Source organism: Balaenoptera physalus (genome assembly GCF_965194825.1).
Source record: "Balaenoptera physalus genome assembly, chromosome: X".
NCBI lineage: Eukaryota > Metazoa > Chordata > Mammalia > Artiodactyla > Balaenopteridae > Balaenoptera > Balaenoptera physalus.
The window spans coordinates 59,639,411-59,782,931 of record NC_138903.1 but is presented as its reverse complement, the minus strand read 5'-3'; the positions used below and the strand labels follow the sequence as shown (position 1 = coordinate 59,782,931).

Genomic DNA, 143,521 nt, shown 5'->3' with positions numbered 1-143,521 from the left:
AGGGCCGCCTACGCAGAACTCAATGCTGCCTACATGTTGCCTTTGCCCATTGGTCAGGATGTGGAGAATGCTAGATTTGATGTCAGATGACCTGGCTTTGAAAGGCAGCCCCGCCCCTTCCTAGCTGTGTGGACCTGGGTCTTAGTTTCCTCATCTGTAAACTGGGGACAATACTCCTTACCTCATATTGTTGTTTGGATGGTTCCAGATGATAATAGGGTAAAAATACCAACAAGGGCATGGTTTAGCTCTACTGCTGGAACCACGCAGAACACATCGGCTTCCTCTGCCCCATGACCGCCCTTCAAAGGGCTGAATACAAAGCCTCTGGCCCCTTCAGTCTTCTCTTTTCCAGATCCTTCAATCATTCCTCAGAGGACAGGATGCCTCTTGAATTAGAAACTTAATGGAAGATCTCCCAGGGAAGATGCTGGGATGCAGGCAGTGAGAGAGCTTGGGTAGGCAAAAGCACCACATTTCAGAGGGCTTTTTAAAGACTCTAGCCCTGAAAGAGACCATTTGGCCCAAACCACTTTCCTTTTGCTAAATTAAAACCTCCTAGAAAGCCACAAGGAAAACCTCCTAGGGCAGGCCCTCCCCAAGCAGGCGGTTTATGGGGTGGAGTGTGGGGGGCCTCAGCTATAGTTGCTCCTCCACCCCCAAGAAAGAGCCACAGGGCAGGGCACTCTCAAGAAAGCTCCCCTAGAGCTGGAGAAACACTGCCTTGGGGTTCAACCCAAATTCCAGCCCCACAAGATGCCGGGCAGGAAGGCTCTCCAGACAGATGGGCAGGGCTGGGGATGGTAGGGGATGGGGGAGGGGCTCAGCTGTGTGCTAAGGCCCAGAATCTTGGGTCTGCCAACAGAGGGAGCCAAGAGCAGAGGAAGATTGACCCAGAAATAGAAAAGCCAGGGCTCTTCGACGGGGGTGACGGTGGGAGAATGGGAGTGGGCTATTTTGCAGCATTAATTTTGCACTCCCACTAACACCTTTGATGTGCCCTCTCAGTGCCCCTCTACCTGCCAAAGCCCTCTTCCTGTCTCGGCGTGAGGAGCTCAAATGTCCCTTGGATCTGGGGGCTTGTGGGGAGGGGAGGGAAGGAGCTGAGAGGGGGAGCTGTTCTGAAGGGGAGGAGGGAGGCAGTGGGGAGCAAGGCAGGCTGGTGAAGCCCTCCCCCCAGCAGGCACTTCAATAATCTGATTTCCATAAAGAGAACTTTCCCGGCCATAAAGATTTTATTGAAACTCCCAGCAGCCTGATAAAAGCATAATTCCACTGACCACAATCTACCTAGGAATAGCTCCAGGATATTAGGCTGAAACTCAGCAAAGCTATCCCTTCTGGAAGGCTGCTCTGCTCCCCATCCCCCTTTCCCCTTTTCTCCTATGGGAGGGAGGGGCCTCCATTTGGCTCAACTGTGGACTATCCACACTCCATGGGGAAAAATCCACTCATCCAGCCCTGAAAATAAGCCCTGCTTTACAGGTCTGGGACAGAGAGAAAGGATGCCCTGGGTCAGGCAGTACAGGAGTCTGCTGACATTCCTGCTGGAGCTCCACGCCTACCATGGCCTGGTCCAGAGCTGCTGCTCCCACAGGGTACGTACGTAAGGGTCTGAAAGAGGGGCTTTCAGCTCTGAGCCCCTGACTGGGACCCAGTCTAGAATTGGAGTCTCCTGAGAGATGGTTGGAGACAATATAAAAGAAAGACTCCAGACTCTAGTGGCCAACAGTCCGGGATCTGAATCATTGCTCTGCTGCTTACTGGCTATGTGACCTTAGGCGAGTCACTTGTCTTCTCTGAGTTTCAGCTTCCTACCTGCAAAATGAGGAAAAGAATACTTACTTATTCAAAGTGTTAAGGATAAGCGAGAGAATATGAGATGCCTAGTGTGATGCCTGGGATGAAGTAGGCTGTCAATACCCGCTACTCATCACCACCCTATTCCCTTCACCCCACATGACCGCTCCCTTCTCCTCATCTCCACAGTTGGGCATAGTTCCCCTCAGCCATAGCTGGTCCTCCACCTCCAAGAAAGAGTCACAGGGCAGGGTACTCCTAAGGGACCCCCCGTGGAGCTGAAGCAACACTGCCTCAGGGTCAGACCCCAACCCCAACCCCACGAGGTACAGAGCGGGAAGTTGAGGTAGACAGATGGGCAGGGCAGGGGATGATGGGGGTGAGGGGAGAGGCTCAGCTGTGTGCTTCCTTGTAGGAGACAATAGGTACCAAGAAAACAGCCCATGGAAGGTTCCCTGATTCTATGGGTTAAAGTACTGATTTCTGACTAAACTAACCCCCTCTGTGACTTTGGGCAAGTCCTTTTCCCTCTCTGAGGCTCAGTCTCCCACCTGTCAAATGAGAGTGGGCAGTTAGATGAAGTGGTCTAAGTAACTTCCTGGTTCTGATTTTGTATGACTAAAACACTGCCTAAAATTCTGATTAGTCAGGACTATCCATTCATTTATTTATTCAACAAATATTTACTAAGCACCTTATATGTACCAGGCATTGTTTTAAATGCTGGGAATAAAGCATTTGGAAAAACAGAAAAAACTGCTGCTTCATAGAGCTCAATGAAATCAATCAATAAAAGAAAGGGCCAGAGCTGCCCTGCCCTGCCCTGCTGCAGAGCATGCACAGATGACCTCACTGATGGATGGGCCTGGAGAGATCCAGGTCCTGAGGAGGACAGAGTCAGTTTACTCAGGTAACACCCAGGGTGATTCTGTGGCCTCTTCTTTACATCTCTTCTCATTGGTTAGGTCAGGAGTGGGAAGAGTGACAGCTCTGACCATCAGGGAGTCCCCCTGAGAGTGGGGGTCAGAGGGATTTCCATGCTCCCCAGAGTGGGGTGTGACCAACACCCCTTGGTTCATACTATACCTGACAGTTGCCTCTGTGGGCTGCCCACAGAGGGTCCCATGTAAAAGTGGCTACTTGCAAATGAGCCTTAATGGTTAGCAAGAGAAGGTGGAATGTGATACCCAATAGTGTAGAGACAGGAGGCAGACATATTGGGTCTGGACAGAAGACAAGACAGCAAGGGAAAGAATTCAACATTGAGCCCAAAGAAAGGGTTAATTAGAGTCAATCAAGGAGCAGTTAGTATTCTGTTGGAGGTACCAGCAGGGGTAGGGAGACTCTGGGAAGGCTCCCAGAGGTGGCTTGGAAAGACAAGTTGAAGAATGAAGGTGGTCCATGTCTGTAGTACAAAGAGGCCAACCTGGTCTTTGGTCCAGCTCTGTCACTGATTTGCTGAGTACCAATTTTCTAGTCTAGGTAATTAAAGATTTGGACAAAATGATGTCTTAGGAAAGTCTCAGCAGGAGATGTGCTGTAGGTTGAGAGTGTCTAAAACTAGACTGGAACCTCCATGAGGGTTGGTATCCCAGTACATAGCACAGACCCTGGCACAAAGCATGTCCTCAACTAATGTTTGTTGAGTGGTTTGTCAGGGCTGTGGGGGGATGCCTGAGATGGCAAGCTCTCTCTAGAGTCTCCTAGTTTCAGCTTCTACCACTCCTCCTAGGGAGTATGTTTATTGTTTTTGCTTGATTAGCCCTTATTACCCAACTTCTTTTTAAAACTTTTTAATTATTTTTTATTGAAATAAAGTTGATTTACAATGTTTCAGGTATACAGGAAAGTGATTCAGTTATATATATATATATATTTTTTCTTTCTCAGATTCTTTTCCATTATAGTTACTATAAGATATTGAATATAGTTCCCTGTTCCCTGTGCTATACAGTAAATTATCCAGCTTCTGGTAAGATAATCTATATATTCCTTAAGGAACTACCTCACTCCCATTCTCAGTCTCTGTGGTTCAGTTAGAGGCTGACTCCACTCTTGGCTCAAGGGATGAGCACGTGATTCAGACCTGGCTCCATCTCCCTTGGCATAGCAATTAGTTTACAGATGGGCACAATTAATTTAGAAACTTAGTTCTGGGACTTTTGAAAGTATTGTTAGGAAGACATCATTTCTCTTTATACTGAATTTGGAGTTTGAGGACGTTAACTTGGACCTGTTGGCCACCATCTTGTAACCACAAGAGAGAAGAACTGAGAGAACAAGAGCACAAGACTGAGTCTTAATGATTGCATGAGGCTCCAGATCCAGCTGTGCCTGAAGCTAGACTTACCCATGACCTTATCAACTCTGTGAGCTGATTAATATCCTTCTTTTAAAAACCTGATGCCTATGTCAGTTGGATTTGAGTTACATGCAACATGAAGAATGCTGTGAATAATATACTTCCTCCTCACCTTCCGTATGGTCCAGTCACTCAGGGTCACTTGCCAGCCTTAAATAAGTCATGAACTTTCATATCTCCATCTTTTGCGCATGCTGTTGCTTCATTCATAGATGTCTGTCTATCCAGAGTCATTCAGAGGAGGACATCAGGAATGGTGGGGTAAGGGCCTCCAAAAATCTGCTACTCCTTAAAAGCAGTAAGAGCTCCAGAACAAATGGTTAAAATCAACTTTTCCAGAACCTTGGAAAGTAACCAAAAGTTTGCAATGATATCAGGAGCATTATTTGAAAAAAAAAAAAAAAAACTGCTGATCCTTGGTAAGAACAGTGAGATTTGTGAGATTTGGCCTTGTCCTATTCCCATCTCTTTCTCCCAAGCTCCATAGTAGCCAGGAAAACCAGCAGCCTAGCAACACCCAGAGGGAGCATACCAGGTTTGAAGATCCTCAAAAAGCCCAATTCCTAGAGAATTGTCACTACTTGACCTGTCTAGCAGCTCCTTGGAAAAGTATCATTCACAGAGGTTTTATTTTACCTGGCTCAGAGTTCACTCAGTGGGAAAGATCCTACCCCTAGAGCATTTATTGAAAACAACCAGTAACAATTGTTTAATACCACAGCAGCAGTACCAATTGGGGGAAAGAAGAGACTATCTATCTGGTCAAAAAACTTAAAAAGAAGATCTGGGGAATGAGAAGTTCATAGGGGGCTTTGAAATGCTCTGACATGTCATATTCCTGAAAATCTAGGAGGCCACTTGAATTTGCAGGGCTGTGTGCATGCACCAAATACACCTGAAAAGGCCCCACTTTTTCACATCTGGCTGACATTGGGGCTTGGTAGAGGTAGAAAGTGATGGCAAAGGCAGAGTTGTAAACTGCTAGAGCATTGAAGGAGTAATCCAACACACAAACGCACATGCACACACACACAAACATACACACACAGCCTCTCATCAAAGGGTTGATGATCACTCATTCAAAGTATTTAAGGAAATTTCTGTTCAGTCATTAGTGACCACTAAGCTAACCAAGCATTCACTTCAGGAGCCACATATGACAGAAAATGTACTTTACAGAATTAGTTAGGAAAAGTCACTAAATATGCAAACAACAACAACTAAAACAAGCAGTAACAAAATCAAACCCTGAGGAGGGGGGAGAAACTGATTTCCAGAGTTGCCACATCATAGTATTGAAATGTCAAGTTTTCTACAAAAAATTATGATACATACAAAGAAAAAATGTATTGCCCATACACAGGAAAAGTAGCGAAAAGAAACTGTCCCTGAAGAACAGAGGTTGGACTTACCAGGCAAAGACTTTAAATCAGCTATTACAAAATATGTTCCTCAAAAATCAGTTAATGTAGGGACTTCCTTGGGGGTCCAGTGGTTAAGAATCTGCTTTCCAATGCAGGGGACACGGGTTCGATCCCTGGTCGGGGAACTAAGATCCCACATGCCGCAGGGCAACTAAGCATGTGTGTTCTAGACCCTGCGTGCCACAACTAGAGAGCCCACACACCACAATGAAAGATCCCACATGCCACAACTAAGATCTCGTGTCACAACTAAGACCTGACACAGTCAAATTAATAAACAAATATTTTTTAAAAAATCAGTTAATGTAATCTATCACAGCAACAGGCTAAAGAAGAAAAATTATATGATCATATCAACAGATGCAGAAAAAGCACTTGATCAATTAATGATAAAAACTCTCTTGATAAAGAACATCTACAAAAAACTTACTGCTAACATCATAATTAATGGTGAGAAACTAGATGCTTTGCCCCTAACATCAGGAACAGGAAAGGATGTCTGCTCTCACCACTCCCATTCAACATTGTACTGGAAGACTTAGCTAATGCAATAAGACCAAAAAAAGTATACATATTGGCAAGGAAGAAATAAAAACGTCTTTGTTCACAGGTGATATAATTGTCCACATAGAAAATCCTAAAGAATCAACAAAAACTCCTGGAACTAATAAGCAATTATAACAAGGTTGCAGAATATAAGGTTAATATAGGAGTATGTTTTTTAAAAACTGGAGGAAATCATGCCTAAAGAATTAAAAGGCATCCAAATTGGAAAGGAAGAAGTCAAATTATTTCTGTTTGTAGATGACATGATCTTATATGTAGAAAACCCTAAAGATTCCACAAAAAGTTCTTAGAACTAATAAATAAGTTCAGCAAAGTTGTAGGATACAAAATCAACAGCAACAAAAAATCAATTGTGTGTCTATACATTAACAACAAACAATCCAAAAAGGAAATTAAGGGAACAATTCCATTAACAATAGCATCTAAAAGGATAAAATACTTGGGAATAAACTTAAGCAAGGAGGCAAAAGTCTCATACACTGAAAACTACAAAATGTTGCTGAAATAAATGAAAGAAGACATGTAAAGTGAAAGATATCCCATGTTCATGGATTGAAAGACTTAATATTGTTAAGATGACAATATTTACCCTAAGAGATCTAAAGATTCAATGCAATCTCTGTCAAAATCCTAACAGTGTTTTTTTGTTTGTTTGTTTTGTTTTGTTTTTTTCAGAAATAGGAAAAGCATCTTAAAGTTCATTGCAAGTTCAGGGAGCTCAAATAGCCAAAATACTCTTGAAAAAGAAGAACAAATTCAGAGTACTTACACTTCCTGATTTCAGACCTTACTACAAAGCTATAGTAACCAAAACAGTGGAATACTGGCATAAGGACAGACATATAGACTAATGGAATAGAATAGAGAGCCCAGAAATAAACCCTAGTGTATATGGCCAAATGATTTTGAACAAAGATGCTAAAACCATTCAGTGGGGAAAAGACAGTCTTTTCAAGAAATGGTGCCAGGAAAACTGGATATCCATGTGTGAAAGAATGAAATTGGACCCTTACCTAACACCATATACAAAAATTAACTCAAAATTGATCAAAGACCGAAACATAAGAGCTAAAACTCTAAAACTCTTAGAAGACAACATGGGAGGAAATCTTGATGGCATTGGATTGACACCAAAAGCACAGGCAACAAAGGAAAAATAGACAAATTGGACTTCAAAATTAAAGACTTTTGTACATCAAAGGATACTATCAACAGAATGAAAAGACAACCTATAGAATAGGAAAAATATTTGCAAATCACATAGCTGATAAGAGATTAATATCCAGAGTATATAAAGAACTCCTAAAACCCAACAACAACAACAAAAACAAACAACCCAATTCAAAAATGGACAAAGGAATTGACATTTCTGCAAAGAAGATATACAAATGGTCAATAAGCACATGAAAAGATGTTCAATATCATTAATCATTAGGGAAATGCAAATCAAAACCACAAAGAGACATTACTTCACAACTATTAGGATGGCTATTTTTTTTAAACCAAAACCAAAAAATCACAAAATAGAAAATAATAAGTATTGTCCAAGATGAGGAGAAATCAGAACTCTTGTGCACTGCTGGTGGGAATGTAAAATGGTGCAGCTGTTGTGGAAAGCAGTAAGAGAAAAAAATAAAAATAGAATTACTATATGATCCAGCAATTCCACTTATGGGTATATACCAAAAATAATTGAAAGCTGGGACTTGAACAGATATTTGTACACCTATGTTCATAGCAGCATTATTCACAATAGTCAAATGATGGAAACAACCCAAATATCCATCAATGGATGAAGGGATGAACAAAATGTATGTACAATGGAATATTATTCAGCCTTAGAAAGGAAGGAAATTCTGACAAATACTGTAGCATGGATAAACCTTGAAGACATTATGCTAAATGAAATAAGCCAGACAGAAAAAGATAAATATTGTATGATTCAACTTATGTGAGATACCTAGAGTAATCAAATTCATAGAGACAGAAAGTAGAATGGTGTTTACCAGGAGCTGAAGAGAGGGAGGAATGGAGAGTTATTGTTTTCTGGAGATAAATGGTAGTGATGGCTGCACAACAATGTGAGTGTACTTAATGACAATAATATGTACACTTGAAATGGTTATAATGGTAAGTTTTATGTTATGTATATTTTACCACAATAAAACCAAATTTTAATAAAGATATGTACAATAAATTTATACTTGCTACCACAAAAGATGGGTAAAATGGTGATTTTTATGTTATGCATATTTTAACACATACACACGCACACACACACACACACAAGAACCAAATAGAAATTCTCAAATTGAAAAGTACAGTAACTGAAATGAAAAATTCACTAGAGGGGGTCAAGAGCTGATTTGAGCTGACAGAAGAAAGAATCAGCAAACTCGAAATTAAACTGAGATTTTCCAGTCTGAAGACTAAAAAGAAAAAAAAAACAATGAAGCAAAATGAACAGAGCCTCAGAGACACATGTGACATCATCAAGTGTATCAACACATGCATAATGGTAGTCCCTGAAGGAGAAGGGAGAAAGAAAGCAGAAGAGAAATAATAATCCAAAGTCCCAAATTTGGTTAAAAAAAATACAACACCCATCTACATATTCAAGAAGCTCAATGAACTTCAGATAAGATAAATGCAATGAGATCCACACATAGACATGCCATAGTCAATTGATAAAAGTCAAAGACAAAGAGAGAAACTTGAAAGCAGTAAGAGAAAAATCACATACAAGTGATCAGTAAGAAGACTGATAAGATTATGAGAAGCTAACTTCTCATCAGAAACCACAGAGGCTGAAAGACAGTGGAATGACTAATCAAACTGCTGAAAGAAAAAGATTGCCAAGCAAGAATTCTCTGTCCAGCAAAACTATCCTTGAAAATTAAGGAGAAATTAAGGCATTCCAAGATTTAAAAAACAAACAAACTGATATTCCATTGCTAGACCTACCTACTGATATTTCAGCACCAGACCTTCCCTACAAGAAATATTAAAGGGAATTCTTCAGACTGAAATGAAAGAACTCTATATGGTAACTTGAATCCACAGAAAGAAATCAAGAGTACTATTAAAGGTAACTACATAGGTATATAAATGACAATACGATTGCATTTTCATTTGTAATGCTTTTCTTCTGACTTAAAAGACAATGGTACAACAAAAACCCCACACACATACAAACATAAAAATACATTAAATTAGAATATACTACTGAGGGATGGGGATGTGGAATGGAGTTATAAGTGTGAACAGAAAAATAAATTATGTAAAGTATTTTGAAAAGACAATGGCATAAGGTAACAATAAAATTGTGTTAATGGGCTTATAATGTATAAAATTGAAATTTTTATTACAATAACAGCACAAAGGAGGGAGGAGGGAATGAATATGTGGGAGCAAAGTTTGTATACTATTGATATTAAGTTAGCATTAATCCGGACTAGAATGCTTTAAATTAAGATCTTAATTGTAATCTCCAGGGTAACTACTAAAAAAAAAAAATCTCAAAAATACATGGTAAAATACATGACAAGAGAATAAAAATGGTACAGTAAAATATCTAACTAACACAAAACAAGGCAGTAATGGAGGAATAGAGGAACAAAAAAGACATAAAACGTATAGAGAACTAATAGCAAATGGCAGGTATGATTCCAATCATACCAGTAATTGCATTAAATGTAAATAAATTAAATGCCTCAATCAAAAGATAGAGATTGGCAAAACAGATTTTGCAAATCCATGATCAACTATATATTGTCTAAAAGAGACATATATTAGATTTAAAGTCACAAATTTGTTGAAAATAAAAGGATGGAAAAAGACATATCATGCAAACAGTAACCAAAAGATTGCTGAAGTAGCTATACTAATATCAACAAAATAGACTTTAAGACAAGTTGTTACTAAAAAAATAATGTCTTATAATGATAAAAGGGTCAATTCATCAGGAAGGTATAAAAAATATAAATGTATATGCACCTAATAAAACAGCTCCAAATTACATGAAGCAAACACCAACAGAATTGAGGGAAGAAATAAACAATTCAACAATAATTTTTGAAGACTTCAATACCCCACTTTCAATATTGGATAGAACAGCTAGGCAGAAGATCAACAAAAATGTACATGACTTGAACAACACTATTAACCAGCCTAATAGACAGTTATAGAACACTCCACTCAACAACAGCTATATACATACTCTTCTCAGGTGCACATGGAACATTCTCCACAGTAGATCATATATTAGATTGTAAAACAAGCCTCAGTAAGTTTAAAAGAATTGAAATAATACAAAGTATGCTCTCCACTCAAAATGAAAATAAATTAAAAATCAATAAAATGAGGAAATTTGGGGAATGCACAAATGTGTAGAAATTAACTCACTCCTAAATAATCAATGGGTCAAAGAAAGACTACAAGAGAAATAAGAAAATGTTTTGAGATGAATGAAAACAGAAACACAACATACCAAAATGTATGGGATGCACCTATGGGAGGAATATTTATAGCTGTAAGTGCCCATATTAGAAAAGAAGAAAGATTTCAAATACAATAATAACCTAATCTTTCACCTTAAAAAACTAGACAAAGAAGAGCTAACTATACCTCAAGCAGGAGAAGGTGAGAAATAATAAAGATTAGAGCAGAAATGAATCAAATAAAGAATAGAAAAACAATAGAGAGAATCAACAAAATTTAAAGGTGTTTCTTTGAAAGTATCAACAGAATTGACAAACTATTAACTAGGCTGAGGAGGAAAAAGAGAGAGAAGACTCAAATTACTAAAATGAGAAATGAGGGGGCTTCCCTGGTGGCGCAGTGGTTGAGAATCTGCCTGCCAATGCAGGGGACACGGGTTCGAGCCCTGGTCTGGGAAGATCCCACATGCCGCGGAGCAACTAGGCCCGTGAGCCACAACTGAGCCTGTGCGTCTGGAGCTTGTGCTCCGCAACAAGAGAGGCCGCGACAGTGAGAGGCCCGCGCACCGCGATGAAGAGTGGCCCCCGCTTGCCGCAACTAGAGAAAGCCCTCGCACAGAAACGAAGACCCAACACAGCCAAAAATAAGTATAAATAAATAAAAATTAAAAAAAAAATAAAAATAAAATAAAATAAAATGAGAAATGAAAGCAGGACATGACTACCATCCTTACAGAAATAAAAAGGGCTACATGAAGGAATATTATGAAAAACCGCATGCCAAAAAATTAAATAAACTAGATGAAAGGGACACATTTCTAGAGGGAAACCGCTGAAACTTATGTGAGAGAAATTAAAAATTTTTGAATAGACTATAACAAGTAAAGAGATTGAACTAGTAATTTTTTAAAATCCCATAGAGAAAAGCTCAGACTCAGATGGCTTTGCTAGTGAATTCTATCAAACATAAAGAGAACATAATACTAATTCTTCACAATCTCTTCCCCCAAAAAATTAATGGGTAACACTTCCCAACTCATTCTATGATGTCAGTATTACCTTGATTCCAAAACCAAAAACATCACAAGAAAACTACAGCCCAATGCATATAGACTCCAAAATACTCAACAAAATGCTAGCAACAAAATCCAACAACTTATAAAAAGATTTATATACCAATACAAAGTGAGATTTATCCCAGGAATTCAAGATTGCCTTAACATTCAAAAATGAGTCAATGTACACTATGTTAATAGAATAAAGGACAACTGAAATGCAATCATCTCATTGGACACAGAAATAGCTTTTTGACAAAATCCAACAAGCTTTCATGATAAAACACTAAACAAACTAGGAATAGAAGGAGACTTCCTCAATCTGATCAAGGACATCTACCAAAAACCCACAGCCAACATCATACTTCATGGTAAAAGACTAGATGCTTTGCCCTAAGATCAGGAACAAGAAAAGGATATCTGTTTTTACCACTTCTGTTAAACATTGTATTGGAGGTTCTAACCAGGGCAATTAGGCAAGAAATAAATATTCATAAAGGCATCCAGACTGAAAAGAGGTAAAATTATCTCTATTCACAGATGGTATGACTTTTATAGAGAAAATCCCAAGGAATACACACACACACACACACACACACAACACTATTAGAACTAATAACCAAGTTCAGCAAGGTTAAAAGATACAAAATCAATATATAAAAATTCATTGTATTTCTACACACTAGCAATGCACTATCTGAAAAAGAAATTAAGAAAATAGTTCCATTTACAGGAGCATCAAAAAGAATAAAAAACACCTAGGAATATATTTAATGAGTGAAGTACAAGTCCTATACATTGAAAACTATAAAAGATTGCTCAAATAAATTGAAGAAGACCTAAATAAGTGGAAAGACATGACATGTTCATGTATCGGAAGGCTTAATATTAAGATGGCATTGAGCTCCAAATTGATCTATAGATTCAGTGCAATCCTTATAAAATAACCAGCTTTTGTTTTTAGAAATGGATAAGCAGATCCTAAAAGTCATGTGAAATTACAAGGAATCCAGAATAATCAAAACAAACTTGAAAGGGAAGAACAAAATTGGAACACTCTTCTCGATTTCAAAACTCACTTCAAAGCTACGGTAATCAAGACAGTGTGATACTGACAGAAGGCTAGACATTGAGATAAATGGAATAGAATTGTGAGTCCAGAAATAAACTCTTGCATGTACAATTAATTGATTTTCAACACGAGTGCCAGTGGGGACAAGAATAGTCTTTTCAACAAATAGCAGTGGGAAAAGTGGATATCTGCTGGCAAAATAATAAAGTTGGACCCTTACCTCATACCATATTAAAAAATTAATTCAAAACATATTAGATGTAAGAGCTAAAAGTATAAAACTCTTAGAAGAAAACAGCGACTTTGGATTAGGTTCTTATGGTTTCTTAGACATGACACCAAAAACAAAAGTGAAAAAGAAAGAACAGACAAGCTGGACCTTATCAAAATTAAAAACTTTTGTGCTTCAAAGGACACCATCAAGAAAACAAAAAAGACAAATACATATCACCAGATGGGAGAAAATATTTGCCAACCATATATCTGATAAAGGATTTATACTCAGAATAAAGAACTCTTATATCTCAAAAATAAGAAGACAAACAATCCAATTAAAAACTTGGGAAATGATCTGAATAGATCATTTCTCAGGGAAGATATACCACTGGCCAAGAACCCATGAAAAGATGCTCAACATCATTAGCCATCATAGAAATCAAAACCACAATGAGATACCAGTTCATACACACTGCAATTGCTATAATCAAAAAGACAACTAACAACAAGGGTTGGCAAGGATGTGGAGAAATTGGAACCATCATACACTGCTAGTAGAAATATAAAATGGTGTAACTGCTTTAGAAAACTATCTGGCAGTTCCTCAAAAAATTAAACATAGAATTACTATATGATCCAACAACGTCACTCATATATATGTGTGTGTGTGTGTGTATATATGTATATATATATATATATATATATATATATATATATATACCCAAGAAAAATGAAAACATATGTCCACACAGAAACTTGTACATGAAGCTTCATAACAGCATTATTCATAATAGCCAAAAAGTGGAAAAAACCCAAATGTCGTCCATTGATGAATGGGTAAACAAAATGTGGTTTATCCATATGATGGAACATTACTCAGCTGTGAAAAGGAACAAAGTACAGTTTCACGCTACAGCATCGATGAAGTTTGAAAACATTATGCTAAGTGGAAGAGACCAGACACAAATGCCACGCATTCTATGATTCCATTTGTATGAAATTTCCAGAAAAGGCAAATCCATAGAGATAGGGAGTAAATTAGTGGTTGTCAGAGGCATGGGGTGGGGAAGATGGGAATTGGGTATAGGATTTCTTTTTGGGTTGATGAAAATGCTCTAAAATTAGATGATGGTGATAGTCACACAACTCTGTGAATTTCCTAAAAACCACTGAATTGTGCAGTCTGAATTGGTGAATTTTATGGTTTGTGAACTATATCTCAATAAGGGTCTTATTAGAAAAAAACTAGTCACTCAGGTTCATTCTTCTGTGAAACAGTCCTGAGTTTCACAGCAAGGATAAGGCAATTGGAGGGAGAATGGCAAGGCCTGAGCTGCTATTTACTGAGCACCTCTTCTTGGCAGGCACTGCACTGGGTACTTTGCATACCTCAACTTGTTTGAATCTAGGACTAATTCTGTGAGGAAGGAATTACCATCTCCATTTTACAGCTGGCAAAACTGAGGCACTTGCAGGAAGTGGTGGAGGCAGGATTGAAACCCAGGTCTGTGCTCTATCCCCTCTTCCAGGGGCCTGGCTACAGGGGCTCCTGCCACGGATGAGCTTGTTCCTTTGATCCCTTTGTCCCCGGCCATGGAGTGGAGGAGACGGTGGGCACCAGCTGGCGCTTGGTCTCTGATGCCCTGTCCAACTGAGCTCTCCCTCTGGGGGCTGCGGGCTGGGCAGGGGTGTGCAGATGAGCTCAGCTGTGGCTGGTGCAAACCAGTCTTGAGTTGGAGGCTCGCAGATTGGGTGTATTTTTATCACAGGTCACAGGGAATTTCCCAACCAGGGGATCAATATCAGTTCATTATTCATGGGGGTGGACTCTGGGGCTGGTAGCTGGTGGCAGCTGTGCTTAAGGACTCCTGCAGACGTTTCCTCCTCGTGACAGTGCTTCCTCCCTCCCTTCCCTCACCCTAGCTGGGTGCTTTACAAAGCTTACCTCGTTTATACACATTATCTCAAGGGTTAGTAAGTAGGGTTGATTTAAGGCCTGGTTTACTAAGGTACGGAAGGATCGGGAGACTTGCCCAAGGCCACACAGCCAATAAGTGTCAGGGCGGGGTTTCAAATTGAGGTGGGAGAGAGACATCATAGTGGATACCCCTCTAAGGAAGTGATTTCACTTTTCCAGACTCAGCTTCTCTTCCCCCTTCCCCCTGTTCCCCCCTCTCTAGCCTTCCCACTCACCTGAGCTCTCTGAGGACACTTTTCCAAGCAGTGTCAGCTGACTCTGTAAGGTGGGCAGTGATTCTTACTTGACAGATGAGGAAACTGAGGCCCAGGGATGGAGAAACCACAAAGCAGCCCATCAGTGGCAGGGCCCCGACCAGAACCAAGCTTCTCTCCCTTCTAGCTGAGCATTTTCCCCACAGCGCGCAGGCAGACAAACCAGTTTTCCAGACCAGCCTGGAAAGCGTGGGATGGAGGCCTTTAACCACATCCCACCGGCAAGAGCATAGGGCTGGGTCCCTCAGAAGTCCAGGCCTCGGCAGCTTCCTAAATCAAGATGCCCTAAGGGCTCATTGTCGGCCCCACCACCAGCTACGCCCACCACCAGCTTGGGCCCAGCTAGGTCCTTGCACAGATTCAGAGGAGACCCTGGGGAGCATCAGTTCCCAGGTAGGCAGCAGGAGCAGCTCCAGACGCTGGCCCTTGGCCCCGAGTGTACTGTATTCCTGCCATCGTGGGCTTCCCCAGCAGCCACAGGCACCTTGCTCCTCCTCCCCCGCCTCCCTCAGGACCCAGGCTGCTGCCTGGAGCCAGGCAGTCCGCGGAAGCCCCATCCTCTGTCCCCCCAGAGGCAGATCAAATGACCATTAAGCTTTGAGCAGATGCAGACAGTTGAAGGTGAGGGCCCAGGGCAGGAAGCATTTTGTTCTCTGCTAATTGGCCTCCTATGGTCACCAGAGAGGGTCTGGGGCCTAGAAGGGAAAAAGCCACATCAGTTCTCCATGGCTGCTCCTCCGTGGGCCGAAACCTAAGTAGTTCAGGCCTGGTGGGCAAGCAGATGTCTGGACAGCCCACACTACACAGCAGGGAAGGCAAGAGGGGGGGTTCGCATATGGTCTCAGCCCCTGTAGTCCAGCCTGCAGGGCCTCCCTGGGAGATGCGGGAAGGCCAGGGAGCCTGAAGGACACGACACCTTTCAGGAGTTTGCTCTGAAACCCCGGGCTCTATTCATCCCCTCTCATGACTGCTGAGCCCCCTTCACCATTTCAGGCTCATATGCCCTTATAAAGCATCGATTCCCCCACCTTCTCTCAGGGCACAGACGAGGGTGCTGAGGCTCAGAGAGGGGAAAGTCTGTATTATGCAAAGCAGTGTCAGAGCTGAGATAAAGCTCTACCCCCATCTCCATCCCTCACCCTGCCTGTGCCCCATTACCTCAGTTTAGAGATGCAAACTCTCAGAAAGCAAGGATTCACCTGTGTTTTCCCAGCCCCAGTGTCTGGTGCTTAATAAATGTTCTAGACTGATGACTCCCTGATCAGAGCAGCTCCTTAGAGACCAGTTGAGCTTTGGAGAACCCTGATGACTGGCTTGAGGTGGGCTGGCCCCTGGCTTCCAGGTTTGGACCTTGGCCTTGCAGCTGCCTGTATGCTCCTGGAGCAACCCTCCCGTACCCAAGGCCATCTAGTGCCCAGGTGTGCACTCGCTCTGCTGCTATAGCATCCAGGAGGCTGAAGCTCAGGCATATCTCACATCAAACAGACTCTGGTTCCCTGGTTTCCCCACCTCCGGTCTCAGACCTTGCCATGTCCCAAGCACCATCCAGGGAGGGTCCACCCAGGTCCGTCCAGGGAGAGACCAGGGACCAGAAAATTCTTCAGGCAGGTCTTAGTCACAAAGAGGGATTGGTTTTTGAAAGCCCTTTGGCCCTTGACCCCCAGACCACCACCTCACTTCTTTCTGGGTAGAGAGTGCTGTCAGTATCCTCAACCTCTGCCTCCCCACTGCCACCCAAAGGAATCTCTTCCCAACCAGTGTCTCTCCTTCATATCCTCCTTGTAGGTTTGAGTCCTTCAGGAAACATATCTGGGTCCCACTGAGAATGACCAGATTTCTGCAAGACTTCATGTTGTGGCTTCTGCTGGGCCCAGAATCAAATCAGCACTCTTGTCAGTGCCCACTGCCTGTGTCATGCCTAAGCTTGCTGTGCCCTTCAGGCACTGTCTTGCTGAGTTTCGCTACCCTTGCCAGGGCCTCTTTGGCATCTATGTTAGTTTTCCCAGCCATTCTCTTCCCTTTGTACCCACCCCACCCTTGGGCCCAAGCCAAACTAGCCTCATACTGAGCTCTGTGGATGTGGCAAGATAAATCCTTAAATGTGACAAGCATTGTGACAAGCACTTCGATGGCCCCCATCTCATTTGATCCTCACATCAACCTGTTGAGGTGGGGATCCACAGTCCCAGTTTACAGATAAAGAAACTGAGGCTCAGAGAAATACTCACTGGCACAAAAAGTAAAACCAGGTCTGTCTGATTCCAAAGACAGAATTTGAACAGTGGACATGAGATGAATTGGGGCCTGGGGAAAAGCCTGGAGATGGGCCAGCAACAGCGTGGGCTTGGAGATAGCCTGTGTAAACCTCTGAGGAGGCTGAGGAATCACCACTGGCATTTATTAGGCACTTACTGTGTGCTAGGCATTGTCCTAAGTGCTTTATATGCATTGTCTCCTTGAATCCACACAAGAACTCTGTGATGTCCATAATATTATTGTTCCCATTTTACAGAAACTGGGGCACAGAGAGCTGAAGCAACTTACCTAAGGCCTCCCAGCAAATAAGTGACAGAGAAGGGCCAGGACCTGAACAGTTGTTCTTTCTACTTGGTTGGAGAGAGGAATGGATGACTGATTGGCCCTGAGAAGTTCAGAGCCTAAGTGACTGACAGAAGGCTGGGTTGGTTGCAAACTGTGAAGCGCCGTGCAAATGTGCTCCAGTTGGGGTCAGAGGCCAAAGAGCCACGAACGTGAGTTTTGTTGGCAGAGGTGGAAGGGAATAGGAGCAGCTCACGTCAAGGTTCCTCCCAGCAGTAGGGTAGCTGTGAGAGGAGGGTTAGACAGGCAGCGCTGCAAAATGGGGCCATTTGTCCAACCCAGGCACTGAAAGCTGACTGATTCAAGGGTCCTGATCTGAATGACTTTGAGAAACCACGAGTTGGGGGTGTGAGCCAGCAGCCAGCAGCAGCCAAGGCAGTTTGAAAGAAGTGAGGGGCCAGGGCTCTTGCTGGGTAGGGAGTCAAGGACCCACTGGCCCATGGAGGTTGGAGAGGTGGCCCGGGTGAGTGTGCAGATGCCTGTCAGTGAATGTTATTTGAATTATCAGCTGGAGCTCACAGCCTTGTTCCAGGGAACAGCACACAGATGCCAATGCCTCTGAATCCAGGCTCACTGGGGGAGACCACAGGGGCAGATAGGAGAATTGGGGAGCTGGTCTTGAAGGGTGGCAGGACTTTGGCAGACTGAGATATGGGGAGGCATGAAGGCCTGGCGCGGCCGCCGCATCTGTGAACACCTATGGAGCGGCGCCCATGCGCCCAGCCTGCCCCTCCCTCCTTTGTTATACCCAAACTCCTCCTTTATCACAGCATTGGATTTGAGTTGCTCACCCATCTGCCTCCCTCACCCATTGGACTAAGAGCCACACAAGGACAGGACCTGTCTTCATAGCCACAGTTTATGAGGGCCAGCTCCGTGCTGGCCACTTTACATACCTTGCTTCTCTCCATGGTCTGACAGTTCCCTGCTGTATCTCACTGAAGTCTGTAGACTTGGAGGCCTAACTTGGTGTAGATCCCAGTGCGTTCAGCGTGGATGCCAGCGGTAGGAACGCATGAGAAATGAGCGTAGGCTTTGGTGACTAACCTTGGTCACTGGGGTGAGGCCCTGTGGTGGTTTTCAGGGGCGGGGTGTGGAGGATTCTGTGTGCATCTGCTAGTGCCAGTGGCAGCTGACTCAGGTCCCTGGGGGCCTGTGCGGACGGAACGATGGATGGGGCCTGGCACCGAGTCTTCCTGGTTTCCCAAGGACTGGGGGGCGACCGTGTGAGTTCTGCTCTGCTCCTCTCCCCTGGGATCCCCGGGGTGAAGCCCGGCATATCACCCCCACCCTACATCATCCCAGCTACTCTTCCTTCCTTAGCCCCAAATGAAATCTCATCAGCATATTAATAGGACATTATGGTTTCTAATGAGAATCCAGAAAACATTTATGGAGCATATTAAAGGCAGCTCCACCCCATTAAACAGCCCTGAGCCTTCCTTGGGGATCCTCGGGTGGGGGAGGGGTGGAGTGGCTGGGAAGAGGGGAGCTGTTTTCCCTGCTGGCCCCACAAGAGGGAAAGCGGGGAGAGAGAGTTACAGGGAGAGGAGCTGGACCTAGACCACCAGGCCCCTGCTCTCCTTTTTTTCCTGGGTTCCAAGTTAAGAGTTGCACCTGCAGACAATGGCATTGTCGTCATCCTAGTCCCAGAAGGCTCCTCGGGGCAAAGAGGTCTGATGCCTGGTGCCAACAGGCCCACCACCTGAGCTGGGACTCTCATCTCTAAACAAGGACCCGAATGGGCATCTATTCTGTGCCAGGCACCACGTGGGGCACTTCCCCACACGGGATCAAACTGAATCCATAAAACAACTGTGCAAAGCAGATGCCTGCCTTCAGTTGGCTTTAGACATGAGGCTCAGAGAAGGGAAGCAACTTGCCCAAGGTCACACAGCAACTCTGGGATTCTAATCTCAGTCTGTCTGGTTCTAAAGCCCACGTTCCTTCCTTTATGCCACGAAGCTTAATGAGAACCACCTTGGTATAAGTGACCGCACTATGTCCTGGGCTTCACCTCCCAACCTCCTACTTCTTCCTCAGAGGCTGGGTGGCATCATGGAAAACATGAGATGATGGGGATAGAAAGATCTGGATCTCAATTCCAGCTCTGCTGTGACCTAGCTGTGTGACCTTGGAAAATCTCGCTTAACCTCTCTGAGTCTCTGTTTTCTCATCTGTCAAAAGAGGCTGGAACTCCAGGGTCCTGGTGAAGACTCAATGAGAAGTACATACTTGAGAAACATTTACCATTAGCACTACACTTTATACCTCATTTTTTTTCATGCGTCAAATGGGGCTAATGTTGCCCACCCTAACTGCTTCTGTGGGCTGGGGGCGCGTGGCAGGACTAAGGGACGCAGTGCAAGCCATGGATTGCTACCCATATATAAGGGTTATTGCCAGCAGCCCTCTTTATCCTCAGCCAAGCTGGTGAAAGTGCCCAGTGTGCCACAGGCAGGACAAACAAGATACGTGGTGGAGCTGGCCCAGGCTAGGACCCTAGACTCAGGAAAGGAGGAAGAGGTAGGGTTTTGAGACATTCCTTAGAAGGCATCTCTCAGTGCCCCAATGTCCTTGGTTCTTGGCTCCCCAAGCATGGGAAGTGACAGGAGGGACCCCTGCCTTGTGATAGTATACCCCCCCGCCACTGCTCTTGCCTTGCGACACTGCTGCAGCCAGCCAGACCTCCTTGCTACCCCTCAGTCATGCCAGGCACGCTCCAACCTCAGGGTTTGGTGTTTGCTTTTCCCTTTGGCCCAGTCTCCTCAGGCTGGCTCCCTCAGTGCCTTTGGATTTCTGCTGAAATGGTCACCCTATTTAAATTTCCACACAGAACTCTCCTACCCATCCCACCTCACCCCCAGCACTCCTGTCCCCCTTACCACTTTTTCTTCAGTGCACTTATCACCTTATAATATGCCCTATAATTTACTTATTTGTCTTATTCATTGTCTATCAGCTCTCCCTGGAATGCGAGCTCCATGAAAGCAGCAATCTTTGATTTGTTCCCTGCTGTGTCTCCAGTGCCTGGAACAGTGCTTCGTACTAAATAAATACTTATTAAGTGAATGAAATAGCCCCTGGAGACTCTTCCAGATCAGGCCTGAACTTGTATTCTCTCTGTCCAAGCTGGACATCTTTCTTTTCTGGAAGGAAAGTCTTGCTCTGGGTTTGGTTGTTCATTTATTCATTCATTTAATGTGTGTGTGTGTGTGTGTGTGTGTGTGTGTGTGTGTGTGTGTGTGTGTGTGTAAACACACATGCCAGGCACTGTTCTAGGTGCTGGGATTGTAGCAGAAAACCAGCCAGACATGGTCTCTGCCCTTAATGAGCTTCGATTTGGGAGCGTGGGGAAGACAACAAACAAACTGAAGAACATAAAACAGTGTGATAGACTGGCGTGACCGTGTAGTCAGGGAAGGCTTCTGAGAAGAGTGACATTGGAGCTGATACCCTCATGATGAGATGAAGCCAGCCAGGCCATATTCCAAGGACAGAGCGTTTCAGGTGGAAGGGCCACAAGGGCAAAGAGTGAGGGGCCAGAGTGGCAAGCATGAGCGAGGTGTCTTAGACTTGATCTGCATCTCATGCGTCACCTTTTTGGAAGGCGTCTTGGAAAGCCAATGCAACGCACTGCCTGGAGACACACGTGTGTGTCGGTTACCTACAGTCGTGTGCGAGTGTGTTTATGTATGTGTGGTGTGTGGTTGTGGATCTGGGGAGGTGGCATGTGTTCCTGGACAGATGGCAGGTTTCAGTATGGGCAGCAGCTCCTGGAGAGAGAAAAGTATGGTGGAAAGAGGACAAAACTTGGGTTGCAGAGGTCCTAGTCCTGTGCAGGCTGCACTGCAGTCTCACATCTAATGTAAATTGCATATGTAATTTTGGCCAAGTCCCTTTGCCTCTCTAGGCAGGTGTCACCATCAATAAGATGGGAGCGGGTAGGGTGGGCCCCTCCTGTATGCCAACCTCTTCCTTTTGCCTCCCACTGTGAGGAAGTAGCATCTCCTCAGTCACAGCCAGAGTGGCAGAGGTGGCCACAGGTGGGGTGGCATTTGACGGCTGGAAAGGATGATGGCTGGGTCCTATGCTGGCTTGTGTCTGGGTCCCCCACCCCTTCCCTCCAAGTGCTCATTTCTTCCCTTGCTGGGGAGGCCCTTCTCCAGAGGCTGGCGCACAGATGCTGAGCTTCTCAGATTCCCTGCCGAGTCCCACTGAGCCAAATGCCTCAACCTCGCCGGGACTGCTCCTTTCCCCGCCGCCAGCGCCAGCGCCAGACCCTCTCCACCCCATGTCGCTCTCCCTGCTCTTCTCTGAACTGCCTCCAGCTTGGCTGCATCCCTGCGATAATGAGGTGTCTGCGACTGAATGCAGTGGGCTCGGCGGGGCAGGACAGCAGGCCAGAGGCCCAGGAGACAGGCTGCAGCAAGCGTAGAGACTGCCCCAGCTGGGCTTGGCATCCACCAGGTGCCCCCCACCCAGCACGCCAGCCCCAGTGTCACCCTAGGCCCCGCTGCCCAGATACCAGGGCCAAAGGCTCAAGATGAAGCGAGGCCCAGTTGTGAAAAATCCAGCTCCACAATGCTGCTGCTGTTGATGATAGGAGGAATCTTGAGTTTCAAAGGGATGCCCCGCTCATAACCCCTCATATCTGGACAGCATGTCGGTGTTTACGAGGCACTTTCACTCATTCTGCAAACGTTTACTGAGCGCAAACTCAGTGCCAGGCCCCATGCTGCTCAGGGGGAGACGAGGAACAAGATGGGGAGCTCTCTGACTAGTGGGGAGACAGACACAGAAATGGGCCGTGAGGGTATGTGGGAGTCAGAACTTGGACGAAGTGTGCAATAAACCAGGGGATGGGGTGCCCAAGCCAGTCTGGAAGGGCAGTGAGGGTCGGGGGAGGTGGGGAGGTTTCACCAAAGAGGGAACCTTTGAGTCATCCCGAAGAAAGAGCAGGCTTGAGGCAGGCAAGGGGGGATGAGGGTGGGAAGGGGGTGTCCTGTGCATAGGGGACAGCCTGAGGAGCCCAGAGGACATCTTGCTTAATCCTCAAAACAACCCCAGAAGGCAGGCATTCTAGTTTCCATTTTACAGATGGCGAAACAAAGGCCCAGAAGCGATAATAACACTTTGCCTCTAGGGCAGTGTTAGTTTGGAAAAACTGTTTCTCATCCATCCTCTCACTTTTCTGCTCACACTAACGCTATGATGTAGAGACTTTATCTGCACCTCATAGATGGGGAAACAGGCTCAGAGAAAGAAAGTGGCTGGAGACACAAGCTCTCAGCTTTTCCCAAGTTTGCCTGAGTTTCCCTAGTTGGAGAAACAGCATTTGGAGAGGCAGGGGGATCTAAGGGAGGTGGTAACACAAAGTCGTACCCCTTGATTCTTTCTTCTACCCTATCCTATTCTCTACCCCGTACCAGCCTCTCCTCCCGAGGCTGATCTTCCCCGTGGCTGGAGCAGAGTTTAGGTGAGAAACCACTTGTCCAGACCCCACCCACCCATTCAAAGAGGACAGCTGGAGTATTGGTATTTTCGTGAATTATTCAGGAGGTGTGGCTGGCAGGATGGGGGCTGGGAGGAGGGTGGGAGCAGGTGCTACCATATGCCAAGCATGGCAGCTGCACAGGAAGTGATCCCGAAGGCTGGACCCTCATCAGCTGCTTGGCCTCGCTCTCTCTCCACTCCGAGAGAATTCACAAGCCTGTGGTGCAGTGGGGAGAGGATGCTGGGTAGGGGTAGGTAGAAGGAGGGAACAGCCTGAGGGTGATGGGTAACATAGGTCCCAGATCCTGAGGGCTTCTAGTGTGCTACACCTTAGCTCCTTTACTCGTCACCAAACTCTGTGCTATTGTTGTTATAGATGAGGAAAGAGAGTGGGGAAGTAGCTTGCCTAGAGTCTGTAATGGGCTGAATGTTTGTGTCCCCCCAGAATTCACAGCCCTAACCCCTAACGTGATGGTATTAGGAGGAGAGGCCTTTGGAGGCTAATTAGGTTTAGATGAGGTCATGAGGGTGGGGTCTTCATGATGGCATCAGTGCCCTTATAAAAAGAGACCTGAGACCTTGTTCTCTCCTCACTCTTGCTCACTCAACACCGGTGCCCCCCCCCCATGTGAGGACATAGCGAGAAGATGGCCATTTATAAGCCAGGAAGCGAGCTCTCACCAGACACCAAATCTGCTGGTGCTTTGATCTTGATTTCCCAGCCTCCATAACTGGGAAAAATAGTGTTTGTTGTTTAAGCCATCTAGTTTACGGTATTTTTTTTTTTTTTTTTACAGCAGCCCGAACTAAGACAGGCCACACGGCAAATAAATGGCAATTCCAGAATCCAAGCTCAGGTTTGTGCACTCCAGACCACAAACACCGTTTCCACTGTTCTACCCCTTGACCTGGGACTCGGGTGTCTGGGATTTGGGTCCCCAGGAGGACAACCTGCTCCTCGGGCACTCCCTTCTCAGTGACCCCCAGGCGGCTCAGGGCCCCACCAAGGTCTGAGATCCAACCCTCCCTTCATTAAAATAACTCCTGGGGGGCTGGTTATGGGCTTCCAGAAGCACAGTTACCAGGTGTGGAATTACAGGTGAGTGGGAAAGAGAGTCTGGAGTCCCGGGCATGGGGAGGTCGTCAACCTCTTCCGCAGAGGCCTTCGAGTGTGGAGGGGTTTTTTAAGGTACTGTTAAAAATGCAGCCGCTGGAGTTAGGGTCGTCGGATCTAGCAACTAAAAAAACAGGATACCCAGTTAAGTTTGAGTTTCAGACAAACAACAAACACTTTTTAGCAGAAGTGTGTCATTTTTAGTATCAGTATGCACTAAAAAAGTATTTGTTGTTTATCTGAAATTCAAATTAAACTCAAAAAAACAGGATGCCCAGTTAAGTTTGAGTTTCAGACAAACAAAAAACACTTTTTAGCAGAAGTGTGTCATTTTTAGTATCAGTATGCACTAAAAAAAAAGTATTCGTTGTTTATCTGAAATTCAAATTAAACTCAAGGGTTCTGTATTTTCTCAGGCAAACCTACCTGGAGCCAAACCGCCTGGGCTTCAATACCAGGCAGGCTACTACCTAGCTGTGTGGCCCTTGGGCAAGTTAGTAACCTCTCTGTGCCTCAATTTCCTCACCTGGAAAGGATGGCTGAGAAGTTTAAATGAAGTGATAAGATGAAAAGCATTTCGCAGCTGATTTTTTTTTTAATTTTTATTTATTTATTTATTTATTTATGGCTGTGTTGGGTCTTCGTTTCTGTGTGAGGGCTTTCTCTCGTTGCGGCGAGCGGGGGCCACTCTTCATCGCAGTGAGCGGGCCTCTCACTATCGCGGCCTCTCTTGCTGCGGAGCACAGGCTCCAGACGCGCAGGCTCAGTAGTTGTGGCTCACGGGCCCAGTTGCTCCGCGGCATGTGGGATCTTCCCAGACCAGGGCTCGAACCCGTGTCCCCTGCACCGGCAGGCAGACTCTCAACCACTGCGCCACCAGGGAAGCCCCTCGCAGCTGATTTTATTTATTTTTTCCTTCTCTCTCTGTGGATTCCCTCCATGGATTCCCCCCGCCCCCAGATGCTCCTTTGGCTCCTTATTCTTCCTGGAGTGTGGCCCCCAGGCCGTACACTGGGTGGGGGTAGCCTGCTCATAGCTCAGAGGAGGAGGAAGAGGGCTCACGTCTTTTATGCTCCTGCAATGTGCTTATCACTGCTCGGCATTCTCTTTAATTCACTGGGCCATCACAGCCCTACAAGATTCTCACTATTCTTTGTCTCCTTTCACAGATGGGAAAGTGGAGGTTTAGGATGGTGAATACACTTGCCCAGGGTCACCCAGCTAACCCTGGGCTCTGGGCCTATCTGACCCTTACCACCCTCCACTCTGCATTCCTCACCTTCTGCATCCCCCTCCTTTGGGCCTGGGTTCTAGCTTAATGAGGGGAAACCCCTGCTCAGGTTTGGGAGCATGTGTAGGAAACAGCAGCTTGAGAGAGGAGACCTGGGGTCCTCCAGGCTGACGGGCTCCCTGGGTGCAGCCGGAGCACAACCCATCTCTGGGTCTCCCTCCCCCTGCTTCCCTCCCCAGCCAGGACCACGCCGATGGCTCTATGCTGCAGCAAAATGCACTTCTCTCCGATATGCCCAGCTGCACGTCCACTATGCATGCTAATCAGCGTCCGGTGCTTGCTAGCAATTTGCTTCAGTTCTGGGGCTCATTCTGCGTTTATTTATTTTTTATATTTATACCTTGTGTGCGGAGATGGCTGACTTGGAGTGGGAGCAGGGTCTGGGGAAAAGGCCCAGCAGAAATTGGAGAAGTAAAGAAGCCAAAAGCTAGAAGCCAGGAGGGAATTCAGGGGTCATCTTTGCCATCCCTCTGCCTCCTGACCATATTACACCTAAAGGAGAACAGAACTTAAAAGGATAACATGGAACCCTTCTAGAGTATTCCTGGTAGGCCTGGGAGGTGGGCCCAGCAAGGATTAGCAAGCCCATATTAAAGAGGAGAAAATCAAGGCTCTGGGGGTCATGTGATACATTGATTCTTCCAACCCAGATCTTTTGACTATAGACAATAAAGATTAAATGAATAAAGAGGCTTCATTTTGTCTCCCCACCTCATGTATTGAGGAGAAACTTGGGCCCAGAGAGGGAAAGGAACCTAGCCAAGGTCACACAATGAATTTGAAGTGGAACCAGGACCACCATGTGAGCCTGCTGCCTGCCAGTCCTGACCTCTCCTGATTGCATCCCGTAGGAAGCTGGCTGGGAATGAGAAACTTTCTCCTCATCTGCCACATCTACCAAAGGAAGATGCCACCAGCTTCCTGAAAGCTCTTCCCATAGAGTTCTCCACAATTCTTGGCAATTGACTACTTACATCTCCCCGAGTTTTTTCTAACTGAACTTACCCCTTTCCCTCTGCTTCTCACTTTAAAGGAGATGGCCCCTCCAGCTCTGCTGTCACCCCAAGGCTTGACACATAGTAAGTGCTCAGTAAACATGTGTCCCGTGAAGATATAAACGAATAGGGCAACTTGGCAACATCCTGTAAGGGTGAAGTTGAGCACACACCCTCAGACCCAGCAAGACCCCGGTGACATGCTCACACACGGGTCCACCAGGAGACACACACAAGGATGTTTGTAGCAGCGCCCTTCATTTGAATAAAATGTGCAAAACTATCTAAGTGTTCATCATCAGGAATACAGATAAGTTGTGGTGTACTTATACAATGGAATACCATATAGCAGTGAAAATGAATGAACTTCGGCAACATTGTTAACACAGACACATGGAGTGACAAAGCACCTGGCTAAGTTTACACAGAATACCATTAGTGCAAAGCTTTCAACACATCGAAATCAGGAGAGTGACTACCTTGGGGAGGGTTAAGAAGGAGAGTAGGATTGGAGAGGGTACAGAGAGAGCTCCAATTATATCTGTGCTGTTTTATTTCTGAAGCTGAATGATGGGTAATGGGGGTTGTTGTGTTATTCTTGAGACCTTTTTGTATATCTGAAATAGTTCATTATAAAAACAAACAGATGGCAGAAGAAATAGATGGATAAATGAAAGAAAGAAAGAATGAATGAATGCTGCTTCCCCTCAGCCAGAGGTCTGATTCTTCTGACTTTCCTTTGCTTTTTGTGTGTCTCCCTCTCTGTGAGCTTTGGAATCCAGCTAACCTGGGCTGGAATCCTGGCTCTGCCCCTTGCTGCCTTGTAACCTGGGGATCCGATTACTTTCCTGGCTTACCCTCCTCAGGAAGCTATTTGTGAGCATTCACTAAGATGATAGGATGTCTTGGAACTTATCTAGTCCAATCCCCCCATTTCACAGATGGCAAAAGGGAGGCCCAAATGGGAACCTCAGCCCCTACCATGGGAGCTGAGAAGATAATTGTTCCTCACCCCGCCAACGACCAGACAGGGCCAGGAAAAGAAGCAGCTCAGATGGTGATCAGGACTTCAAGACTGCAGCTCTGGTGAGGGAGGGAGAGGCAGTGCAATGCTGAGGTCGGTCCAAGGAATGGGGGTTCAGCCTCATCTGGAGGATCAGGCCCTCTGTTAGGTGGGGATCTGCCCCTATCAGGGGCTCCTGGCTCAGAGCTCTAGGACTTATGCCAAGAGTGGCCTGCCCAGAGATAAGGAGTAGAACTCAGATCTGTGTATGGGGATGAGAAAGGGTAGAGGTGGGGATTTGTTTCATGAGGACAAATTTAGATCCCACCAGAATTCCTGACAATCGGAAGCCGTAAGAGAAAGGACAGGCTGCCTTGAGAAAGAAGCGAGGAAACTGCCTGGACCCTCCCACCCCGGGATTCAGGGATACTATGATTGCTAGAGTTGGCTGAAATGTCTAAAGTGAGCAGAATTAAAGCTTAAAGTGGGCAGAATTCAGAAGGCAATTATCTGGATAAAAATGAAACAAGGAATCAAAGTACACCCCAGAATAAGGAGGGAAAGAAGGCATCTATGGGACACTGTGGCACCCTGCCAGATGCTGACACAGTTAGTTCCCCCTGCCAGCCACCGTGCTCTACTAGGAATATTACTATCTCCACTTTCCAGATGAGGAAACTGAGGCCCAGAGAGGCCCAGGGAAGCAAAGATCTAAATCCAAAGCCTGGGCTCTTCGCACCTTACCGTGACTTCGTGGCTCCTTGGCCCTCTCTGCCTGGTCCTGGGGGGCTATGGTGGAACAACGGCGGTCTGTCCAATCAGTTGCTACCAAGAGAGGGGGCCAGAGAGGCCGCCGCGGAGGCCCTGCAGCCCAGCTGGCCACTGGCCTCTGTTGTTCTTGGGCCCCAGCCGGGCGCTCCTGGGGCGGGTGGTGGGGCCCTGGATCTGGCGTCTGCTGCAAACCTAGGTCTCCTGCGGAGAACCCCTTCAAGGGCAGCCCTTGTCCCTGCTCTAATTATACAAACAATTTTGCTCGGCTTCTCCAAATAAACAGTGTGCGGTTTGCCGGCCGTGGCATGCTGGGAAATCTGAAATGAGAAGCGGCCACTAATGGGCTCCTTAGCTGCAGGGCTAAACGGATTGCTTAAAAGGCTGGGCCTGACCAGCCTCTGCTACCTTCCTGAGTAGGCCCTTCCACACCATACTGTGCACCGCACAGGACCCGGCTCTGGGCCCACATCCCCCCCCCCCACGCCCACCCGCCTGCAGCCCTCATGTGACAGAATGATTAGCTGGGTTGCACAAGAGTCACATTTCTGAGCCCTATGGATGGGGAGGGCTCCTGCAGACGGGGTTTCAAGGGAGGGGGTGTGTACATACAGATAGGCAAGTGTGTGTAAGCATAGGGCTGTGTGTGTGCACAGGGAGTGTGTGTGTGTGCAGGGAGAGGTGTGCGTGTGTCTACAAGCAGGGGTGTTTCTCAGGGCTTGGCGGGGTTCCTGGGGGCTGAGTGCTGCTGGCTTGAGGGACATAACTTCACAGTGGGGCAAAAGCACACAGTGTAGATACTGGAGGGCGGGGAACAAAATATGGGGTCGTGAGCTGGTGAATATAAAAGCCTAGGCCTAAGATCCCCTCCCCCAGCTCTGTATGGGTTACTAGGCGCTTTCACATCCATGGGTCTTCCCAACAAGCCTGGGAGGAAGGGTTCCTGCTTATCTGCCCGAGGTCACACAGCTCAGAATTGGAATGCAGATTCCTGACTCCCAGAGTTGTTTACCTGACATCCTTTGCTCCCCTAAAAGGTTGTTTCTTGCTGTCAGAAGGACCCCTCCTCCAATGTCAGCTCTCTGAGGGAAGGGCCCATCTTGTTCATCCCTGCCTAGTGGAGTGTTTAGGTTCTGAAGCTGAACTGCCAAGTTTAAACCCATCTCTGTGACTTACTTGCTGTATAATCTTGGGCAAGTTATTTAACCTCTCTGGGCCTCATTCTTCTCATCTGTAAAATGGGGGTTTTAATTGGACCAACTTCATTGGGTCGTTGCGAGATTTAATGAATTCATGCATGTGAAACACCTAAAACAGCACCTAGCACCTGGTAAGCTGTCAGAGGTGTTTGGCTGCTATTCTTACTTTCCCTTATTCAGACTATCACAGTGCTTGGGCACTGTAGGTATGTAATATACAACTTGTGGGGTAAACGATAAACTCACATATGTGATGTTACTGATTGCAGCCAATGGCTTCCCTCACCAGGTGACACTTTGGCCATTTAACAGGGTCTTTCGCTGCTCAGTGTTTCCTGAACCCCTTGGAATGTCCATCCCCATCTGGGGTGTCTGTGTGTGTGTGTGTTGGGGGAGGGACAGGGGTTGGAGTGGGTTTGATGGTCCTTCTGGGCCTCTCAAACTTGGCTGTCTGTGGCTCCCCAGGTGTCGGCTCCTCTGAGTCCCCATTCATGGATCCCCCTCTTCAGCCCCGGCCAGCAGCATCCCCTCTCCTCAGCTCATGCCCCAGTATCCAAGCCCTGCACCCCCCGCCCCCCATCACAAGTCTCACCCCCCCATTCAGCCCCCACTATAATCATCAGAGAAATTCTCCCTTCAGGCTGAACTTTCCATCCTCTCCCGCTTGAAGGAGACTATTAGAGAGGTTTATTTAAATCCATTCAGATGGTTTTGAGTTACCAGAGGGAACTGAAGAGGGAGAAAATGGAAGGGGAGAGAGGCGACAGAGCAAGTGAGAGCCAGCTTGAGAGAGTGCACAGAAAAAAAAAAAAAAAAGGAAATAAGAGCGCCTTAGAGAGAATGAAAATTCCTTTTCCGCTTTTCTCCACGAACACTGGGAGACAGAAAATTGCCGATGACCTGGCCATACAAGTTTGTAACGCTCTTTGTGAGTGGAGAGGACTAAATGAGCTACAGAAACAAGCGGTAGTGTGGGGCCTTTGGGAGGCTGGCCTGGAGTCCTGGGTTTTGGCCAAACTCTGCTTCATTGTGTGACTTTGGATGAGTCTCTTCCCCACTCTGGGGTTGGGCTTCCGGACAGTGCAGGGCTGCGGAAGGGGGGACTAGCTTAATGAGTGCCCATGAGGCAAATACTATTATGGTCTCCATTTTAAGGCTGAGGAAAGTGAGGAACAGAAAAATAGCATGCTCAGCTTCATGCAGCTGAAAAGATAGAGTCAGGATTTGAACCTGAGGCAGTCTGGCTCCAGAGACTGCACACTTAAGGACTATACCACCTCCCACTCTGCTAGAATGGTCTTTAAGGATCCTTCTAGGATCTACACCACCTTGGATCTGTTACTTCCCTGCTCTGGACCTCAGTCTACCCGTGTGTAATGTCTGCTTCATTACTCTTATCTCACAGGGTTGTGGTGAGAAGCCCAGTGTCAGAGAAGATACACTGTCAACCACACAGCCAAAATCAGACCTTAGAGACACAGATTTGGTGAGCACTGCCTCTCTGGGGGCCCTGCTCTAAAGGCCTGAGCGCTGTGCATGCATTATCTCATTTAATCCACCCCCCATCTTCTAAACCTGAGATAACTAAGGCACAAAGGAGTTAAGTAACTTGCCCATGTCACTGCTGGGAGGGGCCAGAATCAGGGCCCAAGTTCCCCATCTCTACCTTTGAGTGGCCTGCATCCGAGGTACTGGATGGCCTGGGGCGGTGGTTCTCAGCCCTGTCTGTACTTTAGAACCACCTGGGGAGCTTTTAAAAACTTGGTCCTGGCCCCACCCCAAAACAATTAAATCAGCATCTCTGGAGATTGCTCGTGATATTTTTGTAAATCTACCTTAGTGAGTCTAATGTGCCGTCAGGGTGGCCTAGGGAACAAGGACAAAAGTATTGTAATGACGGGGCAGGGGACCAAGTCCACGCTGGGGTCAGGCAAGGGGGTCGGAGCAGGCTGAATGGGCTCCAGAGGCTCAGCATCCCATAATATCCCAGAGTTGGAGGAGAGTCCTTGAAACCAAACAGCCCTTTTTACAAGGGGGAGCCTGAGGCCCACAGAGGAGAAAGCTCTTGCCCAAGGGGACAGAGGGACACATATGGAATTTCATTCTCTTTCCCTGACTCTTAATACAGAACACGTTTCACTGCCCTGGACAGGTGGGACCCACCTTTTACAGATCTCTCTGCTCCCATTTTATTGATGAGAAAACTGAGGCTCAGAGGTGCGGCCGAGCTGCCCGAGAGAACACTGCTAATAAGCCTCAGAGCCGGAATTCCTAGGCTGTCTGGTCAGGCTCCTTATCCCGCGCTCAGGCCACTGGCCCGACTGCATCCTACACTGTCGGGGAGGCCGGGATGGGCAGGGAAGGCTGTTGGGTTAAAGCATGAAGCAGGGGCCCCGAGGCGGTCCTTGCTTTTTGCGCCCCAACCCAGGCCTTCCTGGCCAGGCCTGCCCCACCCGCTAAAGGCGGTGGAGCGGGTTCCGGGCCCGGCACGGTGGGAAGGAAGGCTTTCAGGGGCCCGTACCCCCCTCCCCTCCCCCTCCAGGCTCCTAGGGCCTGGAATTCTTTTAATAGGAGACAAAGCCTTTAATTCCGAGAGATCAGATGAAAGGCTGCAAATGCAAATGTGCGGGCAGGGAAGCCGCTGGTGAGAATAGGCTGCCTTCAAAGTGTAAATGACTAAACGCCTCAGCTGGCTGGAGAGGAGGGGTGAGAACAGCCACCCAGCCCAGCGGCCTGGCCGTGCCGGCTCCCTCAATTGCTTCAATTCAGTAATTGATGGTTCCAAAGCACCTCGGGCCCTGGAGCCCCAGGCTTTAAAAGAGTCCCACAGACCTGTGCTGGCAGCTAGGCTCAGCCGTGTGACCCGGGGCAATTCACTCCATTTTTCTCATTGCCTCAGTTTCTTCGTCTGTGAAATGGACTTAGTGGAACACAATTTGTGGTCATGAGGCTGAAAGGAGAAAACGGGTCTGAATTGCCTGGCACGGAGTGGGTGCTGAGGCAAGTTAGTGGCCTTCTTGCCCACCGCCGATGCCCATCTTGCTATCCGTGCTTGATCAAGGCTCCATACGAACACTTCTAACTTTTCTTCATCCAGTTCTTCCCTACTCCCTAAACTCCCTACCATCACACCCCTCCAAAGACAAGCTACCCTCATATGAGGGAAATGTCAGCTGATGGGCAGGGCACTGGTGCTCTCCTCCCTTCCAGAACTAGAGTGCCCATTTTCCTGAACATCACTGATTGGTGGACTTTGGGCCTCACTGACTGGTGGCGGGGAGGAGGGGAGTGGGCAGAAGGCAAGGTGTTTAGCAAGAGGGGTGAGCACCAGTGAAGGCAGAGTGTTGGGAAGTGTTTGGGGGAAGGGTGACAGAATCAGTGTAGTGTGGAGGAAGCAGGAGATGCTTGGGGTGGGTGGGAGCTGGAGGACCTTGAGGGCTGTGTAAGGAGCCTAGCTTTATTGTAAGTGCAGGAGAAGCCGGTGGTGGGTGTTGAGCAGGAGTGTGCCACAGTTTGATTTACATGTTTGTTCTACCCCTCTGGCTGCTGGGTGGAGAATTAATTGTAGGGATCAGAAGTGGAAGTAGGGAGACCAGGAAGGAAGCTATTGCCCTCGGCAGGCAAGAGGTGACAGCAGTGTGGATTGGGGTGGGAGGGGTGGAAGGGGAGAGCGAAGGCCTTGCCTGGCAATACCCCGATGGGAGGTTCTGGGCAGGAGGGAAGGAGAGGGCAAGGGTGCCGCATTCAGTGCAAGCCATTCCCAGTATATTTTCTGGACTCTAGAGATGTCAGTCACAGAAACTCCCCAGGGACATTGGGAGGAGGAGGCAGGACTTCTCTCTCAGAGCATGTGACCAAGGCCTGAAACCTCCACCTTGACCAGTTCTACCTTCCTTGTAATGCGGGCTGATTCCAGAGAAAGCGTTTATCCCCAGGCTCCCTCTGCTGTCCCCCACCACCCCGCCAGCAGTTTCCTAGCTTTATCTCCTTTCTTCCCTCTCTCCCTGAGAAGGGCTCTCCTCCAAGGAAAGTGCCTCAGTGAGGCAAGAAGCTCAGTGTGGGAGTTGGAGGGGGCACTGCAGAGCTGTGTGACTTTAGCAAATCACACTGTCCCATTGTGGTCTTCAGCTTTGCCTTTTCTATAAGGCTGGCATAATGATAAAAGGAGACGCAACCCCTCTGGGGCAAAGGTGCTGTGTAAGGACATGGCACTATTTGCCGGGGGAAGGGGTTGGTAAGGCAGGAGGAAGGATTTGTGTTCTGTCATTCTGGGAGCCCCTTGCCAGATGCCTGCTGTGTTGACATAGGGAAAGAGACTTTGTTTCAGTATCAAGTCCTAGTCACTTTGGGGATCAAAGTCTGTTACCTGCATATCAGGACTGGCTGCTGTAGGCCCTACGTGGGCCTAGGATGTGTCCTGGGGTGAAGTTTGATCCTAGGAGCTTTGCAATGTAGCTTCAACCTTCTATGATGGCTGCTCCCTGGCTCTGGAGGCACTTGGAGCTCGGGCCGATGTCTTCCCTTTTTCCTTCTCCAGGTCTGTTTCTCCATCTGGAAACTGGGGAGAAGATGCCCGATCAGAAAAAAATGGATCAAAGGGAAGAAGGGAAGAGGCCAGGCTTGGGCCAGAGTAGGGTGTGGAATACAGGCCTAGAGCTGGGGAAGGAGCTGGGGGTAGAATTGCAGAGAGGAGGCTGATTCAGGGCAGGTGTATTGGGTGGAGCTCAGGAAGGCCGCTGAGGCCCCTGAGGTAGGTTCAGATAATTGAGCAGATGCTGAGCTGTGGGCCTAGAGCCTAGGGAGCTCATGGATCCAGAAACAAACAGAGCCGAGAGGGTACACAGCTTTGCCCTGGGACTAGAGCAGGGGCCACCGTGACTCCAAAATGTCTAGTCTAGAGTGGAAGCAGCTGATAGGAGTGCAACAGGGGAAAGCCTGGAGGAAGGCAATACTTCAGCAACTGTCAAGATACAGTAACCCCGGTACCGGCCTTACCTGGGCCGTTTGCTCTGCCAGTGGGCACCATGCGGAGGACAGAGGGATGGAGAGAGAAGAGCCTGGAACCCTGGGGCAGGGCAGTGACAGCAGAGTTCTTTGGGGTAAGGAGTGATGGATGTTTCAGGGTTAGGGTTAGTGTTAGGGGAGTCAGCCTCTCTGGGCCTCAGTCTCCTCATCTGGGTGCCAGGCTGCTGTGAAGATCCGGCCCGACACTGTCTGACCCAGAGCCTGCGCATGAAGCTGGTACCTAGCGTCTAAGACCCTAGATACTTAGGGTCTTCTCTTTCCAGCCCCTGTGCCAATTCACGCAGCACCCTCCAAGCCAGGCAGCTGCAGGCAGCTCGTCGTTCATTGCTCTGCTTCCATTCAGTTGCTGGGTGGCTGCGTTTCTTCTCTTTTATGTGTTTTACTTTCTTTCCTGTTGTCAATCAAAACTCCTGCCAAAGCCAGCATAGCTGGACAGGCTAAGAAAGTGCGCGAGCTTGACAGGCCTGGCCCAGGAGGGCTCACGGGGCTGCTCATCCACCCGAAGAGCCGCATCTGCTGGGCAGGGGCGGGGGCGGGGGCCAGGCGTCCCACATCTGCTCCCCACATTGCCCCTGTCAGCCCCTGCTGCTGCCCAGGAGGAAAAGGCAGCTCAGCCAGGAGAGACAAGAAAGGAGAGAAGGAGGATGAGTGACTCTAGGGGGGCAAAAATGGCCCAGAGCAAGAGCACAGAGGAAGGGTGGGGTTTGACACGGCAGCAAGCAAAGCTCCCTCTCCAAAAGGTACCTCTGCGAAGACAGGCGGAGGGAGGGGAAAGAAGAGCCAAGGCGAAAGGTGGAGAGTGAGGAGTGGGGAGACGTTGGGGAACCCAGAGGCCTGGCAGAGAGCCCAAGGGAGACCCTGCGCGATTCAGAGGGTGAGAAACAGAAGAAACCAGGAGTGAAAGACAAAGCTCGGGAGTGGGAAGCAGTACAAAAAGCGAGGAAAAACCGTGCGGGGTTGGGAAACTGCAGTTTTGCTTTGTGCACCCTTGTGCCTTGGCGAGCAGGGCCACCCCGTAAACCTGGGCTTAGCGGCTCTGCTGTCCTGGGCCAGTTAGCACCTAATGGAAGCCACCTGGCTGGCCGCAGGCCCTGGCCTTGCCCCAGCTCTGGGCCCAAGGGGCTCCCTCAGAAACAACTTTATTTGCACGTGTACAGTTGGGGAGCAACACTGAGACCGGGGACCGGGACAGTGCACCCTTGTCCTCCATGAAACCAAGTAGTACCTCCTGCAGCCAAGCCTTCCTTGCATCATACCCGTAGCCCCCGCTGCAGTGCACCCATATCGGGAGGTCCCCGTTTTATCCCTGTGTGAACAGTCCAGAAGGGCAGAGGGAGCTCAGTGGCCCTGGAGAGCCCCTTGGTGGGGATACTGGGGAGGGGAGTCTGTGGTTCAAGAGTAGATTACCTCTCTTGCCCCTAAGCCCCTGCCAGGGCCCTGTGATCCCATGATCCTCTGCCAGCAGGGCCAGCCACAGTGGCAGGGCCTGCTCTGGCCACAAGCAGTCCAGCCCATTTGTCCTTCTCACTGTGGCCGGGGGCAGAGGCTGCAGCAGGGCTGGCAGGTAGGAGGTGTGATTATCCTCATTTCACAAATGGTTTCAGGGAGGCAGAGACACAGAGGAAGTGTGCTGTTTGGTGCAGGAACCAAGACATTTGGGAGGAGAAATGAGTAATCAGGGATATGTGAAAGCAGGAGAGAAGGAGAGGGTGAGCTGGCTGTGGGGTGTGTGTGTGTGTGTGTGTGTGTGTGTGTGTGTGTGCGTGCGTGCAGTGGGGCAGTGGGAGACTGGAGAGGGCCCCCCACCCAAAAGCAGAGGGAAAAGAGGGAGAAGAGATGGGAGAAGACTCTGACAGTTGCTGCTGATGGAAAGAGGCAGGTCCTGAGGCTGGGAAAAGGGGGCCAAGGGGTCAATGCTGTTCTCAGACGACAACAGGTAAGCCTGGTGGGAGCAGGCAGCAGCCAGTCTGTACCAAGGAGGTTGAATCCCAGCTAGCCACAGGCTCCTTGCCCTGTGGGAGAGAAACTGGCCTGAGAAAAGGGGGAGGTTTGGGACTACACAGCCTTCCCTCAGGAGTGCACATAAAGAAAGACACACACAGACACACACAGACACACAGGCAGACACACACAGGCACAGACACACAGAGACACATTCTCTCTCTATCTCTCCCGAACATGAAAATCTAGGCTAGATTCTAGACCGACCTGGCTCAACACAGGAAGGTGGTTTCTAGAAATGCAATATTAAACCTGAAAGGAGCCAGGGATCCCTTGACACATATGGAGGCACAAGGAAGGCCTTTGATGGATGAAGGAAATGAGAAGAAGGGGCTGCCCAAGGTTGCAGCAAGAGCCCAAGGGGACCTGGAGGACCCGGGACCAGAACCTGCCTCTCTTGTGCCTGGAGGGAGCAGGGAGCACTAGGACCAAGCAAGAAGGCACCAAGATGAGAGGAGGTGGGGGCAGCAGGGTGGTAAAGGAGAGCACTAGAATCACCGCATTTATTGAGCACTTACTATATGCCGACATGTGCCATGCAATTCTCAGGGTGTTCATTGTCCCCTTTAAGTCTCACATAAATTATATGCGGTAGGAATTGGAGTTAGCCCCGTTTTTATTGATAAGGCAACTGAGGTTTGGAGAGGTGAAGGGACACACAGCTAGTAAGTAGAAGATCCAGGTTTGTCAGAACCCAAGTTCAGGGCTTCAACCCTAGTGGGGAGTGGACCCCCATGGTGGCCAGGAGAGGGGGGCAGGGTGGATGGGCTGGGACATTGGGACAGCATCTTGATCAGCACTGCCTTCATTTCTGGGTCCCTACCCCCTGGCCCACTGGGGAGGAGAGCCTGGGTACTGTCTTTCCTGTAGTCCTCTCCTGGAAGCAGGGCCCCTGGCTGGCCAGGGTTGCCCACCAGACTCTGAGGACAAGAAGCTGTCATTCCTTCTCCTCCAGAACAAAGATCTCTGACCTCAGCCACAGCACGGCTGCATCTGGGCTCATGGGGAGGTCCAAAGACGTGATTAGCCGTGTGCTGAACCCCCCGGGCAGGCCCGAGGCCAGCTTTCTACTTCCAGCTCTGCTGAGTGACACAGTACAAGTCCCTTCCCTGCTCTGGGCCTCAGTGCCCCCATCTGCACCATGAGGGGTGGGCCTAGGTTGTCTGAGGGCTCGGCTGGCTCTGACGGTCTAGGAATCTATGACATAAACACATAGAAAGAACTCACAGTCTCAGGCAGACTATGCCAATTACCAGATGAAGAGTGCTACAGCTCCTCAAAGTGGAGTCGGAGCTCAGAGGAAATGAGGTCACGATGGGTGGGGTAGCCAGTGAGGACAGATGGGCTTTCATTCATTTCTTCAAACGAGCGAGCATGTGCTGAGCACCTACTATATGCCAGGCACTCTGCTGGGTGCTGGTGATGTAATAGGCAGCCCCTCTCCCCAAGGAACTGTACCACCAGATCAGCTGTGGTACCGTACAAGGTCAGCTGCACTGCCTGGGGAAGCAATGGAGGGATGGACGCTAAGCAAGCCTTATTGTTGGGTCTCTGTCTCTGTCTCTCTCCTCCTCCTCCTCCCCCGCCTTGGGCTTTGTCTCTCCCCTTTTCTCTCTGCCTTTCCCCTTCCCTCTCCGTATCTCTGTCTACCCTCCCCTTCCCCAAGTCTCACTGTTGATGGGAGTAGGGGGTGGGGACCTGAGTGGTGGGAATTCCCACTTGAGCTCCCCTGCCAGCCTGGATGAGGACATTTGGAAACAAAGAGGGGAGTATATTAGATAAGAGGATCGGCCAAACCCTGGCCTGGCAGCTATGGACCCCGGGTCTTGGAGAGGGGCAGTTGCCAGGCAGGGGCACCTATGGGCATAGGCTTCAATGAATGGGAGACTGACCCGATGCTAGAACTGACTTCCCCTCCCAGCTAGAAAGATAGGGCAGGGCTACAGCAGGGAGGATGGATCCCCAGGGAAGGCTGAGGAGCACAGAGCGGGAGACTGGAACCAGGGAATGGGTTTTGGACAGATGCCACCTGTTATTTTCTTTTCTTCTTCTTTTTTAATATTTATGTATTTATTTATTTGGGTGCACCGGGTCTTAGTTGCAGCATGAGGAATCTTCGTTGCCGCGTGCGAGATCTTCAGTTGTGGCATGTGGGATCTAGTTCTCTGACCAGGGATCGAAGCCGGGCCCCCTGCATTGGGAGAACGGAGTCTTAGCCACTGTACCACCAGGGAAGTCCCACCACCTGTTATTTTCATGCCTGGAATTCTGATGGGGACTGGAGTTGAGGTGTCTGAAATGAGATGAAAAGAGAGCTCTGGGAATGGAATCAATCAGATGACCTGGGTTCAAGGCCCTGTGTGAGTAACCCCACTGGGCCTCAGTTTCTTCAAGTGTAAAACAGAGATGATGCCAGCCACCCAGAGTGGGACCTAAGTGATGCAACCTAAGTGATAGTACTTTACAAATGAGAAGAATTGGCTGATCCCTTCCAGAGGGCAAGGACAGCAGACCACAGGACTAGGGAATGGAGTCAGACTTTAGGAGGGACTTCCTGGCCTGGGGAAGGTAGAGCTGGGGAGGAGAATTTTTTGAGGGTGACGGTCAGCATGGCATTGAAGTGAGGAAAGCCTGTGCTGTAGCCACCAACTGGCTGTCGGGAGCCCCGGGTTCTGCAGGCCAGAGTAGAGCATCATTTATTGGGGGTGTCTTGCCCGGCACACCTCACTGGATGCAGAGGCAAGAGCATGTGCTTTGGAGTCAGAGGGTCCAAGGCTCAAATCTTGGTTCAGTTTCTTACCTGCTGTGTAGCCTTGGACACATCAGCTACCTTAGAGCCCTCAGTTTCTTCATCTGTAAAATGGGCTCATCAGGCTTTGCTTGTCAGGTTTGCATGGCTCTTGGCGAGTGTTGAACACGTGAGTTTCCAAGTCCCTTCTCTCTTTAAGTAGCCTCAGTTTCCCCATTTTCACAGAACGGGGGTTAGACTAAATAAATGATCTATCAGATTCAGTCCTAACGTGCAGAAACAAGCCATGATTATCATCTATGTTTTCCAGTCGTGTCCAGTGAGTCAGTCCCCAACAACAACTTGACTGAGTGGGTGCTCTCTTAGGTGCTGGAGGATGAGGAAAGAGGCTGTTACAGAAGCCCTGACCCTCAGAGAGAAGGCTGCCAATATGCTTTCTCCCACAGGAGGACCTTGTTACAGCCCAGAGATAGCCCCTGACTGAGCCCGGGCGCCACTGCTGTAGACCCCATTGGCTGGCTAAGGCTGGAGGCAGATCTGGGACTGGGGCCGGGCCTCGGGAGCTTGGCTACAGCAGCTGGGAGCAGAGAAGCCCCACCCGCTCAAGCCCATGTGTTTCTCTTCCTGAGGAAACAAAAAGAAAGACTTAAAAGATTTAGACCTCAAGGGGAAAAAAGAGAAGAGAATTAGAACCCAAATCCACATCTGGCCTGACAATATGTCTAACCCTAAGCTCTCTGCCCACCGAGGTGCAGGGTTGGAGGGCGGGGGGTGCGCCAGGGGCGGGAGAGCAGCTGGTTGCTCCCTCCGAGCTGCCTTTCTGGTGACATCACTGACAACAGAGGCGGTGCCCACGTGGGGCAGGGCTGACCGCATCTGGATCCACCCAGAGCGAGGAAGGAGAAAGGATGGGGCTTCTGAAGGGAGCCGCGGTTCCTGCTTTGACTCAGCTGGGAACCTCTCAGGACCTCTTCTCCCCTATTGTGAGTAAGCCTCCTCTGCGGGGAAAGGTGAGCAGCAGACAAGCATGTGACCCCTTGGAATAGATGCCATGCACCTTGATGTTCCCAGCATTAGTGTCACTGCGCCTGCCCCTGGGAGGGCCAGAGGTGGACAGTCCCTCCATGTTCCCTCCAGCCATTCAGAAGCATTCCTGACAGAGGCAGGCAGAATTGGCACTGGTGGAGCCCTTAAACCTGCCCCACAGGGGAAGTGACTGGCCAGGATCACCCGGTGACACAGAAGCAGTGGCGAGACTTGCCCTTGGGTCTCCCGCCTCCCGGTCCAGGCAGGGCCCTTTCACGGGCCCCTCTCATTGTCTCCTGAAGGGGGCAAGGGAATCAGGTCCTCAGAGGTAAAGAAGAATTGGCCCTTTGCATTGGGTGGCAGGGGGAGAGGTCGTTCTCAGTCCTTGAACTTACCGTGCTTACCCCTGTCCCAGTCTGGGACAGCACCCCAGCTCCTAGAGCCTCGGGCCTCTCCAGGCTAGGGTTGCCAGATAAAATACAAGACATCCAGTTAAATTAGAATTTGAGATAAAGGGTGAATAATTTTTTAGTGTAAATATGTCCCAAATATTGCATGGGACATACTTGTACTAAAAAAAAAAAAAAGGTGTTGTTTGTCTGAAATTGAGATTTTAATTGGGTATCCTGTATTTTTATTTGCTACATTTGGCAACCCTACTCCTGCCAGGCTGCCTTAAGGAACAGGAGGAGATAGCTGCCTTAAGGTCTCTGGCCCATGGGGCGGGGACTTCCCACTTTCAAATCCCCAGGCCTCAGCCGATCAGCTGGAACAGCTTGCTGGCTGAGAGAACATGTTTAATTTGGTCGCTCATTAATTTGCACAGCCCTCTACCTTCATCCTCCTGGGCCTGGTGCTGCTCTAATGAGTTGAGGCTGGTAATGAACAGGAATCCCTTCATGTGGAACAGCCCAGGCCTCTGGGCACTGGGTGGGCCCTTCGCCGGCACCTCAGCTGACCCGCCTCAAGATCAGGTCTGTGGCATTGGGGGCTTCTGAAGGGAGGCCCTGCTTCTCAGGTTGGCCTCAGTGGAGAGGTCTGAAGGGGGACTGGGCAGCCACCTTCCAACCCCTCACTGGCGAATTTAGCAAGTGTGGGGAGAATATGGAGGCTGCGGGGACAGAGAGTGGGCTGCTGACCCAGGTGAGAGGCTGGGTGGCGAAGTCCCCACCCTCTACACTGGGACTTAAGAAACTGGGCAAGAAGACTCCAATATAGCAGGGCCACAGAAGAAGGCTGAGCCCAGGCCTGAAGAAGAACTCAAGGTTACATTCTCCAAAGTGAACACTACTAGGAGACATTCCGTGGACAAAGGATTTTGTGCTCAAATGTGTTTGGGAACCACAATAGATCGACACACATACACACACACCGTCAGCGATTTGTTTGTAGTGAGCTTACTGAAGGCTCTGAGAAGTCCTGCAGTAAACAAACTATTTATATTGGTTTAACTTGGCATTTCCCATATTTATTTGACATTGAATCTTTTAAAAATCATAACGCTGCTTACCTTCCCAGGCACTCATGCTCTCTGGGAAACACGGATACAAGATGTTCTGTGGGCTGTGCCTCTGTTAGGGCAGTGGCCACTGCAGTGTAGCCAGGTTCTCTGGGTCCTGGAGGCCATGACTGCTGAATCCCATCACCCTGGCCTGGTGTCCAGGCCTTAGCTCAGCCCTGTGCCCCCTCCCTTCCTTCATTTCACGTGAACCTCTTTTTCCCAGGCTCTATCTGTGCCCATGACAATGCATTTCTGTGTGTGCATGTTCCTACACATATCTATGCATGGGTACATGTAAGGACACCAGTGGTATGCCTACAAGTGTGGGCTAATCCAGAGAGTCCAAGAATGTCAAAGCTGGAGAGAGAGAGAGAGAGAGAGATTAATTTTAATAGATTTTCTTTCCTGGTCCATTTTCTTGGATAACATCTTCCACCATTCCAGCCGCAAAGAAATATTCTAGAAGTCAGCTAGTGACAAAGCCCACACTGGTCACACCATCTGCTTGAGCTTATGGGCTGTTTCCTTTTAGGATTGTGGAGTGAGGTCCCCAGAATGCATATCTGAAGGGCCTGGCTTGCACCCATTAAGAGAAACATAGCAGAGAGAAGCAGAGGCTTCATTCCAGGCCCCACAGTGCCAGTTTGAACATTTATTCTACTTCTGGCTCTTTGGGAAGATTCTAGAAATGGCAGCAAGTTCTCTACCTTCATTCAGTTTAAAACTGAATGTCAGCTCCACAAGGGCAGGGACTGTGTCTGTCTTATTATCCCTGTGTTCCTAGTACCTAACACAAGGCCTGGTGTATAATCTGTGTGTGTGTGTGTGTGTTTATACACACACGTGCATGCATACATGTAACAAATGTTTATTGAGCATTTAGTATATGCTAGGCATTGTCCTAAGAACTTCACATGGAATAACCTATTGAATCCTCACAATCATTCTCTCAATCACAATAGCAGGTAAGTACTATTATTATACCCATTTTACAAATGCAGACTCAGAGGTACCAGGGGACGAGTAATTCACCCCAGGTCACAGAGCCAATAAGAAGTACAGGCAGGATTTGACACAGGCAGACTGGTTCCTGAGCTCACGCTCTAAAGTACTATTCCATACTTGGTGGTTCAGTAAATAGTTGTGGAAGAATGTACGGATGCATGCACGTGTGAAAGAATGAATAAAAGAAACACCCGATGACGGTGGCCCACAAGCTTCCAGCAGCCTGATGCTAAGCATCCAGCCCTGCCAGGGCCTCCCTCCAGAAGCAGTGTAACACAGGGAGCAAGCCCTGCCAGCCACCCACACCAACGTCACCTCTTTCCTCCCTCCCTCCTTCCCTCCAGGCCTTTGCCATCTTTTCCTGTCACCCTCCACCTTCCCCACTGATCCTCCCCAGCCGCTCCCCAGCCCCCCTGCTCCTGTGCCCGCCTGCTTACCAAAGTCCCTGTTTCCTCTTCCTTGCATGCAGGCGTGCTTGCCTGTGCACTGAAAAACCCACAAGCTGTAAAACAAAGCAGGGAGCTGCCTCACCCACGTGCTGTGCCTTTGATGTCTCCTTCCTGGCAGCTGCACAGCACTGAGCCACCCTTCATAGGCTTGGGTTCCAGAGGCCAGGTGCTAGTCAAGAAGCTGCACACACAAAGGCCCAGGCCAAGAGGAACGTGGGTCATCGGAAACCCGGCAGGTAGGAGGCCTGGGAGAGACAGTCTGCCTGCTGGATGGCACCCAGGGCATCCCTGAATCCTCAGGACCCAGGAGTCTCTCACTCAGCAGCCTCTCATCCAGGATGTCTCCAGGGACTAGCTGCTAACATAATTCATAAACAATAACAACACCCACCCCTCACATTGGTATAGCAATTTAGAGGTGACAGAGCACATTTGTACCCATTCACCTAATCAATCTGCATTATGGCAGAGTTGGTAAAAGCTCTGGAGTCCTCCTGCCTGGGTTTGAATCCTTCTTTCCAGCTGTGGCACATAGGGAAAGTCACTTGTACCCCCAGAACCTGTGTCCACATCTTTAAAGCAAGGATAATAATAACAATGGCTAGCTCGAAGGGTTGCTGAGGGAGAAAATGAGTCAATCTGTGTACTGTACTCAGAGCGATGGTTGCTATGCAGACACATGCCATTTATCGAGTTTGTACTACATGCCAGACATCATGCTAAGTTCTTTAATTCACATGGTCTTGTCAACAGTTCTGTGAAGTAGAAGAGGAAACTGAGGCTTATGAAGGAGAAATAACCTGCCCAGAGTCATAGAAGTGGTAAAGTTGGGATATGAACCCAGGTATGAAGCCAGAGCTTTGGCTCTGTCACCAAAGCCCATGCTCTTGGGGAACTGAAACTCAAAAGATGGCACTGGTCTGGGTTCGAAACTAGGCTAGTTCAACTCCAAACTGTTTCACAGCCCCTCCAACTTTGCCTTTGTCTCCTGGGTGAGACAGATCCAGGCGTGTTCCATCCCTTCAACCTCTCTGTCCTTTGCTGTCGCAACCAAATGGCAGAGACGAAAGACAGTGGAGCCAAGTTTGAAGCTGGGCTCTTAGCACAGGGACCCTGTCTCACGTGTCTCTGGAATACGCGTGCCCAGGCCAGCAGGTGCCAGGCATACCTGCCTGCCTGTAGACACTGGTTATGTCTGGTCCGTGCCGCCACTGGCCTGCCTTGTTTGTACCACGGGTGCTTTTCCCATGATAACGTGTTGGCACCTGACCCCCAGGAGGTAGCCCCCTAGTCACCATTCCTGGCTTGAGTACCACGTGCCCTTGACTGGGATCGCAAAGGCTGTGGAAACCAGAGGAGAAGGAGGAGGAAGCAAAGGGGGGTGCCTCGGCCCCTCACCCTAGTTCTCATGGCCTCGGCTCCTCCTCCTGCCCCACCTCTGGGCACACCCCAGCCTTGCCCAGAGCCAGCATCACCTCTGAGCCTCACTGGCCCCACCACAAGGGCTGAGAGCAGAGGTCCCCGAGCCGCTGCTCCCTGAGGGCCTTCCACAAGCTGGGACAAACAGGCTGGGCCATAATTTTTAGGAAGGAGAACTTCTCAAGAAAGGAAGAACACTGAGTTAGCCCCAACTGTGTGCTGGGGACCGGACACAAGGGCTTTGGTTTCCCTGATGTCATCCTTACAGCCATGCAAGGCAGGTATCATTGTCAACATTTTACAGAGGAAACAGCTGAGGTTCGGAAAAGCAAGTGATTTGCCCGAGGGTCCCGCGGACAGTAAGTGGTAAAGCTGTGTTAGATTCAGGACTGGCTCCCAAGCCAGGAGACGCCTCCCACCGTGCTATTGGTTCTTGGTGGGATGGGGAACTTGGCCAACTTCAGCTCTGCAGTGCTTCAGGAATGACGCGCTCTGGACTTCAGGCTTTGCCTGCGAGCCGAGGTTTTAGTCTCGTGAGTGTGCACTTAAAAAAAAAAAGATAACTCATTTTCGATGGAAGTGTTTAGGAAACGTGTTCCTCATCTTCCCTGTCTCCTTCAACAGAGTATAATCGAGCTCTTTCTGCAACTTTGGGCACGTCGTCATTAATCTCCCAGCGTTATTAGTACTGTCCCCCCCCCCCCCCACAGAATGACACCGGCTTATTTGCCATCTTTGAGCTCTTGTACCTGGTTGGGGTTGTTTTGTATTTTACTAGTTTTGCTGCCTACTCCCCTGCTGTCAGGCTGTCAGCTCTCACTTCTTGACACTTTTAGTGTGCCTGCTTCCAGCAGCCCCTCTGCCCTCCTTTTGATTTACTGCTTCTAATTTGCTGTGGGCTTGGGAACCAGATAACCAAGCTTGTTAGAGTAAACAGGAGGAGAAACACTACGGAGGGTCCTCCTGCAGGTAACCGGCCTGAGCTGTCAAGTCCTTAACCTGACTTGCACCAGTGGTGACCTCCAGACCCGGGTGAGTCTGAATCCAGCCCTTCCTTAGCCCTAAACTGACGGGTCTCCCTGACCGTGGCCACACGATTGAGGAGTGGCACACTCAGGCAGAAGGACTGCCAAATCTTGCTGAGCAGCCAAGAGTGATGTAATGGAGGGCCGTCCTTGCCTAGAGGCAGAGGAATGGGCAGGAGGGGCATCTGGAGACCTCCGGTATTCCTCCCTTTCTTACGCTGTCTCCCAGAGGCCCTGCAGAGAATTCTGGACTGAGGAAGCTCTCTCTCTCAGCCTTGTCCCCAGTCCTGCCCCAAGGTTGGGAGGACTCATTTCAGCGTCCATCAGAGCATGGGGGCCCACTGCAGGCTTCTGAGCCTGGGTAGGCTGTGCCCATCACTGCCTACGGTCAGGGCTGCCCCCTCACACTCCTACAGTTGCCCCCTCCCCACTCTGGCAGGAAATGGGCTGAGCTGAGCCGGGCCTGGCTTGCCACCTCAGCAGTCCAAGGCCCTGCCTCTCTCCCAGCCTGGGGGAGGGAGGCGCCACCGAGGGGGAAGCACCGAGGCAGATTTAGGACTTGGGTGGAGTTTGAAGCCCCCCAAAGCCATTTTTCAACCTGAAAACTGAACCAAGCTGGTCTGGAATTGTGGCTGGAGGATAAATGTGGACCCCATGGTGTCATTTTATGGTCAATTTTCAGAGTGTAACTGCACTTTAAGCACTAACGCTGAGTAGCAGGAAAAAACTTCTTAACCATAAGATCTATTAAGAGTGCAGAGCTGGCTCCCAGGGGCAAGGTGGGAATGCATAGACGTGAATCATTGGAAACAGGTCTAGCCCAGCGCTAGGGAATAACCCAGCCCAAGCTGGGCTGCAGGGAGGGAGGGAGTGGGGCTGGAAGGGCGAGAGGGCGCCTCCAGCTCCTCAGGCCCTGACGGTGGCAGCCTCTGGGTCTCTTTTCCCAGGGGCCTGGAGTGCCGGACCCTACCCTCTCCTGGGCTGGCTGCCCAAGCTGGGACCCGGAAAAGGCAACACCTGGTGCAGCAGAGGGCCTGGCGGGCATGGCAGGACGGGAGGGCCGGCTGGCCCCTGTGCTGGGAACGAGGCCTGTTTCCCTGGTCGGCTGATTCCATGTCAATAACCAGCTTAAGTAAGCTTTGAAAAGCCATGCTTGGCCAGCCCCCAGGGAAAGGGGACAAGAGGCCAGGGAGGGTCTAGGTTATTTGGGGTTAAATACTTCGGGGGAAAAGAGTCAGGGGCAAGGAGTTTGGGAGAGGGGGTCCAGAAATGGAGGCTGGTGATGGCAGATGGCAGATGGAACGGGAGGCTGGGGAACCAAGTGATCTACAGGGTTCTTTCCAGCTGGGAAAACTCTTTGGCTCCAATGGGTGCAGGAGTGAGGAAGCAAACTGACTGCCAGACAGGACCTCCAGTAAAACGAAGGTGAGCCTCCTCACCTCTGGTCTCAGGGCCATAGTCTACCCACTGAAACACCTGTCAAGATCCCATCTGAGATGAAAGATTCAGGGCCAGGGCTGGCAAGCATAGGCACCAGAGGGTACCCATCTGGGGCAAGACAAAAAGCGACACCCAGGTCTGGCACTGAAGAAACCTCAGCTGAACTACGATTTGCTGTGTGACCTTGGGCAAGTCATTTTTCCTCTCTGGGCTGAAATGCACCCATTTGTATCAGGGTAGGGGGAGGTGTGGGGGAGCGGGGTGAGGTGTGGAATTTGAACCCGACCAGTTCCTTTTAGCCTGAGAATATAAGGGTCTTGCCAGCTAGAACATTCCCGGCTTCCTCAGTCTGGTGTGCTCTGGGACATGATTTCCTAGGGGCTAAAAATAGAAATAGGAAGAAAGAAAGAAAACCCTCACTAGGTGCCAGGGAATATTTGAAGTGCTTTTTACAAAGATGAGCTCATTTCATCCCCACAACAGCTCTGCAAGGTGAGTACTAATGCCTCCATTTTACAGATGAGAAAGTTGAGGCACGGACAGGTTAGCAGACAGACTCAAGCACCAAACTGACTCTGAAACCAAAGACACTCAGTCGGCCTTCTTTCTGGCTCTTTTGTCTAAATGGGTGACCCTGCCTCCCTCACCTCCTCCCCGGGCTCTGTGTTCCCCTTCATGGCTTTCTCATGCTGGGCAAGGGCCGCCCTGCCCAAGCTGGCGGCCTCCTTGAAGTGCCCTTCACCTCCCTGCACTCCCTCCCTCCCCTCCCCTCCTCTCTAGGGAAGCCCAGCCAGGCTCAGGTTTCTCCATTTCCAGGCTAAGGCTCCTGCTCTGGGCTGGGCTCACTGGAGAGATCTTGCTGACCTTGCACTTTCCTTCTACCCTGAGGCCCTGGGCTCTGAATGGATGGATGAGAAGTCTTGCATGCCCTGCCCTGGTGGGGGACTGAGGAAATGCTGGCCTCGTGCCCTTGACCCCTTGTGAGAGAGAAGGCAACCCAGTCCCACTGAGCAGGCCTGACTTTGACCCTACAGCCCTCTCAGAGCAGATCTGGGGCAGGCGCATTGCTGAGGACACTGGAGGAATCGAGGCTGAGGGTTAGGTCCTCAGGGTTGTGTGTACAAACCGCCTCTCCAAATCACCATGGGGTACTAACTCTGCCTAGCGTTGGACTAGTTTCTTCTTCAAGCTCTGTCTTTAGGAATCATAACATCGCAAAGTGTTACAGCTGGATAGGCTCTTAGAAATCATTGAGGCCAAGACCTTTTGGTTTCAGATGGGGAGCCTGAGGCCCAAAGAGGGCAAGGGTGTGCTCAGAATAGCACAGAAGACAGCCATGGAGGCAAGGTGGAACCCCGGGTTCCTGATTCTTCCAGGTGACTGCTTAGCTCAGCTCCATGCTGGGCCTCCAGGGCCAGCTGTGTGCCGCCCTCTTTGGGGCAGCCCTTCTTGAGCCTTCACCCCTCACCATACACAAGATCACTCCCTAGACACACATACACACACACACGCACACACACACACACACTGCCCTGGAGATTCAGGCCCTGGGGAGTGAAGTGGGAGGCGCCCAGGGGCCCAGGTGAAAGGCAGAAGCCAGGATGGTGGGACTGAAACTGGGCCACTAGCTTGGGAGGGGCATTCCAAAGCATGAGTGTGCCCTGTTTTTCCCTGCCTTAGAGCTTCATGCCTACCCCTTGCGTGCTCCGCTAAAAAGGATGGGAGAGGCTGACGGAAACCCCCCAAGCTTAACTGTTTTCGTTTCTAGTGATGCTTGAAGTTCTTGGAGGTCTCTGGCAAAGTCACTGGCCCATCCCCTGGGCTCTGTGCTGCACCTGTCTCCTGCACGTGTCCAAAGCCCAACTGGTGCCCCCTCCCACCCAGCTTTCCAGGCGGCTGCTGCCACCTGGCGAGCCGGGCACGGTGGCCACGAGGGGGCACTGGCGCTCCACAGCTCCACTGGGCTCTGAGGCGTGCGCTCTCCCCAGCTCGGGGTGGGGGGACAGCAGGAGTTTGTGTTGGGCTCCCCCCGTCCTGGCACCCTCCCATTTCCTCTTGGAAGCCTCCCTAATCTTCTTCTGCCGAGGGTCATATCCCTGGGCCGAGGGACGAGGTGTTTCATTTTCAATTCGCCCCCACTGTCCCTGGGGGAGCTCCATGAACGCGGGGAGGGGAGACCTCTGGGCCGCAGCCCTCTCCTCTGCCCCTGTGCAGATCCAGTCTCCTTGATGCTTCGGCTTGCCCCTTTATGGGGTGTCTCTCTCTTACCTGCCTGCCCTCCATTCCCTTCCTGGCCTGTCTTCTGCCTTGGAGCCCTTGTTCCAATCTCATCTTCTTGGGTCTTCCCTCTCCTTTCTGCCTTATCAACATTCAGCTTTCACTCCTTCCTCCTCTCTTCCCCCTCCTTTTTCTCTCCCCTGGCCCTCTTCCTCTCTCCTCCCTTCTCCCCTGGCCTCCTCTCTCCCCTCTCCCTTATCCTCGGCTCCCTCCCTTCTCTCCCTCAGCCCTTGCTCGGAGGTGGCCTCTCGGGGTGGACAAGTTGCACGTGGCATGGGCCTCGGTCCCTTGGCCTCTGCAGGCTGAGATGGGGATTGGGGGTGGGGGGCGATGGCTGCTGGAATCCTGGAGTGGAGGAGGCTCTGGGTCAGAAACTCTTCAGTTCACTTAGCAGATGCAGCCTCTGGGGATAGGGGTGGGGTCCAGAGACTGGGGCCTGCTCTCTGCTCGGGCCCTGCCGGCTGTGCAGTCTTTCCCATCCGCTCCCTGGCTTCAGTTGGCCCCTAAACAAAATAGAGCGCTGGATCCCTGAGGACTCTCCCAGCTCGTGTTTTACTTTTTCGTTTGTCAGCAGTGACTGTCAGTCACCCCGAGGCCTGAGCACTGCTTCTCCCAGATTCCCCTCTGTCCTCCCCACCTCCCTTTAGAATGCTAGGGACCCTTAGTGTGACAGACAGGGCCCTGCCAGTGTCTGTGCGTTGCACCGAGGGAGAGGGGCTGGGGTTGGACATGGGCCCTAACATCGGCGTGCTGGGTTCCGTCTGGCACACTGTCTCACTGACTTCAGGGGGCCTGGGCAGCTCTTGGGGCAAATAATTGTAGAAAGTCAGTGCTGGAAGAGGTTGGGGCAGAGGCAAGCCAAACATAAATTATGGGCCTGGCGTAGTCCCCACTCTACCCTGAGCTCTAGCCCTGAGGTACAAACCCAAGGCCCACGACCTGCCTTCCAGAATCTACACCCCCTGCAGTACAAATAAGGAAGCCAAGGTCCAAAGATGGGCCAAGACTTAGCCAAGTACATGCAGCAAGCTGAGGTTAGGCCCCAAGGCTCCCGCCTCCTAGCCTTGAGAGCTCTGGGGCTGTGAGGCTGTGGGTGTGGAGGTGTTGCCCCCCTAAACGTGCAATGGGCAGGGTGACACTGCTGAAGTGGAGGGAGCTGGGGCTGGAGTTTGAGGTGGGAGTGGGTAGGGATAATTGCCTGCTCCCCCTCTTGTGATGGGCACATGCCCATCCTAGTAGTGAGGCAGCCCTGGGGCCACCGGCGGTCCCTGCCACAGCTGGAGGGTAGCACCCCACCTGACAGTGTGATTTATCACATTCTCCCTTTCTCCCCTCAGCCCCCAACCTTCCTGCAGACCCCAGAGAGGACCCAGCTTGACTTCAAGGCAATTCACCTGTTTTTGATTTGAGACTCAGGTGGACGTTTCTTTCTTCTCATCAAAGAAGTGGTGAGGGGAAGGCAGGGCCCCATCCATCACCCCAGCCTCTCAGCAGCCTTGGGGAGGGGGAGTCGAGGGGGAAGGGAAAGGCCCAGGGATCTCGCAGCCTCCTTAATTCCCAAAGGGAACCTCCCAGACAGCCAGGCCGGGCATTACTGGCCCAGACGTTTAGATCTTGGCCACAAGTGCTCAGGAGAAACCGCCTAGTGGTTCCTACATTGGTGCTCTGGATCTCTGGAGGTCCTGCAGCCAATTTTTCTTTTCCAATCCCTGCTGCCTGGGGGATGAGGAGAGGTGCCTGGAAGGGGCTTGGGCCCCAAACAAAAGCAGAACAAAGATTTAGCACCCAGAGAAAGGGGGAGGGGGATAGGAGAGGGAATTAATTTTGTTTTTATCGCCTACTCTGTGCCAGACAGTGTTCAACATGTTATCTATGTCATTTAATGCTCCCCACACTGCTGCGTCCTCTAGATAAGGAAACTGAGGCTCGGAGAGGTAAAGTGATTGAGCCAAGGTCAAATCCCAAGGGAGTAAGTAAGTAATGGGGACTAGATTCAAGGTCACAGCTGTCTGGTTCCAAAGAGAGGGCAGAGGAGGGACGTAAGGTATCTGGATGCTGGCCCCACCAGGAAAGAGATGGGCTGTGGCACCCAATCCCTATCCTACCCCCAGTATTTGCTCCCCCGTGTGTTTCAGTTCCAGGCCACTGCTAACCCTCATGGAGTCCCAGTGTGATTAGGAAAAGGCATGCCTTCTTCTGGGAATGACCCAGCCACAGGGCAGGGGCACATGGCCTGCTGCTAGGAGCAGGGCTGAATTTCAGACCCCCTACCTCACTGTTCACCTGCATCAGCCCCCCTTGAGCAGGGCTCAGCCTCTACAGCCATCCGCTGTGACCCTGCTCAGGCTGTCCTTTCTTTAGAGCAGGCGGAACAGACCCTGGTCTGAGAGGAGAAGTGAGTGGCCTGATAGGCTTTGCAACAGCGCGCCATGATGCCTGATTCTCCTCCTCCTTCTCCCCCTCCCTGAATGCTCTCATCATCACCATCCTCACCACTGTCTTCCCAGGCATCCTCATGATACTACAATTACTAATAACAGGGGCTCCATTGCAGCTCAATCTGTTTGGAATTCTTCCCCTGGAGCAACCCATTTTCTCCCTGCTGGACTCTTTCCTCCTCATTACACCCCTCTCAGTTTCCAGCTTGCAGAAGCCCATCCCCTGGGAAAACGTGTTTGTGGCCCGGCCAGCTGGGCCATGGTCCTGGGTGACCTGGGGAGACCTGAGAGAGGGAGGGGGAGCAGGGACACTGCATGGGCTCAGGTTTGCTGACTTTGCTGCTGTGTGTCTTTGGGAAAACCGCTCGTCTCTCTGGGCCCAGCTCCCCATCCTCAAGCTGGAGGGGTGGGTGGAGGGTACCCACAGTCATTTCCAGCCTGACCTATCAGGGTACTGGAATCTCTGAGTCCATCAGTCCTGCTCCTGTCTAGGCACCAAGCAGTGAGGCTAAAGCACCTCTTGGGCCCCTTTCTGGGGCTTCCAGCCAGGCGAGACACCAAAGGCAAGCTGGGGGAATGGAAAGCAAATCCCAGCTTTGCTGCTTCCCAGCTGTGTGACCTGGGGCAGGTCACTTCACATCTTTGAGCTTTGGTGTCTTCAACTGAACAATGAAGAACAACGTATCATCTCCCCTCCCAGGAAAGGGTGCTGTGAGGAGTTAATAAAATAATGTATGTAAATGGGACCTGTACAGCACCTCATGCAGTAGGCATTCATTCATTCATTCAACAAACATTCCTTGAGTTTGTTTATCCCAACTCCCAACTAAGGGAGTTGGGATGGTCTAGTAATAGTGCAGGCTCTGACATCAGACTGCCTGGGTTCAAAACCCAGTTCTGCCTTTTGTGACCCTGATTGAGTGACTTCAACTCTCTGTGCTTCAGTTACCCCAGCTCGAAAATGGGGCACCCATCTTGTAGGGCTGTTGCAAGGATTAAGTGAGTCAATCCATGTTAAGCATCTACAGCTCGGCAGACAGTAGGAGCTCATGAGATGTCATGACACTGTTCTAAATTCTGGGGTGTAGTGGGAACAAGATGGATGATGTCCCCACTTGTACGGAGTGGTCAGTAAATGTTGGATCCTTTCCCTCTTCCTATTATTTTCCCCTGTGAGGGGGATAAAGAAGTGTCTTGGATCGCTCCAGCTCAAAGTCATTCTTTGCTCCCTTCCCTCTTCCAGCTAATCCATAAATATTAAACAAATATTCACATATGCAATGAAGATTCATTGAGTGCCTTGTCTAGCTCTCTGCTAGATGCTGAGGCTGTAGACATGAATATGACTCAGCCTTCATTCACTGCAAATGCTCAGTCTATGAGAGCGAGAGAGAGACTGACTCTTCTTACTGTTTTTCTTAGGGCCATGGGGGAAGACGTCTCATAGGAGGTAGCCCTGTGTTCTGAGTTATGCCAAGAACATTCCAGACATAAAGAAGAGCATGAGCAAGGGCACAGAGGTGCTAAGAGATGGTCACCACTCCAGTGTGGCTGGGATATCGGTGGGTATGGAGGGCTGCTTTGGATCTTCTCTCTAGAGCGCTCTTTACGGGGCCCTGTGCTTGGTGTTCTCTAAAGTTCTCTCACCGTGGTGCGGGGATGGTTGCCTGCACCCCACACAGGAGGAAATGGAGTCAGGGTGGCGAAGGGACATGCTCAGGGCCTCCCACCTAGCAAATGGCAAAACTGAGGTAGGCACCCAAGTCTGTCTGCTTTTCTCAACACTTCTCTGCTGTCTTAATACAGCAAATCGGCCTGTGTGCTGCTTTGCTCCAGGTAGCTGTGTGTGCAAGCGGGGGAGGCTGAGGAGAGGGATGCCTGAGGGCCTGGGCACACTGCAGTGAGCCTGCACCTCTCTGCCCTGTTGTAGGGACATGCGGACAGCAGGAAGTAGCAAGGCCTAATTTATCTTATGTTTCTCCCTACCCAGGAACTCGCCATAAGGAAGGCTGAGCCGCTCTCCCACCCCGTTAGACACACTCGCACACCATCCTGCCCTGCTCCTAAAAATATCAAACCAGTGGAGCTGCAAGGGAAATGAATGTTTGGCAGCAGAGCAAGTGGCCTAGGAGTGGTGTCAGGCTCCGTAAATATTTACCCGCTGGATTAGAGCAGAAGTTGGAAACATTAGGCAGCTGAAAATTACTGTTTTAATAGCATGGCTGATAAATCCAAACTTGGGGGGGGGTTTGTTTGGAAGTCTCAGCTTCTGGGAATTTCAGCGTGTAAACTATGGGCCTGGGGTGGCTGGGAACGGAGCAGAGGGGTGTGGGCTGCTGGGCGGGTCTGCCTGCAAGAGAAGGAGCCAGGCCCAAGAAGGCCCAGCGCCTCAGGCTTCAGCCATCCAGAAGATGCTGCATTAATTCATCTCCTCATTCCTTCATTCACCCATCCATCCATCAGACCCTGGTCAAAAGGAGGCATGCTAAGCAAACATTTATTGGACCCCAACCACATGCTACGTATTACAAAGGGGGTGGTTACCTTTCAGTTCCGAGTTCAACATTTACTGTAACCCTCAATGGTAGCAAGTACTATTTTCTCTCCCAAGAGGCTGAGGAAAATCAAGTCTCAGAGTGGGAAGGTAACTTGCTCAAGGGCACCAGCTGGGAAGAGCCAGAACAGGTTTTAAGCCTGGGTATCTCTGAGCCAAAACCATGTTCTTCCCACCGCACTGCACTACGCTCCAAGGTGGCGTGTGAAGTAGAAATTCAATATATTTCTGAGAAATCTGAACCAAGGGGCCCAGAAACACAAAAATGAATCTGACACAGCTCCTCCCTCGGAGAGCTCCTGGTCTAGAAGGGGTCTGGGCTGTGTAACCAGGTGGTTGTAATTCCAGGGAGAAAGCGGCTAGTGCCATAAGAGAGGATCAGACAAAGTGCTGTGGGGCTTCGGAGGAGGGCAGAGTTTCTCTCAGCTTGGGGGGCAGAGAAGAGGCAGGTGTCAGAGTGAGGAGGGCCAGGACAGCTCCGTGCAGGAAGTGGCAGTGGAGGTGGGCCTTTCTTAATTGATGGGTGGGATTTGCAGAGGTGAAAGGAACAAGGGCAGGTGGTCCAGGCAGCAGGAATAGCACGGGTGAAGGTATGGATCAGGAATACTGAGTTTGGTTGAAGCCTAGCGTGTATAAAGACGAGGGGTGGGAAATAAGTTCCATAAGGTAGATGGGAGCCAGATTGTGAGGAGTTTCATGCCACCAAACTGTAACCCTTCAGAGCTGAGGAAGTCCAGGGTCCCAGGGCTCAGGACTCTCCATTTTTCTTTCTGCCCTCAGGAAAAAGCCAGGTGAACAGTTCCCCTCTGAAATCTCCACCTCAACTCATTCCCACGTGGGGCAAAACCCTGAGCACCACCCACCCCGGGGCGTGTGTGTGTGTGTGTGTGTGTGTGTGTAGTTGGACTTCCTTCCACCAAGCTTGCCTTCTGGCTGCTTCCAGCTCCAGCCAGCCCCCCATTCTATCCTGAGGCCAAGATCCCCACTTCCCACTACTAGGGCTGGGGACCAGGTGTCCCTGACAGGGCTGCAAACTCTGTCGGGAACAGCACAGTGAAGCTGGTTCAGACATGTGGGCATTTCTGACTGAGGAGAAAGGGGCTCCAGGGGAAGGCTATGATGGGCAGCTGGGCCCCCTGAACAGAGGGGCAGAGAAAGGTGACAGGGGTGGTTGAGGGAGAAGAAAGCCCTGCTTGGGCACCAAATAGGCCTGGGTAGGAAACCTCCTTCTGACGTGTGACCTTGGAAAAGTCACTTCACTTTTCTGAGCCTCAGTTTCTGCATCTGTCGCACAGGGACGGTCACACCTACCTGGAGACATGATGTGAGAATTCAGCGAGATAATGCATGGAAAGCACTTAGCATGCTGCTCGACGCATAGTAAGCACCCAGCCAATGTCAACCACATCATCGTGAATAACTGAACACTTGTGTATCTCAACAAGAAGGGATTTTGTATATAAGGGAAAACTTCCAGAGAGCAGAGTTATTTCCTGGAATAACTCTTCCCTGAGAGGCGTAGAGCAGGGAGCCTCCATCCCGCTGAGACAGGAGAGTGATCCAGAGTCTGTGGGTTTACTTGTAAGTTTCATATCTCAGCGAAAAGAAATCCACTTTAGGCTTGGGGAGTTCGGGTGTCAGGACTTCTAACTTCTGCCTCAGGGTCTGACACCAGGCTCAGCTCTGTTACCCTCCCTCCTCTCCCTTTCCCCAGGGCCTTCAGCTCTCCTTCCGCCAAATGGGAAGAAATAGGCCTGCGCTACATTCTGTAGGGTGGGAGAGAATGGCAGCAAAGAGGAGGCGACAGGCAGGGCTGCGCACAAGGAGCGGGGCTAGGGGGCCAGCCAGCTCAGGGAAAGGTGTGAGTGAAATGGAAGAAGCTGTTTCTTTGGGGCTCTGTCCTCCCCAGTCCCCAGCTAGGAGGGGGGAGAGGAAGCAGGCCCAGAGGGGCTGGAGACCATCCCCAAATTTGGTAATTAGGACTCTCTGTGTGGTTTTCTTGCTCCAGAAAACGTTAATTTATTGCAATTTGAAAAATGATCGAGCCAGGGCTGGGGACTCAGCAGCTGGTGCAAGGGAGAGAGAAATCTCTTTTTGTTCTGCAGGGAATTGGGCTGCCGCCTCCACCCCCCACCCTGCTCCCCTGCCGGCCATCCTTCTCCCGGAGTGTCGAATGTCGACAGGCTCCTCCCAGAAGCGGTCTGCCTTCCTCGGGGGCTGAACCGGCCGGCATTTATCAAAAGCCTGGAAACTTCTGAGGGAAAGAGGTGTGTGGGGAGGTATGTGAGCCAGCCCGGGTGGGGGTGGGGCTTCGATGATTCTCCGCAGCCTTTGGGGTCACCGTGCGGGCTGCAGCCAAGGGCCAGAGCTGGGAAGGGAGGCCTGGAGGGGGGCGGGCGGCTGGCTGGAAGCAGTGTGGGAGGCTCCTCTCCTCTTCCTCGCTCCTGTCAAGCTCTGTCCCACCTGCCTGTCTGCCCCCCTCACCTCTATTGTTCAGTCAGACAAAAGATGATTATGGAAAAACAGCCTGCACCCAGCAGGCAGGCTCAGCAAATCAACAAATCCCCAAATCTGCTGCTGCTGCTGCTGCCTGGCGGGGCCCCACTGGGCCCAGAACCCTGGGCCTCATTCGGCACCCACCACCGGCACGGAGCACCATCTGCTGTTCCTCTCAGGGACAGGTCCACGTCTCATCTCCGGGACCCCAAGTGTCTACCCCGTGAGCCTCTGCCCCGTGCAGGAAGCTCCAACGTGGCTGCTTCTTCCTAGGCACCATGGCCCTCCTTGCCATCCCTCCTGCCCGCGCCACTCTCACGCCTCCATTCATCAGCAGGCACTGTGGACACTCCCTCTGTGCAGGGCACTGGGCTAGGTACTAGGACGCCAAGGTGAGCGAGGCACAGGCCCTGCCCTGAAGGAGGTTCTAAAGGGGGAAGGAGACAAATACAGAGAGAAGAGGGAAAAGGGGCTTCAGAGGGATACAGACAACTCAGATCATTACCTCCATCACTTTCTCACTCACTGTTTCTGTCTGCATCGGCCTCACACCCACCTCCCCCTACCCTCTACTTCTTCCTCCTCTCCCCCCACCGCCTCTTCCTATCCCCTTAGATTGTGCCCACCAGCATCAACCCCAAAACTCTAATCCTCATCACTGTCATCACCATCATCACTATTTTCAATTCCTCATTCCCGCAAATCTATTCCCTGCCCTCTAAGAACTTAGAGCCTGAAAACTGACAAGCCAACAGGGGACAACTCTTAAGACCCAAAAATAAAACCCGCCTGCATGCATGTGTAGGAAAGTATTTACACCATAGTCTTCGGTTCGAGCAACCTCTTGGGGGCTTCTGGAATCTCTCACATCTGGTTGGAGCCTTGCAATGAGATTCAGATCGGTTCCTGGCCTACAAAAATGTTCTTCATCCGTCTCTCTTCCCAGTGGGTCAGCGTTAGCCCTTCTGAAGGCTGGGAGCCAAGGAGCCAAAGAAATCCAGCTCAGGGACTAAGGGTGGTGTCTGTTTGCATTTCAGCTGGAACCTGCCGGCAGCTGGCCAGTTTGGAATTCTCCGCATTCTTGCTGGGCCTGGGCTCGGCTCAGGTGCCACCCATCCTGGCCTGGCAGACAGTAGATAAGAGGGCTCAGGAGTTCCAGGGCTCCAGACGAAGCACCCTTTCGCTACGACACAGTGCCTCGATGGGCTACACGGGAGAGTGGCAAGTGTCCAGGAAAGTCAGGGTTAAGGTAGGAAGCTTATCCGCACCAAGAGGGACAGGCTGCCGCTGGGCCAGCCCAGTCTGGGCTGTCAGGAGAGAACTGAGTGGAGATTTTTAAGAACACTGACCACCGTTAGAGGTAGGAAGGATGGGCAAGGACTCCTAGTTTTCACTTTCCAGATGAGCAAACTGAAGCCCAGAAAGGCCCCAGCAAGCGATAATGGTGAGTTTCAGGCTCCTTCCTGCAGGCTGCCTGAGGCTGCCTTCCTTGGCGCTAGAGGAATTCCTAGACAAGTAAGGAGAGACTTGACTGTGACATTGTCCAGTGCTTCCTCGTGACACTCAGAAGGGTGGAAGCCAGTATGGCCTTGCTGGCCTCTCCCAAGTTCCCCAGTGTCCTATGAAGAGTGTCTGCAGAACTCAGCCAAGCTCTTTTTTTTTGCTACAGAGAAGGCGGTATGAGGAGAGGGTTCTCACTAACTGAGTGGCTAAGTGAAGCGGACCCTCCCCTCACTGGCACTGGGCTGCCCTCGCACCCAGGCCAGCACCCTGCCTGCCGAAGAGCCTCTGGTGGCCCCCAGGGTCCAGGGGACCCGGTGCGCTCCTCACCCCGCCCTTACTCTCTCAAATCTCCAGGTCTGCCCAGACTCTCCTGCTTGACTGCCTTCCCCGCTTTTCTGTGCCAGCCCACTTCCTGTTACTCTCAGCTTGAACCTGTGGGTGCCCACTCCACACCTGCCACAAGGAGACCCCTGTCCCCAGCAATGCTCCAACCCAGTGGTTTTCCAAGTAGGTCTGCAAACAAGCAGCATCAGCATCCCCTGGGGCCTTATTAGCATGCAGACTGTTGACTCTGCCCCAGACCTACTGAATCAGACTTTGGGGTAGGTAGGACCCAGCAATCTGTGTTTTAACAAGCCCTTCTGCTAATTCTGCTGTATGCTAGAGTTTGAGAACAAGTAGTATAAAGCGGGCAATGGACTCAGGCCCACCTGGATTCAAATCCCAGCTCTGCCATCACTAGCTGTGTAACCTAGGTCAGGTCAGTACACCTCCTTAATCCTCAGTTTCCTCATCTGGGAAATGGAGATCATAGCACCTGGCTACTTGAAAAGAGCATTAACTCTGATTCATCTCTAAAGGAAAAGAAGAGTTCGTGAACAATTAGAATGGAAGTTAATTGTCCAAGAGTTATTCAAGAGGGGGCCAGGTGGCCACACTGTGGGGTGAGTGTATGGTGTGTTTAGCCAGGAGGCTTGTGTGGCCGGAACCCAGGGTGTCCACTGTATATCCCACCTCCTTGGTTACTCCTGCCAACTCTATCAACTGTCACACATGTCAAACTCCCAAGGCTTGGACCAGCTGTTTCTCCTGCCTGGAATAACTTATCCTAAGAGCCCATGAAAATTATTCCTTCCCCATGAAGCTTTCTGAATCAGAAATTGTATTAAACACACAGGGGTTTATAGTCTCACGTGCAAGAAGCCTGGAGGTAGGCAGTTCAGGGATGGCACGGTGACCCTATGAAGTCATCAGGGGCCTTGCCTCCTTCCAGCTTTCTGCTCTAACAGCCTACCACCACTTTCATTTTCGAGGTCCCATTAGTGTTCAAAATGGCTGCTGGAGCTCCAGTCATCACATCACCATTCTAGACAACAGAAAGAGGCAAGGGCACACATCTTAGCTGAGTTAGCTGCCTTTTAAGCAGCCTCTTCAGAAGTCCCACATTTGTTTTATATTTCATTGGTTAGAATTTAGTCACATGTTATACGAGAAGCTAGAAAATATAGTCTTCTGGCAAGGCATTTGTCACTAGAGGAGAGGGGGGAGAGTGGATATTGGATGGTAGCCCTGAGAGCAGTCTCTGGAACAGCTCCCCTTCTCCTCCCAGAAGTGACCATCACTTCTAGCCCTGCTTTCCCTCTTTCCTTCCAGCATTTATGGCTCTGTGTTGAAATCTGGCATCCAGCTTCAGTAGGTCCACCAGGCAGGAAGGAGTCTCCAGCTGCTGCTTCACTCAGCCCAGCTCAAAAGAAAAGCTTGAGTGGCGATTTCAGTGAGCAAGCAGGGACATGAGGGCCCAGGGCCTCGCAGAGTGCTGGCGTTAGAGTCAGCCTCAAGTTCAAATCATAGTCCTGCCATGCAGTGACTCTGTGACCTCAGCCAGTAGTAACGATGACCTTTGAACACTTTCTATGTGCCAGCCAAGTCATATATTACCTCATTTAATCCTCAGCACGGTTGGCACTATTATTATTACCTCCATTTTAGAATCGAGGAAACTGGAGGTTAAATAACTTGTCTAGGGTCTCCCAGCTAATAAGATGTGGAGCCAGGCTTCACATCTGGCAGTCTGAGCCAGAGCTCAAGCCTGTCCCCACTGCGCTGCACGGCGCTGTGTCATCCAAACCTTGCCACACCGCAGGTTCCTCACTGGCGAAGGGGGTATACTTCCCTCTGCTTCACAGGGTTGGCTCAGAGATTTAGTGCCATCACGCATGTGAACATGCCTTCCATTTTGCTTGGCACCGTGAATGCTCTCTCTTTTCTTCTCCTACTTCTGACAGGGGCCCAATGCTGGCAGGCCTGGACTTCCTTTGGAGGTCAGAGTTGCTGTCTCCTCACTCCTTTCTTCCTGTCAGTGTTGAAGTCCTCTGAATGCAAGGATCTGCCCCTCTCTGCACCAAGACAGAGCTATTGGCACAGACACCTTCCACCCAGGAGACAAGCCACACTGGTTTCTACCTCCGAGAGGAGCTGCCCCTGGTGGAGGGATGTGGACATGCCCAGCTCTGAGAGTTGGTGGGGCTGATGTGTCATTTTAGGATAGATAGAGGCCAGAGAGGGACTGTGGCCTGTCCCAGGTCACACAGTGGGTCAGTGGCAGGGCCAGGATTCAAACCAGAAGTGGACAGTGCTCTGGGCCCATGTCCTCCCCTCTCAGGGCCATTCATTTCTTGAGAGCCTCAAATTGGTGTTGAAGGAACCCTCAATCGGGACATGATAACATTTCAGTCCTATGTGAGCTTTAAGATCGAGGCTCAATAGTGCCTCCTCCAGGAGGCTGACATCTCCCTTACTTCTGCCGTGCCCCTCACATGGCGCCTCTGCCTTCCTGCTATCATGTTGATCGCACTGTAACGGGATCATTCCCCCACCAGAACGGGAACCCTGGGAGGCCAGGGAGTGTGTCCCACAGAGTTCTGCACTCATGCGCCCAGCCATGGGCTGGTCCCACAGTAGGTGCTTGACAAATGTTTGATGAGAGAATGAATGAATGAATAACACATGAGTGAGGGACCACGCATCTCTTCTCTTCACCTGGGCCCTAGGGGGTTGTGGGGGTGGTAACAGCCCAGGGCTGGCAGACCAGAAAAGTGTTTTTCCCTGGAGCCATAAGAAAAGTGGAGAGAGAAAGCCACATTACAGGAAAGCCAATTCCCCATGGCATTAATAGCCCAAGTTTTGCTGCAGGAGTGAGGCGAGTGGCAAAACAGGTGTGTGAGTAGATAATACAATCTTCTTCCCTAACACCCACGTCGTGAGCCAGGGAGCAGGCAGCCAGAAGATTAAAGCCCTGACGCCTCCTAACAGTGCCAATCAATATTTATTATAACAAGAGGCAAAGATTGCTATCAGAAAGAGGGAGAGGATATATATATATATATAAGAAAGCAAGACACGACATTATTTCTACTTAGATGCAAGGGAAGAAAATAACAACAAGAAGAATAATGACAATAATAATACGAGACAGCCTTGCAAAAGGAGCTTTGTTGATTCCTTGCGCAGAGAAGATAGCTCCTTCGGCAAGAGCCTCACTTAGTCTCCATGTGTCCACCCCGCTGAGGTTTTGATGTTCCACTTTCATCAAGAATATTGAGCATGAAATGCCAACATTATGTGGGCTGTCTGGCGACAGCTGATGAAGAAATGGAGTGTGGGGCGGAAGAGTGCCAGGGACGCCTGCCTCCACTGCCCAAGGACAAAGCGATGGCTTAATTGGACCCCTGGGAAGAGTGACAGCCCAAGAGAGCAAAGCAGGGTACATCTGGGCCCTCTGCCACCCATCACCACGGGAGGCCTGACTTGGGGGCCAGGTTGGGGGGGTTGAAGGAGGTTCGAAGGCGCCTCACTCCTGAGGGAGGCAGAGGATCTGGGGTTACAGAGCTGCTGACCCTTGGAAGGAAGGGTGGACCAGCGCATGCCTAGGCTCCTGAGATCAGTGGATAAGGAGGTTGGGGGCTGTTTTTGGCTTCTAGATGCAAATTCTGAACTCCAAAGGACTGTCTCACAGAGCTTCCTGTACTGGCAATAAGAATCCTCTTCCTTGGCCAGTACTGCTGCCTTGGGACCAAACCTAAGACTTGTCTAGATCAGCTGGGCCTCGCTTCTCACACCACAAAGGTTTGCAATATCCTCAGAGGTCAAGTCCATCTCCGAGCTTCAGGTCTCGCTCTTCCTACTCAGTCCCAGACTTCAGAGGAATCCAGGGGCGCTCTTGTCTTAGACACAACTCAGAGTGCTATCTGGAGTGGGCAACAGGAACATTCCCTGGAGGCTTGTTAGGAATGCAGAATCTCAGGCCCCACCCCAGACCTACTGAATCTGAATCCTTACTGAACAAGATCCATGGGTGATTTGTCTTCACATAAACTTGGAGAAACTGCTCCAGATGAATGGTTCTCAGCCTCAGCTGCACATTAGACTCAAACAGGGGAACTGTTTAAAAATGCTGATGCCTGGACCACATCCCAAACTGATAAAATTTAAGTCTCTGGGGAGGCAACTCGAGCACAGGTGCTTCTAAACAGCTCTCAGATGATTTTAACGTGCAGCTGAGATTGAGCACCCAGGGCCAGAGAACTATCTATGGGCACCTATTCAGATGCATCCCAAGCCTCACAGTCAGGCAGTCCTTCCAGGGGTGGAACCACCACAGGCCTCCTCTGTTGGGTCTGCAGCCCATACGGTCTCCATCCATCGGGAAAGAGAGGCAGTACCAGCGTGTCCTTCTCCCTAAGAACATTTCTGAGGCCTCCAGGGCCCTCTAGTGCCCCAGCCTCCATTCCTCCTGTGTCATTTCTGTGACAAGCCCAGGCAGACTCTGCAGGAAGTAGGGGAACTGGGAAATCTCACAGAGCCAGAGCTCACCTCATATCCAAGGGCACTGGCTCCTGTCCAGGGGCTGTCCACACGCTTGGGTGCTCTCTCACAAACCAAATGATCTCAACTGTTATGCCCCTTTCTATGTCTTCCTACTGGACACTCTGATGCCTTGGGCTAATGGGACCCAAGATGGACAGATCACCTCCACTATTTCCCTATCTCCAGAAAACCTGCTCTGCTGGCTTACAACTTGGGGGTGTTGAGAGGAGATGGTGCCAACTTAATTCTAGGTGTTCCTCAAGAAAATAACTAGTACCAAAGGGAAAATGTTATAAGGAGGTGAACTGTCATATGCTTTTCTTAAAGCGCTTTCCTAAAACTTATAGCTGTCTAACAGTGGTCTGCCACGTGGGCTCATTAGCTCTCTGACACTGGAGGTGAGCAAGCATGGGCACCCGGGAGGGAAACTAGAGAGCCTTTCTCATCCAATGGGAGTGGTGGTGGGAGGAGCTGAAGCTCCTCAAAGATCTCCAGCCCTGAGCACTTACAAGATCATATGTCAAATAAGGGTGACAGGAGTCATCTAGTCCAAAGGCTTGTCCTAGGGGAGCTTGGGGGATCTTAAGATCTGGAGCGAGTCTACAGAAGAGAAAAATGAAAGACAGTCTGTGTTCTAGTCCTCACACTGCCACTGACTGGCTGGGCTATGTGACCTTGGGCAACTGTATTCCCGTCTCTGGGCATCAATCCATGGGACCAAACTCCATGGGCTTGAGAGGTCCTGACAGCCAGGGCTGCCATTTTACACGCCCTAGTGGGTGCTTTTTACCTAGACCACACTCTATCCTATAGCATATCCTATATGCTATATGATTTGCAAGACTCCAGTGGAAAATAAAAATGCAGGACTGAGTCTTCCCTGGTGGTGCAGTGGCTGAGAATCTGCCTGCCAATGCAGGGGACACGGGTTCGAGCCCTGGTCTGGGAAGATCCCACATGCCGCGGAGCAACTAGGCCCGTGAGCCACAATTACTGAGCCTGCGCGTCTGGAGCCCGTGCTCCGCAACAAGAGAGGCCGCGACAGTGAGAGGCCCGCACACCGTGATGAAGAGTGGCCCCCACTTGCCACAACTAGAGAAAGCCCTCGCACAGAAACGAAGACCCAACACAGCCATTAAAAAAAAAAAAAATGCAGGACCTCTTGATCAAAAATTAAGAATTTTGAAGCAAGGACGGCAGAGCATGACACCAAGTACGGGGCCCTGTGGACTGCACCGCTAGGAGGAAGCTGGCCCTGACCAGATAGGAAATGCAGGAGGAAGGGGCAGCAAGGCAGAAGCGGGGCTCATACGTTAGCGTTTCCCCTCCTGCTGCCCTCTTCAACCCCTTGAGCCTGGCAGCCCCACCTGAAGCCCTTAACTGTTTAGCTAGGAGGGTGGGCAGAAAGCCTAGGGACGCCAAGGGCCTGCTGACCCTGGAGGACTGAATTAGGAGGAAATGATTTGAGAGGTAATCAATACACTCAGTTGCAGTTCATTAACATCTAATGAGTCCTCTAACTGCTCAGTCTCCACTGGGACCTGGCCAGCACTGTCACCACTCCCTGCCCCTGCTCCCCAGTGTCATTTATCCTCCTAGGGGCTGATCCCAGGTGTGAGGCAGCTGCTGCAGTTGGGGGGAGGAGGGTGAGGGAGCACCAGACAGCCACTGGCAGAATGCTGCGGCTGGAAGGGCCATCAGGTTCCTTCTAGGGCAACCCGTACGTGATACGGGTGAGGAAACTGCAGCCAGAGGAGTTCAGGCTCAAAACATGGAATTGGAATTGAACACCACTGACCCTTAACGCAGGACTCTTTTCCCACTGTCTTGACAGCAGAATGTCCAAGCTCACACCCCAGCCCTGTCATATATATATATATATATATATATATATGTACTGGCCATGCCCCTTTACTTAGAATCTCAGCTTCCCCACCTATCCAGTGGAGGCCATGAGACCCATTCTACAGGCCTGTAGTGTGGCCTAAGTGAAGTAACAGATGTGAAGAGCACTTTGTAGAGCAGCATTTACCAAGGCCCTGCTTACGCACCAGATGCTGCACTCCATGCTGGGGACCAAGCTATGGATCAGACGGCCCCAATCCTCCCAGCCACCACTCCCCGAGGGAGACATGTTCAGAGGGAAAGGGGCTTCAGCACAGCACAGCCTCTTTGCAGGCCACAGAGGGGCAGCCAGGGAAGATTTCATGGAAGTGGTGAGCTCATGGGAGGTAGAGGATGTAAACTGGTTTTCAGTGGAGGAATGACAGAGTCATATCTTTGACAACACTTTCATAGCAGTGACTACATGTCAGACCCTGTTCTAAGCGCCTTACAAATATTAACTCATTTAATCCTTACAACAAGTTTGTGAAGTCTCCTAGGGAAACTGAAGCCCAGAGAGGTGAAGTGACTCCCTCAGGTCATAAAGCTACTAAGTGGCAGAACTAGGGTCCATACTCAGAGAGAGCTCACACTTTTAATCACTAAGCTACACTGCCTCTGATCCCCGTGGCAGCAGTGGTGTGCATAGTAGTTTGAAGGGGGCAGACCTGGAAGCAGGGAGAGCAAGGAGGGGTTGGGGACAAGAGGCCAGGTGAGAGATATTGAGGACCTGACCATAGGCAGTGGCAGTGAAGCTGAGGAAGAGGTAACAGATGGGCAGTTTGGAGGCAGGAGAGTGCATTTGGTGATATTTTAACTTGAGCTTCTGATGTGATGACCTTATTTCTCTATGGACACACACTCATGAACTTGTGTTGGTCAACGTCCACATTTAGAGTTCACCTTAGCTCTACTTGCTGAGTTCAGAAAATATATGGCAATTATCATTTTTATCCTTTCTGCACTCCTTTTTCTCCTTCTTTGGGTAATAGATCCAGACTGCTTGGCCACAGGGGTAAGCACGTGACCTAAGCCAGCCAATCAGAGTCCTTCCCTGAGACTCTCCTAATTGGTGCTGTTGGGAGGAACTCTGTTTCCTCATTGCTGCTGAAGCTGTAAGAATGTGAGCACTGCTTCTGCCTTCTCTTGGTGTGGCCCTGCATCAGCTGTGCCTGGAGCCAGTCCTCCTGCTCCACCCAGGGGTCTGAACTCTCGCAGATACCTGAGAGTCCTCCTTCAGGCCACCCTCTCCCTTCCCCACATACAATTTGTCACCAAGTCTCTTAGACCTGTCAACTGAAGAAAAATGTACAACCTAAAACCTAAAGGTTGTGAGTTATGTTTTATTTGGGAACTTACTGAGGACTATAGCCTGGGAGACAGTCTTCTCAGCTTCTCTGAGGAACTGCTCTGAAGAGGTAAGGGAAGAGCCAGGACATACAGGAGTTTTTGTTGAAAAAAGAAACAAAAAACCATGTAGTCAAACATAAAGATTACTGCTAATCACAAAAAAAAAAACAGACATCTTTTGAAGTTAACGACTTAGTGCTCTTCTTTGTATGGGAAGATGCAAGCTTCTGGGGTCAGTGAAATTATTCCTTAGATACGCATCTTAACTATCTAGGGCCAGTAGCCTGTTTTTCTCCATCCTGAATCCCCCTCAGGCATACCTCCCTCAGGCATACCGTTGGGTGGGGGTGTGGGTGTGGGGGTGGGTGGGAGGGGCTGAGGGCTTGATGGTGAGCAACATTCCTTGTTCACTGGAATGGCAGGCAACATTTTTTTGTCCGCATACCTCTTTGATATCTCCTGAGTTCTCTGTTCCTTCTTTCTTTCCACTGACTCACAGGAGTGCAGACCCTTGTCACCCCTCTTGAATGGTTGTCATCAACTTCTAACTGCTCTCCCCCTTTTTCTAGCTCTCTATAATATATCCTCCATTCAGTGGCTAGAGGTCTCTGAGAAGTCACATCTGTGACCGGCATCTGTGACTCAGCATCACATCCTTGACCTTTGCCATATTCTTCTTCTTCCTGGAATGGCAATGAAATTGCCTGTAAACTTCTAGTTCTTCCATCCCTCATTCAATCATGGCCATCCTTTGAACTTCTCTGACTGGCAGGCCAGGGCTCTTCTTCCAGGCTTCCACCCAGGTGATATTCACTGATAATAATGTTTGGTGTATTTCCTTCTAGTCTTTTTTTTTTTAACGCTAATTGAGGTCATATTGTACTACAGTTTTGTGTTTCTCTTTTTACTCCACGATCTCTCACTGGCATATCTCTACATCATCAGAAACACTTTGTAAACTGTAATGTTGAGTGGTTGCGTGACCATCTGCCTGGATATCCTATGCATTTAGGACCTGAGCATCTCCATGTTCTCCAGCCTTCCACGATCACTCTTTTTTTTAAAATTTATTTATTTTATTTTATTTATTTTTGGCTGTGTTGGGTCTTTGTTGCTGTGCACAGGCTATCTCTAGTTGCAGCGAGCGGGAGCCACGCTTCATTGCGGTGCAGTGGCTTCTCTCGTTGTGGAGCACGAGCTCTAGGCACGTGGGCTTCAGGAGTTGTGGCTCATGGGCTCAGCAGCCATGGCTCGCAGGATCTAGAGAGCAGGCTCAGCAGCTGTGGTGCAAGGGCTTAGTTGTTCCGTGGCATGTGGGTTCTTCCCGGACCAGGGCTCGAACCCGTGTCCCCTGCATTGGCAGGCAGATTCTCAACCACTGCGCCACCAGGGAAGCCCCCCCAACACCTTTTAAAATTGAACTTCACCCTAAGCAAGTATCAAACTTCTTTTTCCTCCATGTACCACTTGAAATCCTCTCGTGTACAGAACTTCTCTTGGGATCACGTTGGCGTGCGGAATTCCAATTGACAGCAGCCTCAAGGCTCTGAGAGTCTTTGCCCTGTCCCAGGGCTCACTGCTGGCGGCCGGGGTCTTTAATTCAGACTGCCACCACGTTGCTGGGACCCTATCCTCCTCGAACCCAAGACTCTTTTCTTCAGTCCTTTCTAGTCCCATGCCTGGGATGTCACCATCCCCGCCCCACCTGCCCCCCTGCTGTCTCGAAGCTGGGCCAAAGGAACCTGAAAATCATTTACCATCACAAGAGATTCTGCAGAGATGCCGCCCAGCCCACAATGAAGCCGGCCTTTTACATTACTAAACAGAATGCCTACCACTGCTGCTTAGAGCATCTGCATTTGGAGTCAGGGCCTTCCCAAGACAAAGAATAGGTACTTGAGGTACATCTGCATGACCAAGAGGCCTGCCTGCGGGTTGGAACAAAGGCATCGTCTGTCCCTAGGACAAATTTCAGTGGCTCCCGTTAGAGACTTGGGCAACACCCCACAGGCAGTTTAAAAAAGAAATTGTGGTTTTGTCTCCCGCCTTCAGCCTTTGAGGATTCAGAATTGTTAAGGTCCAGCTTCAGAGGCTGCTGTCAGACAGTTTTCACAGTTCCCTCATTTGATCCAGTTATTTGCTTTTATAAATAGCACCTGGGGTGGGGCACATTGTGGGCAAACATTTTTACTCCCATCCACAATGATTTCCTTAGGATAAATACCTAGAAGTGGGATTTCTGGGTCACACAATGTGCACTTTTAGCAAGCTTCTTGTACCTCTTATCCAACTGCCCTTCCGAAAGGTCAGAGTGATTTGCAGCTCTCAACCCCCTCGTCCCCACAGTGGGCTCTAAGGCCGGTCTCAGGAAAACCCTCCACAGCATAGCATCAAGAGTTATCATTTTTAATCCCTGCTAATTTGATAGGCCAAATATGGTATCTCACTGTTGCTTTAATTTGCATCTCTTTGGGTTCTAGTAGCATTGAACATCTTTTCATATGTTTATTGGCCATTATTTTGTGAAGTGACTGTTCATCGGGGCCTTGTCTTCCTCTCCTGTCTCTTCCAAAGCCCAGGGCTAGCTGGGAATGAAACACACCAGACATTATTTTTAATTAATCTTCCTTAAACACAGCTCTGGTCAGGTTACTCCTCTGCTTACAAAACCTCTGATGGTTCGTTCCTGCCTACAGGGTGAAGTCCAAATTCTTTCACCCGGTCTTCCAGGCCAGTCAGAGTCTGGTCCCAACCTTGTCACCTCCCAGTCCCAGCCCTCACACCCATGCACTGCTCCAGCCACTGTGGGCTACCTGATGCCTCCTGCCCTTCCCCCAGGCACCCTCAGACACACAGCTCAAATGGCACTTTCTGTGCCAGTGTTTCGTACTAGCCCCAGGTCAGATAGCATTCCTCCTCCTCTCTGCTTCTGTAGCTGGCACTTGGTAAAGATCTCCACTGAAGCATAGATGTGGGTGTCTGGCTCTTCCTCTTCCTCTTTGGACTGAGCTCTTGGGTGGGGTAGATGGCAGGGATCACATCTCTCTCCTCTCTGGGGCCTCAGAACCTGAAGGGTGGGATGGGGGGGAAGGGTGGCCACCACATATTGACACCGCTCACAGGCCAGGCACTGTGCTAGATGCGTCTCTCTCTCTCTCTCTCTCTCACACACACACACACACACACACACACACACACACGCACAAGTAAACATGCAACAGATAAAACAAATCCTTGTATTTTTTTTAATTTAAAAAAATTTTTTATTATTTATTTATTTGGTTGCACTGGGTCTTAGTTGTGGCAGGTGGGCTCCTTAGTTGCGTCTCCAGGACTCTTTAGTTGTGGCAGGTGGGCTTCTTAGTTGCGGCTTGCAGGCTCCTTAGTTGTGGCATGCGAACTCTTAGTTGCGGCATGCATGTGGGATCTAGTTCCCTGCAGGGATTGAACCCCGGCCCCCTGCATTGGGAGCACAGAGTCTTATCCACTGCACCACCAGGGAAGTCCCAAAACAAACCCTTTTAACACAAGTGTCTATAGTCACTTCTGGCGTCTGAGGGAGTGAGGTAAAATTCACATAGGGTGTGCGGAGGGGATAAATCTCTATATTGCTGCCTTCCTCTCTAGGGCAAAGAGAAAGGAGATGGTCCAGTGTTGAGGAGAGCATGCTGAGTTTGGGGCTGTATTGGCGCAGGGGCTGGAGAAAGTCAAATTACTCAGCATAATGAAGGGAAAGGGAAGAAATACACATATTTTTAATAAAAACATATTTATATATTTTTTGAGTTGCTAGAGGGTAGCAAAGGAGTGAGGAGTGGCGAGTAAGCCTAGCAGGAGTGCTTACCTAGATGATAAAAATCACTCAAGAACTTTTGAAAAGACAGTGTCTAAAACTTACTTGAAAGTGACCTGGGATTCCATGAGGTAAGCCCCTCTATCTTATTCAGTCGAGTCTGTTCCCCTATCCCCCACCCCTGGCGGGAGCATGTTCTCTGAGAATGAGGGCTGGAGACGGCACCTGGGCGCAGGGAGACAATCTGTAGATGAACCTCTTCAGGGCAACAGGATCAGAGCCGGAGGGCACTGGGAGAGGAGGCCAAACTGCCAGAGTCCCACTGGGAAAGTTGCACTCTTATCCCAGGAACCTACACTTGAATACTTTCATTTGAATCTCGAAGAACGACTACCAAAGTTGAGACCTGGATACTCATACCTCGCCGCTACTGCCCCCAACAACCCCACGCAGTGGGTATTCTAAATATCAAAGATGCTGAAATAAAGGTCAGGGAGGTGAAGTAGTTGGCAAGTGCTCACGCTCGTAGGAAGCAGTAGCCTGGGGCACCTGACCCCACAGTGGGTGTTTGTGCCTCTGTGTCTTGCTGCTGGCACCTAGCACAGTGCCTGGCACAGGGTCCATATACAATGTATGCTTGCTGATTGACTTCAATCTGTTACGACCAACATTTTCCCAAGCGCTGATTGTGTTTCTGGGTGTGTGGGCTAGGTGTTGAGGGGTTCGGGGTGGAGGGTGGAGGGTGCAGATGAGGGAGGCTACAGAAGCTGTAAGACATGTTCCCTGCCTTCTCTGAGCTTATCGTTCAACAGGCAAAATCTAAGCATATAAATGGCCAGTGAACGACCCCAAGCAGCCATGATAAGAACAGCTAACATTTATTGAGTGTTTATTATAAACCGGGTACTATTCCAAGTGCTTTTCATGGCTAATCCCATTTAATCCTTATAACAACCCCATGAGAGAGAAAGTGGGTCACAGAGAAGGCAGAAAACTTGCCTAAGATCACACAGCTAATAAGTTGCTAAGCCGGTATTCAAATCCATGCAGCCTAATTACAGCCCCACACGTCTAACCTCCATGCTCGGCTACCCCCCGAAGCATCCTAGCTGGGCAGAGGGACATAATGGTGAAGGTTAAAGGTCACAGGAAGTTGGGGTGGACTGAGGTGGCCAGGGAGGGCTTGGCCAGCTTGATGGGACTTCAGCTGGGCCTTGAGAACTGGGGAGGCCTGGGACACAAGGGACAAGGAGGGTACCTCAAGCAGGGGATGGGTGTGAGGAGAAACCAGATATTGCAAGCCTGGAGCCCATGAACAGCACCCAGTTGCAGATATGTTTTGTGTGGCCCAGTACAAAGTTTTACAACAAAACGGACTATTTGCCAACATTGCGAAAACTGTATATTTCACCTTCAAGTGTTGGATTTCTGGCTTCTCTCAATAAATCGGAGGATCTGGCAATACTGGGCCCTCATTCCTGCATGGGCACGAATGGTGGGGATTGAAGAGTAGCGCCTCCTGTAAAAGAGGTGGGAGGGACGTGCACTCTCCAGTTCTCTGCACTCCCCACCACTCCTGGTTGTATCCCCAACTCAGCTCACTTCAGTCACATCCCTTCCCTACCCGGCCCCTGCAAGCAAGTGAGTTTATGTCCCCCATATAGACCAAGACTACTGGGGGACAGTGAGGAGCCCCGGGGGCTCAGTAAAAGTCAAATGCTACCAGTCTACCTGGAGAGGAAGGTTTCCTGCAGGAGCAATGGGTTCAAGGTTAGAAAGGGCAGTTGGAGCCCATTGAGCACGTTGGTGCCTCCCACGCTGAAGAACTGAAACTTGCTAACAGGCACTGGGGAATCAGGAAGCAATGTCGAGAGGGAGAAGGGTCACTTGGGGTGGTGGCTGCTGGGATGGTCAGATGGGGTGATGAGGACAGAGGTGGAGGGGAATCCTGTGGGAGCAGGAGCCATTACCAGCAAAGACTCACCAGTCTGTGGACTGAGGTCAACTGATTGACTGAAGGATGGGGGACGGGAAAGCAGGGACAGGAAGGATTTGGGATGACCAGACTTGTTAGACTAAGAGAAGAGGGGTACCTTGAACAGAAATTGGACAAGAAATTGGCTGGTGGAGGGGACACGGAAGACTCGATGAATTTAGTTTAGATATGTTGAATTTGAGGCGCTAGAGACAATTCCAGATGAAGATGTCCACCACAGTGGAGGGTGTGGGAGTGGAGCTTGGCAAAGAGGGTGGGGCTGGAGAAAAATTTGAAAAAGACTCTGTTAAGAAGGCAGGAATGGGGTCGAGGGAGTAGAGTGTGTCATAAGACAGGAACAGTGCGCCCAAGCCAGGACCTTGGCACAGTTGGGGCGGGGGCCTGTCATGAGCTGGTGAGCAGAGAGGAGGAAGCAGAGAGGGCTGTGTGTGTGTGTGTGTGTGTGTGTGTGTGTGTGTGTGTGTGTGTAAGGCACAGCCAGAGCAATGAGAGGAGAATCAAGACAATGAGGCTTCATGGAAGCCAAGGAAGGAGTTTTGAGAAGGAGTTTGCTGCAGCCACCAAGGCCAGAGGCACAGAAGATACAGATGGAGAAGTGGCCAATGGACCGGAGGATTTCTAAGTACAGCCTCATCCAGCCTCATGGTAGGGGGATGATCCCTTTCCATCTCAACCCTCTTAAAACAAACAGTCCTGGGGGGAGAGAGACATTAGGAGTTTGGGATTAACAGATATATACCACTATATATAAAATAGATAACCAACAAGGACCTACTACATGACACGCTGAATTATACTCAATATTTTGTAATAATCTATAAGGGAAAAGAATCTGAAAAAGAATTTTATATATATATATATATATATATATATATATATATATTCATCTGAATCACTGTGTTGTACACCTGAAACTAACACAACATTGTAAATCAACTATGCTTCAATTAAAAAAAAAACCCCAGCAGTCCTCCCTGGGGTGGGGGAGGAGGGTCAGGACTTCTGGGGGATGTACTCTGAAGGCTTGGATGGCAGAAGGGAGCTGCATCCAGGGTTCCATAGCTTTGTCGCCCAAAGGGTTGTGCCCGGATCCAGGGCCCTTTCTCAAAGCAGTTGAGAGGGAGAGCTGAGGGGCGCTGGGAATGGCTTCTGCTGGGCCAAGTCCCTTGGTTCTCTGATCTGGTTACAAATGGGAATCCCCTGGAGAGCTTTTCCAAAATAGGAAGGTCCAGCCCCCACCACAGGGGTTCTGACTTAATTGATCTGGGGTGGGGCTTGGACATTCTTATTTTGGAAGAGCTCTCCAGGCGACTCTAAGGTGCAGCCAGAATTGAGACGCAGTGATCCAGGTGGGGATCCTATCTCCATCCCCAGTCACTGATTCTACTTATCATACTTAACTTATTCCTCGGTTACACATGCCTATTAGAAATCACACATCACAGAAGGTGCATGCAAATTTGAAGAATGTTTTTTGCTACTCAACCTAAAACCCATGGATTTGCATACACCTCTGACTCAAGGTAACCATCAGCACTGGAGTTTCCAGAGAACATCAGTTCCATTCCTGTGGGAGATACCTGGGGTTCAACACATTTTGAATCCTGTGTATAATGCTGTCACTGGACATTTGTTTTATTATGAAATATTTCAGACATGTAGGCAAGACGCAAAGAAAAAATGTTGACCAACGCCTGTGTACGCATCACCCAGCTTTGTCAAATCTTAACATTATTCCACATCTTGTTTTAGGAATAAAACAACCCAGATAGAGATAAGGGCCCTTAAGTACTCCTCTCCTGTCCCAGGCTCCTCCTCCTGCCCTTCCCTGAATCTAGTGTGCCTCCTTCCCATGCATGCTTTCACTGTGTGTTTGTCATTAGCCCCATTTTAGAGAGGAAGAAACTGAGGTTCAGGGAAGCGAAGGGACTTACCCCAGGTCACACAAATCGACAGTAAGTGGTGCAGACCAGAAGCCCCAGGACAAGGTACCAGGCAGTCACCTCCCAGCATGCTGGCCCCGCAGTGCCCCCATCTCCAGACCTCCCACGCTATCATTCTGTCAACACCTCCTTTACAGGCAGGGCCAGGCCAGACCGGGCCCAGCACAGCCCGGGACCAAGCAGAGATTGTGGCCTTCTTCTCACATCTCCCGGTTCCTGCCCTGCTCACAGGCCAGGCTCCCCTAGACCCTTGCCAACCCCTCCTCTGTTTCCTTTCTGGGCCGCTGCTCAGCCCAACTCTACCCCACCCCCAACCCCCAAGCAAAGGGCCTGTCTGTGCAGCCCATTTCCACACCAGGCCACTGGGGGCCGGACTGAGGCAGGGGGCCTGCAATTCTGTTCTGTGGGTTCTCCTGGCTTAATTAGCATGCTGCCTGGAACAGCAGGCCAGAAGTGGTGGGCAGGCGCTGAGACACTCCCCCTGGGCCCCAAACCACTGCCTGCCTACCCCTCCTCCTCCCGTCTCTTCGCCAGCAACAGAGAAGGCCTGTGTGCAGTGGGAAGGAAGGCAGGGGCCTGACACTTCCACCTCTGCGCTGAGGAATTGGGTGGGGAGAGGCATGCAGCACATGCATGAACACAGGAGATAATTACTCCCCTCACATGTGAAGGAAGGGGAGGGGGCAGGGAGGAAACGGCTATTCACTAGGCACCTACCTATATGCTGCCACGTGTTATTCTAGCTAATCCCCATGGCCACCCCATGTCCCCATGTGGGAGATGAAACAGCTCTCTCAGTGCAGAGGAGCAAACTGAGGCTAGGAGAGGTGCAGTCAGGGGGCCCAGACCCACAAAGCAAGTGGGAAAAGGAACTTGAACCCAGGCCACCCGTCTCTAGGTACCTTTCCAAGGACTCAACCTGACTTCACAAACCTCCCCCTTCCCTATAGGCCTCTTCTTCCAAAAAGTCCTCTTCTTTAGTGGAGGAGTGGCCAGTTCAGATGGGTAGGCAAAGGTGGAGGAGAGTGGATGTGGAAATAGGCATAATCTAGTCTCTCCTCTAGAGTCCTGGGTGTCTAAAAAGACCAGCTCCCACTCAGGAGACTTTGGGCTGAAAGGCTCCCCCTCCCAGCTCCAACTCTACCCCAGGGACTGCTCCATCCAGAGACTCTCACCTTAGGGTGCTTCCTTCCACCTGATTCCACCTTGGCCCCCCGGGACTCTCTGGCCTTAGGCTGCAGGCCTCAGGACCAGCACATGGTGCCTGAAGGTGTGGATAATAGTAAAAGCCAGAATCCAGCTATATTTATAGAGAAGTTTATATGTTCCAGGCACTGGGTGAAGAACTTGGCACACATCAACTGTTTGATCCTCATGACAACACCATGGACACACTATTATTTCCCCACTTTAAAAGCAGGGAACTGAAGCATAGAGAAATAAAGGAACTTGTTTTAGGAGCATCAGGCAGCTGGGCCCCAAGAGCCACGGTCTGAGGTTCCCTGGAGGACAGGGCCAGCTGATGAGGAGGAAGAGATGGTGGCAGGCCCAGGAACAAGTTTGAGGGATGGGGATGGTCATAGAACAGAACTCCAGCAGCCTCTTGGCTCCAGCAGGAAACCCTCCAGACTCTGCAATGGGGTCCCTGCTCTGACCCTGGGGGGCTTGCCAGCTCACCCCTTCCGGAAGCGCTGCCGAACCACTCCTTGGGGGCTAGTGGTGTTTGTAGCCATCTGCAGTGTGTCCTTCTCGAGGAGCTGAGGCTGTGGGGGTAAGATGCAGCTCAGGCTACAGTCCCCTACCTGGTAGGGACAGAGCCTAGGGGACTCCCAGCACATGGTAAGTTTCAAGGTGAGACCCTAGCTTGCAGGCTCCGCCCCTGCACCCTCTCTACATATCTGGGGCTGAGGCCTCCAGGCTCTTAGAGAAAGATTGCTAAAATCAAATTGCAATTAACAGAGGCAATTATCTGCCTATTAGAAAATGTCCCCTGAGCCAGGCCTGTGCTGTGAGCTGCGTGGGCCCCAAGGGAGGCCCTGGAGCAGGGCAGCAGCCAGGGGTTAGGGGGAAGCAGGCAGCAGCCTAGGCCTGGGGGGGGGCCTCTGAAGGGGCCAAAACGGGGTCAATAGAAGCTGGGGTCTGCATGGTTCCCTGAGGAGGAAGCCCCAGGCCTAAGCGCAGTCCAGAGGACACTGCGGGGGGGTGGTCCTCCTCTCCCAGCCCCCTCTGGCCCCTCCTTTCCAAAAGGCCTTCCTAGAGGGCAGACCTGGGGCAGTCTGTGTGTATGGAAGAACAAAGGAAAGAAAAATCACTCAATGACCCTCCAGGGAAGGATGATAACATTTTCACTTGAAAATTACCAGAGAACAGATTGTCTTATGCAAATTCTATGCAAATCACACTCCAGTTGGTCCTTGCCGAGCCCTACCCAGAGTTCTTCCAGCTCTTTCCCTGACTGAGTAAGATGGGGGAGGGGGAGGGCCCTTGGGGAAATCTGGGTTTAGGGGGAATCCTGCCTGGAACTAGACTGCATAAGGTGATCTCTTAGCTTCCTGTCCAGCCCACTGTCTGTCCACTCTGAGTCTTGCTGCATTTGTATGAACCCTACAGAAACCTCCCTGCCTCCTGGCTAGACTGCACTTAGACCCCAAATCCAATGGGAGCTTATCTGCTGCTCAGGATGGCCTGCTTCATGGGAAACTTCCATTTGCAGAAGATATTTGAGGTAGGCTGGGTGGAATAGAAAGAGGAGTACTAGACCAAGAATCTAGAAATCAGCTGACGACCCTCAAATCTCTCCAGCCTAGACCTCACTGCTGGACTCCAAATGAAGCCTTTCTAAAACTAGATGACCTGCAACTCAACCTGCCCCACGTTTGTTCCCTCTGTTCCTGCCTCAGGGCCTGGCAACCTCATCTACCCACTTGCCCAAGACAGAGCCTGGGAATCATCCTCAACCCCACCCATCCCCTGCATTGACTCCTCCCAGTCTAATCTACCACCTAGAAGTCTCGGGAGATTTGTCCCCTCTTTTTTGTTCCCCAGGGCCATGGCTGGAGTTTATCTGCCATCTCTTCCCTGACCTATTCCAGAAGCCTTCTGTGTGGGTGCCAGTCTCCAGGGCAGCCTCTCAGATCTGCCCTCTACCCTGCTTTCACAGTGGACTTCCTACAAAACCAACTGACCGTGCTCGCTGCAAACCCTCAGCCGTTCCCCAGGCTCAGCAAATCCAGTCTAGACCTCTTGGGCTGGCACAAGAGACTTTTAAGGCACAGGCTGCAGGTTCACCTCCCACACTGTCCCCCGTGTCCTCCATGAGCCCCACCGTGTGCCATCTCATTGCCCACGAACACCTACATTCTGCAGGGCCTTCCCAACCTTCATGAGCCATTCCTCCCCTAAAATGTCTTCCCTTTTTCACTTCCCCACCCCAGTGAAACTATATCTATTCTTCATGAAACGCTTTGTCTGGGAGATATTCACTTCCTGCCAGCATCCCCCCACCCCACACTTCACACACACACACAACCCTCCCAGCTGTCACTGCATTCCTGCCTCCTCATTTCTTCCTCAACATTTTTCCCATAACAGAAATTAGTTCACATTTGTATCCCCAGCACCTAATAGATGATGAATGAATGAATGAAGAAATATGAATGAATGAGTTGGTGAATGAATGGGGCCTGGGTTAGATTCCTGGCTCTGATATGGGTGAATCACCTCTCTGAGCCTCAGGCTCCTTATCTGTAAATTGGGGCAGTAATGCCTACCTCATTGTGAGGATTCACAGAGACAAGGCATAGAAACTCACCTAGAGCAGCTCCTGGGATCCCATAGATGCTCAAGAAACCCCAGGTGAATCCTCACCTGTCCAAAGTAAGCACTGGCTTCAAGACATTAGTACTCTTAGCCAGTATGGCCCAATGGCCACAACCTCTATGGTCCTTGCCATGGGGTTGCCTCAGCCCTGGATCCAGACTGCATTCCGAAGGGCTGTCTGGAGGTCCCCTGCCAGGTTGGTCACAGGTGCAAAGACACATCTCCTAGAGGAAGGCATGTCACACCTCCTCAGACCTCACTGGTATTCAGGGGAGGCCTGCTTGAGACCTCTGCCCACAGGTGGCCAAATTCCTGTGAGCAGAGAGGGATGTCAAAGGGGGAAGGGGCAGGAACTCAGGGGTCCAATTCTCGCTCTGCCAATAGACACCTACTCAATGTGGGACCCCTCTGGACTAAATGTCTGCATCCCTCATATACATGCATGTATATGTATATACATGCGTGGTAATACATGCATGCCAATTCGAGGTCGTTGTGAGAACTGAATGAAATACTATACGTGACGTGACTAGCACAGGGCTTGGCACACAGGAATAATAGCAGCTAGCATTTAATAAGCACTTACTGCGCACATAACATGAAATACTTCACACGCATTTGCTCATTTAATTCTAACAGCAACTCTGTGTGATAGGTACTATTATTATCACCTCCCCCTATCAATGTGAAACTTAAGGCACAGAGAGGTGAAGCTATTTGCTCCTGGCTCTACAGCTTATAAGTGGATATAACTGCTTTATAGAGGTATAATTCACATATTGCATAATTCACCCGCTTAAAGTGTACGAGTCAGTGGTTTTAGTGTTTTCACAGGACAGAGCTGGATTTTGAACTCAACTTTCTGATTCCAGATCCTGTTTGTGTAACCTCCTCACTATACAGGCTACTGCTCATAATCTATGTAAATGAGCACCCTTTCCCTGGGCCTTTACTCACCTCTGCACCTGCAACTGAAACCCCAGGCTTCCTCTGCAATAGTCCCTGCTCTTCCTGACTCTCCAGGAGCTGGGGGCTGAACAGTTGGGCCCTGAGGCAGTGGAATGGAAGGGATGACCTTAGGAAGTGACCTCTGCTGCTTGCAGGGCTTTTGGTCCTGGGTGGACTTCTGGAGCTGTCCTGCCAGCTCCTCAGTGCCCACCCTGGTTGCACTTCAGTTCATCTAAGTTGAACGAGCTGAGCTGTTGCTTGTGCCCAGCTCTGGGCTTGGCCGGCAAAGACTCTGAAGGATGTGAAGAGGAAGGCAACTGGGCCTTTCCCTCCAGGGGCTTACACACCATTGAACGGGTGAGGCACACACAGTTGCCTGCTTACCCCTGCTCAGTGTTGCTGTGAGGCAAGTGGCAGCAAGGGGGTTTTCAAGAAGGGATTCAAGGAGAGCTTCACAGAAAAGGTGGCCTTCAAAGTACCCTGGAAGAGCTGATAGAATTTAGACTAACGCTGTTCAATAGAAATATCATGCAAGCTGCAAATACGAGCCACGTATGTGATTTTGAATTGTCTGGTAGCCGCATTAAATAAGGAAAAACAAGCTGGTGAAGTTCATTTTAATAATATATGTTCTCTAAAAAATATATCTGAAATATCACCATATCCCTGCTACACTGTTGGTGGGAATGTAAACTGGTGCAACCACTATGGAGAATAGTATGGAGGTTCCTTAAAAAACTCAAAATAGAGTTACCATATAACCCAGCAATCCCACTCCTGAACATATATCAGGAAAAGATGAAATCTCTAATTCAAAAAGATACATGTACTCCCATGTTCATAGCAGCACAATTTATAATAGCCAAGACATGGAAGCAACCTAAATGTCCATTGACAGATGAATGGATAAAGAAGGTGTGAAATACATATATACATATATATATGAATACTACTTAGACAGGAAAAAGAATGAAATAATGCCATTTGCAGCAACATGGATGGACCTGGAGATTATCATACTAAGTAAAATAAGTCAGGCAGAGAAAGACAAATATCATATGATATCACTTATATGATACAAATGATATCATATAATGATACAAAATATAATGATACATATAATGATACAAAAAATGATACAAATGATCTTATTTACATAACAGAAACAGATTCACAGACTTATAAAACAACTTATGGTTACCAAAGAGGAAAGGGAGGAGGGGATAAATTGGGAATTGGGGATTAAAAGATACATACTACTATATATAAAATAGGTAAACAACAAGGACATATAGCACAGGGAACTATATTCAATATCTTGTAATAACCTATAATGGAAAAGAATCTGAAAAAGAATATATATACATATATATATGTATGTATGTATAACTGAATCACTTTGCTGTACATCTGAAACATTGTAAATCAACTATACTTCAATAAAAAAATAAAAAATAAAATATCACCATATCAACATGTAATCAATAGAGAAAAATTATGGAGACATTTAACACTTTTTTCATATTGAATCTTCCAATTCTGGTGTGTATTTTAATACTTGCAGCACATCTCAATTTGGACTAGTCACATTGCAAGTGCTCAAAACCCACATGCAGCTTATGGTCACCGTGACAGACAGCGTAGATGCAGACATTTGGAAGCTAGAAGGTAGGGGAGGAACAGTTTAGGTTGAGGAAACAGCATGGGGAAAGTTGGGTGTATAATTGATGGGGGACTCTTGTTTGTTTGCTCATAATTTTTATAAATCGTAGTTTACATGATTATATTTTAAATACTAAGGTTTACAATTTTTGGTACATAATATATTTATACAGTCCAAAAATTTAAAGGCAAATAGGTTAACATATACAGCAAATACATTTATATATTTTCCCTCTTTTGTTTTATATAAATGGTATCATAGACACTATTCTGTACTTTCCTTTTTCACCAGTTATACCTTGGAGGCTGTTCCACGTCAGCCCCTAAAGTGCTTCCTCATTCTTTCTCATGGCACACAAGAATTATGGAGGCTCCAGCTGATGGACATCTAGGTTATTTCCAATCATTTGCAATTAGAAACAAGGCTGCGATGAATAATCTGTGCATATGTCATTCCTCGTGTGTGCATGTATAGCGATAGGATAAATTCCTAGAAGTAGAATCTGGGGGTCAATTTTGTCAGGGGTGGGTTCAGAGCAGAGGAGTGACATGCTCCGGGATGTGTTGGGAAAGATTACTCTGGCAGTAGCATGGAGAATGAACTGGCAGGGGTCAGACGGGAGGCAGGGAGGCCATTCTTCCACCCGTTGACTCATTAAAGTGAATCTGTACCTGGTGCATCTGTGTTCTGGACACTTTGCTGGTGAACAAGACAGACCGGCCCCTGCTCTCAAGCAGCTGACATCTTAATGGAGAAGTTGGAAGGCCAGAGATGCCAACAGCCTGGGCTAGTGCAATGGCAATGAAGAGGGATAGGTGGATGCTTTAATGAAAGCCAGAATAGGGCACTGGACCAGGAGTCAAACAGACATGGTTGGCGCTGGGCTTTGGAGAAACCACCCTGGCAGCCAATGTGAGAGAGGTGGGGTTGCCAGGAGGGAAGGCAGGAGGGCAGTGAAGCACAGTGAGTCCGGGTGTGCATGTGTTCTGGAAGCAGACTGCCCAAGTTGGAATCCCAGCTCTGCCCTTTACTAAGTGTATGCTGTTGGACAAGGGACTTCACGGCTCTGGGATTCAGTTTCTCTCATCTGTAAAATGGAGCCAATAAGAGTACGGCTCCCACAGGGTTGTTGGTGGGAGGATTAAGGGAGGCAAATATATGTAAATATTTAGCCCAGAAACTGGCATATCTAAAGCTTTGGTAAAGGGTAGGTAGTGTTGTTGGCGTTTTGATGACTAGGGAAGTGGTAGTGAAAGGCACAAAACAGGAAAAATAGGAGAGAGGTTTAGGAGTTGAAACGGACAGGGCTTGATGATTTAGTGATTGATTGATGTGGGCGTAAGGAAGGGAGAATGTGGAGCCTGTCATGACTCCCAGATAGGCAGCTGGCGGGGATTCTGAGCGACAGACACAGAGGTGGAGAAAACCCGGAGGGTTCTGGCAATTACCCGCAGTGCCCAGTGCTTACCTGGAACTTAGGACCTGGGCCAGTGAGAATTCTTCTGTAAGAAGCTGAAGGAGAAGAATGTATAGGAATATGAACCTGAGCCCATCTGCTTGCTGCTGCCAGCCTGTGCTTGGTGGCATCCTGCTCTGTGCCCATGTGCTTTTCTGCAAGTGCCACAGTGGGCCTGATAGCCCTCCCTGCTGAGGCTGCTGGGACCTGGAGTACAACTGAGCAGCTCTATCCTGTCCCACTTGCCCCCCTCCTTCCCTGCACTTTGCCTCCCCCGCAGTAACCCAAGTTGGCATCCCTCTGCTGAGGCAGAGAAGCCCCGTGGGAACGTATCTGCCCTGCCCACACAGGGCTCACGGGGACCCTGCTGGCTCCTGGCCGCCTATTCTAAGGATGACAGGCAAGGGATGGGAACACGCACTTCTCACTTTGATGTAGCGTCTGAACGTGGGGTTGGAAGACTTCATGTGCAAGGAGGCAGCAGGAGAGAATGGGCAGGTGGGGAGCCTTGGGGAGAATGGAGAGTCACTGGAGGACTATAAGGAGAGAGCTGGGGTAGGGGAGTGGAGTCAAAGGAGACAGGGACCTGGAGAATTCCTCCCACAGGCTTGGAGGCAACTAGATGACATTTCTGAGAACCTTCAAGTCGCTCCAGCCACATTTTCCCGGCTCACGCCTGGCTCACTAGGGCTCTGGACCTCCAAAGTGTCTTGTTCCTTCTGCTGACCACCTGTTTGTTTAAGGCCAGCTGAGATGTCGTGGGGGCCTGCAGCATGGACTGAAGAGTGCTTGTCCCACAGGTGCTCACAGGTCCTTGGGACCCCGAGTCAGCCAAGGAGGTTAGAGGAACCCTAGGATCAGACTTGATCTTCCACGGAGCCTCTCCCAGTCCTCATTGGCCTCTGGTGATGTGTCCCACAGTCCCCCTGCTCTGTGGAACTCACTGCAGCTCTGGTTGGGCTCAAGCAGGATCTGAGTTTTCCCCTCCTCCCCAAATCGGGCCCCCAAAGTCAGCAACTTTGCCGCCAACATGCCAGCTTGTGCTGCCCCCTTTCCTCAAGGCAGCCTCAGTGCCAGCTCTGAGCCAACTGCCTGGGGAGCTTGGCTGGGCCTCCTACCCACACAGCAGCCGCTCCCCTGCCCACTCCTCCTTAGGTTTCTAGGTCAAGAAGCACTTACTGGATAAAACTCTCCAGAGCTCATGGCACTTGCAAAGGCAGGTCCCATGTGCTCCTTTCTGCTGAGGGGAATGTACAGCTGCTGGGCGCTGGCGTAGGGCTGGGGCCAGGGGGAGGGAACGGCTTAGCCCTTAGTGCCACTGAGGTCTCTCTTCCTCCCTGGGCTGCTTTGGAAAATCCCAGAAGGGCACACGGCAAAGTGGAGTGTGGATGAGGGTCTCCCAATCCCCCAAGGAGCCTGGGTCTTAAAAGACTTCCAGCCCCCTCCTCCACCCACCAGCTCAAGTCTCCGTTTCCACTCTGAGCTTTCTCTCCAGATGTTTGCTCCCTTCATCTTGAGCCTCAGGGAGGAGCACTTAGAGAGCAGGGTCTCGACTTTGGGCTAAGCAGCTCCCACTACTCGTCTGACCCTGTGTTTGCCCCCTCAGCTCAGGGCCTGCTTGCTGTCCGCCTACCACGTCCTGGCCTTGGGTTCTGGGCCTTCTCCACGCCCCTCCCCACCTCAGTCTGCCCCGCCAGCGTCCTTAATGATTCCCAGCTGATCCCAGCCACATCCTCTCCCCAGGGCCCTGGCACAAAGAGCAGGCCCTTCTCCAGTGGGCCCCTCAGAGTGTTAACCCCTGGCTGGCTGAGCCTCTGGGCTCCAACAATCAGCCAGAAGAGGAAACCTAAGAAAAACAGAGACAAAATCTGATAGAGTGGGCAGGCTGCTCTGAGGGTAGCTTGGGCCACCCTTGAGCTCCTTCCCTCTGGAGAAATGCCTAGGAAGGGTCTCCAGCTGGCAAAATCCTCCCATGCTTGCCCACCGAAATGCCCTTGGCAGACCTGTTCTCTATCTAATCCTGACTCTTCTTGCTGCAGTGTTCAGCTCTCTTCCTCTTATTCTAGCTAGTGCTGGATTGAGGGTGTGGGTTCTGAAGGCAGTCTGCCTGGTTTCAGACCCCACCTTTGTCACTTGCTAGTTGTGTGACCTTGGACGAGACATTTTCTCTCTCAATGGCTCTGTTTCCTCATCTGGGGGATGGGGAATAATAATAGTACCTAACTCATGGCATCACTAAAGGGATGATATAGATTAAGCCACTGCTTAAAACAGTGCCCAGCATAGACCACTTGACGTTAGCCCTTTTTGTATTATTATTGTGGTGACGAACCTCCTGACTGAAGCACACAGGTGGGCACCAGGAACAGCCTCCATTCTCTTGCTGGGGGCCCGAATCCACCCCGACTTGCCCCAGGCCTGTCAGCCCCCAGACCAGTGGCTCACTGGGCGATCCAGTAGGGCCCATAGGGGTTGTGCTTAAAAAGGCCATGTCCTGGGCAGTGGCTGGGCTGGTGGAAGCCAAGGTATTAAGATACAGGGTATTGTTATGGGGAGTGCGGGGGGTGAGGGAAGGGATGCATGGGCTCAGGAAACAGACTGACCTGGATTTGAATCCCAGCTGACACTTCCTGGCTGTCTAACCCCCAGAAAGTCATACATCCTTTCCAGCCTCAGTTTCCTCACTTGTGACGTGGGGATAATCACTCCTCCTCTCAGAGCTTGGAAAAGGAGAAAACCATGTCAAGCGTGCAGCAGAGTGCCTGGCACAGAATTGGTGCCAAGGCAGTCACTAGTTCCTGCCCTGACCTGGGACCCTGAGGAGGGAGAGCATGGGCTGGAGTGGGGAGGCATGAGTGGGGTCTATTAGATCTGGCCCTTCTGCCCACAGGGGTTTCCAGGTGGTGGTTCTGAGCAAGGTCCAGGCCAAGGGGCCGCAGCCAGGGCTCCCAGCCGCCCATCCCCTACACCCTGGCATGGCAGGGTTCTTGGCCTCCTGCCACGGCCGACTATGTAAATAAACCAGCTTTTCACTGGCTGGGAGCGAGACTGCCCTAAGTGACATTTCAAATTAGTTCTGCTATATTGGGCTTGAGCTCTGAAGGGCCTGGGCATTTCCTCCCCCCCCAGCTCATCCCTTTCTCTGTGTGGTGAAAGCTCTTAAAGCACACCCCGTGTGGGCAGAGGGCCAGGGCAGGGTGGGGACGGGCCTTCTGAGGTGACCTGCCGAAGCACTTACCAGGCCCAGGGCCACAGCCTCCCTTCCTAGTGAGGTCAGGAGCTCTGTACCACAGCGACCCCCCCTCCACACCAGCCCTCCCCGGCTGCCATGGCAACCCAGCCTCCTTGCACAGGGCTCACACACCAGCTGGCAGGAATGCTGAACGGAAGGAGGGCCGAGTCATTGGCCGAGGAGAGGGGGCTGGGCACTGGAGGGGGCACGCGAGGGGTGGGTCAGCTGCAGGCCTGGCAGAGCTGAAAGGGAGATGTGCTAGCCACATGGCTGGCCCGGCTCAAGCCGGGGCTGGGGCCGTGCCAGAGGATGAGACCATGATAGGAGAGGAGAGCCAGGACAATGGACACATGCCACTGTCTTTCTGGCAAAGTGCAGCGGCTTCCCTGCAGGGCCAAGGGCAGAGGGCACTGGATTCAAGTCCTTTCTTTCTGGGCAAGTCGCCTTGGCCCACTTGGCCTCCATTTCTTCAGGCTTGAGGCCTGAGAGCGTGAAAGGACTCAGGCTGGGAAGCCAGACGGAGCTGAAGGGCACTCTGGGCTCCGACACGTATGCCATTTTATATCTCTGACACTCAGTCACCTCCCCTATAATAGGGAAGCACCTGCTTCATGAGCTCATTGAGAGCAAGTAATAAGATGCTATGTGCAAAGCATAGAGCACAGTGCCTGGCACACAGTAAGGGCTCAGTAAGTGGCAGCTCTTATTATTACTATGGCTATTCTTTTAATTGTATTCAAAGTGACAGTTTCTGTACCTGTATCTCCCATTAGACTGGGAGACTCTGGGAGGCAACAACAGGGACTTATTCCTCTCTCCATCCCCAGCAACTCCAGGCTCCACAGGCCCAGAGCAGATTCTGGGGCAAGTGGGGGTGGGGGGGAGGGGGATGACGCATATATACCAGGAATGCCTTGGGCTAAATGGCTTCAAAACTCTCTCCTGGCTTGGACATTCTGTGCTTTTAACTCCATAAGGTCTAAGGAATGGCTGCCCTAGAGTATATAAGCCTTGGGGGAAAAAATATATGTTTATATAATAAACAGACATATATTTGTGTGTGTGTGTGTGTGTGTGAGTGTGTGAGTGTAAGGCCCCTGTTATATAAACAATTCAAGTTAACCCAAATCAGCATGTTAACACAATTCTGGCAACCTACTCTCTTCCGTGATCCTGTGAAAAAAATACTGTGCCACCTTAGCCCCAGGGCCCTGAAAGGCACCATAGATGTGAGTCCAGGAGCTCCTCAGGACATCTGGTTGACCCCACGCATGGAGTAGTCAGAGAGTGTCCCAAAGAGGAGTAATAGGGATTGGGGCCTACCCGGGTCCGTGTTTGGGCTCAGAGCACTCTACCGGTGAGGCAGTGCTGGCCATGGCTGGAATTCAGCACCAGAGGGGACATGAGCACATTTGGAGGAATGCCCTCCAAACCACAGGGCCCCCTGAGGTGTGGGGCTGGGGCAGGGGCCCTGCTTGCGTGGGGTCATAGAGCATACTGCTCCAAGGTGGCAGCCACTGAGCTGAACTCATTTGAACTTTGGCCAAAGGAGCCTTAGCCCCTCCATGCTGTGCATTGCCCATGCCTGGAATTCCAATTTTCTCTGCATCCTCCACCACATCTCATGCCAGCCCACTGGCTAGGAACTGTGGGGCTGACCAGGGCTGAGCAAGAAAACACCGTGGCTGGCTAAGGAGAAGGATGGTGGGGGAGGAGGCAGTGAGACTAGCACACCAGCCAATGGAGGACGGGCTGCTTGTCACACCAGCAATGAGTTCCTGCAGGTCTAAAGGCTCGGTTGCCCACAGACAGGTGCTGGGGCAAACCCTCCTGCACCCTCGGAAGGACTGGGGGAGGCTACCCTGGGGGCTGACTGTGGAAACCACGCCAGGGAGGGCCTGACGGCAAGAGTTTCCCAGGCTGTAAAATCACCGCCACCACCTAGGGCCACCCACAGCCCAGGAGAGATGAACACAGCTACTCCCCATGGCAGCTTCCAGGTAGGCCTTGGGAACCTGGAAGGAGTAAGGGAGGAGGGCTATAAAAGAGCATGAAGTCAGATGGTGGATGACAGGAGCCAGGTTGCTCACTGTTGGAGTGGGAGTATACAAATAAGCAAGGGGAAGGCTGGAGTGATCCAAGCAGTAATGGATTAGAATGGGAGATATCAGCGTAAACTTATGTTTAGCTTAATATGGGTACAAATAGTTACATGGAGAAGCACTTACTGATATGTGTATATACACTAGTTAGCATGCACACATACATCTTCTTACTCTGTTAGTTGAGAGGGCCCAGTAGCAATGAACACACCCAGTGCCCGGATCTTGGTTTCTAAGACCATTTTCCAATAAAGGAACCAGAGTTCCTCACAGAAGTGGTTGATTCCAGGGCTGCAGCTGGAAATAAAGATGAGCCTGGAGCATCTTGTAGTGCCAGAAAGGAAGGAAGTGCCAAAGAAATAAAACCCACAATGATGGGTCAAAGGGACACAGGAGCCAACTGAAAGAGCTCCCAAAGGCCAAAGCTGGAACAATTAGAGCAACAGAATTAATAATGTAGTATTGGAGTATAACCCAGAGTATAAAACCAATATCCATGAGTCTATAGTGATATAAATAAGTGATTGAATGAATGGATGAAAACCTACATAATAAATAAATAAACAGGGAAGAAGAGGCAAATCTCCCGTGTAGAAGAATTGCAAGTAATTTATGTTGATCCTGTTCCCACAAGGAGGCGACGCCTATCTCCCCATTCCGCACTCCTTAAGTGTGGGCTGTGCATAGCAACTTCCTTCCAAAGAGCACAGTATGGAAAAGGGCGAAAACACAGAGTAACTATCCAGTGGAGAGACCTGACAAACACACCTCAGCCAGGTGATCACTGTCAACATCAACAGTGATAAGTCATGCTGAGAGCATGTACCCTTGATAGGATGTGATGAGAAGAGCACTTTACCTCTGTGGGCTTCCTCCCCCAAACCTCTAACTCCAGTCTAACCACGAGAAAAACATCAGACAAATCCTAATTGAGGGGCAGACTACCAAATACCTTACCAACACTCCTCAGAACTGTGAAGGTCATCAAAAACAAGGAAAAGTCTAAGAAACAGCCATAGCCCAGAGGAGTTAAGGAGACAAGATGACTAGATGTAGTGTGGTGTCCTGGATGGGATTCTGGAACGAATAGAGGACATTGAGTTAAAATTAAGGAAATCTGACTTTAACGCTAATGTATCAATATCCGTTCATTAATTGTAACAAGTGTACTACACTAATGTAAGATGCTGAGGATGGGGAAATTGGGTACACGGTGTATAGGAACTCTGTACAGTCTTCTCAATTTTTTCTGTAAATCTTAAACTGTTCTAAAATAAAAAGCTTATTTAAACCAAAAAAACTTGAAGTCTTGGGTTGTAATCCTGTTTCTGCCCCACCTAACTGCATGGCCTGGAGGAAATTATTACCCTTTCTGAGGATGTTTTCACTAAGTAAAATGGGAAAAATAATTTCTCTCTAGAAGAACCAGAAGAAGTAATTTAATAAAAATTTAAATACACACAGAAACAATCAATACATGCTAATTTCCTTCCTCTCTTAATTCTCATCAGAGCCCTGTGTGAAATAGATGGGACAACTGAGGCTCAGAGAGGCAGAGGGACCTGCCCAGGGTCACATAGCTGGCAGGCGGAGGAAGCGAGATGTGACATTTCCTCTAAGGCATTCTGCCTATTGGTAAAGCTTGCACTACAATGGGACCTGTTGGGGTGCAGGTGGGAAAGCTAGCTCTCTGTCTGGGGGCTCCAGGGCCTCTGAAGGGCAGCTACTTCCTCTGAGAAACTACAAAGGAGCACAGCACAGTGGTCAGGTGTATGGGATTTAGAATCAGGCTGCCTAGTCCGAGCCTCGATTCTACTACTTCCCAACTGTGTGACTTGGGCAAGTTGTTTCACTTCTCTGAACCTTAACTTCCCCATCTGTAAAATGGACATTGATAATAGTATCTACCTTTTTAGAGTTGTTGTTGTGAAGCTTAAACTGGTTAATCAATGTCAAGTGTTTAGAATAGTACCTGGCACATCACAAGGGCTCGGTAAATCCTAGCTATCATTATCTGCAGAATGGATAAAAATGCCTTGGGTTCAATTGCCCCAAAGGCCCTTCTAAATCTTCTCTTGTGGTGAACGTGGTGGAAGGGGTGCCAGGAATTGTTTCTTCGAAAGCACCGAAGAGTTTTCGCGTCAAATAATAAACACTCATTTGCATATCATTCAATGAACAAGCCCTTGGAATCCTGAAGTTTGAAGGAAGCTTCAAAAATCATCAGCATCATTTTAGATAGGTAAACTGAGGCCTGGAAAGGTAAAGGGACTGGACCGAGGTCACACTGCAAGTCAGTGGCTGAGCTGAGCCAAATGTAGGGCTCCTGTTTCCCTGTTTCCCTAGACTCCTGCCACTCTGCCAGCTTGCTGCTGTTTTTTTAAAAACATTTTTATTGAAATATAGTTGATTTACAATGTTGTGTTAGTTTCAGTTGTACAGCAAACTGATTCAGCCATATATATGTATATATATATGTGTGTATATATATATATATATATATATATATAATTTTTCAGATTCTTTTCCATTATAGATTTTTACAAGATATTGAATATATTTTCCTGTGCTATACAGTAGGTCCTTGTTGTTTATTTATTTTATATATAGTAGTGTGTATATGTTAACCCCAAACTCCTAATTTATCCCTCCCCCCATTTCCCCTTTGATAACCATAAGTTTGTTTTTTATGTCTGTGAGTCTGTTTCTGTTTTGTAAATAAGTTCATTTGCATCATTTTTTTGAACATTCCACATATAAGTGATATCATATGATATTTGTCTTTGTCTGACTTACTTCACTTAGTATGATAATCTCTAGGTCCATCCATATTGCTGCAAATGGCATTATTTCATTCTTTCTTATGGCTGATATTCCATTGTATATATACCACCTCTTCTTTATCCATATTCGTCTGTCATTGGACACTTGCTGCTGTGAACACTTTACTGACACCTCTCCAGTCCCCAGTCCTGTACTAGGCACCCTGAGAGACTAGAGGAAATAAGTATATCAACCATGCTCCTGCTTTTGCAGTTTTAAAAGTAAGCTTCAGGGATAAGATCTTCGTGTTCACTTGGAGAAAAAGAAGACAAATCAATATATAGAAATGCTGGCTTAGGTACACTTGCCTGTGGCACTGAGGCTGTCAGCAGAGGTGAGATCAGGGAGGCTGCAAGTCTTTCTGGGAGAGTCAGTCCTTGATCTGAACCTTGAAGGCTGGCAGGCTGGACTCAGGCAGAGAACATGGGGCAGGGCACTGTGATGGGGGGTGCAGCAGGAGAGAAGCCTAGCGGGGTATACTGGTAAACTGGCTCTTTGTGTGTGTGGGGGTGGGGTTTGTACTATTTGCCAATTTCTGTGGTGTAAATACTCCCACCATGGCCACTCTGAAGCTACCAATAGTTTAACAATCTGCTTGTAAAGTTCCTGAGTTATTAACAAGTGGCACTCAACTCTGGCCTATGGGTGAGAACGGATTTGTTTCCAGGGCAGTAGGAGCTGGGCCTTGCGGGGAGCAGGGTGGTGGGATGGAGTGCTAGCTGGCTAAGGCGGGGCTGGCTCAGGGAATAGCTGGGTGCTAGCCAGCAGGTCACACACAGATTCAAATATTAGCTATTGAGCTGGGCTCTTTGCTGGGCTCTGTGCCAGACATTTAATATGCATCAGCTCATTTAATCCTCACAACGGCTTTAAGAAATGTCCATTCATTCATTGCTCCAACCATCTACCCATCCATCTGTCTATCTACCAAGTCTGTATTGAGCACCGACTATGTGCCAAACGCTGTCCAAGGCACAGTGGTGGTGACAAAGTCATTGCCCTAATGGTGCTTATATCTGAGTGGGAGGAAACAGATAATAAACACATTTTTGAAGGAATAAAAAATTACTACCAATTGTGGTGTTTGGATGGAAACAAAAAGTACTAAAATTGAGAACAAAGGGGCTACTGCTGCTTAAGATAGGGTGAACAGGGAAAATGTCCCTGAGGAGGTGACATTTAAGAATGAGAAGAGGGGCTTCCCTGGTAGCGCAGTGGTTAAGAGTCCACCTGCCAGTGCAGGGGACACAGGTTTGGGCCCTGGTCCGGGAGGATCCCACTTGCCACGGAGCAGCTAGGCCCGCAAGCCACAACTACCGAGCCTACGCTCTAGAGCCCGGGAGCTGCAGCTACTGAGCCCACGTGCCACGACTGCTGAGGCCCGAGTGTCTGGAGCCCGTGCTCCGCAACAAGAGAGGCCACCACAATGAGAAGCCTGTGCACCACAACGAGGGGTGGCCCCTGCTCGCGCAGCTAGAGAGGGCCCGCACACAGCATCGAAGACCCAAGGCAGCCAAAAATAAATCAATAAATAAATTTACAAAAAAAGAATAAGAGGCCAGGAATGCAAATGGCTGGGATCAGAGCACTGAGGTGGCCGGAATAGCAAGTACAAAGGCCCTTAGGTAGAAATGAGATCGGATTTCTTAAGCAACATTAAGAAGGCCAGTGTGGCAGAGCTCGGTGAGTGAGAGAGTGCGGCCTGAAATGAAGCCAGAGGTCATGGAAGCCTTGCAGGCTGTGGTGAGGACTTTGAAGGACTTAGAGTGGGGTTGTCATATGAAGCTCATTCTGGCTGCAGTGTGAGGAATGGATTCCAGAGAAGCAGGGAGGCCAGTTAGGAGAGAGTGTGCTCAGGTAAGAGTTGTGAAGCTAGGTCCAAAAGGGTGGCGGGTCAGAGAGAGAGAGAGGCAGAGGGACTAACATGTGGCAGATCCTGGATTCAAATCCAGGTGCCACCGTCCATGCTCCTTCCCACACCACAAGCGGTCTCATGGAAGGAGACCCAGATTTTCTGACTTAGGGCCTCAAAGCCTAGGAAAAATGTCTAAGCAGAGGAATTACGCGATAGAAGATAGCTGTGTCTCTTCACGTACATTTTTACACTTGAATGACTTGCTATTCAAATATTCATAGACTTCTCTTGAATGTGAGCTCCTTGAGGGCGGGGATCTGAGTCATCCAGGATTTCCAGCTCAGAACTTTGACCTGAATCAGAGGAGGAGGAGTTCTTGAATCAAATGATGACCAACCCTCTCAGGTACCCTGCCAGCTCTGGATGTGCCCAGTTTGGCCCATCCTGGAAGACCTCTTGGCTGAGTACCGCAGCAAAGGGAGGTCACCGCCTATCCAAATCTCTCTCTGAGCAGCACAAACCCTCCGGGCCTGTCACCTGGAGGGGTAGCAGATGCCAAAGACAGAAACCCGGGCCTTGGAATCAGATCCAGTCCCAGCTCCTCCGCTTCCCTGTGGTGTGAGCTCAGACAAGGGGCTTAGCTTCTGTGCATCTCAGTTTCCCCAACTAGGAAATGAGACAATGAAGAGTTCTTGCGTCTGCAGGTCATTGCGAGGATCAAATGAGATCATGCAGAGAACAGGCTTGGAACAGTACCCGGCACATAGTACGTTCTCAAGAAGCTTCCTTCAACCCAGATGGGTGAGGTGCCTGAGGTGTCACTGTGTTTGGGGTTCCTGAGGAGTCCCGAGCCAGACCATGGCAGGTAGGCAGCTGAGAGAGGGGAGTATAGAACACCTTCTCCTCCTTTTCCCCACCTGCCTTCCACTCCCCCATCCCCTCCTCTCCCCTTGCTCTTGCCTCTGTGTTAAACACCTGGGAGTTGGCTAATTAGAACTAATTAGCTTCTCCTGCAATAAAACTCCAGCAATGGAAAGGTTCTGTAGTTCAGACCTCTGACAGTAATCATGTTAAATAGATATTTATTTATCCCTTTATTAAGCAAGTCAATTAGCTTGTAATATCTGAGCAGCTGACTTTCAGGCCTGGGAGCTGGGCACGTGCTCTCAAGAGTCAAAGGCCCCAATTGGAGCTCTTTGGTGTCTTATCCTCCCTGAGCCCCAAAGAAGTCAGGTCACAGGATGGAAGGGTTGGAAGAGTTGTGGGACACATATGCACAGATTGGAGACTGAGGCCCAGATCAGGGGTAGGGACTTGCCCAAGGTCACACAGTGGGATGTACATGACTGTCTGAGAAGGTAGAGGATATTAAGGAGTTCTCTAAAGGGTACCTACTCTATGCAATGGGGGCTCATGGGAAAATTAGATCACCTTTATTTTGGGACAAGGTGGGTGGTCAGGGAAAGCTTCATGAACGAGGCAGAATGTGCACTTCTTTGACAAGAGGACATTCGGTGGGGAAGGGCATTTCTGGTAGAAGGATGCTGAGTGTCAGATGCTGAGGACTGAATGCCAGCAGGCCAAGGTCAACATGAGACCATGGGATTGGAAGGCTAGTGGTGGGTGGCCCAGTTAGGAAGCTGGGCTCTGGGTAGGGAGGTTGGAGGCTGGACCACTGACAGAGAAGGAGCAGGTCTGTGAGGGCAAGGTACTGCATTCATTCGTTCATTCATTCAAGCCACACTTGTTGAATGCTACTGTGTGTCAAGCACTGTGCCCTGGAGGAGCTTACAGTTGAATTAGGGAGGCAAACATGCTAAAGAAAGAATTCCAACCCAGTACAATAAGAGCTGTGATAGAAGAGAGTCCTCTTCCATCCTCCAATGATAGGGGAAGGGAGAAACCAACTCTGCCTGCTGCCCTCAGGAATAGCTTCTCAAAAGTGTTGGCAGAAGCCCAGAGAATTGACCAGGGCTTGAGAGTTATAATTATCTAGTGTCTGCCCAGCACTTTTTGGCTTACACATCACTTTCACATGCAGTATGTATATTTTTAATCCTCCGAATAACTCTGTGGGGCAGAGAGGATTAGCCCCATTTATAGATGACAGAACTGAGGTTGAGCGGTGAGGCAAGAAGTAACACCACAGGGTGGAAAAGGCACAGTTTTGGGAATCTGTGAAGTCTGAGTTCCATTTCTAGCTTTATTACTTACTTAGTTGGGTGACGGTGAGCAAGAAACTTTACCTCTTAGAGCCTCAGTTTTCCTACCCATAAAATAGGGATAACACCTACATTTGATTCATTCAGCAAGTAGTATTTGAGCATATAGCAAGTGCTCCACAGATGTTAGTTGACTTAATCCCTGCCCTTAAATGGCTTGCCCAAGGTCACACAACTAATCAAAACTCAAACCCAGGCCCTTCAACTCTAAAACTTATTCTATCTGTGAGGCCCTGACTATCTCTTCAGAGGTGAGAGGAAGGCTGGAGGTAAGGCTGACCATGGAAGGTCTTGGCTATATAAGGATAATAACTTATGTTTCCTCAACTTCAAAGGAAGCTAGAAAGAGAGAGGCTAAGCTTACTCAAGCTGACAGCAAGGAGGATGGAGGCTAGACACTGGGATGATCTTGATGACAAGTTTGTGAGTCACCAACCGGAAGAGCCGTGGCTTTGGGGGCCTGGGAGATCTCTAACAACAGGAATAATCCCAACGAGTCTGAGCTGGGGCGAGGCAACCCCGTCCAGAAGAAGAGGGAACAATGAGATCACCCAGGCTGCAGACTGGAAAGAACCCAAATGGGTCATTTAGTCCAGCCCCCTGCCTCTGGGCAGAATTCTTCCAGACCAGACAGATGAGAATCTCTCCTGCTTTTCAAGGTCTCCAGGGGAAGAGATTCCTTAGCCTTCCTCGGCCATTCTGGAACAGGTTCTCACAGCGGACTCCCAAAAAGTTCTTTCTTTTGGCTGATTACAATTTCTCTTGCTGCCATTCTCACCTTTAGTGGTAAAGTGGGAAGGCTGCTGCCCCACTTCGGGCCACCTGCCCCAGTAAGCAGAGAGGAATGGTCAGCTGTCCCTGTTTGCTGATGGGCAGCTGCCAACTCCCCAGGTAAGGCAAGACCAGCATCTCACACACTCTGTAATGATCCCACCAAGCTCTCCCAGCAGCGCATTTGCCCAGGTACCCAGGCCACCTCATCCCCAAACAGGCTGCCCCTGACCCCACCCCCATGCCACTGTTGCCACTCTGCCCGCTCTTAGCCTGCAAGGCCTTTCTTTCTCCCTGGTTTGCAGCTGATTACAATCCAACCCATCCTTCGAGGCTCAGTCAAAAGTCACTTCCTCATGGAAAACCTTCCCAATTTTTCCAGTAAAAGAAAATCATTCCCTCCTCCATTTCCATTTTGTATTTATTTCACTTTGCCTGATATCAGAGGTAGTGCTGGGTTGTGGGTCCAAAATGATTGGCCATTTCATAGAGTTTAACCCCAACTGTTTGTCTGTCTGCTTCTGCTCCTAGACTGTAGGGACTGCATTGTATTCATTTGTTCACATCCCTCCATGCCCGTTGCTTCCCCTCCCCAACAGGGTGTGGAATGATGCTTTGTGTACCAAAGTGTGAAAAGCATGTTTATTGAATTTGTTGAAGAGTCATGATCATAAAATGAAAATATTTGGATGGGCCGTTACCAAAGTCCACTCATACATTTTGTCTCACTTAACCCTCATAAGCACTCTATGAAGAAGGTTCTCTTATTTCCCCATTTGAGACACGATGAAGTTACTTGCCCAGGATCATGCAGCCATTGTGATCCAGGATCCCTGCCCTTCCCAGCTATGGTGAGCCTTGGCCTGAGGCCTGAGGGAACTCAAAGTCCTCCCCAGGATTTCTGTAACATCCAGGAGGTTTGCTGCCCAGATCCTGCCTTCTTTTGTCAGCCCCAAGACCTAGACCCTTCACTCTTTGCCTCCAACATTCTGTGAGGGGAATGACTTGGCCAGAGATTGGAGGGAGTGAGAGTCTTGAGGAGTCACCTGGCAGTGTGCAGGACCTTCCACTACCTTGGCAACTGCGCTTCCTCCTGGCCTTTTTGGAATAACAGACAAAACCTTCAACTGGACCCATTTCTGGGCCCTAAAGACTCAGGGTCTAGCCCAAAGCAGGATTACCAAGGCGACTTCTCAACAAAGGTGGTCTCCATGCAAGTTCATCTCCAAGTGGCTAAGGGAGTCATATTTTCTTTCTCTTCAAGTGTTTCTCCAAAATATGGTGCTTATCTTGCAGGTTATCGAGAGGATTTTAAGTGGCACCTAAACGAAGATTTATATGTCAATAGTGATATATTTATTTTAAGGTTTATTAGGAGAATATGCAACCGGCACACCATGAATGATTTCATGCATAACATTGCTTAGTATGACACTAAGGAAGATGTTAAAGACTATTTTTCAGAAGTGAGTCCAGTTAAGGAAAAAGAGCAACTAAATAATGAAACAGGTGGGATGAGACTATGGCAAAAGTCATTATGGTGGCATGTGAACCACTGACTTTGGGAAATCTTGTATGCTTCCTTCTCACATTCCTGGAAAGACCCAGCCACAGGGCAGCCCTGGGAAGTCTTGCTGGGAGCAATGCTTGGAGGGAATGTGTGGCCAAGGTTGGACAGTCTGAGGGAGGAGGGCTTATGGACTCAAGTGGACCTGGCTTGCTATCCCAGCTTAATTTTTTTCTAGAAATCTCATTTCCTGCTTGGAGGCAGAGTATAGTCTCCAAGACAGGCTGGACCTCATTCATTTCTGTAGACCCAGCACCTAGCATAATGCCTGGCACATAATAAGTGCTCAATAAATACTAATCAAGTGAATAACTAAGCTTTGAATTCCTTGTTCCTCATGTAAAATGAGAAGAGAACTTCCTACTGTAAAAGACTGTTGTGAGGATGAAATGAAAGAACGTATCTCAAAGCATTTTGCATTGGGCCCAACATAGGGTCACCCTCAGTCAGTAGGGTGGGGAGGGCCATTATTTTGTCGCAGCTACTGTGAGGAGCCAGAATGAGCTGGGCCTTGGAGGAGGGAAGGCGGGCAAGGAGAAACTATGGGAAGTATGGGCAAGGCCCTAGAATCTCGGCTCACAGCTGAGCCTGGGGCCTCACTAGACCTGTGCATACACTCATGTCTTCACACACCCTGAAGAGGACAAATATCACTCATCTGCTCAGACTTCGTGCTGAAGACTGGGCCTGGACTGCCTCTCTAAGAGCTCACTCCTCAGAATCCGGTCCAGGCACCAGAGCCAAACTGCCCCAGGCATGTGGTTTCCCAGGCACCTGAGGTCATCCCTGTAGCCCCCTCCCCTGCCAGATTGCCCAGTGGGTATGAGTTCCTTCACCACATGACCAGTCGGGCAGGCCTGGCGTTGGTGCCCCCAGAGCAGAAAGCAATGGCTCTCAGACATTGCTGGAGGAGGTCCTGGAGGGAAAGGCAGGTGAGGGGCAAGGAGCCCCCCCCCACAACCGGGAAGGTCAACACCAGCAGCCCCGCCTCAGAGGTTGGAAACCCCCCTGTGCCCCAGGAGCACAAGAAGGGTCTGTTTCTGGGGCTAATGCAACAGGTTCTTCTTGGGGTGTGAGGTCTGGCTGTTTCAGGGCATGCAGAACACGAGAGGGGGCCAACTCCCACAAAGAAAGGGGCTGTGTGCAACAATTTACAGGTACCTCTCATTAGAGACACAGGCAGGGACCTAGAATGTTAGAGCTAGGTCAATGGTTCCCAAACCCGGCTACATCTGAACCACCCCAGGGACATGTAAAACATACAGACTTTCAGGCCCAGGATCAGCAGAAGGTGGAATGTTCTGGAGTAGATGTGATTTAGCCAAATTTGTAAACTACTGCTGTAGTTCACTCTTTTTTTTTAAAAAAATGAGATGTAATTCACATACCATAAAATTCACTCTTTTAAAATGTACAGTTCTGTGGTTTTTAGTATGTGCCACCATTACCACTATCTAATTCCAGAGCATTTTCATCACTCCAAAAAGAAACCTTGTACCCACTAGCAGGCACTCCCCAACACCCCTTACCCACAGCCCCCATCAACCACTAATCTGTCTTCTGTCTCTGTGAATAGGCCTATTTTGGACACTTCAAATAAGTGGAATCATATAACATGTGCCCTTTTGTATTTGGCCTCTTTCACTTAGGTTTTCAAGGTTCATCTATGTTGTAGCTTATATATCAGTGCTTCATTCCTTTTTATTGCCAAATAGTATTCCACTGTCTGGAAATACAGCATTTTGTCTAGCCATTCACCAGCTGATGGACTTTTGGGTTGTTTCTACCTTTTGGGGTATTATGAATACCTTTGCTATGAACCTTCAGGTACAAGTTTTTGTGTGGACACATGCTTTCATTTCTCTTAGGTATGTACCTAGGAGTGGAATTGCTGGGTCACATGGTAACTCTATGTTTAACTTTTTGAGGAACTGACAGACTGTTTTCTATAGTGGCTGCACCATTTTACACTCCCACCAGCAATGAACAAGCATTCCAATTTTTCTGCATTCTCACCAACACTTGTTATTTTCCCAGTTTTTTTTTTTAACTCTAGTCATCTTAGTTGGTATGAAGTGATATCTCCTTGTGGTTTTGATTTGTATTCCCTTCATGACTATGATGTTGAGCATCTCTTCATGGGCTAATGGCCATTTGTATATCTTCTTTGGAGGAATGTCTACTTCTTCCAACTTTTCTCCTCCATTTTTTATTTGGGTGATTTATCTCTTTATTCTTGAGTTGTAAGTCTTCTTTATACATTCTGGATACTAGACTCTTATCAGATATATGATTAGCAAATATTTTCTCCCATTCTTTGGGTAGTCTTTTAACTTTCTTGATAGATGGTTTACTCTGAACTTTCTTTTTACAGATGAAGAGACAGGCTCAGATAGGAAAGGGGTTTGCCTGAAGTCACATTCAATGAGAGACAGTAGCAGAAAGCTCTTTCTACTTATCCATACTGGGCACGTAGGGAGGTGGGCTGGGAGGGTGGGGCAAAGCAGTGGCATGGATAATTCAAACCTCAGCCTAGCCTACCAATTGTTTCTATTTGTCTTTGAAATACACAATTCCATTTTTTGTAGATGGTGTCTCCTGATCATTATATCCTAGTCAAGCAGCTCCTAACATTAGATTACTTTCCTGATAGCCCATCAATGCCTAGAGAGAGAAAGTGGCTTGGGATTAAAACTTGCCTGGGGATCATCTACAGAGAACGATCCAGAATCCGTGCCACTGTGCATCGGCAGGCTTTGCTCTGTGGTGCACAATGGCCCACAGAGGGCTGAGAGAGGGCCTCAAGTACCTGAGTAGTGGCTTGGGGACAATGAGGAGCCCAGCGGGACCAAACCACCCCTGGAGGTGTGAATATACCTTTGTGTTCACACTGCACTTTTCACATTTCAACCTCAAAGCAAGAGGAGGCTTTTCCTTTTTCACTTTTTCTTCATGTCAAACATCAGCAGCTAATGTTAAACTCATGACAGAAATTAACTAAAATTTACACAAGAATATGCATACCTCCTGGCTTAGACATCAGGTAAGGACAATTTTATGAATTACCCCTGTGCTTACACTTCAATTACAAGGGTTCGCTATGGTTTTAGGCAATTCTCAACATTTGAGTAAATTCCCAACTTTCTTTGTTTCTGGTCATGTGACAGCTTTTGTAGATAGCTTGAAAAGGTGGCAGATCTTGTAGCATGGTTAGCTATAAAATGAAAGTGAACTTGGTTATGCTTTAAAATTATTTGAGAATATCATGATATTCAATAGCTCTTTCTACAAATGTTTATTGGGGACTCTGTGGGTGTAGGGTCCTATACTAAGTGCAAGAGCTACCTCAATTTACCTTTCTGGGCCTCAGTTTCCCCCTTTGTAAATTGCAGGGATGCATCAAGTCAGGGTTTTTTAAACTTTTTTTTTCAGTGGCAGAATAATTTTTCTGGACAAAATCTCACCTGGAACTGTAATAAAAAAAAAAATAACAGATCAAGTAGAGCTTTTCTGGGATGGGGGGGCACCCCTTGAACACAGCACCCCACACTCATAGCCATTGGTCCCAGACCCCCTACAGTTCCTCAGAGCAGAGCTAGAAAGGCCAAGACCAGCAGGGCCCTACCCTCTGTATTGCCGATCCACGTGGCTGGGACTACTCTCAGCTCTTTCTCTCCATCTCCTCCTGACTGGGAGAAAGTCCAGGTTGGACCGCACTTAGAGGCCATGCTATATACTGGAGCTGAGCATCCTCTGCTCCTTCCTTCTTGACCAAGTCTCCTCCTCTCCCCTGCTCTCTCCAGACACTAGACACTAGGGGCCTAATCCACCTCCTCTCTCTCCCCAAGCCAGAGGGACCTTGGGGCCCACTGCCTCGCCTGCACTGAGGGAGGGCCCACAGGAGGAGGCCAGGAGGGAGGATGGAGACAGCGCACTCTGGGTCTCTGTGGCTGATTGCTGGTCCCCTCTGCCCTCATCACCTGCTTCAGCCAGACCAGCCTCAGAAGGGGCCCCAGAGGGGAGTGAGGTGGGTGGCGGACTTTAATTGGAGACAGGGGTTACTCTTGCCTTATTTTGCTCCCTACCAGCCTTGAAGAGAAATGCAGGCATCCTGTAGCCCACAGGGGAAGAAGCAGGGGGAGGGGAGAGGAAGCAGGAAGAGGGTAGAAGCAGGGAGTAAGAACCAAAGAAAGTAGGCATTGAGGAGGAGTAGGTCCCATTTTCCTGGTATTCTTAGAGGCTGGTCAGCAGCTGATGGGTCTCCAGGCAGGGGCTGAAGGCTAGGGATCGGGTATTGGAAGTGTGAATGGGTCTAGAGCCTATTCTTGGGGTCCAGGTGGCCAACTGTCTTCGAAGGCTGGCTCTCAGACCTACACCCTCTCCCCACCCCACAAATTTCCTCAGCCCACCAGGAAAAGCAGAAGGTGGCTAGGGAATATTCTGCCATTTTCCAGATGGAGGAAAGTGAGTTCCAGGGAGGGGAAAGCACTGGCCATTGGCAACAGAGCCTAGAGCAAGGGCCATTGCCAGCCCAAAGGAATGATGGGGGCGGGGCCGAGGTTGAGCTAAGCCCGTTGGGACTCTAACCGCTGGCTCTTTATTTAGCCTTGGATCTGAAGCAGCTAAACCAATGCAAAAGAAATCCCACAAGTAAAGAGGGTTTCTCTGGTGAGACGCCTCCTCGGGGGCCCTGAAGCCAGGTATGTGAGGACCCACCCCCCCAACCCCCGCCGAGAAGATTAGTTTAGAGCCCAGGAAGCCACTGGGTGGCGCTGTCTCTCCACCCAAGTTACTTAGGGAGGTTTCAGATGCCAGGGCAAAGAAGTCACCCCCATTCATGCCCCATCCTGCCAGGGCCTTAACAAAGGCCGCTTGGGTTAGGGCAGGGAAAACCAGTTTTGACAAAACTCCATATCTCTCCTGGCACGTGGGTGGGGAATGGAGGATCCAGATTGGTAGGGCCCAAGAAACCCAAGGGAAGGAACAGGCAGTTGTACTGGGGTCCCAGGACGCTGCTCCATTTCTCAACCACTCTCCAAGCTGAGAAATTCCAGGTGTCCTAAGCCTCGAAATGTAGGAGAGAAGTTCTTCCCATTTTATAGGCAGATTGAGGCCTGGAGAGTTGAGGGCCTAAAGGGAAGCTGTTTTAGTAGCCTAGGAAGCACCCTCTCCCCAAACTTCTGTTTCAAAGTGAGCCCCTTTTTGGCTGAGGCCAAAGCGGCGACCAGGAGAAGTGGGCTTTAGAAATGCTAATGGCCTGAGTGAGTGGCAGGCGGGGACAATGGAGCAGAGCGCCTTGAATAGGGCGGCCCGGCCTGGGAGCGGGGCTCCCCACGTGGGAGCGGAGTGGGGTAGGGGGCGGGAGGGGGGCGGCCGTTCCCAGCGGAGGGGATCCGAGACTGGGCTAATTGGAAGGGGCTGGAGCTGCGGGGGCAGGAAAGGGGGAGGGGATTACCTGCGGGTCGGCGGCCCACGGGGGCGGGGCTCCCAGGAGGGGGTCCTGCCGGGAGCGGGGATGGGGGTACAGGAGCCCCGGGCCTGGGGCGGGGGCGGGGTGCAGACTCACTGAGCTGGACACCCAGAGACAGAGGGTGGGGAAGCCGGGGGCTGGGGGTCAGAGCAAACCCAGAATTCAGGAAGGGGACAGCAGGTGCCTTGGGAAAGCGTGAAGGGGGACAGAGAAAGCATTCCCTCACTTGTTCATTCACTGTCACAAGGTGAAGAGGCTGCTCTCCAGCCCGGCTGCTGGCAATCGGTTTCCCTGCTCTCTCAGTGATTGGTGATGTTCGCATCTGTTAAATCGGAAGAAGAGCATTTGCTTCATAGGATCTCTGGGAAGATTCAAAGAGACGATGCAGGTAAAGTACTTAAGAAAGTGCATGTGTGCTCAGTAATGGCGAGCTCTCATTATTACCCATCCAAGAAATAGCGATTCTGTGCTGGCTATGAGCCCTGGACTTGGCTTGCTTGCTCTGTGGTGAGACGTTGGCTGTGGTGGGGGAGAGAGGAAGAGGTTACACCTCGTCGACCCCAGGCTCTGGGCTGAGGAGAACGGGGAGGGGGGATGCCCTGGCGTGTGGGCAGCAGAGCCTGTGGGCCACGTGTGAGGCCCCCAGACCTTGCTGGTCCTCAGGGTCTGGGGAAACCTGGCTCTTCTGGGCCTTTAGCCCCTCCATGGGAGAGGAGGCCTGGAAAGGTGTAGTGTATCTAGGAATGGTTGCGTGGTGAGAGGCAGGCCCAGGTCCAGGTTGGCATGCTTGTCAGCTTAGGGGGCCTAGCCTCAAACTTACGCTTCTCTAGTAGAAAACCAGAGAAGGAATCACAAGCAAACTCTAGAACAGTGACAATACCAAGTGTCCTAAGCAACCCAATTGGGGAGTGAGAAGAAAATATTGCAATATATAGAGCATTTTATTTCTTTTTACCTTGTCCTTTAACAGTTTTGATGTTGGACATGCAATTTGTAGCCTACATCATCAATTAGCAAAGTAATACATGTATAGTAAGAACAACATCTATATACTCTGCATCTATGTACTATGTCCCAGACCCTCACAACCACTTGATAGCAGTGAGTAGAACTCTTATCTCCTCTTTCTACAGGGACCACTAAGGCCAAGAGACCTCAAGCCACATACCCAGTGGAAGAGCCAGGATGCATATTCACAGGCTGGCCCCAGAGTCTGTGTTCTTAACCACTACATTATGTATAAATAACCCCCTGTGGATATATTGTGTTGCTGTGTTCAAAATGCTCTAGTGATGGGAATCCATGATTTAAAAGTGTGGGGACTACTGCCCTGTTAAGGGTGTCAGCTCTGGAAGGACCCTTCAAGAGGCTCATGGTGTAGATGGGCACACTGAAGGCCTGAGAGGGGCAGGACATCGTCCTAGATCACACAGCAAGAGAATGCCAGTGCAGGCTACTCATGTGATGTTCTGCCTCCCAGAATTAAAACTCACGACTGCGCAGCCACTCTCACATTCCCCGTGCTCCCACACCGCGCCCCCCCGCCCACTTCCCCACGACTCTATTCCTGCTCTCCCATCTTCCTCACACCCAACAGATGCAAGCAAAGCAGCTGATACTGGCTTCAGAGGATGGCTTTCCATACTTTGGCCAATTTCCTCATGGTAGCCCCTTGGCCCAGGCCCAGGATGGCCACCGTCTGGTGGGAAAGGGGGTGGGAGGTCAGGCAGTGGCCATGGAGAGGGGCAGCTCAGGAAGCAGGGGTCCTAAACTCTTCGGGATCTCCATCAGCCATTCTTATAAAGGGAGAGAGACATAGATGAATACAGAGCTATGTAGATACATAACAAAGAGATAGATCAATGCATAGATACAGTTACTTAGATATAGAGATATGGAGATGCAGAGGTATAGAGATACACAGATAGATATAGAAATTCATAAATACATAGATATTATAGATGTATAGTTACATGGCTATAGACATTACTATGTAGCTACATACAAATTTTTAAGATAGAACCATGGAAAATATTCCTATGTAAAAATGTGAATAAAAGCCTTATCAGAAAGTTGAGCTATTTAAAGTAACACAGCAGGATCCTCCCCTTTGGGCTGGAAAGATGTGTTGCCTGCTGAGGACATGGGAATCACAGAATCAGTCACTCTCTCTCTGGCTTTGAACTTCTCTGGTCTCACTCCCCCACAAGGCTCCCACCACCACCACCATGGGCAACCAACTAGCCTCTGTGCACACCTCTGCACACCCGGGCCCCTGTGAAGGGCCTCTGCCAGCTCTGAAGTTCTTCCCAGAATTGAGCCGAATGCTCCCAGAGGTGGCTCCCACCCTGGGGGCCCGGCTCTGTTCTCCGGGGCCACCAGAACCCCGGTCTGCTCCCTCTGCCGGGTGGCAGACCTGCGAAGGCAGAGACCGCCTCCCCCAGAGTCTTTTCCTGGCTGCCCAGGTCCTGGAGCCACTGGGGCCCCAGCGGAAGCCTCTCTCTGCCCAAAGGTGCAGCAGGGAGATGCCTGGTGGCCTGGGCCAGGTCTCACCTAGGGGCCCTCTGGCCTCAGGTGTGTTCCAAGGCCCTGACCCATGCAGCAGGCACAGCTGCCCCTGGGGGCCACTCCCTTGCCTTTGAAGACATGGGTAGGGTTACAGGGTTAGCTGGGGAATAAGGCTCTTCAGAAACCCCGGAGCTGCTGGGAGAGACAAAGGAGCATGAATCCAGGAGCAGTTCTCTGTCTCAACTTTCTCCCTGCCTCTGGCTTGGTGTATATATATATATATATATATATATATATATTTCTATCTCCCCTTTTCACCTGTCTCTGTCTCTCCTCTCTCTCTCACTTTCCTTGTCCTCCCCGCTCTGTCTCTCTCTGTCTCTCTCTCTTATTTTTCTTTTCTCCTTGACTCTCTTCTCCTCTCTTTCCCCCTCTGGTCATGTCTTGGATTTGCTCTTAGCCTTGTTGTTTCTGTCTTGAACTTTGAGAACTTGCACGGATATTGTGGTGAGGAGAGTTGACCAGAGGTCAAACACCCCTGTGGGTCTGTAGTGATCACAACAACGAAAAAATAAACACAGAGAGAGACCCAGGAATAGAATAGCCCCACCTTTCTTTCACTGGTCTGCAATAGCATCTCTTACACACCTCTGGGGACGGGGGTCTCACTAGGGCCTTCTCTGAAGTGAACTGAAATCTCTAACCTTATGACTGCCATCCACCGATCCTAACTGTGGTCCTCCGACTCCCTCTGCCTTTTGACAGTCCTTCAGAAGTCTCCCCAAAGAAGTAGGGTCCTTGGGGGCCTGAATCCTCTCAGGGTGGGTTCTCAGAAAAGAATGAGAGGCCTTGCAGCCTAGAGTAGTTGCAACTACTGGGGAGGGGGTTGGTAGGAGTATCAGGAATATCCCAAGGAGGGGCCACTGGTCGCAGATGAAGCCCCACCAGGCCACATCTGAGAAATTCAGTGTGAGATAAGGTGGGGCGAAATGGAAACTGGCCCAGCCTGAGGAAATAGGGAAGACAGATAGGAGCTGGAAAGCAGGCGGGGCAGTAGATAGGCCAGCCCATCCCTGCCCGAGACCCAAAGGGCTTGACGAGAGATCCCAGGTGCCCACAGAACTGGGTGGAAGGGAGCCAGAGAGCTGAGAGGCCTGCCCCGGGGGCACACTCAGGGCTGGTTGCCCTAAAGAAAGGGAGGCACAGAGCATTCAGTCAGCCCCCTCATTCCAGGCACCAGGGAACAGCGGGAGTTCCTTTAAGCTACATACCCCCAGGAGAATAGACTGAGGTCGTGAGGTCCTGCCAGCCTAGACGCCTCAGCCTGCATGGAACTAGGCAGGGGCCTGGACCGGCAGACCAGTTCCACACCTACCCCTCCGCTTCCAACAGAGCTGGCATCCCTGGAGCCCCCCGTACAAGATTCTACTCAGGTACTGGCCTCAGGTGCTTCTAAACCCTTTGGGGTCACAGGGGTCTCTTCTATGCCTCAAGCCCTCAAGAGGAGATAACTGGCCTCCCTGGAACTCTTCCCAGCAACCGACCAGGATCCTTCATGCTGCAGCTGCTGCCCTGGCCTACCCTTAGTGGGGTTTGCTATTTGCTGCACATTCGTGGGTGCCTTCTTCCTCTGTGCCAGGCCCTATGCTGCTTTTTGCACACATATCGCCGATGAAAGGGTTAACACCATGTGCCCCACCAGAAGCCCTGCCCCCCATTCTGGCATCTCCCCTGTACCCCTCAGGCAGCAGGAGTCATATTCCCTAAGGCGGTGCTTGGCAGAAAGGGGCCTGCTCTGCCCGGCTGGCCACATGTCCCTTCCCTCCCCCTCCCCCTCCGCTCCTCAGGCAAGTGTCAGGAAACAGGATCCAAGGAGAAAGCAGGCACCTGTTCCTGAAGTTCCTGACAGGCCTTCTCTTCCCTGCCCCAGCCCCTGGGCCCCCTGGGCCTGATGGGAAAGAAAGGCCTCAGCAGCACAGGCCACCTCTTCCTAGTTGCGTCTTTATTTGGCCTGCCACATTTGGCCGACCCTGTCATCAGACGAGAAGCTGTAGAATGTAGCTGTGAAAAAGCGCAGACTCCATGACCAGGTGGCCATGTAACAGTTTTGTAAACTTGGGCAAGTGACGTCGCCTCTGACTCTCAATTTGCTCATCTGTAGAATGGGCATCATAATAGCATCCACCTCATAGGGTTGTTTTGAGGGTTACTTGAGGTAATATACGTATTTAGAGTAGTGCCTGAGACATAGTAAACAAACAAACAAGGAAATAAATCATTAAATAAATACCACTCCTGTTCCCTAAGGTCTGCCTCAGGGTTTCCCCAGTTTCTGATCTACCTTGTTGTTCTCCTTGGACAGGTATGGAAACTCTGCCCTTGGCTCCCGCCTTGGCCCCCTCTATCACTGTCTGTCAGTCCCCTAAGGCTAGGCCCTACTCCTCTAAAACGGCCTCTGGGGATGCTGGAGGGCTCGAGGAGCCTGCTGTGGCCTGGCCGGAGCCTGCCTGGGAACGGGCCTTCCTCCACCTGCAGCTCAGCAGGGGCCTCCCCCCGGGAGGCCTCTTGCCTCCTCCTCCCCAGAGTGGGGCAGCTGCTCTGCCTCTTTAAGGCCCTAACTAGGTCATCGCCCAGCTGAACATCCCCCTCACATTCCCCTCACACTAAACAATCTGATCTGATCACTGGTGATGAGGTCAATTTCACATGGCTTTGTTCCTGCAGTGAGCTTGTCACGACCAATCATTTCTGAGCGAGGAGCCCATAATCCCGCACTGACTCCCTTGCCCCCAGAGGCCATGGCCCCTTTCTTGCTCGCCAATGTGAGGTCCCTAAGGTTGGCTCAGCACGAGTTTCCTCATGGCCTCTGTGTGCCCTCCTGCTCTTCCTGGCTGCATTGGGAGGGGGCCTGGGTTGGGGTCAACCATGGGGCTGCCAGGAGAGTGCAGAATGGGTATGCCGGGTAACCTGGGGAGGCATCAGTCCCCAGGGAGGGAGGTGGGTGCCTGAAGAAAGAGGTCGGCAGCAAGACATGTATTTCTGGGTTGTGGGCCCACCCAGCTCAGAGAACGATCTTCTCCTTTGGGGTGACTCAGGATGGAGCCTCATGTCCTGGGGACAGGGGCTTATGAGAAATTCTGAACATAGAAACCCCCATGCCCCCTTGCCTGGGCCCTTGCATAGAATAGCGGCGGCTAGTGGGGGCACACTTGCGCATATGCCAGGCGTGTGCGGGCTGGGGCATAGTCATGCTCTGCAGGCAAAAGCATACTTCTGGGATTGAAGACTTGACCTTCATTTCTGCTACGTGCTCTTGGCCAAGTCCCTTCTCTCTGAGCCTGAGTTTCCCCAAGTGTACTGTAAGAGCAGTATGACAGAGCCAGCCAATGCTTCCTTTCAGTGTGGAGCGTTCCTAAGCCTTTGTGGGAGGAGACTTGGAGGCTTGGGATGCGGATGGGGAGACAGGGGTGGATGTTTTGCTGCCTCTCTGTCTCCCCAGAGGCGCTTGCATGGCCCCCCACAGAGTGGGTGTCAGTTATGTTTGTTTTTGGTGGATATAAAAAGCATCATGACAGAGGAAATGAACTTTTCTTCTTTATTCTGCATCCTTTTGGCATGATAGGACTCATCCCATCTGCCTGGGCCCCAAGGAATGGACAGTAAGAATGAGAGAGAGAGCCTGGCAGGGCCCTGCCTAGGGGTGCTGGCTTCTGTGTGGAGGCTGGGGGGAGAACACCAGGGCAGCCAGGGCAGCCTGCTGGGCATCTGGGCTGCAGGTGGCCCCCATGGCCAAGAGGGAGGAGGGAAGGCAGCATGCCAGGCTCTGGGCAGGGGGCTTTGGCCACCTCATCTCATGTCTCATTTAGTCATCATGTCACCATAGATGCAATGGGCTGCTCTTGCATTTTACAGACGAACCCACTAAGGCTGCTCCCCCTTCAGCTGCAGAAGTGGCTGGTCTCAGGAGTGAGGTGGGGCAGGGGGCATGAGGCGGGCAGAGCAGAGTTCAAGGCCAGGTTTAGAACATAGCAGTGGCAGGAGACTCCTCTGTAGACAACTGATATCTGGGAAAGTGTGATCCAAAGGCCTGGCCTAGCACAGGCCTGAGTCATGGTGTCAGGGAAAGCACATCAATTTTAGAATCACACAGACCCGGCTCCTACTTCTAGTCTGCCACTTCTTTGCTGTGTGACTTTGGGCAAGCCACTTGCCTCTCTGAGCCTAAGGTTTCCTCCTCAGTCTAATGGCGGTAAATCAGCTTGACCTGACAGGGCAGTCAAGAGGATTCATTGAGGTGCTGGCTGCACTAATAATAGATGCCAAATAAGTGATCTTTCTTATTCCAATTCATTAGCAAGTCCTGCCATCTTCATCTCTAAATAAATCCCAGATCTGACCACTTCTCCATACCTCCACTGCCACCACCCCCCTCTAGGCCACTATCACCTCTTGCCTGGATCACTGCAGAAGCCTCCTCATGGTTTCCCTGCTTCTATTTTTGTCCCCTGCCAAATGTTATTCACACAAAAGCCGAGTGATCTGTTATAGTCCTAAGTCAGTCATGTCGCTTCTCTGCTCAGGACCCTCCCCGGGCCTCCCATGTCACTCAGAGTAAAAGGTGAAGTCCTTACCCATGGCCTATAAGGCTCTTCATAGTCTGGGCCCTACGAACTCCTCTGGCTCCATCTGGGATCACTTTCTTCTTACTTTGTTCCAATTGCACTCACCTCTTCTGTGCCTTGACCCCACAAAGCTGATTCCTGCCTCAGGGCCTTTGCACTTGCTGTTCCCTCTGTCTGGAACACTTTTCCCCCAGTTCTTCTCATGGTTGATTCCTTCATGCCATCCAGGTCTTGGCTCAGATGTCAAGTTTTTAGAGGATGCTTCCTCTCTAAAGCTTTCTTCATTCTAAGTCCTCATCATCTGGGAATTCTTCCTAATGTCTAAACTACAGCTGTGCTGCATCATTTAACCTTGTTCCTTTGTGCTCTGTCCTTCGCATAACATGTCCCTTTAAGAACACATTACTCAACTCTGAGACCCTCAACACTTACTACTGCTGGGGTTCTGCTGGATAAGGCCCCCAGACAGACTATGAATTCCCAGGGGTACAGGTAGGAGAAGGAAACGGTAGTTTATTGGGATGCCTAAGGAATGCCAAGCACTTGTACACAGGAGCTCTCACCTAGTCCTCATGTTATATCATTTACTTCTTGCAACAGCCCTGTGAGGTAAAGGATTCCTATACCCATTGTACAGATGAAGAAACTGAGGCTTGGAGAGGACAGGTGACTCAGCCAAGATCACACAGCTGGTTGTGCAGTGGTTTCCTGATTCCAGGGCCTGTTTTCTATCCCCCACATTAGAACAGATCCCATGCCACATACATAGCAGAAGTATTCCTGGAGCCCCTGATAAGCCTCTTTAAGTGCTTGCTGAATACCCTTAGAGTTGCCCATTAGCTGTCTCTTCTTCAAGCGTCCTCTGATGGCGTCTGACTCCCTGCTCCCTGCTGCCTGTTTCCTCTACTGGAAGGTGCCCCCCTTCCCTGGTCAGTCTCTGCTTGGTCTTGGGGAGGAGATGCCACCTGCCTCACTGTCCTCTGTACTGACCACCCTGCTGCTACTGTTCGATTCCATTACACTGGGCAAAAAGCCCCAGGGCATGTCCTCTGGGCTAGGCTCCAGGCTGGCCACAGGGGACCAGAGAGAGCCCAGACCCCAGCTTACTCTCACACCAGGAGCGGGTGGCACATGAGTCCCTGGGAATGCAGGCCTTGGCGAGGGTTTCCTTCACAGAGTGGGAAGTACTTGGACTGGACCTTGAATGATGAGTGGGAATTTTGTACCTGGAGATGGAGCAGAGTGGGAGGAAACAGCACGGGTAGAAGCCTGGAAATGGGAAGAGCAGGGTGAGTGGATGGGGGTGGCAGGAGCTTTGGGTGTGTAGAGAGAGCGGCTGGAGTTGGTGGGGGGACAATTGGGGCTGGGCCTCCCCTCCCCTCCCCAGCCACCTCCGGCTCCACCAGCCATTCGTTCTGCCCAGTCCCCCTGGACAAAGTGGGCAGGCATGCCTGCTGGGGCCATGTGTGCCAGGTTATGACAGCCAGAGTAGTGAGGGCCGGGATCCAGGGGCTGCCAGCTCTAAGGCTTTGGGGGAGTCGGTTCTGGGCATTTTTACAGACGAAAGATTGTGCTGTGGTGGGAAGGGCCAGCACTGGGGATCAGCAGGTCTTGGCACTTGGACCAGGAGGAAGGGAGAGGCATGAGCCTTGGTGGAGAGCAGATAGTTTCACCCTCGGCAAGAGACAATTACCACTGTTCAGGCCCATTAACAGCCTAATAAATTAGAAAGAAAGCATTAGCACTTGGGGGAAGCGTGGTGTGAGAGGGAGGTGGGATGAAGGAGGGGAGGCCAGATGAACCAGGAGCCAAACTCCCTCCCTGTTGTGGGCCAGAGAGGAGAAAGGGATCCTGGGATCCAAAGTGGCTTGAGTACCCACCGCAGGCCAGGCTGAGAGCTTTCAGACAGTTTCTCACAGGATTCTCAAGCCAGCCTGGGGGCCAGGCATTGTTGTTCCCATTGTACAGAAGGGAAAACTGAAGTGCAGAGAGAGCCAGAGACATGCCGGAGCTCGTCCGGGATCACCTCGTTGCAGAGAAGGAGAGGCCCTGAGGACCCCCTCCACCACCACCCAGGGCAGCTGGAGGGGGATGGTGGGATGTGGGGGTGGGGTGGGGCTGGGGTTGGCTTGCCCACCTGAAACATTTCAATTTACGTCCTTGTAAAGTATAAATGCCTGACTATAAAGAAAGACTTGTTCACACACGTTTTGGGCAGCCTCAGTGCAAGAAGATAGCAGGGAGCTCAGAAGATCTAATTGCTATGTAATCTCCGTTGAATTTGGTCTATTGGGAAATATCTCTTCGAAGTGTTTATCACATCCCCTGTTATAAATAGCCACACTCGGCTCTCCTCCGCGCCTTCCCGGGGCTGCCTGGGAGCTGGGCTGGCTGTGGTCAGGAGAAAGGACCTTCAGAGGGAAAACGGGCCCTCTGGAGAGGGAGGGCACCTGCTCTGGCTGCGGGGGTTCTTGGAAGAAAGCCCACAGGGCACTGGCCTTTGTGGAGCATGGAATCAGAGCGGCCGACTATCTTGCCCAAACCTCACCACATCCCAAAGGGGGGGAGGGGGGTCTTAGCATTTCTGTCCCCCCTTGGATCCTTTCGTGTAAAGAGAAGCAGCCTATTCTTGCCTGTTAATATCTCGTAGAAGAGAAGACTTCAGGCAACAAAGAGAAACTGGAAAAGGAGAAAATGTCCTTGGAAGTGTTGCCAATATTAGCCTTCCCATCTTATCGACCATGAGACTGAGACTCAGGGAGGCAGCAGGCACTGGTCTGTGGTGGTGCTGGGCCTGAAACCCCATATTTAGGCTTCTGCCAACCTGGCACGGGGCCACCCGCCTGGCGATGAGGGCACTGCCCGTCTCCCCCTGGAGGAAGGTAAAGTGGCAACTTGGCAGGATGTGGCCTTTTCACACACACACACACCAACCCCTTTCTCTCCTGCAGTTGCAGTGTCTCTGGTCTTAGCAGGCCTGATCTGTTCCATTTCCACAGCCCAGAGAGCCCCGTCTCCCCACTCTGCCCATCTCCTCCTACCACTGCTCTTGCGGCCCCAGCTCCAGGCCTACCTCTTCCATGAACCCTGGCCTGAGATTTGCAGCTACCAGTTTCCCAGCTTTCTCTGGTCTTGGTCTGGGCCCCCTCAACTTGCCTGCTCGTCTCTCTCATTGACTATATTAGTTTCTTGGCCCTCAGCATTCCTTGGCTTGTGGCCGCATTACTCTTATCTCTGCCTCCATGGTCAAATGACCTTCCCCTCTTTTTCTGTCTGTGTCAAATCTTCCTCTACTTATATGGATACCTCCTTCTTAGAGTGTAATTGCATTTAGGGTCCACCCAGATGATTCAGGATAATCTCCTTATCTCAAAATCCTTAACGGCATCTGCAAAGACCCTTTCTCCAAATAAGGGAACACTTACAAGTTCCAGTGATTAGGACCTGATATCTTTGGGGAACATCATTCAGCCTGCTCCATCACATTAGGAGCCCACAAGGAGTCTTTCTCCTTGTGAGACTGGAAGCTCCCAGAGGGTAGAGGCAGTGTCTGGTGTCTCCGAATGTTCTCTGCAGCCCATCACACTCAGAGCCTGAAACAAGCATCCTTGGTTGCAGGTTGGCATCCTGCCTCTTCTGCCCATGGGTCCACCATCAACTCCTGGACATACTTACTCCTTCAGGCTCCTGGGATCACAGGACAGCGTGAGGGGTGCTGACTTCTCACCTCCAGGCATCTGACAAGGCCTTTCAGGATGAATTTACAGAGACAAGTGCCTGGTGGCACATGTGCAGACATAGCTGCTCATTGATCAGGTTTGGAGCATGGGTCCAACTATAGGTGGGAGAGCTAATTTCATCAACCTTCGGAGTCTTGTCCTGATAGACAGGAAGGAGGGGCTGAAGCGTACAAAGTAGATACGACAGGGAGAAATGTCAGATCTTTTACTCTTGGATCCTGAAACCCAGTCCTCAGATGCAGGCTGGCCAGAGGGAACAGGCGAGAGGGCTGGAAGCAGAGTAAGGAGGTCTGCTCCTAAATAAGTCCAAGGAGCCTTAGGCTGCATCCATAGGGAGCATAGAAGTTTCTAGAAAAAGGAGGTGACAGACTGCCCTGGAATATGCTGTCAGCTCTGGACCCACATATTAAGGGTGCCCCAGGCATACTGGAGCGTGGGCAGGGAGGGAAAAGCAGACTGGAGAGGAAGCTGGAACTCTGGCCTCAGGAGGAAGTGTGGAAGGAGCTGTTTGGCTTGGAGAAGACTCAGGGGTTTTGGTGATGGTGATGCTTCAGACCTCTGAGGGACTATTTTAGAGCAGAGGGAGAAGACAGAGTCTAGGTGGCCTCAGGCAGCAGTGCTGTGACCCTTGGGCAGAAGCCACAGGGAGACGAAGTTCAGCCCAACTCAAGAAAGAACTTTCTTAGGGTGAGGACTATTTTGAGATGATCTCTTTCTTGCAAGTGAATGAGCTTCCCGCCTCAGGAAGTAGGAAAGCAGAGACGGGTCAACCATTTGGATGGAACATGGTAGAAGGGGCTTGAGCATCACTTGGAGATTTGAGCGGCTCAGACCAGCCCTTGGAGGCCAGAGAGGGCCTTCTGCCCATAGAGCTTTTCCCCTCTTGTGCATGTCTCTTCTGCGACTCCTTTCCTTACTCTCCCAGCCCTGCCATCCACAGACTTACTCTGTCCCTCCTCAGGAGACCCAAAGCACTGACCATGGTGTATTGGTGCAAACCATTTAGGCTTTATTTCCCCCATGAGACTGAAGGCCTTCCAAGCAGAGAGAGGACTTCTTCAACTACGGGTTCACTCCTCCCCTCTCCTCAGACATTGCCCAGTGGCCAGGCCACAGTAGCCACCAGAGAAGAAAGAGAATGGTGCCAAGGAGTGGTGGGCAGGTGAGTGGTCCATTGCCAGCCAAGAGCCTTTGAAAACTGGAGAGATTCACACAGATTCAAACAGATGAAATGCATCCTGGAGAGAGTGAAGGGGCCCTCTCAATATTCTTTCAGGCCTCAGAAGACTGTCATGAGTGTCAACCCAGATACCCTGGCATTTCCTTTTCTTCTTTGTGCCTTTCTGAGAGAGCTCTCCCAGTCCAGGCTCTGTTCCCAAGGGGCTCTCCCTCCCTGCTGGCCCCTCTGGCTCACTCCAAGGCCCCTCCAGATGGGCCCCATCCTCCCTCAAACCCCCAGCTGGGCCCGCCAGCTGGACTTTCTCAGGGAGTGAGGCCCCAGGAAGGTCCAGAGCCCACCCAGCAGGCTAGAAGGACAACAGCTGCCTGTGGGGTGAGAGGGGTGCGGGGTGAGGTTCCCCCATGGGCAGTCGGCCTTGGAAATGGATGAACTAAGAATGGGATAGAGGTGGGAGTGGCTTTACTGGCCATAAAACAAATGTGTCAAGCCCAGAGATCCCAGGCCCAAAGCAGCTCCATGGGCCCTGTGCCCACTTCAATGCTACGTGCACGTGGCGGTCAGTGCCCCACACCAAGAGCCCTGAAGCCCAGGCATCCGTTTCATGTTCTGCCACTGATTCTCTGTATGACCTTGGACAAGCCCTGCCCCCACCCCCTCCCTGGGCTTCATTCAGGTATCCCTTCAAAACTGTTAGCAGTGCCAATTTATGGAGTGAATGACACTGGACTAGGCAGAGTCCAGGCCCCAGCTGTTCTCATGTGGGGATATTTTTGGTTTGCTTACTCATTCATTGACTCCCCCTGAACTGGAAGCTCCCTGGAGGCAGGCATCTGTCTCACTCATCATTGTACCTCTAGTGCCTAACTCAGTGCCCTGCACAGAGAATGCATTCAATCAATATTTGCTACACGAGGAGATGAATGGTAAAAGCTATGGATAGCCACCCCAGAAAACACATCCACACACAGTCTGGCCTATAATTCTAGCACATTCTCAGACCCTAGAAACTCATCTCTCAGACATGCTACAGGTCCATGGTCCCAGGTTAGGAGACCTAGGGAAGACCCAAGAAGGTAGCACACATTCATTGTATTATGCCCTGTGTGAACAAAAGGTTTCCATGGGCCTGGCTCGGGATGAGAATAGGGGTGATCAGGGAGTCAGAAGGTATGAGGGTGTCTCCAGGCTTGGCTGGGACAGAGTGGCCCTGAGCCATGGAGCTACCAGAAGCATCAGGCTGCCTCTGCCTCAGCTGTGACCTTACCTTATGATACAAAGCCAAGGAGAACACAGTGTCTCCTTGATGATTTGATGTTTTACCCCAAGCTCATAAAAAGATCCTCTGGTTGAGACCTCAGACTCTTGGGCTTTGGGCCAGTGGCAGTCAGTTGCCCCCAGTCTGGTAAACTTGATGGAGTCCTGAGCCTTCAGTGATGAGGAACAGCTCCTGGGTCGTGGGGCCCCACCAAGGGGAAGCTAGGCCCGGGTAGCCAGTGGGCCATCCCCTAGCCTCCCACCTGCCCTCACACCCACTCTGAAAGCTCTCTCAGTCCTTACCAGCATTAACTGGGATTCGAGTCCCTGCCCTGCCTGCTTATCAGGCTCATGGGGGCCAGGCAAATACTTTGGACACTCTAAAGATCTGTTCCTGGGGAGTGGCTTTTGCTGTCACTTGGTTTGGGTTCTGTGTTGCAGTCCTCTCTCCGTGGGACAGACATCCTCTAGGGAATGCCAGGCCACAAGGAGGCTGTTTGCCAGAATGGGAAACAATGGGGCTTGGAAGTCAGCCTGGCCTGAGTTAAAATCCTGCCTTTGCCACTTCCAAGCTATGGGGCCTTTGGAAAGTCACTTGATTTCTCTGAGTCTCAGCTTTCTCATCTGTAAAGTAGGGACGCCAATACATACCTATCAGGGCTGTTGCAGGGATTCAGTGAGATAATCCATATGGAGCACTTAGCACAGGGCCTGACACTGGCTTTTCAGTAGATGGTAGATCTCCCTGGTAGTCAATATTGGCGAGGGCTCCTCAAAGTATGGTCCCTGGACCACCAGCATCAGTGCTACCTGGGAGCTTGTTAGAAATGCAGTCTCTGGCACCACATCCCAGACCTGCTGAGTTGGAATATGCATTTTCATAAGATCCCCAGGTGATTGCTAAGCAGGAGGAAGTTTGGGAAGAGCTAGGCTAGTGTCCAGCCTTCAGCCGGTCATATATGAGGAATATCCATTTCTGGCAGCCTGTACAGGAAATAGCCTTCTACATCCTTAACTTTAAATGGTAGTAGTAATGGTTGCAGTAGTGAACATATATTAAGCACTTGCTATGCACCAGATACTATTTGGGGCGCATCCCAGCAACCCCGTGAAGTCGGTCCTACAAGCATGCCCATTTTGCCAACGAGCAAGGCAAGGCAAGCTTAAGTCATTGGCCCAAAGTTGTGGTGAGTGAGTAATGGGACCACAATGCAAACCCAAGCCCCCTGCCTCCAGAGCTTACGCGTCAAGGGCATAGTACCTAGAAGAATCCATACTTAGTGAGCAAAATAGTCGATTCCATGCCACAGGCACCCACTGAATTGCTTCTCTGTCTGCTTGGTCCAGGCCCCAGAGATTCAGAGACAGACAAGACATAGGCTCTGCCTTCAAGGAACCCCTCAGTCCAGTGTAGGAGACAGATATCCAAATAAATGATGAGAGGAGGTGGTCTGCAATCCCTGCTGCGCCAGCAATGACGAACACAGTGCAGTGGGGGATCGGAGGAGGGGAGCGGGGAGTCCTGCCTGCGGCCAGCTGGGAGGATTTCCACGCCGAGGCGCCTTTCCAGTGGGCTGGGTTGCACCCAGTCAAGGCTTCCTTTGTAAATCTCCAGGCTCTTAGGCATGATTAAAGTGCTTTCCAGATCAGCCAGTGAGGCTAAGATTTGAGGGAGAGGAATTTGGGCAAGGGGGCTGAGGTGGTGGTGGTCAGGGGCTCTGGATTTGAGCCCTGTCTTAGGTTTTAACTATCCATATAGCCTTGGACAATTGGGCCCAAAGTTTCTTCAGGGATGAGAGGTGATGCTACCGATGGGATTTTAAGCTGTAATTGAGGACCCAGGGGCCTGTTGCAATTTCTCCGGGGCAGGGACCACGTCCGCCTTGCCCACTGCTGTATCCCCAGCACCCAGCCCGTCACCTGGGCTGGAGGTGAGGAGTCACAGGGAAGGGGGCCCAGAGTGACCAGATCCCAGCCCCCCTTATGCCCAGAAGCCCTCCATCCTCAGCAGAATCCAATCAGTCTCTTCTCTCTCTCCAGGGCTCTGCTCTCAACCCCAAGCTGGAGTGAGTGATGCTTCTCTCCATCAGGGAAATGGGTCTCTGGAGATGCTCGGCCACTGCTGCCCAGTGAGAAACCCAGAACTGACAAGGCCCTCGGAGACAAGCCCATTGTACAGATAGGGAAAGAGGCAAAGGGAAGGGCCTGGCCCTGCACTTGCCCGAATGGGACTCCCAAGGGTCAGGGAAAGAGAGGGGTACAGTGTGAATGAAGGAAAAAGGTCTGTCATGCAGAAGGATTGGCCTTCGAGGCCTAGGAGGCCAAATTGGGGGTGGAGGAGGGTCCGAGGTGGCAGTACCAAGGACAAGGCCATACATGGGCATGAGCTGGTGGGGAAGCAAGGGGAGCAGCAGGCAGGAAGATGCAGCTGGAATGTTGAGGACACGTGTTTCCCATTAGGCGCTCCTCCTCTCCAGCCGACTCTCTCTTCTGGGAAGCAGAGGGAGAAGAAAGGTTGTGATGTGTAGGTGAGCCCCGTTATGCAGGACGTATTGGCAGGAGCTCCCCAGGTAACCCCCTCTGCTGTGCGAGGCACCAGGCCCAAGGCCCTCCTCCGGGCCAAAGCCCCAACCTACTTGCCCAGCTTGTCTGTCTTCCTGACGCTGGCTCGGCACCCTCAAGGTCCCTGGCCTGGACATTCACGAGATGCCCTGAACCCACTGGCTTTGAGTCAAACACACCCAGGTTTGAATCTCTCTTCCAACACTTGCCAGGTTATGTGACCTTGGTTAACCTACTTCTCGGAGCCTTGGTTCCTGCAACTGTAAAGTGGAGAAAATGATCCCTGCCCGGCCTCCGCCTCCCAAAGCATAGTGGAGAGAAGGAGCCGAGACTGCACACTGAATTCCCTGAGCTCTTGACTGTCCATGGGCACTGGCGGGGGTCAGGAGTCCCTCGCCTCTTTCTTTCCCCCCATCCATCCTGGCCCTGCCTGGTGGGGAGGCACCTCAAATATCAGGCCCTCTATGCAGTGGAGGTACCTCTGACCCCTCAAAACCGTGCCTTACACCAGCCATCCCCAAAGCAATCTCAGAAGCCTTTTCAGAGCACAAAACACAGCCACACATTCACCCTCTACACCCACACACACACTCCCACACACACACAGGCTAAGGAAGGGAAGGCACCCAGAGAGTCCTCGAGTAGACCCCACCCGTAGCAGGGCCTCCACTAAGAGCTTGCCATGTATCCTCTCCTCAACTCTTAGCCACACCCGTAAGAGTTGCCATTATCCTCTCCATTTAGCAGGTAAAAAGGCAGAAAGAACTTTTATTTTTATTGAAGTATAGTTGATTTACAATGTTGTGTTAGTTTCTGGTGTACAGGAAAGTGATTCGGTTATACATATATAATATATATATATTCTTTTTCAGAATATTATCCATTATAGGTTATTACAAGATATTGAATATAATTCCCTAACTATACAGTAAGTTCTCGTTGTTTATCTACTTTATATATAGTAGTTTGTATCTGTTAATCCCAAACTCCTAATTTATTCATTCCCCCACTTTCCCCTTTGGTAACCATAAGTTTGTTTTATAAGTCTGTGAGTTTGTTTCTGTTATGTAAATAAGTTCATTTGTATCATTTTTTTCAGATTCCACATTTAATTGATAGCATATGATATTTGTCTCTCTGTCTGACTTATTTCACTTAGTATGGTAATCTCTAGGTCCCTCCATGTTGCTGCAAATGGTATTATTTCATTCTTTTTCATGGCTGAGTAGTATTCCATTATATATATATATATATATATATATATATATATATATATGTATATATATATGTATATATGCCACATCTTGTTTATCCATTCATCTGTTGGTGGACATTTAGGTTGCTTCCATGTACTGGCTATTGTAAATAGTGCTGCTATGAACACTGGGGTTCATGTATCTAGAAAAGACTTTTTACTGCAAGTCCCCCAGCTCCAGAATGGCTGAGCCCATATCAGTCAGACCCCAAAGCCCACCTAGCCTGCTTTGGCCATTTTATGTGACCATCTCTCAGACTTGAGGAGACGCAGATCATTATAATTGAATGTACCAGGGCATATTCACATGATGGAACACTGCACAGCAATGAATAAGAACAGTCTACTGGATGAATCTCCTGGACATTATGTTGAGTGACAGAAGTCAAACGCAAAAAAGAACACACTATAGAATGCCACATTCATATTCCATTTATACGAACCTCAAGAACTGGCAGAACTGATCCATGGAGATAGGAGTCAAAATAGTAGTTACTCTTGGGGCAGGAGTGGGGATTACTGATGGGGAGGAGGCCGGAGCCTTCTGGTGTGCTGGAAATGTTCTACCTTTCCATCTCGGTGTTAGTTACCTAGGTTGATTCATATGTAAAAATTCATGGAGCTGTAACACTTAAGATCAGTGCATTTGATTGTATGTAAATTACACCTCAATAGAAAAAGTATTTTTAAAAATCTAATGTGCCAAGAGCTTCCCCCAGATCTCTGCATGGCTGGCTCCTGGTCATTCAGGTCACCCCCTAAATGTCACCTCTTCAGAGAGTCCTTCCAGTATTCACCCCCTCACCTAATCTAATCTAGTAACTTCTACCACCTCTGTGCCCCAGTTACTCTCTCTTCTGTTACCTTGTTTCCTTTTATTTTTGGCATGCACCACCAATGTGCTGAAGTCGCCTGTCACTGACCCTTCCCAACTCAGTGTTCAGTGATTTCACATTGGTCACTTGGAATCAGCCACGATGGGAATATTTATACCACAGAAATCAGCAGACGCTGCAGGTCAGGACTCTCCCCCTCCAGAGCTGGCTGTTAAACATTTACCAGCACACCCTGTACATCTCACTATCTGAAATTATCTTATGAATTTGATTACTTATTTGCTGTCTGTCTCCTCTGCATGTAAGCTCCACGAGGGCAGGGTCTGTGACTTATCGTTTTTAATTGTTGTATCGCCGGTGCCTAGAACAGTGTTTGGCATCTAGTAGATGCTCAGTAAAGGCTGGCTGAATGAATAAAGGTCTGATGGTAATGCTGTGGAAGCACAAAAGAAGGAACAGTTAACTTTGTACCAGAGTAGGAAATATTTGTGCTGGAGCTTCAATAATAAGGAAGAATTTGACCAGTGGACAAGAGAGAAAGGATTTCCCAGCATTCCCAGCAAAGGGAAGGAAATGGAGGCCTGAAAGAGCATGGGAGAATCTGGGGAAAGCCCAGCAGCTGGAGTGGCCATGTTGTAGGGGAGTAGGGTGGGGAGAGGTGTGGGGAGCAATGTAGAAAGGTAGGCTGGGATCGCAGTGTGAAGGGCCTTAGCTCTTGAATGGAGGGCTGGACTTTCTCCTGCAGGGAGCCATCGAAATGTTTTAATTAAAGAAAGAATCTGATCAAGTCTTTGCTGGCAAGATGCCTCTGCTGGCAGGGTGGAGGGTGGGTTGCAGGGGTGGCTGGAGGTCCAATCACCTCTCCACGGTTGCCTAGGACGGAAGGCTAATCTTTTGAACCCGCAGTCCTCCTCGCTGTTTTCCCTGCCTGTTTCCTCTCCCTCGGCCCTCAGTGAAGATGGAAAACAGCTGGCCCTTCTCTCAAAGCCTAGTGGCCCTCTAGGCCCTCGGCCTTAGTTTCCATTGGCCACGCTTCTCAGTGCGCGGGGCAGCTCATGCGACCCTGCCAAGGTTCTCTGAGGGGGGGTGCCCAGTGTGGGCACCGGGACTGTCTGTGCCTTCCTAGTGTTCTGTCAGCCACCCCACGTGTTCTGGGACCCAACCCGCCGAGCCCCAGAGCAACAGCAGCCACTGCCACGGTCGCCGCTAGAGGAGGAGGGTTAGGGGGCCTTTGTTGTCTAGGGTGTTGCTATGCAGGGCTGGCCACAGGCAGCTCTGAGGTTGGCCTGTGGTCTGGTGAGGGGCTCATGCTTGGCAGCGAGGCTGGCCACCCCAGCCTGGGCTCCTGCTCCAGGCAGGGAGGGCTAAATTAGAGCCTCCAGCCTTCCAATTTAGAGCACCAAAATAAACCCCGGAACATTCCTGCTGGAGCCCCAGCACTCCTGCCTCCAGGCAGAAGCCAAGCTCTGCCCTCGACCCCTAAGTTACAGAGGTCAGGGAGCCAGGCAGCCAGGGATAGCTAAAGGCTAGGCCACGGAGTAGGCAGGGGGCAGGGGGGGGTGGGCACCAGGTTGGGGCATTTGTCTGTGTTTCTATAATCACTCCACTTCAGTTCCATCTGATTCAACTCATCCCACATTCAATGTCAGGCACTGGGTTAGCTCAGCCCTGGGATGATTTTGGGGAGTCGTATTAGGACTTACCCATCTGGGAGATGCCTTAGAGACCATCTGGGCCATGCTTCTCATGTTACGGTAGAAAAAGGAGGCCCAGAAATGAAAAAGGACTGACTCAAGGTCGCGCAGCAAGTTAAGGGGCAGAGCCAGGACTCGAACCTAGGGGTCTAGTGCAGAACTAACTAACTCCACCTGAGGCAGGCCCAGGGTAACGTGCTGCTGGAGCTTCAGAGGGCATGTCAGGGGTGCCCTGGAGGATCCCTGGCACTCCGTTGACATGCAGGAACTGGGGGAGGCTTCCCAAAGGCAGGGCCTTGGAGCTGGGTCAAGGCAGAGGGCAATTTAGGTATAGAGAACAGGTCCACAAAGTCGCGGAGGTGGGAAATCTCATGAGAGCGTCTCCTAGCCAGAACCAGGAGCCTGACATGGCCCAAGGGTTGCATGGGTCCATGGGTGGACCTCCCTAGCGTCAGTTCCAGTGGAAACCTCCCCCAGGAGTACCTGCTCCCTCTCTGAAAAGAAAGAAAGCTGAAATGATGATGATTATCATCGAAATAATAGCAAACATTTATTGAGAGCTTACTATGTGCCAGGCTTTATGATAAGTGCTCATGTATGTTGTCTTATTTGATCCTTGTGACAACCCTATGAAGTGGGACCTATTATGACTCCCCCCCGTTTTAAAGGTGAGAAAAGTGAAGCACATTGAGGTTTAGTGACTTGATTGCGGTGACACAGCTAGCATTGGAGCTGGGATTTGAACACGGGCAGTCTGGTTCTAGGGTCTGTGTACTTAATCACTATACTATAATAGTGTCATTGATAATTATGAGTTAATGTTTATGGAGTACTTACTATGGGCCAAACATTGTTCAAAGTTTTTCACAAGGAGTAGTAGCTTGTTTAATCCTCAAAACAACTTTATGAGGTAGGTTTTATTATTATCCCCAACATACAGATGAGAAAACTGAGGCATAGAGAGGTGAAATAAGAGCTAGTATTGCTTCCCGTAAGGCCGTGCCAATTGGACAAGGGAGAAAGGACTTGCCAGGCAGAGGAAACACAATGGAGGCCTGAAAGAGCATCGGAGCACGTGGGGAGACCCAGCAGTTGGAGTATATTGTAGGGTGTGGGGAGGCAGAGACATCGGGTGGTCCTGAAGCTTACCCCATCCCCACTGAAGGGGGACTTTGCAATGACCTGAGTGAGAGGGAATGAGGGGCTCTCCTTAGTTGATCGGTATTTGGGACCTGGGCTGGTAAGCCAGAAACATCCTAAGAACGCCCTGCCTCAGCAGGCCAGGCTGGGCCAGGGCAGGTACAAGTGTTGGAGGCAAAAGGTGCAGAACTCAGGCCACCTCCCCCATGGGCAGGCAGGGCCAGAGGGCATCTCTGTAGGGTCTCTTTCTTTCCTCTTCACCAGGAACTCGCCCTCCTGGGGAGTCCGATCATTCTCAGAGACACGGAGAATGTCAGGCCCACAAGAGAGGCCCTTAGTGTGACATCCATTCTCCTGGCACGTTCTCATGGCAACAGGGGCAAAGCTAAGCTTCACAGTGGTGGGGGGACTCATCCACTGCCCCTCAGCTCAGAAGTGGTGGAGCTGTGGTTCAACTCCCAGTCCCCAGAGTTCTTTCTTCTCCTCACCTCGCCACCTTTTGAGCAGGTCCTTGGAGTCAGAAGAGACGTGGGCATAGATGATGGTGGAGTTCTCACCCAAAACCATGGAGGCCAGAAGGAAGTGCCACCATATTTCTAAAATTCCAGAAGGAAAGAACTGTCAACCCCAAATTCAATCTCCAGTGAAAATATCCTTCAAGAGTGAAGTGGAGGGGCTTCCCTGGTGGCGCAGTGGTTGAGAATCTGCCTGCCAATGCAGGGGACGCGGGTTCAAGCCCTGGTCTGGGAAGATCCCACATGCCGTGGAGCAACTAGGCCCGTGAGCCACAACTACTGAGCCTGCACTCCCAACAAGAGAGGCCGCGATAGTGAGAGGCCCGCGCACCGCGATGAAGAGTGGCCCCCGCTTGCCGCAACTAGAGAAAGCCCTCGCACAGAAACGAAGACCCAACACAGCCATAAGTAAATAGAAAAAAAAAAAAAAAAGAGTGAAGTGGAAGTAAAGACATTCTCAGATGAAGGAAAACTAAGAGAATGTGTGGCCAGCAGATCTGTTCTAAAAGAAATGCTAAAGAAGGTTCTTCAGAGGAGAGGGCAGTGAGGGAAACTCAGGAAAGGGGTAGACTTCCTCATTTTGTCATGTTGGCCCTCAGCACCCTCCCCATCCCTGACCCTGTTGTTCTCGCACAGTCCCTCCCAGCCTGGACGCCCATGCCCTTTGCCCCCTGGCAAGGGCAGGGCTCAGAAGCCCTAGGCCTGGACCTGTAGGCAAGGCAGAAAGCGAAGGGCATGTGCACGGGATGTGGAATCCTGGAATGCAGAATGGCACCTACCATCACTGCTGACTTGCTGGGCAACCTTACGCAGGTTTCTTGTCCTCTCTGAGCCTCCATCTGGCCGATGGGGATAATGACCCTTTTGTGTGGCTGAGACAAGAGGAGGAGTGGAGAGCCAGTTAGTGGTGTGTGAAAAGGCTGTCCAGATGTGAGGGATGGTTATTATCATTCCTCTGCTGGCCTCCCCTCTATCCAGCCAGCCAGGCATCTGCAGCGGGGGCTGGGAGCAGGCCACTTAGCAACTCGGCTTCCTTTTACTTCCTCCCTGGGGCCTTTGCAGTTCTGGATTCCAAGGCTTTGATGGAAGGGGTAGGAGCTGCCTCTTCCATTAGCAGCCTGGGCTGTCTCACCCGGGCCTACCTCTTTCCATGGATTCTTTCTGGTACCAATTGCTTCTTCACACATGCTATCGAAAGGGAAGGACGTGGGCCAGAAGCAGGGTGGCTCTTCCCCTGGGGGCGGCTTGGGGGCAGCAGCTGACCCTGCTGTGCTCTGTGCTCATGTGGGGGGCTGGGGACTTCTCCGGCTACAGGCCGGGCCCTGACTGCAGAGCTTAGGAAGGGATGGAGAGGGGAGCAGGAAGTCACAGCTGCTGGGGCTTGGTTACAAGGTGAGCAGGACAGGGATGCAGCCAGGCCTGGACACAGAGCAAAGGCTACCGGAGGAGTCCAGAGATCTGGCTCCTAAGCCTGTCGAATTGTTGCCAATCTTTGGCATCATTCTCCTTTCCCTCCCCAAGCCTCACTTTCCCATCTGTGCTCCGAGCGTGTGTGAGTATGTGCATGTGTGTGTACACGGGTGTGTTGGGGAGGACTGGATAACTAATTTCTCGGGTCTCCTCAAGTCCTGACACACTGTGGTTCTAAGTGAGTGAGTCAAGGCCTGAGGCAAGAGGCCCAGGGGAGGAGGGGGTCCTGAAAGCTATCTGGGGGAGTTGGTATGACATGGTCCTTGCTAGAGCACTTTGTTGCCTGCTTGAGGAACTGGGTATTCCAAGTCTGCTCATTATCATCTACATAACCTTGAGCAAGCCACATAATGTCCCTAATGTCCTAAGGCGTGAAGCCTGAAGAAAAGCTTTTCTTTTTTCCCCACGTCCCCCACCTTGGTAGGGCACTGCCATCTCAGCGGGTGACGGGAAGGACAGGAGATTCCCTTTGCCTCTGATTGGAGGGCTCTCGGAACAGCTATGAGAGGGGCTCAGCACCAGTAGGTCCCCAATGTGGTTTCCACATCCAGCTTGGCCTGGTCTGCTGCACAGCCTGGCTCCTTGGCAGGCTGGCACCAGGCTCTCTCAGTCCCCTGGGCTTTGGGCAAACTGGCTTCCCTCTGACTGACTCTCCTGGGGGGAAATCACAGGTTTGGGCCATCCTGCTCCTCCAGCAAGTGCCTCCCTCAGCAGATGGCAAAGGGTTTTGGCACCCCACTTTCACTTTTGACCCTGAGGTGACATCATGTTCAAGTTCACGGGGCTTTGAATTAGCCTGGGGCCAGGCACAAGGTGATCCGGACTAGTAAGGGAGATGGCTAGGTTGGCCCCTCCAGATGTGACCCTAAAGAATACACGTGAGGAGGAAAAAGAAGTTGTTTGGCCACATGGCACGTTCAGAAAGCCCGGGGGTTCTTGGGGGTGTTGAGTCCAGGGTTTTGGGTCCAAAACAAAGTCAGCTTCGGTCCAGGCTAAAGTAGCTGGAGAAATGGCAGGGAGAGAGGGGAGTCTGTGAGGGGAGAAGATCAGAAGCTCAAAAAGTTCTCTCCCCTAGCTCCCTAAGAGCCAATCATTTTCTCCCCATGTAAAGAAACAGGGACATTTAAGAAATGGTTCCCAATTTCAGTGTCAACTGTAAGGGATGGAGGAAGAGCAGTGCCAGAGGTAGTAAACTAGCCTGACCGTCCCTTGGCCCTGTGACATTCTTCCCTGTCTTGCTGGGTGCCTGCCCTTTCTCCGAGGTTGGTTCTCCAGCAGACTCTGAGCCATCTCAAAGCCTTCTATGAGATTCTTTTCAGTTTAAATTAGCTGGAGTCAGATTCAACCAAAACCCCCGCTGGATACAGCCCCTGCCGGCTGAAAGTTCAGAACAGGCGTCGTCATCCCACTCTCGAACAGATTTGATGCACAATGAGGGGTTGGACCAATTGAGAATCTAGGTCTCTTGGGTTGTGGAGCAACACGTTAGGGTGTCCTGTTTCCAAGCTGTCAGGCTAAGGCACATGGTACATGTTCAATGATGGATGAATGAATAAATTAATGAATAAATTACCTCCACTCCGAGCTATCCCATCTATCCTGTCCTCGGTGCCAGACTCCATCTACCCCTGAGCACCAGCCTGCCCTGGGCCTCCCTGCCCACCTGAGCTCAGGGAGAAGGAAGAGAAAATCAAAGTCACAGGATAGCAGAACTGGCCTGGCCCTTACTCTGTGGAGCCCAACTGACCCAGTTGGGGAGGCCACGGCCCTGAGAGGTGAAGGCACTGGCCAAAGGTGTTAGGACTCAGCTCTCCTGCCTCCATCGTAACACATGGCAGGAATTTTTGTTTAGTTTGTGCTCCAGAGGTCCCACTCCAAAGCCATTCCTTCCCAGGATGCACTGGGACTTCAAAGCATGGCAGGATGGCATCTGGGCTCTCCCCACTCCCCTTCGCTCCCAGCACTCCTGGGGCTAGAGGGTGGGAGTGCCTTTGATCAGCCAGGAGTGTTGACTGTCCTTCACCGGACCTGACAGCAGAGATGAGCCAGAGGCTGGCCCATGCCCTCTGGATGCCGGGAGAGCACACAACGTCACTAGAGAGAAAGTCCAGCCTCCAGCCTGGGGCCTCCCACATCTGGGGCGCGCCACCCAAAGCCTGCACAGCTGGCCAGCAGGGAGGCCCCCAGCTGGGGGATGTTTGTGCTAATCCTTAGCAATGGAAGCAGCTTGATAGCTAGGCTGATGTCTCCAGGGTGGGCTGCCATTCAGTGCTGGGGGCTTTGCTTCCCAGCAGCTTTCCATTCCCACGTTCTTCCCCTTGACTCCCTGCCTTATGCACCCCCCACCCCCAGCTTCTCCCACTTGTCACCACTTCTTCAGGAAAGGTCATGGGTGTGGGAGAAAGGGCCTTGAACTGAGAGTCTGGAGACCTGGGCTCTGTCATTGTCTTGCTGTGTGATCTCTTGCCCTCTCTGGACCTCAGGTTGCTCAGCTGCAATGCAAGGGGACTGAGGCAGATGGAACTGTCTTGACATTGCTACTTGGTGAGTCTCTGAATCAGGAAGTGTGATTTGTGACTGATGACGACACATTCACGTCTAAGGTTCGCTGGTTTCCTGTCCTGTTGGGCTTGGGTGGCTTGTCTCAGCACTCTTAGCCCCTGGCCATGCCCCTGAACCCAGTGGTAAAGGAACAGGGAAGTCAGGTCCCAGGGCAGCCTTTGATCAGGCTGGGAGAGGAGAAGAACAGAGGGAAGAACAGATTGTGTGTTCAAACCCCCAAATGCCCCATCTGTCCTTGGACCTGTAGCGCAGGGGACAAAGCCAAGAAGCCTGGCGATTGATAAATCCAGGAACAAGGTGTCCAGACCTCCTCTGAGAACAGGTTTTCTGGGTCCAGTGTTCATTGTTTGCTCCCAGAGCCTGGTGATACTCAGGCAAAGTGCCCCTTCTTAGGAGAGAAGACCACGCCATGAGACCCCCCAAGCCAAAGAAGGATGGAGGCTTGTGCTTGGACTCCCAGGCCCGTATGTGTTACTCCTGGAGGCCCTCGTGCCCAGTGGAGCCAGGAACCACCACCATCACCTGCACAAAACATGAAGCAACAACATAGACCTTGCTTGTTAAGACTGTACAAAACCTGTACATTAAGCACCAAACTGAGACTCTCTGGCAAGGGGGTTCCCCGCCAGAGCTTTCCTCTCTTGGGGATCCCTCAGGACCACTGGGTTTTGGGCTGGGAGGAAAATGAAAGGGTAGAAAGCCTCCAGGCGGTGGGTGGTAGTTGAACAATCCTTGGCAGTGTGCTGTGGACCAGGGCCAGAGACCCTCAGGACTGTGCCCGTGACCCAGGCTGGGAGGGCCTGGGTCTTCAGTTGTCATCTTGCTAGGTACCAGTGACAGAGTCTTTCTGCCTGTCTTGAGATCCAGGTTTTAAACTGTGAGAGCTGTGGGCATCTGGGGCTCCGAGGGTCCCCGCCTCACCCCTGCTCATGGCATCCCATTCCCTCACATTGAGCTCACGATCAAATATCTTCATGTGCCATAGCCCTGCACAAAGGCGATCCCCATGTGGCCACAGCTTCTATCCTAGGCCAGTGCGGGCCTGAAGCTGGCCTCCTCAGATGCCCATCTGTGGAGTGGTTGGGATCTGCCCCCGTTGCCGCTCTCTCCAGGGCAGGGGGGTGGATGAGCTCGTGGCTTTGAAGTGCTTTGGGCATCCTCAGGAATTCCCAAGGCTCGCCCATGCCCTAACTGCCCCTCAGAGGCAATGCAAATGCAGGCGCTGCTGGAATAGGAAGGCCTGCTCTGGCTTCTAATAGGCTGCCAATGCCCCCTGAGACAGCAGACAGACCTATTTGCAGGCTCCAGCCCCAGGCTGCGAGCAGCCCGGAGCCACAGGGACCTCAGTGATCACAGACTTGCAGGCCCCGCCCCCATGCCGTGTGTCGCAGCTTGCCGAGCAGGGCACTGGGCTGACACCTGCGGTGGGTCCAGGGACACAGGTGGAGCCTCCTGGGCATCCCTGGGCTGCCCGTGCCTGTGTCAGGCAGCTCAGCCAGCTCTGCTGAGCACCCCTAGGTAAGAGAGGTAAGCGGGGGCTAACGGAGTACGCAAAGGGGCCGGAGCCTCAGGCTCCTTGGGTTCCTTCCTTCTCTTTGGCAGGAGGGAACATAGTGGGACAGAAGAACAGTGAAATACAGGACTGAGGGAGGCTGGGCTCTTGCACTGGGAAGAATACGGGATGTGGAGTCAGGACAGAGTGAGCCCCAGCTGATTGGCTGGGCAGGCTTGGGAAAGTGACCTCTCACCCTTCTTGTCAGAAACAGACTTTATTTGAATTTCTTTTATGTGCCAAGCACACAGGACTTCCTCTCATCTTAACAATGCCTCTCCGAGAGAGGCCTTATTATGCCCACTTTACAGATGTGGCAACTACGGCCCAGAGAGGTGAAGTGACTTGCCCAAGCTCAAGCATCAGGAAAGTGGCAGAGCTCGTACTGAAATCCAGGTCTATAAATGACAAGGTCTTACTGTGTAGCACAGGGAACCATATTCAATCTTGTAATAACCTATAATGGAAAAGAATCTGAAAAAGAATATATATGTATGTATAACTGAATCATTTTGCTGGACACCAGAAACTAACACAGCATTGTTAATCAACTATACTTCAATTAGAAAATTGCTATAAAAAGAAAAAAAATCCAGGTCTATCTAAATCCAGGGTCCATGTGCTCTCTCCTGTACCCGGCTGCCTCTGGTTGAGAAAATAGAGGATGCAGAGGAGGAAGAGTCCATGGCTGCTTAACTACTGAGTGGTGAGCTTGAGTGGCAAAGCTGGCGCTTGTCCCACACAGGGTGGACGTTGCCCTGGAGCCTCCTAAACCCAGACATCTAGGTGCTGCCCACAAGCCCTGCAGGCTATGGCCCCATGGAGGGGGCAAGTTCCTAAACACCTGGCTCAGAGAAGACCTGAAGGCCTCCTCTCTGCAGCTCAGCGGACTGGGAGCACCCGCGCTTCTCCTCAGTGTCGTGTAGACTCCTTTCTACCAGTGACAGCTTAGGTGGCCATCTCACCTCTCCGAGCCTCAGCTTTGTCCTTGACGAAGTGAGGCTTAATGTTACCCTAGCCTGTTGGGATGTCATGCAGATTAACTGAAATAACTCATGGCAGGGAAGAAGTGGTCTGAGAATGCCTCACCCCTGTACGCCAAGGTAGAGTTCACAAAATCACAGCCTCGTTCATTTCTAGGGCCTCCTTTGTCCTGTTCCACAGGCCAGATGCTGGGGACAGTGTATTGGTGGTGGTGGTGGTGATGATTGGGGTGGTACATATGAAATGCAACATGTATCCAACTGAAACATGGCTGCACCCTTCGTTCCCCAACTTTGCATTAGGAATTAGACAAATACATGAAGGATGTTTATTGCTTTCATGTTTGTACTAGTCAAAAGCGGAAAACAACCTAAAAGCCCAATGCTATGGGATTGGTTAAGTAATTTATGATCATGACACATAGAGCACACACAATAGAATCAGAGTGCATTTCCAGTTAAGGTAGTCACAGAACCTTTTACACCAAACCCAGAGTGATGGATCATCAATATACTGTAAAAAGAGAAAACCCCAAAGACAGCCCGGCTCAAAAACTGAGATACGTGGCATGCACAGAAGCGCATAGTGGTGAGCGCTGCGGCAGCCCACCAGCCCCCAGGTTGGAGCACAGGTCGTGGGGTGCCCAGAAGTCAGCTCTTGGGGAGTTACAAGGGCTCCACCATGGTGTGGGAGGCTAGAACCAGGTTCACTATGGAAGCCAGTGGGAGGAGGGAGAGGGCCCTCCCAGTAAGGGCTGGAAATGGCCACTGCCGCTGGGAATTTTGCCTACAAGGCAGCGTGGACCCTGATTCATGACCAGGAAGTGAAGCGAGCCACAAGGGCTCCAGGTTGGAGCTGGAGACCCCTAACATCCCCAAGGGCAGAGCCCTGACCCACCATTATAAGACCGGATTTTGGCCTGGTGGGGGGGGGTCTGGGAGACCAGAGTAGGCAACCATGAAAGCACCAGATGGGGAGGGAGGGGTAGCACTGAGGGAGAGAGACAGACAATAAAACATAAACACAAACAAAACAGCACCGACTCTCCCTCTCCAAATGAGGCTGCAACCCCAAATTCCAAAACATATAAAGAAATCTAACGCTCGGAGAAAGCCAACAAAATCTACAATCAGTACATAAATTTATTCCAGATGAAGTTTTGGAGAGCAGGCTGACAGATTTTGAAAATAAGCATGTCTAGGGTGTTCGCAGAGATAAATGAAGGCATGATAGTCCTTAAAAGGACAAGATATGATTGCACAAAGGCAGGAAGAGAGATAGGAAAAGAAAATCAACTAGAAATCTTTGAAATAAACAATATGGTCATTGAAATAAAAAAGAAAACCTCCATAAATGGGGTAGCTATAGCTGGGACCCAGTCATGGAAAGAATTAGTGAATCGGAGGCTAATACCGAGGGAGTCACACCAGCATAGACACAAACTTTGAACGAGCAGTTAAAAGGCATGAAGGCAGATACTGAGAGGCTCTAGCTTAAGTCTCATAGAAGGTCCACACACATGATGGGGAACAAATGAGGAAAAGGCAACACTTGAGAGATAATAGCGGAGAATTTTTCAGAATTGAAAGAAGGTATGAGTTCTCAGGGAGAAAGCGCATTTGCTCCAAGAACTGAGCAGAAGAAATAAAAATAAGTCTATACCTGGACAATTTGTGGAAAATTAGCAGACCACTAAAGGTAAAAAGAAGACCTTACAGTCAACAGAAAAGAAGAGACGCACTCTGTCCAAGGGAACCAGCCCACCTACCGTGCTGCACAGCTGGCAGCACAAGGCAGAGCCCTGCATGACGGATGGCCGCTGTGACTCCATGATGGGATAGGCTGTTGTTGAGGCCTCTCTGGTAGGCCACCTCTAAGGATGACCAGAGACACAGTTTTGATGGCTTTGAACTGCACCTCCTCAGCCTGGCATTCCTGCTGACCTGCCTCGCCTTTTCCAGTCCTTCTGAGTAAACAGCCATTTTCCTTTCTTTGTTGCTGCCACTGAGGAATGGGGGTGCGGGGACGCTGGGAGGAAAGTTCCTTATGAAGCTCTGGCCTCAAAGAGAGCCGCCCAGTACACCGAGCATTGCTTTGGAGCAGGTGATCGGGATAAAGCAGCCCTTTATAAGACCACCACCATCCCCGCCAGACCTTATATATGAGGGCAAAGGAGGGCTGGCCATGTGATGAAGAGCGCTTGGGAGTCACATGCTCCCAGCTTTGAATCCCTGCATTGTGACTTCCAGATGACATGCCTTTGACTGGGCCAATTATTTTCTCATTTCTGAAACAGGTATAATACCATCCCAACGGGATGGTTGTGCAGAATAAAGTGGACCCTAAAAATGAATGGAAATGTGCTGTGTAACCTGTAACGTGGTAGATTATTATGACAACCTCTCCCGGTTCCTAGCTTGCCTGGAATCCACCTTCTTCCCCTGAGTGATTTCAGTTAATCCTCACAACAGCCTTATGGGATGGGTGACAGTTTCCCCCATTTACAGAGGAGGAAACTAAGGGTCTGAGGGGTAGAAGATCTGCCTCTCTGAGTACTAAGTGGAGGAACCAGGACTTGAACCTGGCTTTATCTCACTCCCAGCCTGTTTTTCCATGCAGGGCCTGGCCTGGCCCTGAATTTGGAGGTGGGTGATGGGAGAGAGGTCCTGCTGTGTTGGAGCCCCTATTCCTCAGGGACACTGAAGAGGCAGGGCCGGCTCCCAGGCGGAGGTTGGGGACGGCTGCGAGCAGGGGAGCTCAAGAGGTTGGGGTGGGTGAGGGCAGACAGCAAAGAGGGGGAGCTTCTGATTGCACCCCAGCCAGGGACTGCAGCAAGCAAGCAGCCTGTCTTGCCGATCCCAGCTCCGCTCTACAATGCCCCTGTCATCTAGGGCAAGCTATTTACCTCTCTGTGCCTCAGTTTCCTCGTCTTTCTGTTAGGCATCACAGCAGTCCCTGCCTCCTGGAGCCATGGTGTATGTAAAGCATACAGCCCAGTGCTCACATAGGGGGGCCTCTCTGCACCCCTTCCCATCACCTTCCCAGTCCTTAACTCTGGGCTCTGCCCCAGCCGAGTCTCCCTTGCTCCTTGTTCCTCCATGCCTTTTCTCGCCTCACATTCTCAAGGAGGCAGAAATCCAGATTGCCTGGCTCTTTGGAAAGATGGCGGTTTCTACGTCTGGGCCAGCCTTTGGTAAGTGAGAATGGATTGTTCATTCGTTCTGTTATTTGCTCATTGATTCCGGTATTGATTGATCACCTACTATGTGCCAGGCACTGTTTTAGGCACTGGTGATGGAACAGTGGGCCAAACAGACAAGGACTCTGTGCTCACAGAGCTCATGTTTCAGTAGAGGAGAAGTCCACCTTCCCCGTGGAGGCCCCCAGTGCAGTCCTACAGCCAGGTCAGCTGCCATGTTAGACATGGATTTTCAACTCCCTCTGAGCTGTCCAGCCCTGGGACCACAGCAGAGAGCCCAAGAGATAGTGGAACCTGTCTTCTGCCTCCAGACAACCTCAGCCCAGACAGCTAAAACCTGCTGCTGTGTATAAAGCCAGTGACCTAGGATCCAAGCCTGACTCTGCTGCTCATTAACTTTCTGACTTCTTTGGACAAGTTCTGTAACTGCTCTAAGCCTCCGTTTTCTCATCTATCAAATGGGCATAAAAATAGCACCTATCTCATAGGGTCATTATGAGGATGAAATAACACACGTAGCAGGCATGAAACAGTGCCTGGCACACGGCAGGTGCTCAGTGCAAGTTCAGTAGTATCATCATCATTATTATTATTGCCGTTGTTCATATTTTTTAAAGTTTATTTTTTTACTGAAGTATAGTTGATTTACAATGTTTCAGGGAACAACAAAGTGATCTATATCTATCTATCTATCTATCTATCTATATATATATATATATATATATATATATATATTCTTTTTCAGATTCTTTTCCCATATAGGTTATCACAGAATATTGAGTATAGTTCCCTGCGCTATACAGTAGGTCCTTGTTTATCTATTTTATATATAGTAGTGTGTATCTACTCTTGTTATTATTATCATTACCTGACCTAGGGTGTCAAAGGCCTTTGGTTTTGTGTCCAGGTTCAGTTGTGGAAGATATGCCTATTCCTGACCCTGTGACCAGGCCAAAATCCATGTGGCAACCTCCCAGGAAGCCCTCCCGCTGTGGCCCTGCGGGAAAGCAGTCTGAGGTCAAGACCCCCTTCCAGGCATCCCCACAGCACAGTGTAGAGAGCCTGGCTCACATACTCATCTCCTTCAGATTTGCCTGAAATGCCTCCTTTTCAAGGAGACCTTCCCTGACCACTCCATCTAAAATCCTAAACCCCCAGCACTCCCAATCCCCCTTCACTGCTTTCTCTTTCTCCATAACACTTATCACCATCTTTCATGCCTCATATTTTACTTAATTCAAAAAAAAAATTGTGGACTGCCTCTCCCCGCTAGAATGTAAGCAGGAAGAGACTGTCAGCTCTGCGGGGCCAAGTAGGCCCAAGGCAACTGGCCAAGAGATAAGCCAGATAGTTCAGCCTGCCAGTTAATAACTACAGGCCAGTCTCTGCCTTAATCTGAACCGCAGTTTTCCCATTAGAAGCACGAGGTGGGTGGAACTAGTGGTCTCAAACGACCTGCTCAGCTCTGACTTAGAACATTCTGTGCTTTGTGCCAGTTTTCATGGCACGCAGAGCAGGGGCCTGGACTTCCCTCAAACCTGCCTTTTGTAGGAGGCTGCACCACAAGCAGTGTCAGGGCTGCAAGCAGAATTCCTCTGCCCCCCAACCTGGCCTCCCCATCCCTGACCTTTGTCAGGAAGGCCCTGGGCTTGGGAGCAGGGTGGCCCGGTCCCCCTCCATGCGGTGAGAGTATTCAACCTCAGCTCCCTGTCCTGGCTCACGGGGCCTCAGCCTGTGCCTTCATCCCCTCTGACAGATTTGCCACCAGCCATGGCCGGCTGCATGCTCCCCTTCAGGGTGACACGGCTGGATATGGTACTGGCACGTGTTCTCATGAGCTGCCCTCTCTGATCAAAGGCTGTGGTTTGCAGATGGGGTGAACCAACCCCCTAGGACAGTTGGCAGGTTCGTGGACCACTGGCTTCTGGGTGTAAGTCCTACCTGGAATTCCATCCTCCCCCCTTATTCTGAGTATGAGGTATCTGCTAGAGTCCAACACAGGTAAGGCCAGGACCTGGCACCTGGCACACAGCCCCTCTCTCTGCCTAGAAAGAGACCCCATCTGGAGGAGGCAGCTCTCCATCTTAGCATGGGGCCCCTCCATTCATGCACTTAATTAGGCGACTACTATGTGCTTTAGGGGCTGGGGAGACAGTTGTAAGCAAGTACAGACACAGTCTCTACTCTTTGCCTCCACTTACGTTCTCGAGGCAGAGGTGGCATTAAAACAGGGGCCCGAGGCACATCACAGAGACCGGGGCAGGAAACGCACTGTTTGCATTTTCATGGTGATGGAAGCTACGAGCATGGATGAGATGGCTGAAGAGAGCATGTATAGGGTGAGAAGCAAAGGGGCTTGGGATGGAACCTGAGGAAGTTCAACATCTCAGAAGTGGTCAGAGGAAGAGATGCTGGGGGGGGATGCAGTAAGGGGGAGGGAGCTCCTGGGGCAAGCGGAGACAAGAGAGTGGATTTCCAAGAGGAAGGAATGATCAACCATCAAATGAGTCCCATGAAGGAGAGGGAGGCCAGGGTAAAGGCCAGAGCATTGTTGAGTAGGGAGTATGGAAGGTGACCTGTCATGGGCTCCAGAGCACAGAGGAGACAGTGACAGCAAGGAGAGTGACTGGTTTTTTTGTTTGTTTGTTTGTTTGTTTGGCTGTGTTGGGTCTTCGTTGCTGTGCGCGGGCTTTCTCTGGTTGCGGCGAGCGGGGGCTACTCTTCATTGCGGTGTGCAGGCTTCTCATTGCAGTGGCTTCTCTTGTTGTGGAGCACAGGCTCTAGGCGCGCGGGCTTCAGTAGTTGTGGCACGTGGGCTCAGTAGTGTGGCACGCAGGCTCTAGAGCACAGGCTCAGTAGTTGTGGCGAATGGGCTTAGTTGCTCCATGTCATGTGGGATCTTCCCAGACCAGGGCTCGAACCCATGTCCCTTGCATTGGCAGGTGGATTCTTAACCCCTGCGCCACCAAGGAAGCCCAGGAGAGTGACTTTTATTGATCACCTACTCCATGTCAGGTCCTCTGCTTGGTCCCCTATATGCCTCATTCTTTCATTAATTCAGTCAACAATTTTCCTAGATGCAGGGGCTTCATGATAAGCAAAGACAGGTAAGGCCCCTGCCTTCATGGATCTCATGAAGGGGTAATAGGAGTCAGACATGAATCAAAGAATCAGACAGATAAACGTGAAACCGCAGCTGGGACAAGGGTGTTGCAGGAGAGGCATAAGGTACTAGGTGAGAACCTATAATCCTGGGCTCTGACTTGCAGGGAGGTCAGGGCACACTTCCCCAAAGAGCAGGCGGGTAAGTTGAGATCTGAAGGACAAGTAGAAATAAACGAGGTGAACATAGGAGAGTATTTTACATAGAGGGAACAACATACACAAAAAAGAACTCTGAAGGCGGCCAGCAGGGCAGAGTGGAGAAGGGGAAGGTGGAGTGGGTCAAGGCGAGGATGGAGAGTGGGCAGAGGAGGCTAGCTAAGGCTTCATGCCATCGTGTGGGGTTTGTCTTTACCCTAAAAGCACGGGAAGGCCACAGAAGGGGTTTAAACAGGGGAATGATATGACCAAAGTCATGATTTGGAAATGCACTCTGGCTGCTGTGAGAAGAGAGGGCAAGAGATGAGCTGGGTCGAGCATTTAGGAAGCTATTTGGCCAAGTCGAGTAAAAGATGGTGGTAACTTTCTTACAGTGGAGACAAAGGAGACTGAAACAAGTGGGTGGATTAAAAAATATGTTTAAGTATTGTTTACAATAGCAAAATATTACATATAACCGGTGCTTAAATAAACGATGGCAGATCCATCCAGGAGAATAGGATGGATAAACAGAGTAAACAAGGTTTCCAAGTATTGAAGAGAAAGATTGACAAGATACATTGTTAAGTGAAAAATGCCAGGTACAGAACAATGTATATTTGTGGAAGAAAGGGAGAAATAAGAATATACATTGTATTCACTTTTCCATAAAGATGCATGGGAAGGCTACCCTCCGATAATAAAAGTGGCTCGGGCTTCCCTGGTGGCGCAGTGGTTGAGAATCTGCCTGCCAATGCAGGGGACACAGGTTCGAGCCCTGGTCTGGGAAGATCCCACATGCCACAGAGCAACTGGGCCCGTGAGCCACAACTACTGAGCCGGCGCGTCTGGAGCCTGTGCTCCGCAATAAGAGAGGCCGCGATAATGAGAGGCCCGCACACCGCGATGAAGAGTGGCCCCCAATTGCCACAACTAGAGAAAGCCCTCGCACAGAAACAAAGACCCAACACAGCCATAAATAAACAAATAAAAATTAAAAAAAAAAAGTGGCTCATCTGTGTGTGTCTGGGGGGGTGGGGGGCTTCAGGTTGATGGAAGTGGAGTGAGACTCCTCACACCCTCCCTTCTTCTGTTATTTTGATTTTTGAATGTACTACCTATTTAGAAATAATTTTCCAAGCCAAAGTGACTTAGGAAGTAAAATGATCAGGGTTGGCTATGGGGTTGGTAATGTGGGAGAGGTTGACAGTGGCTCCTAGGCTAAGGTCTGTGCACAAGATGTAAGGGGTGCCCTTTGCTATGTATGAGAAGGGACGGGAGATAGCAGATTTGGGGAGGAAGACGGTGTGATCAGTTTGGGACAGGCTGAGTGTGAAGTACCTTCAAGGAGTGAGAGAGAAGACAGAGGCAGGGCAGTAGCTGGAGAAAGAAGTAAGGTCAAGGTACATGGTTTATTTCAGTGAAGGAGACCTGAACCCTTTCAAAGCAACTGGGAAAGATCCAGTTGAAAGGGAGAGCCTGGCTGTCCTGAAGAGGGATCCCAGTGGGGTCAGATTTTCCAGAAGAGGCAGAATGACAGGAGACCCAAAGTACAAACAGAAGTTTGGTCTTCATAAAAGAAAGTTACTCTATTTTAATCAGAGGTGAGTAGCCAGGCAGGGAAGACTCAGGAGCCCAACTGGCTTCAGCCTTTGGCCCAAAGGGGAGCCATATCACCCCCTCCCAGTGGGCCACTGGGTCCTGATATCAACTGAGTACCTTCCAAGCCCCAGACCTGCACTTGCTACTTTCCAGACATTTCGCCTTCACAGCAGTCCTGGCTGCCATGTTATTACTATGAATCCCATTTTAGAGTTGAGCAAAGTGAGGCTCAGGAAAGCTCATGGTCACACAGCTAGTAAGTGGCAGAACCAAAATCAAGCCACATCTCCTGACTCCCAGACAAATGGAGCCATGGAGAGGGGCTGGCAGAGAGCCATTTAAGAGATGGGATTAGTGAAGCAACCAGGCCCAGAGGCTCAGAAGACACCTGTGTATTCTGAAGATCCCTCTAGAGCAGTGGTTCTCACACAGGGGGCGATTTGACCCACCCCCCGCCAGGGGACATTTGGCAACGTCTGGAGACATTTTGGTTGTCACAACTTGGGGTGGAAGGTTGCTACTGGCAGATAGTGAGTAGAGGTCCCGGAAGCTGCTAAATGTCCTTCGGGGCACAAAGGAGTATGGGGCCCAGCATGCCATAGTGCTGAGGTACAGACCCTCTGCTTCTGGAGTTCTGGGACCAAGCAACTTGTCAGCATCTCCCCCACCTGCCCTCCACAAATTCAAGTATCTTCATTGTTTCTACTGACTTTTGACTTCTGTGATTTGTGCACATTGTAAACCATTCCAACAATGCCCAAGTGTTTAAAGTATTAAGTAAAAGCCATGCCTCCTCCCTTTATCCTAACTCCCCAGAGATAAATTGTTGTTACTGTAACTTTTAGCACACAGCTTGAACTGCACAAGCAGAAAACAACTTCTTTTTCTCTCTCAGCGCTCTCTGTGACCCATTTCTCCTCTGCTTCTTAGGTGAAATCTCCTAAAGATCCATACATTTTTCAGTCATTTTCAGAGAATTAAAAAAAAAAAAAATCTCCTCCAATTACTCTCAGGAATTAACATATCCAGTTCAGTGTTACAGATGAAACCCCAAACTTCACTAAAAATTGAAGCTTTTCACCTCTCCTCCTGTGGGCCTGTCAGGCCCAGAAGCAAGGCTGCCACAGGTGACAGGGGGATGCTCTCTTGTCCCTCCTGACTGGTTGCAGAGTAAGCCCCTGTAAGGGAGCGTCACGATTTCCTTAACCAGTTTCCTACTGATGGGCATTGAGGTTGTTTACAGTTTTTTACTCTTAAAAACAATGCTGTGACAACCTTGCACATATGTCTATCTGTACACACTTGTTAAGTTATGTCTTTAGGATAAATTTCTGGAAGTCAACGTGCCAAGATATGCATATTGAAAAGAGTGAAATATATTTCCAGGTTGTTCTCCACAGCAATTATATCAATCTATCAGTTTATAGTCCCACCAGCAGCAGAGTATGAGAGGGGCCATTAAGGGTCTGGGTCTGTATTTCTATCTCTCTCCTTCTCTCTCTTTCTCTCCCTCTCTCTCTCCTATAACACAGTGCCTGGCACATATGAATCAGGCTAGGCTGACATTACTGAATGAATGGGTGTTGGGAGAGTTAGCTGGGCATCCTGAAGCCCGTGAGGAAGGTGCAAATCTTTCTCTCAAGCTTCTTCCTCCTTCTTCAGCCCCTTCACAATCACTTCCTACTCCTTACCCACCCCCACCCCTCGCAGTTCAGTAGATCCTAGGTCCTGAATTGCTCTTGAATCTGTCATCTCCTCTCTGTACGTGACCAATGCTAGAATTCAGGCCTCACCATCTCTTGCCTGGAAGAGTTCCTTGCTGGTCTCCCTAGCTCCAGTTTTGCCATCTCTGATCCAGTCTTTCTTCTTAATTTTAGATTTTTAAAAAATATTTATTTATTTATTGGGCTGTGTCGGGTCTTAGTTGCGGCACGCAGGCTCTTTGTTGTGGCACACGGGCTTCTCTCTATTTGTGGCGCGTGGGCTTCTGAGTGTGCGGGCTCAGTAGTTGCGGTGCACGGGCTTAGTTGCCCCGCGGCATGTGGGATCTTAGTTCCCCGACCAGGGATTGAACCCAAGTCCCCTGCATTGGAAGGCGGATTCTTAAGCACTGGACCGCCAGAGAAGTCCCTGTGATCCATTCTTGACACCTCCAGAGTGAAAGTCCTAAAATGCCATCTGGTCAGTTCGTCCCCTCTCCTCCGGAGGCTGGCTGCCTATGGCCCACTCCATGGGGCAGGCTGTGGTCTGTTTTCTCCCCACTCCTGTCTCATCACTTGGGGGGCTTCGCCTTTCCCCCGACGCTCCAGTCATATGATGCTGCCCACCTGCCTCGAGCCCAGCAGGGTTTGGCTCTTTGCCCATTTGGTTCTCTCTGCCTGGACCCTCCTCCTCTTCTTTTCCTGTCATCAGGGAGGAAGTGGCCATTCGTTGGTTTGTGGCTCCACAGCATCCATTCCTCTCCCTTCCTTAGACCCCTGTTTGCTTTACGTGAATTGTCTCTGCCTCATTTGGGGTAAGGTTGGTGAAACAGCAAGTCCATGCGTCTGCCTCCTGCCGTGGAAGCCAAAGGCACATAGTCTTCCTATCCGCAGCCCAGGCTAGCCACGGGCAGGCATAGGACTAAGCTTGGTCACTGGACACTCTCTTTGGACTTTGAATCTGGAGCCAGCAGTATAAGAATAGAGGAAACAGCCTTCATCCATTTCAGCAGCAGCGTCCCGATCAAACCACTTCTGCTTCCCACACCTTCCCAACCCCTCCCCCAATGCTGCCTTTGCTTACATCTATTTCCAAATCTGGTTCTCCAGCCTTTCCCTTGATGTTGTAAGCTCCCTATAGATTACCCCCCCCAACCCCACAAATTCCCTTCTCTCTTCAGTTAGTCAGAGATGATTTCTGTTGTTCACAACCAAAATTTCTGATAGGAAGCCCAGATCAAATGTCCCTTCCTCTGTGAAGCCTTCCCTGTTCCTGCACAAGCATACTTTTCTGTATGTTCCCATAGCCTCCTGTGCAAAGTGCAGCTCACACCAGGGTGTTTTTTCCGTCCCTTCCGCTAGTATAGGAACTCATTTTGGTTCCATTCTTGTGAGCTCAGGACTCTAGCTCAGTGCCTGGTCTGGATTCAAACATTTAAGGACTAAACTAATGGATTGGTAGCTCTGCCTTCCCCCCATCTGGTGGCCTCAGTGGCTTTGACAGACTCTTGTCCTGCCACAAAAATGATGACTCCCTTGTGAGGCTGGCTGGTAATAACATGGGCTGATTTCTGTCCGGGACACTCCTTCTGTCTGTGCCATGGAGGATGGGGAGGGAGGAGGAAGGGAAAACGGGCAGAGGCGGGGAGGTTGTTGTTGGAGCAGCTCAGGTAGAGCATGATGGCGAGTGGAGTTAGATGGTTGCAGTAGGAAGGGAGAGAGGAAGAGGCTGACTGGCGAGATCGTGAACTGAGCATTAGAAGTGAATACGAAACTCAATTGTTGTTGGTAATTCTCACAGCAAAAGCTGGCCATTTGTGATGGCTTCCCTCGGAAGGAGGTGGCAGGGGAGCATGTGTGCGCGCGCGTGTGTGTGTGCATGGGGGATTGTTAGGGGAGGGTGTTGCACCGGCTCCAGCAGCCCCCTCCCACTCGCAACCATGCAGGCTGCCTGGCCTGTTTTCTAAAGAGCTTCCCCAAGCAGCAGGGAAGAGCGGAGAAGGGGGGCCAGTCATGCACACTGTTCAGCAGAGGTGAGCTGAGGAGTCCTCCAGTGCCCCTCCCTCCAGCCACTACAAGCTGCCAGGTACCTTGTTTGTGATGAAAGCTTTTAAAAACCCATGGGCATGGATAGTCATGCATTCATTTTTGTTCATTTAACTAATACTCACTGAGCCCAGAGCACGCAATGGAGGGCAAAGCCCGCCATGGACCCTGCTCTCAAGAAGCTCCAGAGCTGGCGGGGGAGAAGATGCGTAATCAGGCAATTAGGAACCAGTGTGAGCGGGAGGTAAGCACTGGTTGCTATGGGAACACGAGGAGAGGCCACAGCTGCTGCTCCTCCCCGAAGAGTGGTGGCAGGCAAAAAAGGAGGCGTGAAGCAGGCAGATCTGCTTGCCAGGCCCGACTCTGCATGGCCCAGCCACCTAGCCCAGGACAAAATCGGGCAGGACAAAATCTGTCACTTCTCTGCCCCTCCATCACTTCACCTAAGAAATGAGAAGGGGGAGCGTGATACCAAGGCCACATGAGACCCTGTATATCTGTGCCTGGCCCCCAGTAGGTCTACAACACAAGGTAGCTGCTGGGAAATGTTTTTCAAGAAATATTTGTGGGTTGAAAGTTTCTGGGCTACTAGACACCAGAAGTAGAGCTGTGAACAAGATAAACAAAGCCTCTGCCCTCACAGAGCTCATAGGAATTTGAGAGGAGAGACAACTATTAAAAAAAAAAAGGTGGCACAAATAATTACTATTGTGATGGGTAATGTGATGCTACGAGAGTGGTTCAGAGTAGGAACTGGCCCATGATAGGGGGCCAGGAGGAAAGGCTTCCTGGAAGAGGTGGCATTTCAGCTCAAGTCAGAAGGAAGAGTTAGTCAGCAAAGAGGTAGGACACTGCATTCCGAGTGTGGTGAATAACAAGTGTGCAGGTGCTGAAGCAACAGGGAGTCTGGTATGTTCTAGGCCAGGAAAGGGGGCTAGTGGAAAGTGGGGTGGGGAGACACAACAGAGGTGGGGAGAGGGGAGGCTGGAAAGATAGACAAGACACCAAGGAAGCCAAGCATCTAGGCCACGGTGAGGAGTTCACATTGAATCCTAGGATGACCCCCAAGTCCCAATGTTACTCTGACTCCCACAGCTGATCAACTCACCTGTCAGTGCCTGAGGCAGGGCTGAGTTCACAGGGCTTTACTCAGAGCCGACCTGTAGAAGATTCCGGAATATGAGAGCTGTCAGAGCCCTTGGAGAGCATCTAGGTCCAAACTCTCATCGTGCCGATGGGAACACTGAGGCTCAGAGAGGAAGAAGACTTGTTCAGGGTCGCACGGCAAGCAGGGTTATCAGGCCTGGAACTAGAGCCCAGTTTAAGAGGCCAGCCAGTGCCTCGTGCCTCTGTGGAAACTTGAAGGTGGCCTTTTTAACTTGTTTTTTGGAGGTGCCATTTTCTCTCCCTCTCAGGGCAACCAGCAATGTTTACAGCCTGTTTCTGCACTTCCCCTAGTGTCCTTTTCAAAGAGGCACATTTTCCATAACCTTGACCCCCA

At 50.2% G+C, this 143,521-nt stretch overlaps 1 long non-coding RNA gene across 2 annotated transcripts; it reads left to right on the top strand.

Moving 5' to 3' along the window:
• Positions 1 to 40,271: 40,271 nt before the first annotated feature.
• On the top strand, positions 40,272 to 103,559 carry LOC309652395. 2 transcript variants are annotated; one of them, XR_014258698.1, is made up of 3 exons: positions 40,272 to 40,389; positions 102,547 to 102,687; positions 103,433 to 103,559. It is a non-coding gene; the product is annotated as an uncharacterized lncRNA (long non-coding RNA). The 2 variants fall into 2 exon arrangements; XR_014258699.1 differs by having other exon boundaries at positions 40,288 to 40,416.
• The last annotated feature ends 39,962 nt before the right edge of the window (positions 103,560 to 143,521 follow it).